Source organism: Urocitellus parryii, chromosome 6 (genome assembly GCF_045843805.1).
Source record: "Urocitellus parryii isolate mUroPar1 chromosome 6, mUroPar1.hap1, whole genome shotgun sequence".
NCBI classification, from domain to species: Eukaryota; Metazoa; Chordata; class Mammalia; order Rodentia; family Sciuridae; genus Urocitellus; species Urocitellus parryii.
In genome coordinates, this window is record NC_135536.1 from 152,542,337 (window position 1) to 152,686,515 (window position 144,179).

Here is a 144,179-nt window from a genome sequence, read left to right on the forward strand (position 1 = left end):
AATTACAAAGATTTATAGCAACACAAAAAACATGCTTCATAAACAAAAAATATAACCTACAAACCTACACCTTAATAATGAGTATATATTTGGAAGTTTGATGCATGAAGATAAGAATACATATGTTAAAAATGAAAACACTCTCAATAGTTATGTAGAATTATGGGTGAATATCTTTTTCCCAAAAAATTTCTTTGTAACATTAAATAATAAGGTGAAAGAAAATTAAAGGGCCTGGGGGAAAGAAATCACTTTTCTTTCTAAGCAATTATGTCTGCAGCTCAGAACCATAGATTTGAGAACATCTATCTTAAATATAATGAGAAAGATCTTAGAATATATCATATTAAATTGTCTATTTCATTATATTCCTATTTGCCATCCTTAAAAGCACCAAGATAACTTCAAATTTGTTTATAGACTTTTATACCAACTAATAAAAAGAATATCATTAACCAATGACAATATATAAATAATATGTATTTTCATGTATTTACTATTTATTATGTTTTATCTAAGATACTTATGAATATTTAAGTTTACCTTTTTCTAATTTATTTGGTCCAAATTTTACAGAATAATTTCTTAAAGAAATGTTAAATTAAGCCAGGCAAGTTGGTGCATGCCTGCAATCCCAGCGGCTCAGGAGGCTGAGACAGGAGGATTGCAAGTTCAAAGCCAGCCCCAGAAAAAGCAAAGTACTAAGCAACTCTCAGTGAGACCTTGTCTCTAAATAAAATACAAATAGGGCTGAGTATGTGGCTCAGTGGCTAACCCCTGAGTTCAATCACCAATACCCCCCAACAACAACAACAAAAAAGAAATATTAAATTATATTTTAAAAGCTGTACCTGGGAATATTTGTAGCAATTTGGAAATAATGTAAAATATCAACTCCCCTACACACAAATACACACAAGCAAATTAATGGTGTTTTGAAAAGTTTTCAATTAAAAAAGACATACCTAATTATTCCTCTGAAATTTGCCATTCATAGGTTGTGGGATTTTGCAAGTCCATGAAGAAAATAAAAAGAATTCACTGTAAGCAGAACAATTAAATTCTGTTTCTAAAGCTGCACAATCTTTATTATCAATTGTATATCTTCTTCTGTGAAGTGTCTGTTCATTTACTGACTGGGTTATTTAGGTTTTTTGGTATTAAGCTTCTTTTGAGTTCTTTATATATCCTGGAGATTAATGCTTTCTGAGGTGCATGTGGTAAAACTTCTCTCCCATTCTATGAATTCTCTCTTCATGTTATTGTTTCCTTTGCTGAGAAGTAGCTTTTTAGTTTAAATCCATCCTATTTATTGATTCTTGATTTTATTTCTTATGCTTTAGGAATCTTGTTAAGGAAGTCGGATTCCAAGTTGACATGAAGATTTGGGCCTACTTTCTCTTCTATTAAGCTCAGGGTCTCTGTTCTAGTGCCTATAGAGAAATGCAAATCAAAACTACTCTAAGATTTTTATCTCACTCTAATCAGAAAAGCAATTATGAAGAATACAAGCAACAACAATCTGAAGCAAGGAATAATGGCCCAGGGCGACGCTGCTCCAGAAGTAACCCTCATTTCCCTCAGCAAACGTCTCCTCTTTGTGTGACTACCTACTACCACCAGAGCACACCATAGCCCTGACCCGGGTCGGCGCGGGCTGCAGGCTATGACCTGTACAGTGCTTATGATTATATAATACCACCTATGGAGAAAGCCCTTGTGAAAACAGACGTTCAGATAGCTCTTCCTTCTGGGTGTTATGGAAGAGTAGCTCCACGTCCTGGCTTGGCTGCAAAACACTTCATCGATGTAAGAGCTGGTGTCATAGATAAAAATTATAGAGGAAATGTTGGTGTTGTGTTATTTAATTTTGGCAAAGAAAAGTTTGAAGTAAAAAAGGGTGATCAAATAGCACAGCTCATTTGTGAAGAGATTTTTTTTATCCAGATAAAGACACTGAAAGGGATTCAGGAGGTTTGGGTTCTACTGGACAGAATTAAAATTTAGGTCAAGTATAGAAAATGAAAATGTTATTTTCTTCTTAAAAATACTTTCTGCTTAAACTGTTAGTATTTTGCATGACTATAAAGCTAGCTTTAGCTTCTAAAAGTTTACTTTTTTACGATAAAGGAAAGAGTTCCTTTGTTAGTATCACACGGAAACTTTCTTGCATTTTCTTCAGTTTATGGTTGTATGTAAATCTGCTTTATAGTAATCTAATGCAAATTTTTTAAAAAATCAAATGTACATTAATTTCAAAATTTTTTTAAAAATTCAATTAGTCATATCCTTTCAACTTAAAAAAAAAGAATACAAGCAGTAATAAATGTTGGTGAGGATGTAGGGGAAAAGGTACACTCATACATTGCTGGTGGGACTGCAAATTGGTGCGACCATTATGAAAAGCAGTATGGAGATGCATCAGAAAACTTGGAACAGAACCACCATTTGACCCAGCTATCCAACTCCTTCATATATACCCAAAGGATTTTAAATTAGCATACTACAGTGACACAGCCACATCAATGTTTATATGTACACAGCTCAATTCACAATAGCTAAACTATGGAACCAACCTAGCTGCCCTTCAACAGATGAATGGATAAGAAAAATGTGATATATATACACAGTGAAAATTACTCAGCCTTAAAGAATGATAACATTTGCTGGTAAGTGGGTGGAGCTGGGAATATCATGCTAAGCGAAATAAGCCAATTCCAAAAAACCAAAGGCTGAATGTTTCTCTGATATGCAAATACTAATTCACAATAAGGGAGGGGGAGCTAGGGAAGAATAAAGTTACTTTGGATCAGGCAGAGGGGAAGTGAAGGGAGGGGAGGGGGAATAAGGATAGGAAGGATAGTAGAATAAATGGGACATTAATACCCTATGTGCATATATGATGACGTTAATGGTGTGATTCCACGTCATGTACAACCAGAATGAGAAGTTATACTCCATTTATGTATGATGTGTCAAAGTGTATTCCACTGTCATTCATGTATAACTAATAATAAAAAATATATTTAAAAAGTTGCACAATCTTAATCACATTTATGGAAGATATTTATTTTCATTAATGTGTTGCTTAATGATTTTGAATGAATAACCTTTTGGAATGGACTCTATTCTTCCCTACTTTCTCAAGCATAGCACACTGCTTTAGAATGGTCTGGCACGGAGCCACTCTACCATTTGTAGACAAAACAAAGGCTGAAATGTCATGAAAGGGGGCAGCTGAAGACTCTGGCAGTAGCCTCAGGAGAGCAAGACCACTGTGAGGAGGGCTGCTCCTCAGCCTTGGGGCTCCAGCTTTATAACTTGCTCAACATAACCAGAGTGGACATAGTGAGGACTGACTTTCTCACCTACCAATGGTTTTAATCTATCTACAAATCTGTTGAAATTCCCTGGCCCTTATCCAGAGTTGGTGTTGATTTATCTCTGCTTGAATGTTTGTAAGCTTTATCAACTTGTTTCAGTGTAGAAAGTGATGCCCTATAACTTTCAATATCATAAAATGTATACCCATCTGTCAGGAGTGTGATTTGAATCACACAGTGGCACGCCTGCACTGGGAACTTCTTGTGCAAAGATGCAAGTTAAGACTGCCCAGTTGCTATGGTGACATCCTGCTTAAAGGAAGTTCTGTGCAAGCCAAGGGACTATCAGTCTTGACCCTGAGTTCAGACACCAGCTGCCAGGGGTAGAGAATTATGAGCGCAAATAGACAATTATAATAGAACTTCATCCTTCAGACTGCTTGCTTTGAAGAAACTTTCTCACAGAGACCCCCCTTGATGTTAAAACCTATATAATGAATGTGCTGAGCTAGCTCTGGGTCATGCATCCCTCATCATGGGATGAAGCACCACCCAGCCCCTGCTTTTCTGTGTGTCTGTTTGTCGTTTCTCTATCCCCCATTGCTTTTTGCCAATTTCAAAATTAATGGCTTGCAGGTTGCAGCACCCATCTGCCAAAAACCCTCTTTCCCCTTCTAGAACACATGCAGATGGCCACACCTTTTACCCACACAGGCCATTTTCTGACCCTGCTTCTCTAAAGAGAGAGGTCTTCTTAGAGGGCTTCAGTGCTGCCTCTGTGGACAACCCCTTGGAATGGGTATGTGGACATTTCTTCTAATGTAGCCTCCTGTGTGCTGATTCAGACTGAGAGACTATGTGTCCACCCCAATCTGCTCCTGGGGAAAGGTAAGCAGGCTCAGTTTTGTTCTTCCTTATCCAAGGTGCATATTTTCCTGCTTGATCTCAGAAAATGACTGAAGCTTATTCCCCTCTTTTCTTAATAAATGTCCAGAGCTATAAGTCAAGATGCTATAGTTCTAATCATTGTCCCCCAAAGGTCCATGTGTTCAACACTTGGACCCTAGAGAGGTGCTTTGGGGAGGCATTGTGAACCTTTAAGATATATGTCTTAGCAGGACGTCCTTAGATCATTGGGGTCATTCCCTTAAAGGGGTTTGGGGGATCCATGGCCCTTCCTATCTTTCTCTTGACTCATGATGTAAGTGATTTCCTCCAACATGTGCAGCTGCCATGATACTCCAGTAGGAGAAAGTGCCCATAGACTTCCTGTAAGAAAGAAGAGAATGAGGTAAATATATGTTAAAATATATCCCTGTCACCTTTCATTGCAAATTTTAGGTTAGAGGAGATTATCCATTCTAGCTCCTTTTCTGCTGACTACCGATTTAGGAGTCTAGAATTGTGATCTTCAGGATGGAGGTAGAGGGCTAGGGATGCAGTTCAGTGGTACAGCACTTGCCTTGTGTAAGGTCCTAGGTTCCATTTCCAGCATAGTGAGGAAAGGAGAAGTACTCCCTATATTAGGGGTGGAAAATTCTTTTTTAAATCTGCACTCCAACTCCAAGAGATACTGACATTAAAAGATAGTGGTCTAGGGATCAGTATTTTCTGAATATCCCGCATAGCTTCTTTGTTGAGCCAGATTTGGGAACTGTTTTGATCAACACAGTAATAACTTGGGTGTTTTTGAGTTGGCCCAACATGCTCATATACTGCTCTACTTTGCAGATGCCTCTGTCCACTTTTTGCAGCCATTCCTCTCTTTGCTCATGAATTTACTGCCACCTCCAATTTCCTGCCTTTTCCCCTATTTTGCTCCAAAACACACAAATTCTGCTCCAAAACACACAAATCAGTTTTTCAAAGTCAGAATAATGCACATAGTAACTACAAATAAGCTGTCCACAAAGAATTGAGATTTCCTTCTCTCTCTAGAATGTCCTGTGGTGTATGAACTTAGTGACATGCTTTACTAACTTTTCCTTCTAAGGTTTTGGCCCCTCTTGCTTTGCTTTGTAAAAACAGGCTTCATTTTCTTATGTAAATTTTGCTTACCAGAACCCACAGTGTATTTATTTAATAGCTTAAAATTGTCATAAATTCTCATTTCTGATATAAAAGTGATATAAGTGATTTTTATGTTTGCTTTACCACCTCTGCTTTAGCATTACCAAACACAAATGGCCTAGAAATTATGTTAAGAAATAATTCCATCTGGAACAATCCTGGGAACCATTGGCACAGTATTGCTATCTATGGATACTTCTCTTAGAAGATTATAAGTCTTACCAGCAGATAGGGATTTTGTTCCAGGAGATCCACCCTCTGTGGCAGGCATTATGTAAGGGATAAAAACACTCAAGGGCTCACATCCACTTAAGAGAATTCAGTCAATAAAAAGTAGACCGTACACATATGGCATATATTCATTTCTAATGAAGGAGGAAAGGACCAACAAAAAGTTGCAGTTAGGAGAAAATCAGAAACAACTTTGAATTTATATCAGGAAGATGAGCATTCTTAGACGTCTTGTTCTGAGACATAAAAATAACTTCGCCAGCTGTTACTCCTATTTTGGAGAGTTGTGGGGTGGGCATCACATGGTTGATGAAATTGCTCTCAGTGGCTGCATTAGACTTCGTTTTGCACGAGGCTGAGAATTCCTTCGTCCATCTCAAGTTGAGCAGGGAATCCTGATGCTGAATGTTTTAAGTTATCTTTACAGGAAGCCACAGGTCCTTTTCCAACTCCCCATTCTTAAAACATTCAAGTCCACCTAGGCTCCGGACACCTCCCTAGGGCCACGCCCCCAGCTCCAGAGCTAGGGAGTCAACGGTCTGAAAACCCGGCACCCGGCCTTGCCCAACGGCCTTCTGGGAACTGTAGTCGAGCCTCTCGCGTCTCTGCAGCCAGGGCAGGGTCACAGACTACAAATCCCAAAAGGCCTTGCGCTCCGCGCCTGCGTTCCCGCGGCCGTGAGAGAGGGCGAAGGCGCCGCGGGCGCTCCTGAGCTGCTGGAGCAGGCTGAGTGGACTGCAGCGGCTGACATGGACAACGCCGGGAAGGAACGAGAGGCGGTGCAGCTGATGGCGGAGGCCGAAAAGCGAGTCAAAGCCTCCCACTCTTTTCTCCGAGGGCTGTTCGGGTGAGCAGCAGAGTGTGCGTGCCCTAAGGGATCTCCGTACCGGGCCCCCTCCCCAGCCGGCAGCCACCGCAGAGTCTCCCACTCGCTCCCTGTGTCCCCCAGAACGTACCTGAAAGCCCTCAGCTCCCAAAGCCCTCTAGAGAACCCCCTCATATCCTCAGCGACCCCTTAAGTCCCCCAGAACGCCCCCGAGGTGCTAGGTGACCTCCGGCGAACCCCTTGGGGCCCCCAGCATCCTCCGTGGGGCCCCCAGAACGTTCCCGGAACCTTTGGGCCCCACATGCCTTCCAGAGACCCCTCTTGGCCTCCAGTGCCACTTTATAGGCTCCTGGGGGCCCTATGCGCCCTCTAGATACTCTCCTCAGGCCCTCGGTGTCTCCCTGGGTCCTGGAGAGTGAACCCGGGGCCCTATATGACCTCGAGAGAACCCCCCTTGGATACGAAGAGCACTGGGGCATTTTGGAGGGCCAGGAAGACCCTGCTAGGACCCCCAATGCCTCCCTCAGTCCTCCCAAACGCCCACCAGGACCCTTTGACCCCACGCTCCCTCTAGAGACCCCCTCCTGCGTTCTTAGAACGTGCATAGGGGTCTCCAGTCTCCGCGCACACTTCAGAGCCTTCAACACGCCACGCTCTCGGAGTCCCCAGAACCTTTTAGGGGCCCTTAGTCCCCCACACGTCCGCAGAGAACCCCTGGGGTTCTCCAGGAGTCCAAGTACTCCTGGAAACCCCCAGAGGTTCTCAGCCACCATCTGCCCTCCAGAGACCTCCGGGTACCCACTCCCCATTCCCTTCGGCCCCGGAGGTGGCCGCTCGTTGGTGCGCAGGGACCTATACCTTCAGTAGCTAATGCTGGCAAAGGACCCCACTGGCGTGGCGGGTGGGATTTTGCTTTTGGCCGCCTTTAAGCCCATATTGGATAGTGGCGTCGGGGGAGGGGCAGTCAGGGGACTCATCCTGGCGCCTGCCCAAGAGTCTGGTGGCTGTACGCTGGGGTGCAAGGGGTGGAGCCCCCATTCCAAGCGGTCGTGCAACCGCTGGCCTCTGCCCAGGGGCCTTGTGCCCAATGGTCATTTAGTAGATACTCCTTGGATGAAGAAATGCATTTCCTCAGCATAGTATTTTTCCTTTGCCAAAGATTGATTCATAGCCAGGGCCTCCTGTTTGATTAAGGATAACGCAGCTCTTATTTTAAGTCAGGATCTTTTGGGAAATCCCATTAATTTCCTGTAATTCTTCCACGCTGTCCTTGGGAAGGTTTTAAATTCGGACCTCTTGAAAAGCAGAGGTTGCACTGGCAGCTTGTTGAAGAAATCTGGGTTGTTGATTCTGTGAATGATTCAGCTGTTTAAGATGACAGTGGCAGAAATTTTGTGTGTGCATGCTTTCTTTTTTTCCTTTTGAAAATGAAAAATCCTCTGCCATCACTGAGAACAAATTTTTATTCTTGAGAAGGACCAGTGGTACATATTTAGCCATTGCATTATAGACACAATTTTATTTCTATACAAATTCAATTGGCACTCTTGGTTCAGAAAACACACTCAATAGGTTTTGACTTCTTTTTGCCAGCCTGATTCTATACAGTGCCTGGTAGTGCAGCCTGTAAAGATTCATAAAGAAAAGGGGCCCTGTCCTCAAGGACACATAGCTGGTTTCTAAATCTCTCATGTGGTATGTGGATTGAAGATATGGCTATAAATTATGTATTGTATTTCTCCTTTAAAGTTGTAAAGAGTATTGACTAGTATTTGGTGCTAATGCCAAATAATAACACTTTTTCAATTCACAAAACATTTAAAATTTATGCAGATAAAATTTAATGCCATAGCTTCTCACACTGGGAGGTGATCAGTGTATTAAATCAGGATATGCTTGCCTTCGAGAATTTGTACTTGGCAGAGGAAAAAGCATGCAGTGCTGAATGCTTGTCTCAAGACAAAAAGGTATTTTGTTGTGTTGGAAAAGTAGGTCAAATCTTGAGCCAAAAATCCTAAAAAGTATTTTTAAGTACCTTTTTGTTTTTAAAGAAACATCTCTTTGGCTGTTGTTACCCTGTCTTATTGTCAGGCCATATAGGAAAACTTCATCATTTATACTCAGTTGGCACAAAAGCTGTTGCATTCTGTGTCTGACACATAGGCACAGCTGGTCAACTTATTATCCTAGCTTTGAGAACTGGTTTGCTTTTCTGTGCCTCAGTCTCTGCTATAGATGGGGATATGACTAGTACATGTTCTAATTTGTGAGGATCAGCGAGTTTATGTTTGTAAAACATTTAGACCGTGGATTTGGAGATGATTAAGGGAATATTAATGTGCATATTTATCAAAACTTTAAAGTATTGTCAACTTCATTACTTATCAAGGAAGCATAGGGCCAAATGGATTAAGTGACTTTCCCAAGATTTCAGAACCAAAGACTTGGTCATTGACCTTTTAGTGAAATAAACACCTGAAAATCCTAACCAGGTGAAGTACCATGCAAGTGTTATTTGTGTTCTGAGGACTATGTTATATCCAGTAATATTTGACTCCTGAAAAGTTCTGGGAAAGAATAATACTTGGAGTTTCATGAGTTTTAATAATACTATATAATTACTTGAAGTAAAAAACTGGACTTAGTTTCACTATTTTAATAGAAAGACTAAGATATAAATTACCACTAAACAGGGAAGAGAGGTGGGAGGGAATGGGAGGGAGAAGGGGAATTGCACGGAAGATGGAAGGAGATCCTCATCGTTACACAAAATACATATATGATGGTGTGAGGGGGAAGGAAAAAAAAGAGAGAGAAATGTCTCACAGTAGATTGGGTAGAGAGAGGTGAGGGGAGGGGAGGGCGGGGGGGATAGGGAGGGCAGCCGAATACAACAGACACTAATATTGCTGTATATATATACATGGCTGTATAACCAATGTGATCCTGCAATCTGTACACGTGGAAAAATGAGAATTCATACCCCATTTGAATCAAATGTATGATATGTCAAGATCATTGTATTGTCTTGAGCAACTAATAAAATAAAAAATAAATAAAAACAAAGAAAGACTAAGATATATATCTTATTATATAGATATTATATCAATTTTAAATGTTTAGAGTCCTTTGTTACATGTGACATCATATGTTCTTGTAAGCATCACCTTTCTGGACTGGAATATGTGTCACTCTACCCTGACTTCCTCCCCATTATCCTGTATTTAAAATATTATAGTCTGTCTCCCTGTCATACTCCTGAATTAACAACACAGAATTAATAACACACATATTGACCTGAGCACCAGCAGAGCTCACATATTTAAGAACTGATTAGCTGGTGCTTTCAAGGGGACAAGTGTTACTTTGAAGAGGTGGCGCCTATTAAAAGATACTTGGCATATTGCAGGTTTCTTCACATATCACAGATATTCTTAATATTCTAACTGCAGATTAAAGCCTTTCATTAGTTCACCTCCTCCTTTACTCAGTATTTACCCCCCACCCACACTGCTTTTTATAGCATTATTGTATTCTCAGTGCTATTCCATAGCTCTTGCTTTTTTGTTGCTTTTAGAAAAATTAAATAAAAATATTCATCGATACAAGAAAACATCAAATAATTGTTCTGTGTGTAATACACAAATCCATTATTTGTCTGCTTGGTAGGCAAGGTGTCAGTGTTCTTTCCCAAAAGATTCCCCCTTCCCCACTACCTGCAATCTCCCTATAAGGGATGCAAAATTGCAAGAAACAACTGTTAATTAGTGTTCTGTTTTTCTGTTTGACTGCAAGTTAGTTAAATAATAATGTTTTTGTAGCTATGGAATCAAACCTTACTTTTTCTAAAGGCTGTAGTATAATATAGTGAAACCGCTACCAAAAGAATTGTGTTGTCATTTAATTTGTTGCCACAAATGAGCTATGGAATTTTGTAGTTAATTTCAAATTCTAATTTAGAATCTTAATGAATTACTAGTATGATCTTAAATTGGCCTGAGTCTGACAGTAAGAGTTTTGAATTGGAAAGATCTCTTTACAAGCTTACCATCTTGTTGCTAGGAGACCATAGATTGAGGATTAGTAACCTTACCAATGCATATCAAGAAAGTAGTACTTAAGAATAACAATGGAAAGATGTTCCTGATAATGCTATCTTCCCCCTTTTTTTTTCAGTGTTCTCAATCTCAGAGGTTATTTTTTTAAAAAGCTAAAAATCTGGCAGTGTCATTGTAAATTTACTGAAGATCCTTACAATCTATAAGCTATTTGTAAAAATTGGGAATATTTCTTAGCATTGTAAGCTCTTATCAGTATTCTTCACTAGGCTTTTTCAATGAAGATTGTATATCTAAGTTTTTCCACAATATAATGGACCATATGGTAGCCTTCATAAAACATTTAGGTCTTTCTCAAGTTGTGATTCATATTCAAATGTAGATTGAATTTTTAAAAAATCATTAATTTCAGATTTATTTATAGAGACAAGTGATATAGTATAAGCCAATACATGTATATTTCTTATAATTTAAGAACTAGAATAATGTAAATGCTAGATAATTATTATATATTATATTTAAGAAATAGAATACAAATTATATGTGGGAAGATAATGCATGGACTTTGGCTCTAGTTTACTATTTTAGTGACCAAAGCCTAGTAAGTTAAACTTGGAGCTTTCAAATGGGCAGAGGGACAGTCATTGTTAGGATTGAATGAGGTGTGAGAATGCTTAGTCAGCTGCTCAGAGCTGTGTAACTGTTCATTATAATCATTTAGTTTTCTGATTTTATGTCAAGTTACAATTTGTATATCAAATGATAAGTTGTCTGCAGTGGCTTTTTTCTGTTTGCAGCTTTGCATTGTTTGCTGTATCTCTTGTTTTGGAAGTCTGTTTAAAAGAGAGGTCGCACAGTGATGGTGTATGGCTCCTTGGGAGTCTATCCTCTTTGATTGTTGTGTCCCAACTCTCACCTAGTTTGTGGCATGCACTAGGCACCTGGTCACTGTTGGTGGAGAGACTGAATATATTAATGTTAATCCTGTTTTGTTTTGTTTTTACCTTTAAGAGCAAAGGGTGTACCATAGTAGTTGCACATAGTAGAAAGGTAGAAAGTAGTGTAAAGGGTTTCAGTTGAACAGTAAAATTCTTCCACAATCTTCCCTCTTCTTTTTTTTTTCTTTTTTCCCCTCTTCTGATGGTTACCGTCATAATTCTAAAAAATTTCAGAACATTTCTTTTTTTTTTTTTTTAAAGAGAGAGTGAGAGAGGAGAGAGAGAGAGAGAATTTTTAATATTTATTTTTTAGTTCTCGGCGGACACAACATCTTTGTTGGTATGTGGTGCTGAGGATCGAACCCGGGCCGCACACATGCCAGGCGAGCGCGCTACCGCTTGAGCCACATCCCCAGCCCAGAACATTTCTACTTATAATTTCTTCATCAATATCGATACTGAAAATGTTACAGAATTTACATGATTTCCATTTCTTCTTTGGCCTTCTGATTTTACTTAGTTATTTCTCAATCTTCAGACATTCCCTTTAATATATAAACAATATTTAAACCTGTAATTCTGGATCTATGCTTATTAACGAGTGTCCAGGACACTGGATTACCCTAGTTATCGGAGACATTACATGTTATTTTTAGACCTTTACGTTTTGTGTTCATTTGATTAGATGATAAAGTCAGTAAAGCCTTTTGTACCTTCAAGTAATTTTTAGGGACTAATACGGTTCACAGTAAAGAAACTTGGAAGTACAATTTCAGAATAACTATTTCTGTATTTAAATGCAGCTTAGTGTAAATAATAACAATTTAATTGAAATCTAATAAATCAATATGTTCTTAGCTTAAATTATTGTTTCATGGTAAGCAATTATCTGTTGATCCTGCTTTACTGCTTGTTTCCATTAGGCATTATTGTTGTATTTTGAAGGCCTTTTCAGTATCTGTAGAGGTAAACCTTTTGCTCCTTTAGAGTTACTGCTGTGGTCAAATTTGTTTTACTTAACAATTTTTTGGTGTATAGTCTTTATCAGGTTGAAATGTTGATGTTACAGGTGCCTCATTAAAAAAAAAATGGAGGAGCCAGGCATGGTGGTGCACACCTGTAATCCCAGCAGCTCAGGAGGCTGAAGCAGGAGGATTATGAGTTCAAAGCCAGCCTCAGCAACTTAGTAAGGCCCTAAGCAACTCAGTAAGACCTTGTCTGTAAATAAAAATTAAAAAAGGGCTGGACATGTGGCTCAGTGGTTGAGTGCCCCTCAGTTAAATCCCCAGTACCCCTCAGGGCCCCCCAAAAAACATGTAGGAGTAGAATCCACTTACTGTGAAACCATTGAGTGTTTTGGTGGTATTTCTTTGGTAACTTTCTGTTTGTTTGGTTTTTTCTTTGGAATTTGGAGTGTTCAACTTTTCTATTTGTATTGAGGTATGTTTTGATAAAGTATTTTTCTAGGAAAATTTTCATGTAAGTTTTTAAAACTTTACTTGCAGAGTTCTACAACTGTTCTATTTCAACAGTTCTTGTCACTCTTATTTTTTGTATCTTGTCACTCTTTCCTCTCTTTTTCCTTGATTCTTTTAATCCTTTCTCTCCAATTAGTATTTTGATTTATTCCACTGGTTTCATGTCTTCTGCCTTATAAAATTCTGCTTTACCTTTATTACTTTATTTCAACTTTATTTTACTTTCTTTTGTTTTTCCTGCAGGCTGTTTTGGGGAAAGAGACATTAATTTGTTGTTTCCATGTTGTTAGTATGGATCCAAATATTTATGGTTTTATAGATCTTTATGTATGATGTCTTCATTTTGGTTTGTATGATGTCTTCATTTTGGTTTGTTTTCCTTCTGATCCAAGAGTTATTTAGTTGTTCAGTTGTTTAAGGCAGAAGAGCCTTTTTTGTATACGAATTTCTGGTTTTACTTTATTATGATTATACAACTTCTTGAGATTTTTTTTACCACCTAATATGTGTTTGTGTTTCATGAATGACAGAGTGAATATTCTCTTATCAGAGGTTGATAGAGATCTATAAAATCGAATTACTGATTATATTGTCTGTGTCTTCTTTGTATTTATATATCTATCTAATCTTCTTTGGAGTAAAAGGGGTATATTAATGTCTCCTATAATTATTTTTTTGGATTCTTGCATCTTTTGTAGTTTCTGATTTATGAAAATAACTACTGTGTTCTGATACATACATATTCACAACTAATATGTATAATTTTGTTAATTTTATGTTTAGCATTATGAAGTGAACTTTATCACATTTAATGCTTTAGAGCTCAAATTCTGCTTTGTCTGATTTCAGGATAGTAATCTCTGTTTTCTTGTAGTTTGTATTTATCTACTTTAGGACTGCGTTATGTAAGAGGATCATAACTTGTCCAGTTGCCACATGCTCTGTGCTGGCCAGCTCCCTCTCCCCTTGGAGCCTGTGGAAGCCATGTGATTGATTTGAGGAGGTATCAGTGGAAGAGACAGGTGATCCTTCTGATCCAAAGTATAGGGACTACCAAGGCAGCTGCCATGGGTTTTCCTTCCCACCCCTGCTTCACAAGAAAATAAGAATATATCCCAGATAGATGCTTTCCAGAATAAAGAATGGTGACACTTAGAGAAAGAACCAGTAGCCATAATCAGCCTGCAGTAATCAGGAAAATGAGCAAGATACACCTTTGGGAGATGTTGGGGTTATTTGTTGTTGTGTCAAGTCTAAAAAAGCCAATTGATATATTTGGTATACTTTTAGCTATTTTAAGACTTACAGAATGGCTTTTAGTTGTGTTTCTTGTACTGTGTTTCTTTTCCCTTCATTTAATTTTCATTCACTTGGTTGTTTTCGTTTTTCTCCTCTATAACAGTAGAACCTATTCTTTTCTGAGATAAAACAAAGACTTCATTTCTGAGATTATTTTATCTGTCTTTCAAGAATGTATAACAAAACTTCATCTTATTTTTTGTACATTTCTGGTCTGAGTTTATATTTTTACTTTTATGATGTACTTATATCTGCAAGATTTTGTTAAATATTTAAATCATATGGGGTTGTTGTTTTCCTCTGCTTTGTGGTTGTTTTGGGAAGTACATTTTTGTCAGCTGCAGTTTTCCTTCTTACTTCATAGATGGTAGCTTTGTGTGAAAACTGCTTCTCTTTTCTGTTAAATGTTGTCAAGATTCCCAGGCCTATATTAGCACAGGTTTTTAAGATGGGAGATGAGGGATTTGAGTGACTTCATAGGTTCTGAGTTTGCTCTTTTCTTTTTTTTTAAATATTTACTCTTAAGTTTTAGGTGGACACAATATCTTTATTTTACATTTATATGGTGCTGAGGATTGAGCCCAGTGCATCGCACATGCTAGGCAAGCACTCTATCACTAAGCCACAACCCCAGCCCTGAGTTTGCTCTTTTCTGTTAGTACAATTAAATGCAATTTCTGGGCTGAATGGTGTTATGTGGAGGGGTGGGTAGAGGCTTGGATGTTTTCCAGTTTTGATACCCCTTTCTTTTGGAAAGATTCTGAATTTATCTCCATTGTTTGCCTGCCTTCCTTTCACTGCAAGGCTTCATAGAGCAGCCTCCTCATTGTAAGTTGACCCCTCTGTGCCAGAAGCAGTGTCTTCTGGAGATGGCTACCCTTAGCAAAGGCCTTTCTTCAGTTTCCAGCTGTAGTGCTCCAACCCTCCAGGTCTTACTCCTGGTCTTTTCTCACTGTGATGGGACTAACCCTCAGTAAGGAATACTGTCACTGAACCTCCACTGCAAGGACTCTTCTGTACTCCCCTCTTTTGGCCACAACTCCCTCCTGACTTTAGCAGGGGCTCTGTTGGATCTGCTGGTTTAGTATTTGTGTATTTAGCCAATATCATCCTTTAGAAATTGAAAAATCAGGGCTGGGATGTAGCTCAATGGCAAAGCGTCTGCCTTGCATTCGCAAAGCCCTGGGTCCGACCCCCAGTTCCAAAAAAAAAAAAAAAAAGAACCCCACCAGAAATTGAAAAATCATCAATTATTTTTAAAGATTGAAAATTTAGGGCTGGGGATGTGGCTCAAGCGGTAGCGCGCTCGCCTGGCATGCGTGCGGCCCGGGTTCGATCCTCAGCACCACATACCAACAAAGATGTTGTGTACACCGAGAACTAAAAATAAATATTTAAAAAATTCTCTCTCTCTCTCTCTCTCCCCCCTCACTCTCTCAAAAAAATAAATAAATAAAATTAAAAAAAAAATTTAGTTCAAAGATTTAATTTTTATAAACATTAAAATTTACTGTTGGTAGGGCTGAGGCTGTAGCTCAGTGGTAAAGCATTTGTCTAGCATATGTGAGGCACTGGATTCAATTCTCAGCACCACATAGAAATAAGTAAAATAAAGTTCCAACAAAAACTAAATATATATATATAAATTTACTGTTGGCAAGTAAAGTTGTGTGCAACACCATTTCTAAGTTAACCTGATAGTTGCTACTCTTAGCTTTCTTATGTATTTATCCTGATTTTATTTATTACTGGATCCAGTCTATATTTCCCTCCATAAAAAAAATGACTGCTCTGCCTATCGAGCTGAAACATTGGAACTGTTGCCAAAGTAAAGTCCAGCTAACTTTCTTTGACATACCTGTTCTCATCAACTATTTCAGGAAATTATGCCTCAACACAGGTACTTTTTGTCAAACAGTCCTTAAATGTCTCAGATTGTTTCCTGTGTCTGAGAATCTATAATTAGTTTTTTCTTACATAAACAAAGTGAAATGTTCTCAGAATTGAATCCAAGAATCCAAGGCGTATCACTGAGAGCTGCTCATCTCACTGACACAGTGCTGGCTGCTGGCCAGGTAGTGTTTCTCTTCCTATCTTCATCCTGATTGCTTATGAGAACAAGCAGCTGATAAATGACTGTACATTTGAAGTGTCAGACTAAAGCTGGGGCCCTGGGCTTGCTAGTGTGCATTGAGCCTCTATATCATCAATTTAATGAAAAGATAAAGGAACTTTCAAAAGCGCCTCAGTCTTCTGGTAACAGTCTTTAAGAATTCATATTAGCATTCTGAAGAGTCTCCCTCCTGCCTACCTTTTTAAAATATATATTTTTTATTTTTAATTTGCACTCATACATATTTATGGGGTACAATGTGACATTGCAATACATGTAGACAATATAGTGGATCAGATCAGGGTATTCCATATCTGTCACCTTAAAATTTTGTCCTTGTGTCAGAACATTCAAAATCCTCTCTACTAGCTTTTTTGAAATATTGAGTTAAATCCTACTTAGCTGTGGAACATTAGAAGTTATTCCTCCTATCCACCTGTACGCCATTAGCCATCCTCTCTCTATCCTCACCCTGCCCAAGTTCTGCTAACTACTGGTCTACTCCGCACTCCTGTGAGATGAACATTTTAGCTTCCACTTATAAATGAGAACACATATTAATTTTTCTGTGCCTGACTTATTTATCTATTTATGGTAGAACAATATTCTGTTATATGTATCTACTACATTTTCTTTATCCGTTCATCCACTGATGGACACCTGGGTTGATTTCCATATCTTGCCTTCTGCCGTTATTTACAGTGTTCCCCTGGAGCCACAATCTCCCCAGCTCCAAAAATCTCTACTTTTTCTATCTCATGAAAAAACTAGACTCTTTTGAAATATGTTAAACCCAGAAATAAAATAATCAAGTGTGATTTACGGAAATAAAGCATCAACTGAAAATAAATTGCTTTTGGAGTTGATTCTATCATTGAATAAATACTTAAACATTTTTAATTTGCCTCTCTAGTTCTGAATACTTAACTATATTTCCTTATTGCTTTGAGGGACATATGGAAAACTTTTTAAAAACTGTAGTGTGGACAGGTTTTTCCACCCAGGTACTACTAAGCAGTCAGCATTGTCATATGGCCTGGGCAGGCCCTATGCTGGTCCCCTAAACCCAGAGATTATCCTAGTGGCTAAGGAGACACTGCTGGTAAATAATGAAGAGGAGAAACTATCTTGTGTGGTAGGGTACCCCACCTTGTGTATCCTACATTATGTCCCACGTACTACTAACAGTGATTCCTGATTTTTAGTTCTTTGATATGGTTTGACATTCCTTCAGGGTACCTAATGATAGAGCTGAATTTTTTCTCTGGTTCTACATGCATATCATCACAATGCTGTCATTGTACCCTTTGAGATATTTCTACTTCTGATGTCTTGTGATTTTAGAGGCATCTTTATTTCTGCCTCTTCAGTTGTCACCTTTTTCTTACAGGTACATCTTCTTATGTGTGTGCCATTAATTCCCACCTATCTACTTTGATATCTTCCTCCTCCCACCCACAGTTTTAAAATAGTATGTACTATAGTTGCCAGTGTGATACAGTGCTCCAAAACAGTGATTACTCAGGATGGGGTAAAATCAAGACTTCAGAGTATTTGAGGATTAATTTGTTTTGATAGCTGTGTTTACTGGTCCCTTGGTGAAATATTAGAGGAATGTAGTGAGGTTGGATGTGTTCTCATAGACCACTTCTGTCCCTGAAGTTTGATGTGTTTTCCTCAGCATTCTCTCTGTGGGCAAAGTATTTCTTTCCTGAGTCTTTTCTGGCAGGTGTTGATCTCAGTCAAGTATTTGCTCAATAAGCGTGATCAAAAAGAGGGAGTCTGCCTTGCCCCTGAAATTGAGTGGGCTTTTCCACTTCAGCTTCAGGGTAATGGTGGTTCAAGGTCAGAATTCCATAATACCAAAAGCCACTTAATTTAGCTTTCTACGTGTCAATTAGTGCCATGTGATTACATTATATTACCTTATAAGATAGGTTATTTCACAGTGTCATTTCTGTCTTCAAGATCTTCTACCCCTCTGTGGGGCTCTGTAGATAGCAATCAATGAGATTAATTAAATTTGAATTCTGAATATTGTTCTTAATACTTAAAAAAACTAGCTTTCATATGTGTAAAGCAAAGCAATTGGAGTAATTTCAAAAATACATTTTTATTTTTAAGTTTTATAGTTATGTTCTGTTTAAAACAAGTAAATCTTCTTTGGTATTTTTAAAGTGAAACTAAAAATACTTCTGTTTCAAGGGTCATTTAATATTTTTATAGCAATCACTAACTTTGAAGTCAAGAGAGTTAGCCTGTACTGCTGTCCTAGGCTGGTAACCACTGTGGGCCATTGACCTCCAGATACCATTTTCTCTTCTTTAAAATGGAGATGGTGTCTTTTGTTGTTGTTGTTGTTGTTTGTTTATTTGTTTTGGTTTTTTTTTAGAAAGAGAGTCCAGTGAGGCATTTTATTATATGAATGTTTTACATCCCTGGAAAAAGAATCCTAGGAATTTTCCTCCTGTGTGTTTTCTTGCTTCTTCGTGGTCCAAGATGCCAGCAGAGGTTGTCAATACAATGAAACCAAACTGACGGGATGGGAGCAGATTATTCTGCCATTTTTCTACGTCTTTAAGCTGCACATCAAATATGGGGCTTATCACTCCACACTTGTTTAACCTGCCTGTGAGGTTGACAACAATTTTCCCAGCTCTGTGATCATCAGTGATTTCAAATTCGCCAACGTAACCATGCTTCATCATCCCAGTTAGAAACCGGACAATGACTTTGGAGCACGGCCTAATAAGGACCTGGCGTTTGCCTCTCTTTTCGGCATTGTTGATTCTCTTGAGAACAACAGCCAGGACATTTAAGCGCACCATTATGGCGGCACAAAAGCTGTGGTTGTTGTAATAATTAAAATGACATAATGTGAAAATATCATGTATAAAACCTAGCATAATGTATAAATTTTAATATTCTTAGCTCGTTCTATCGCTGAAAATAATGTCACAGTGGTCCACTTATCCTTTTGAATATATAGCCCTTGCTGCTCTGAGGCTTATTTTCAAAAGGACATATTTTTTTCCCTCTATTTCCCCTCCCTGACAGGATTAGAGAGATTGTGTTATCTTTTTTCTTTCCCTAGTTAATTGTCCTTGAACACACCCACCACAGGAAGAAGATATCTACCAAAGGATCTAAGAAGTGAATATCTAACATACCATTAGAGCACCCTGGGACCCCTTACCAGAACACACCTGGAATGCAACCTTTGATGAGTTACTTTAAAATCCCTCTGTTCCTCCTGATGGCCAGAATCACAGCCTCTGGGACTGGACTCCCTTGTGTTTCTCCTTTGCTAGCAAAGCAATAAACCTTCTTTTTCCTTTTTCTCAAAACCATGTCCTTATTATTAAAATGTCATGAATTGGCATCTGGGGTAGGCCCGAGCTTTTGGTAACAATAATAGGATAATGTACATTTTATTTTATTTTTTTAAGCCAAAATTTCTCTTTAGTTAAGAAACACTTATTAATCCCAAATTGCTCTGACAGCGCATACAACCATGAGTAAACCAGGCAAAAATTCCTGCCTTACTTTCTTGTAAGGGAGATACAACACTGAATCAGAATATTAACTCCAGCCAGTGTGGGTGGGTGCGAAGATTCAGGGCTGCTCCTGTGATCACAGGCTTTTGTACAGAGTGGTCTTTAAATACAAAATGTAACTTATGGGCAAGTACAAGAATGAGGAGGGCCAAAGCAACAAGGGGACATAGAGGGTGCAGACAGGTCCAAGTGTGAGGGGAGGTTGCTGGCATCATTAGTAGCATTGGCAGTTCACATAACCTCTGCCATCCTGCAAGGGCCCTGTAACATGATGATCCTACCACAGGAAAGAGGAAACTGAGGTGTTGTGAGTGACAGGCATTTCACAGATTCTCGTATACTCGTTTCTGGATTAATTCTTGGTGTTTTCACATCATATGCTTACTCTAAGAATTCCAATTTCCTTATCAAATGCTATTAAACATTGGAGCTGCTGCTTAAAACAAAAGGACCACCATACTTCATTCTACAGATCCAAAACTCACAATCTACCCAGTGTTCCTACCAATTACATAACAGGGCAGAAGAGAAGCAGGACAGGAAAGACAAAATCAGCATTGTTTATACCTTCCCCCTCAAGGGGTCCATCTTAATGATTTGGAATAGTGGATTTTAATTTTTTTAAAGGAGGATAATGTACCTTTTAATTAAGCTAGTTTTATTTAGAAACTTTTAATAAGAATGATTGCACTATAATTGCAGTTCAAGATTCCTGGTACTCTTTAGGAAGAAAGATAGGAAGAAGCAAGAGGTTTGTCTTCCTTAGTTCTATCGAGCTATGGCTAAGATTGAGAAGACTCTCATATTAGGAACTTTCCATTTGGGAAACCTATTGGCTAATTGTTTTTTTAAATATGTAGACTTGAAATGGAGAAAAAGGGAACATGAAAGTGTGAGAGAAAGCTTTTCTTATTCTGATGCATCCTTTTTGGTGTGGCTTGTGACCCCCCTGTCATTCCCCGTGTAATATAACCCCCAAATGTTTTTGAGGAGTGGGGGGAGCATTTATTGAGATATAGTTCACATACCATATGATTTATCTATTTAAAGTGTATAGTCCAGGGATTTGTTTGTTTGTTTGTTTAGTATATCCAGAGCTCTGCAACCATCACAACAATTTCATCCCAAAAAGAAACAGTGTACCCACCAGCTGTCATTCTTAAACACATACATTTTTTGAACACCACCAGCTCTGGTGTGTCCGTTTGTTTTGTGTTCCTGTAATCATACTTGAGACTGGGTAATATTACAAAGAACAGAAATTTTTATATCACAATTGTGGAGGCTGGGAAGTGCAAGATCAAGGTACTACGTGTCTTAGTCTTTTTGCTATGTCCTCACATGGCAGAAAATCGGAAGAGAACCCACTCACACAAGCCCTTTATGTAGTGACATAATCCATTGTATAGCAGCTTAGTTCATTCATCATGAATTTACCAAAAGCTTGGTCCTTGTCCCCAATGCCAATCCAATAAGAAGGACACGGTTTTGAGAAAAAGGAAAAAGAAGGTTTATTGCTTTGCTAGCAAAGGAGAAACACAGGGGACTTCAGTCCTAGAGGCTGTGATTCTACCCATCAGAGAAATCAGTGGGCTTATTTTAAAGAAGCTCTTCAAAGGCTGCATTCCAGGTATGCCCTTATAGGGGGTCCCAGGTGTACTTGATGGTGTGTTGAAATTCATTTGTTAATTTAGGAGATAGTCACTTCCTCGGTCTTCTGGTGACATCTCCTTTCAGTGGAGCACAGATAACACCAGGTACATTTGTACCCTGCCCCAAGGGTTAGGGAGGGGGCGGGGCGAGAGAGAAAAATATTCCTTTTAAAATAAGCAGCAAGGGCTATACTCAAAAGGTAAAGTGGAGCACTGTTAAAATGATCTAAACAATTTTCATTAGGCCTCATCTCTCATCTTAAATAAATTCAACATGAGTTTTAGAAGGGATAAAGACATTCAAACCATAGCACCACACAACCGCTCTGTCTCTATAGATTTGCCAACTGTAGACATTTCGTGCAAGTGGAATCACAATGTAACTGGCTTCTTTCATTTAGTATGTTTTTAAAGCTCAACCTTATTGTAACATGTTTTGGAACTACATTCCTTTTAATTGCCAGGTGATATTCTAATTGTATGTGTATACCACATTTTATGTATCTATTTATCAGTTTGTTACAGGGCTGGGACCTTCCAGGAACCTGAGGCAGCTCAGAGGCCCCTCTTAAAACCCCAATACTTGGGATCAAGTCAGAAAGATTTCAGACAAGTTGCTGAGAGTAACAGGCATAAGTTTATTAGAAGGAATAGAGGGTTAGAGAGTGGGTCCTCAGGGAGGAAGGGGACAGCTTGCCTCCTGGTGTGTCAGTCTTATTGAGAGTCCATTTAAGCCAGGGGACAAAAAGACAGTCAGTATAGATAATAAATAATTTGGTCTGATCAGGAAGGTGGAGGCTGGTTGGAAAGGAAAGGAAATCAAATGCTGACATCTCCATAGCCCTTTCCCCCTACTCCTCCAACCTGCCTCAGAGATTGTTCTCCCTGCTGGGCATTGTAAGAGTTGTTAATTAATGCCTCCAGAGCTGCTACCTTCCTAGGTCACTCCACTATTTGGCCCAGGATTGGGAGAGGAAAAAAGAAAGATAAGGGGGGCAGGGAGTAGAGGGCAGGAGAGCAAAAAATATCTAAAATATATAAAGGGGGCAGGACATACCACTTCTTTATATATCATCTCTGGACCCCTTCTTCCTCCAGGGAGAAATGTTTGTATCCTTTAAATACAACTTACTTTCTGTGTTGCCTGGGGTTCAGTCTTGACATCTGGGGAAATGGAACTCTTCGTCATGTCACCATTATTCCCCATGGAAGTTTCCAGAGAGTCTTTTACACCCAGGTCCATCTCTTTACTTTTGACTAACAGCAGGATGACATCAGACTTTCAAGTCCCCATTGCCGTGATAACTCTAAGTCACTTTGGGCCCATGCTGACAAGTCCTAATTGGAACTTATTCTTACAGATTATGTGGTTAGGAGGAATTATCCTTATATTTCTGAATTCTGGATTCTAGTCTTGTGTATAGATCATAAAAATTCCTGCTTTAGAGTAACTTGTGTTCTTATCAGCATTTCAGGGCCTGCATTTCTCCTACAGATAGCAGGTAGGTTGCTGAGAAACATTACACATATCCTATCCACTTAAGCCATGCAAGGGCTGCAGGTGAAAGCCCGTGGGGGTCAGCACATGGGCCCATTTTACAGAATTACTTCCTAACCTCATGTTCCCACTGCTCCTGCCTATGTGTCCTCTATCAAGTTGATGGACATTTGGGTTGTTTCCATTTTATGACTATTATGATGCATGTGTTACTGTGAACATTTGTGTACAAGTTTTTGTGTGCATTTATGTTTTTATTTCTCTTGGATGTGTGCATAGGGGTAGAATTACTGGGTCACCTGGTAACTCAGTGTTTAACCTTATGAATGACTACCAAACCATTTTCCAATATGACTCCACCATTTTACATTGCTACCACTATTACATGAGAGTTCCTTTCCCCCCAATCTTCCCCCAAGACTCCTCTTATTTGAATCTAGCCATCCTCAAGGAAGCCAAGTGGTATTGCCCACGTGGTTTTTGTTTGCGTTTCTCTGATGGCTAATGATACTGACTTATATGATGTTGTCCTTGGTAGCCACTAGTATACACTTTGGAAAAAAGTCTAATCAGACTTTTGCTTGTTTTAAAAATGGGTGGTTTTTATTATTTAGTAAGGGTTCTTTATACATATATATTCCTTATGAGGTGAATGATGTACAAATATTCCCAAAGGTTTTTATACCCTCAATGCATGGATCTAGTTTATAATAACCACACTGATTAAGGACATGCTTTGGGTGAAACTCTGCAATGGCACCTATATGTGGATTATTTCTTTTGCTTCTCATAATAACCTCAGTTTTCATGTATAAAAACTGTGGCACAAAGAAGTTAAAGAATTAGTTATTGCTCAAGATCTGGTTAGTCACACCTAGTCCTCCCTGTGTATTCAGCCTTGACTCTGCAACAGGACACATACAGGCACAGAGCTGCATGCCCTCAGCTGGAGCTCAGAGCTTATTAAGATCCTGGCACATATGTTCGCACTCATTCATTTTCATATTGTGTCGAGTCTTTAGGTCAGCCTTGACCTCTCCTATCTGAGTCCTTAATGTCTACACTCCACTCTGAGTTTCTCGTTATGTGTACTGTACAGTTAGGGTCTACTGGGTCTTGATTTTCCTCTGGTTATTTTATATTTATATAATGTGTTACTCTTTTATAGAGTAACTTTAGCTTAGTAAAAGCAAAATTGAATTAGGAAACTAGGGGGAATTACAAAAGATTAATTTTGGTATTATGTAAGAAGAAATTTCTGAGCAGCTAAAACTGTCCCTCAGTGGAATCAGCTACGTGGTGAATAATTTTCCAGAACTGTGCGTATTTAAGCAGCAATGGAGGACCCTGTGGTCAGGATATTGCAAAATGCAATTCTGTATTGAGTAGGGGCTATGCTGAGGCCACTTCTACATTAGAGAAGGGCTTACCTCTGGCAGGTAATACAGCATGGCACTCGTCATCTGGCTTCAGATTTTATTTTTATTTTTAAATCTGAACAAATATAGTGGTAAACTCTTGAATAATAAGGTAAAAGTATCTTAATCCTTCAAAATTCAGTCTCCTTTGGGAAAAATACTTCTAATTACTCAGATTGATAGACAACTTGAGTTTTTCTAAATGGAAAGGACTTTGGTTAAGGGTATAGACTCTGGATTCAGTCTGATCTGGATTTGAGACTCATTTTTGTGGTTTGAGCTATGTGGGTTTCAGCGGTGCCTTTACCATTGTATTCCTCAGTTTTCTTACCAGAAATGGGCATAGTAAGAGTATCTCCTCTGAACAGCTATAAAGATCCTCTAATGTTTGTGTGATACATACTAAGTGCTCATTAAATGCTTGTTTCTTGAGGGAGGGAGGATGAGGGATGTAGATGGTTGTTAGAATTAAATGTGACCTCATGTTTAAATTTTTCTTAGAGGAAACACAAGAATAGAAGAGGCTTGTGAAATGTATACCAGAGCTGCAAATATGTTCAAGATGGCTAAAAATTGGAGTGGTATGTACAAATGTTTTGTTTGCTTGCTTTTTAGACAAATACTTTAAAATCATTTTGTGGAGAAAGTGACTTTTTGTATTCCCTGAAAGAGTGAGACTTCATGCCACGGAGATCCATCTCAGTCCTGCAAGGACTGCCATCTAAGTGAGCCAAGCTTGAAACCTGGCTTGAAGTTGAAGCACAGGGACAGAATCTATCTTAGTTTCTATAAGCCACCTAATATAGTAGGCTTGTGGTAATAACTAGAAAGGATTAAAATTGCATGGAATTAGGAAGAGTAATCTTTGTTTTTTACTAATGTGCTCAAATACATACAGTGCCATAAGGAATGAAAGTTGTAGTGAAACTCATTGAAAACAGGTGGGATAAATAGAATTGCCTGGTTTTCTTTATCTAAGCATTAGTTGGGAATTTTTAAGCATTACCTACTCTGAGATAAGTGATTGTGAGCCCATCAAGAATTGCTATGGGGGGAGTTGGGGATCTTCTCATAACCCCCAAGGATTTTTTTTTTTTTTTTTTTTTTTTTTTTAGTAATTCCTTTTACTCAGTGAAATCACACATAACAGAATTAGCAGGATTTTTCTTTTCATTCCTGAGAGGAGATGGTCCACTGGTTTGAGAAAGAAAAAAAAAAATTCATTTCACTTCCCCTTGAAACAGAGACATTTCAAGGCCAAATAAGATATTTCTGAGTGAAGATGGAGATAACCTTAGACCAGAGCAGGGAATGTGGGTCTCTAGCTGTGGCTCATAACTTCAGTGTGCGGGAAAGTGGTTCTCTTACCTTCTATAAGCAATTTGTTTTCCCATTTCCCTTAAAGGCATACAATTTTAAAATTATTTCAAAGGAGAAAATGCTTTTGAGTTAGATAAATCTGAAAGGTTCCTTCTGGCTCTGAAGTTCTTTTTTAAGTTTAGTTTTATAGGTAGACTTTAGGTAAAAGGTAAAAATGGAGAAGAAAAAAGTATTGTCCCAGCATCCCCTCTTTTTTTTCAAACCCTATAATATAGGTAGAAAGTGTTCTTAGCAAAGAAGACCAGTTATTTATTTTATCTTGTGAGCAGATAGTCTACTCTTTGAAAAATTCATCTCAGAAAGAGTTATATAATTTATCATTTATATAACTATGGGGGCTTTTAGTGTAGCCTGTTCCCCCAGCCTGTTGTCTGTGGTGATGCACCCTGTATAGTCCACCTGACATCTCCATGTATTTGCACTTTCCCAGTTTGTTTTAATGACTTGAGGTTCATCAGCTTATATTCCAAATAAGAGCTGACCTCCTTATCACCCTTCAGGTACTGTCTCCTTCACCTCTGACCTCATCCTGATTACTCCCCTTATGCTTCCACCTTGAAGCTTTTACTTATTCTGTTCTGTCTGTCTGCACTTCTCTGCTAAATAGAATGTGACCTATCCTGCTTCCCTCAGGTCCTTTTTCAAATGACATCTTAACCAGCATTTCTCTGGCCATGCCTTTTAAAAATAACAATCTCCTTATTCTTAGAAACTCCTTTTTTTCCTCTAGTGCCCTATCACTGTCTAGCAAAAATACATAGATTATGTGGTGTTTTAATCATTCATATTTATGTGTTTTATTATGTGGTGGTCCTCATTATAATGTAAACCTTGGAAGGCAGAGTGTTTGTGTTTTTTTAATCTCTGCCATATTTCAGGGCCTAGATTTGTGTCTGCAACATAATGGGTTCTTGGTATGTTTGTGAAGTGAATTAGTAAATATTAGGCTCTGAAGTTAAACCCATGTTGCTGTGGTAGTAGTCATGACACCTCTTGCATCTCTTTGTAATTTTAAAAGTTCTTAAAAAAAAGTCCTTTTATAATGATTAAGCTAATGCTTTTGATATTCATCTTTTGAGAGATCTTACTGACGGGTATTAGGCCAGTTTTGCAAATGAGGAAACTTAGCCTGAGAAATTGAATGACATCCTAGAAGCTGTCATGTTAATGTATGCTCTTTTAATGATACTTACAATTCTGGCAAGACTGAATTGCCGTTATTAGTATCAATTGAAATGAGTGCTCAGAGTGAAAAAGTAAGCTAGTTTGAGATGGTAGGAACATGAAAATATAAAATTAAAGCACTTACTATTATCTGGGGAAATCGAGTTGCTCAAGAAAGCCTTAATATTGTGGTATTACATTCAGCAAGAGAAAGATAGAACATGAATAATTCTGGACAGTAAACATAAATTATTGAAAATGAAATGCTGGCAGGAAGGGGAGAGCAAAGTTGTAAGAAACAATAACATTTAAACATGCCAAAGCAGTAATCTAAGGATAGATTTGCTATAATAATAGAAATGTCCATCACTGGCATAACCTGAGCCAGGCCCTTCTAAGCACTGTACTTAGGTCTAATTATTTCTACATTCTTGAAGGTAGAGCTCTCAAAGCTACTGTTCAACTGGCATAATCCTGAACTGCTAGTCAGTAATTGGCTGCTTTTCTAAGTACCTCAGGTACCTCCCACAGTCCTGGCAATGGCCTTGGCCCTCATTGGGATCCCCTGAGGCCTCATAATTTGCCATTAGCCCAATAGGGGTGCTCCAGTTCCAGCTCCAACCCTGAGGTCAGCATCCACTTTGATTATCTCCTTTATTCTATTCCTGCTCCTTAGACTGAGTAAGTCCAAGATCAAAATGCCAGCAAATTTAGTGTATGGTGAAGGCTTGCTCTCCTCCGTCTAAGATGGCACTTTTTTGTTGCATCCTCACATGGCAGAAAAGAGCATGTCACATCCTTTCAGCATTTTGGGGAGGGCAGGGTACCAGGGATTGAGTCCAGGGGCATTTAACCACTGAGCCACATCCCTATCCCTTTTTTATGTTTTATTTAGCGACAAGGTCTCCCTGAGTTGCTTAGGGCTTCTCCAAGTTGTTGAGGCTGGCTTTGAACTTGTAATCCTCCTGCCTCAGCCTCTTGTCTCAGCTCCTGACAGCATCTTTTTTAAGGGCATTAATCCCAATCGTGAGGGTACAGCCCTTGTGACTGAATCACTTGTTTAAAAAAGCCTCTTAATCACTTATTTAAAAGCCCAAGTCTTAATAGTATCACATTGGGTATTATTTTCCAATATTTGAATTTGGTGGGAGACTCCTTAACATTTAGACCATAACAATACCCATGTCTTTCTGGGTACTCTTTTTATTGGAAACAGAGACATAGAGCAAGATCTGAACGTGGGCAGGTTGGCTTCAGAGTTTGTATGCTTCTTTTCCCTAGGATGGAAGTTTAGAAACCCACCTGAGAATTATGTACTTACCTCTGAAGAGGGGATTGGAATGAGGGATGCAGCTGAAACTTTAGCAGAATTGGATATTTTTATCTTACAAAGAAATTTAAAACATGTTTAGCATTAGCAGTGGATACTACTTATGACTAATATTCTTAATCATGCTTTCCCTAGTAGAGCAGATTCAACAATGATAACTAAATCTATTGAAACATGAGTAAATAATCTTTGTCTCAGTGTTTTCCTTTTTTTAATTGTTTTCCTTTTTTTAATTGTTTTTTTAATTGTAAGCCCCTTGTTCATATTTATTTTATGATTTTATAATAGAAATGAATAGGCCAGGTCTTGGCTATTGTCATTGATTGGCAGGTCAGAGATTGGAGTCTTATTGTCCAGAGGCACTTGGCAAGCCTACTGAAACTGAGATGGAGAAACTCTCTCACTTTTTGACTTGTTTTTAATTTGTTTTTGTTTTGTTTTGTTGTTTTTTAAATAAATACTTGAAGTGCTTGACCATATTTATGTGTGCCTCTAACTGGAATTCAGGAAAATGTACCTTCTCTGGGTCCTTATCTGGCAGTTCTGGGGGAGGTATTTTCTTCTGTGTTTTAACTATGGCATTTTCTTCTCTAGCCGCAGGAAATGCGTTTTGTCAGGCTGCTAAGCTCCATATGCAACTTCAGAGCAAACATGACTCTGCTACTAGCTTTGTGGACGCCGGGAATGCTTACAAGAAGGCAGACCCTCAAGGTGAGGCAGCCCATCTCCCTCTCTACCTAACTAACTGGCCAATGTTGCCTTCGATATCAAAGTCATTGTGTCCTTTTCATTCCTACTACAGGAAATTTTTGTATTTAGGAATAATACAGAAATTTTGACAATTAGAAATTTTTATTAATCATTTGGGGGCTTTTATGAAGAGAAAATATTTTAAATTTATCCTGGCTATTTAGTTATCAATACTGTTTTCTTAAGTTCCATTTACATATTTTGGAGAATTGTTTGGAAATTACCTTTAATTTTATCTAAGACTTCTATTGTCTTGATTTTACAAAATATGTTCTTTATCATGTAGGGAAATTCTAATGTTTCCTTTCTCCTAGTATTTAGTGAGTTTTAAGATACAGTTTGAGGAAATTGGATAAAAACATCTCTTGATCACACAGCATTCATTTGTGGTGTGTGTTTTTTTGTTTGTTTTTCAAAGTATTTATTTTAAGCAAAGAATAAAATTAGATAAAGTGGTAAATTTTTGTAAAGGTTGTATAGTTAGCAATTAAAAGTATTCATGACTTATCTCCCACCCATGTGCATGATAGCCTTGAGCCTCCCTTTTTGCTTTCAGTAGTCCCATCTTATTTAACATACAAATTTCAACTTTTGTAAATGTCATAAAGAAATAAGATAACATCAAGGGCTTTTGTGTAAAGGTTAATCACAGTTTAGTTTTTTCCAAAAGTGAAAAGCTGGGCATAGCCCACATAAACAGTAGGGATAGAGTAGTAGACCTACAGTGCATCAATATTTTAGAATATGATGCAGGCATTAAAATTCCTGAGTCAAAGGATCCTTGGTAAATGTTCACATGTTAATTAAAGAACCACATGGGGGGGAGGGAGACCCACAATGAGACCAATCCAATATTGCATAACCTAGATATTTGAAAAACGTTCATGCCCATAGAAATGGATCCAAGAACACTGGAAAGAAAAGTTCATCAAATACTGATACTTAGTTTGAGTGGGACTATAGACAAATGTCTTTCTCTATATTTTTAAAGATATGACAGTGAGTTCATATTTTTTACATAGCTTAAAGGAAATTAATTTTAACTTTTGTTGTTTACTTTTCTAATTCTTTAAATTTTTTCAAACTTTTCCACATTGCTGCCTCTTTCAGATCAAATACAATAAACTTGAAGGTGCCAATCACATGCCAGCAGTATAAATACTGCCATTTTGTGAGAGGGAAAAATTTTTGGCTGTTTCAGAAAATATATCATTATCATTTATTGGATTTTTTTATTCCTTTTCCAGATATGTTAGTATACCAAAATTTAACATCTTTATGCATTATACACAGTGTTTAACTTCACTTAAGAGTTGTCTGAATAGGCATTTCAAGATGCTTTTCATTTGGAGACCATGAAGAATAGAAACTATTGAAATGATCTTTCTTGTGAAGTGATACTGTCTTCCAAAATTAGTATATATCCATACAGTATTAATGAAGAATACATTTACACTTAGTTATTAGCAGATGTAATTTGTCGGTTTGGTGACAATCCCTATGGTCTTATTTTCTTTGTAACAGAGTATGTCATCTGAATGGATTCCTCACTTTAAGGTTTAGAGTAACTATGAGCCACTATTACTCCAGCCATACCTCCTTAAGTTATACTGTAGCTGCCAGGAACAAAGCCATGCTGGTGTATCTAGATTTGTGCATGATTAGTATTTACTTCTCACTAACTGACCTGCCCACCCTTCACCCCAAATTGTACCTCATTAACATTCTAATAACAGCCAAGAAGACAGGCTCACCTGAACCCTCTTTGACTGAATGGATTTTTCATTGTTTTTCTTAAATGCCCACGCTTCAGAGGCTATCAACTGCTTAAATGCAGCCATCGACATTTACACAGACATGGTAAGACATTACATTGCTTGAGCGGCTGTGGGGTGGAGTCCTTGAGATGGCTTAGAGTTGTCTCTTTTTATTTTATTTTTTCCTGTTCCCAAAATGATTGGCATTCAAATAGGTAAAATATGTGTGTGACACTGGTTTTTCCCCCCTAGGGAAGGTTTACAATTGCGGCCAAGCATCACATCACTATTGCTGAGATCTATGAGACTGAGCTTGTAGACATTGAGAAGGTAAGCACTAGTCATAGCTCCTCATAACTTGATGTGAAGCAAGTGGAGAGTTGGATGCCAGGAGCCCTCCTCTCCTAGCTGACTTCAGTTGTATACAGAGGGCTTCCTAGGGACTTCATGGGTGTGACTGCTTTCCTAGAGTGAGTGTGTAACACACAAGAGCTGGTTAGATTTATTGAACTACCCATTATTTGTACACTCTTAACACTCACTCAGCATAGCTGCTTGAATATCATCTGTGTAGTCCAGAGCTTGCTCCGAACTACAGATTCCCACCTGCTCCTGCCCGCTGCTAGCTTTTCCACTTGGATCCAGCAACATCTCAAAGCTAGCAGATCTGAAATTGGATTTTGATCTAAAGTGCTACTGCCCCCACTTGCTTCCCTCTAAATGGAAGGCTTTCTTGTCCTTTCTCTTACTCTACATCCAACCTATGAGCCAATTCTGTGGGTACTGTCCTTAATGCTTTTGAGTCTCAGCACTTCTCACTGCATTATTGTTCCCCAGATTTACTTGATCACTGCAGGAACCTTCTAACCAGTTTTCTGCTTCTACTTCCTCCTTCCCCTCATTTTTGAGTCCTCATGCAACAGAGTAACCAGAGTGATCTTTGTCAGTAGTATATCAGATTCTGTTTCTCTATGGCTACAATCTTTGGTTGGATCTCTCTTCATTCAGGAACATCTGGAATCTTGCATGTAGTCTTCATGGCCCCACTGAATTACTCCTCCCACCCCACCTATGCTCCTCATGCCCTTCTGGAACCTCCTTTCTCTACTCTCCTCCCCTGCTCTGGCTGTAGGACCTTTGCAGTGATGATTCCTCTTCCTGAACAACTCTCCCTTAGATGTCCTGATGGCTAACTTCTCATATCCTTCATGTCTACGTGGTTAACATCCCGCATGCCTTTCGATTTTTGTTAAATTAACACATTTTCTATGAGGATTATCATCACCACCTATTTGGAATTAATAACTCCAGCCCATCAGGAATACTTAACCAGACTGCCCACATTTCTCTCAAGTTTTTCTCTTGTTTTGCTGCACTGGTGTGCCTTATATCATGCTCTACCTTATGCTTGCATCTTTCCCTTTACTAGACTAAGTGCCTAAATCAACAGAGAGTTTTGTCTCTGCTTTTCTATTAGGTCCAAAGGGCCCAGAACTCTGGACATAGTAGACTCTAAATAAACATTTGTTAAATGAAAACTATGGGGCTGGGGATGTGGCTCAGCGGTAGCGCGCTCGCCTGGCATGCATGCAGCCCGGGTTCGATCCTCAGCACCACATACCAACAAAGATGTTGTGTCCGCCGAGAACTAAAAAATAAATATTAAAAATTCTCTCTCTCTCTCTCTCTCCCCCCCCCTCTCTTTAAAAAAAATAAATAAATAAATAAATGAAAACTATGCCCCAGTGTCTGGCTTAGCAAACTGGGGAAGAGTCCTGGGGGCAGTATAGAAGTTGTACTCTCGTGGTTCACATTTGCCTTTCAGACTTCATGCTGACATCCACCGTTTTGGTTATTCAGTTCAAAACTTGCTACATAATATTCTTTAGCCTCCCCTACCCTATAATTGCCATCTTACTTGAGAAATCACTCTGATCTTGATCACATCAGAGCCATCCTGTGCATTGGTGTGTGAACCTTCTTTGGAAAGTTATCTGCAAATCCTGGAGGAAGGTGATGGAGCCTGGACCCAAGCTCTTAGTTGTTCCCTGGTGTGGGATTAATGATGAGTCAGGAAAGAGACATGTCTGGTATGGCTAGGGTCTTTTTTGGTCAGAGTCTGGGATGGGCATAGTATCTTTATTGAGGTTGAGTGAGTCTTTCGAGGTCAGGCAATGTGCAGGGTACTTCCTGGTTTAAGTACTCTAGTAGACCAGGACATTGGCATTATGCCATTTCTGCCACCAGAGCATGGTCTGACACTCACTTCACTATATGGTCTTCATAAAATTAAGGGTGAATACAATGATCCATGGCATACTCTTTTCCTCTTTAAAAAAATAAATTAAAAAATTAAAAACCTGATTAGTGCTGGCAGCTTCTGAAAACCTACACCAGTGTCCCTGCCACTCTGAGGATTGACCAGTAGGTGGCACCCTCTTTCTCTGATATGTCTTGTCCTGTTAAAACGAATTACCCTAATGTAACTTATATGAAATTTTTACAAATGAATTTATTCTCTTTTAATTCTTTCCAGTGTCCGTCCACTGATTCATTCACAGTTTTAGCTACTGGAGAGTGAAGTTTGAAATTTCATAAACTCAATTGTCTCAACTTGATAAAGTAAAACACTGAACCACAGAATAAATAAGTCTTCCTTTAGGTGATCTCTTAAATGATCCAGAGGAACTATGACTCATTTCTGTTTTCAGCTTCTGAGCACACAGCAGGTTCATGGTAGGTCTTGTTTGACAGTATTTGTTCTGAAAGAATAGCTCCTTAAGGCTATTCACCACACAGTGGACTCTTAAGCGAGAAATTATCAGATACAACTGATTTCTAGTATTTAAGAATCTATTTGTGCCTGGTAAACTTTAATACATGTTAAAGTTCCACACTAAATGTAAATATCCAAAGATTATATACAGTTACCTCTTTCAAACTTTTCTGTGGAAGCAGTGCATATGCATGTTTTCCTTTCAAGTCTAGTCTCTGTCAAAATTATGAATTTGATAATTAGTTTAATTAGCATTATTTTTAAAAAGTCTTCTTTTACTAATATATGTAGTTGTAGTTTACAGTGCTAACATTTTGCTGTACCAGCCATTCTCATTACTTAAAAACATTAAGTTAAATCAAATTCCCAACATTTGTACATTTCCCCCTGGAACTGCCCCCCTGCCACCACCACCACAATCACCACCACCACCATGCAGCTGTTCCATATGGCTCAGCTCAACCCTTATCATTGATTTCTGATAAGAACTAGGAAGACAAATAGCTCTCCTCTCTGTCCCAGGAAGAGTATTTCTTTGTAGAAAGACTTGATTATGTTTTTCATGACTTAATTTATTTCAATGGGAAATGATGCTAAACACTTCAGAGAATGAAGACAATTAAAAAGACTTTCTTGAGGGGTGGGAAAGGACTTTTGTGCATGCTAATTAAGCACACACACTTACCATTGAGCTTCACCTCCAGCCCAAGATGGTTTTTGTTTTACTAATCATATTTATTGAAAAACTTCTGGGGCTGGGAATGTAGCATGCTCGCCTGGCATGCGTGCGGCCCGGGTTCGATCCTCAGCACCACATACAAACAAAGATGTTGTGTCCGCCAAATACTAAAAAAAAATAAATATTTTTAAAAATTCTCTCTCACTCTCTCTCACTCTCTCTTTAAAAAAAAAAAAAACTTCTTCTGGTACTTCATATTAATCAAAATATTGGCAGTAGTTTAATAGGCACCTTTATTTGTGATGTCATTTGCATTTATTCCCTTACCATCTCTTCATTGAGCACCTGTCATGTGCTAGGCATTATAGTAAGCTCAGGGATATAATATTGAGCAATAGCCCCAGTACCTGTTCTCACAGAGCTTACATTGCAGTGGAAGAAGATGTATATTCAACCAGATAATCCCACTTGTGTGTACATGATAACTCTGAGAAGTGTTCCAAAGGAATATATTCTTCCAGACACTTCTGTATGAGTGTACACTTGCAAAAAGAAGATCACAGTGGGGCTGGGGATATGGCTCAAGCAGTAGCATGCTCGCCTGGCATGCATGTGGCGCAGGTTTGATCCTCAGCACCACATACAAACAAAGACATTGTGTTCGCCGAAAAAACTAAAAAATAAATATTAAAATATTTTCTCTCTCTCTCAAAAAAAAAAAAAGAAGAAGAAGAAGATCACAGTGTATCTGTTCTTTGATAACTGTAGGGTTTTTTTTCCCCACATATTTTATTGGTGCATTGGTACATAATGATGGGATTTGTTATCACATATTCATACATGAACGCAATATAACAATATAATTTGGACATTATCACTCCCCAGATAACTGTGGCGGATTTTTGTGGGGGAGGATAGTTACCAGGAATTGAACTCAGGGGCACTCGGCCACAGAACCACATCCCCAGCCCTGTTTTGCATTTTATTTAGAGACAGGGTCTCACTGAGCTTCTTAGTGCCTTGCCACTGTTGAGGCTGGCTTTGAACTTGAGATCTTTTTGTCTCAGCCTTCCCAGTCACTGGAATTACAGGCATGCACCAACATGTCCAGCTTGATAACTGTTTTAAAACTTAGTATTTTATGAAGAACTTTCCATCTTAATGCTTTCTACTCCTTACTTTCAATCATAGTCCAATAGCCCAGCATATCTAACCACTTACGTTGTATCTAGCTATTCTTATTATAAATAACACTGAGAAAAATCTGTTCAGGAGCATATTAATTAGCATAGTTAATGACAGAAACAATAGACTCAAACATAATTATTGAAAATTATTCAAGGTGAATGCTCCATAATACAGATACTAGGATAGTGCTGGCCCTGCCACATACCTCCCGTTACTTCAGAGTTGCTCTGCTCTTGGACACTACCTCCTGCAGGAAGGCAGAAGCCTGTGGACTTTATGGGCCAGTTCTATTTGCTTCTTGTCAGCTCCCTATTCCAATGTGGAATTCTAACATAATTCCCTAGCCTGTTGTTTTATTTGTTGTTTTATTATTCCTATGCCTGTTTCTTAACCCATGAAGAGCTGCCTTGACGCTATCAAAATAATGAATACAGTTTTGGGGAAGGCAACACCTTTAATCTGATTTTTGCATGCTGCTTGCTCCCTATTTTAGGCTTAATGGGAAACCTTTGTCATTTAAGACAGGGATCTGCAAATGTACCACTTGTGTTCTATATGCCCACAGTTAAGAATGATTTTTATGTTTTTTAATTATTGGGAGAAAAGCATTTGTGACACATAAAAATAATGTGAATTAGAAATTTCATTGTCCATGAATAAAGATTCCTTAGAACACAGACACACATCTTATGTATATGTTGTTCCTGGTCATGCTGCCACAGGAGAGCTGAATCGTTGCAGCAGAGGTTGTTTGGTTCACAAACCCCAAGATATTTATTATCTGATCTATTACAGAAAAAGGTTGCTAGGTTCCTGATTTAAAGCCTTGTACATACTTACCTCTTGCCATTTGAGATGTAGAAGTCATTGCTTTTTCCAGGATTTATACATCTAAAACCTTGCTGAAAATAGCAACATACATCATAATGTATCTCTTTCCAGTGACTTTGCATAGAGTTTCAGGCTCTGATAGACACCTGTTTTACCTTCTGAACTGTCTTATTGCTTAATTTCCTTAATCTTCTGCCACAATATTATAAGAGCTTCTAGATTTCTGGCTTGGAATCTCTGTTTCCTTTCTACTTGATGGTTAATTGAGTGTCACACGTTTTAGATTGAAGGCACAATGTTGTTCAAGATGACTCATGTGACTAAGGAGACTAAAATACAAGGACCACAGATTCTTTACAAGTTAGCAAAACCATATCTCAAAAATTTAAAAGTAAATAAATAAAAAGGGTTGGAGATGTGGCTTAGTGGTAGAATACCCCTGGGTTCAATTCCCAGTATCCCTTCCCCCCAAAAAAAAGACTTTTATGGTATTAGAGTAATCTGTGCTACAATAATATCTGTAGACTTAAAGTATAATGGAATTTCATATCTTTCAAAAATAGCAATCCGGTGTAGCTATTATGGGTTTGGCAGTGATGGGCACATTAGGGATGGAATGTTTTCTCCCTTTAAGAATATTTAGGAAGCAGAGTTCTGCCTTCTTCAATATCACTCCAATATCAATATAGGAAGTCTGACTTTAGTGTCATTCTGGACTTGGTGATTGCCATTCTAACTTATGGGAAGTGGAAAAGACCTGGAGAAGGATTCAGAAAAAGTAAGATATATGGCTTGAGCTTCAAAGTGGCCACAGCATGTCTGTTTCTATTTTATTGGAGAGAACTAATCACATGGCCACCTCTGTCTGCAGTGGAGGCTAGAAAAGTTGGTTTGCTATGGCGGAAGGAAAGATTTTGATGGATAGAAAGCATTCTTCTGCCAGGAGCCCTACAGAGGTGTGCAATCCCTAAATAAAGTTGGCTGAATTGTGAAAGGTTTACCACTGGAATAGATTGATTTATTGGGGGGGGGGGGGAGATGTAGTGTAAAATGCAACTCTTTGAGGTAATTTACAAATGTGAGTAAAATGTATGTATTTTCAGGCTATTGCACATTATGAACAATCTGCAGATTATTACAAGGGAGAAGAATCTAACAGGCAAGTGGTTTTTTTTAATATTATATGGGTTTTATTATGTGTGAAAAAAAGATAAATCATCATTATACTATGTTAGTGTCTTTGTACCAAATGCAAATATACCAGGGTTGAAACATACACATCTTTTATTTTTCCTTTGGACTGTTATTTTCCTTTGGACTGTTATTTACTCTGCTCTGGTTGTTGATTTCAGCTCAGCTAACAAGTGTCTGCTGAAGGTGGCCGCATATGCTGCACAACTTGAACAGTACCAGAAAGCCATCGAGATCTATGAGCAGGTGAGAATACTCATGTCTCCTCAGTATAAGCCATTCATGATCTTTTTTTTAATTAAATTTTATATTTCATTTTTCTTTTTACTTAGATCATTCACATATATAAATAAGTAAAATTCATTCATTTTTAGTATATTCCCAAGTTTTATCACCATTACAACTGTTTAAATCTAGAATCCCAAAATCAGCCCAGTACCTTATTCCAGTCTCTTCCCAGTCCCAGGAAAATATGATCTACTTTCTGTCTCTATGGATTTGCCCTTTAATATACATGGAATTCACAACATGTGTTCTTTTGTGACTGATTCCTGACATATTGTTTTCAAGATTCATCCATGTTGTAACCTATGTCAATATTTCATCATTATCACAGAAAGTGATACTCTATAGTTTGTTTACTCATCAGTTGATGAACATTTGGAATATGTCCATGTTTCCACTTTGAGGCTGTTAAAAAAAATACTGCCATGGGGCTAGAAATATGACTCAATGATAGAACACTTGCCTGGCATGGGCTAGGCTCTGGATTCAATCCTTAGTACCACAAAAAAAGAAAAAAGAAGAAGAATATTACTATGAACATTTGTAGTTAGTTTTTCTGGGGTTTGTTTTTAGTTCTCTTGGTTATATACCTAGGGATGGAATTACAATTGCTGGGCTATATGGTAAGCCTTTAGGGAAACTCAAACAGTGGCTGCACCATTTTACATTACCACCAGTCTTAACACAAGGATTCCAGTTTTGATGTACCATCACCAGTGCTTGTTTTTTTCAATAGCTCTCCTAATGAGTATGTCTCCTTATGGTTTTGTTTTTTTATTTCCCTAATGATTAGTGATGTTGAACATCTTTTTTGCATGCTTATTGAACATTGTTATATTTGTAGAAATATCTAGCCAAGTCCTTTACCCACTTTTTCATTGGGTTGTTTTTTTTTTGAGCTCTGTATATTCTGGGTATTGACTCCTATTAGATAATATAATTCGCAAATATTTTCTCATTGAGTAGGTTTTCACTCTTTGGATAAGTCCTTTTTCAGTTTCTGATTGGATTGATATGGTAATGAGTTTTAGTAGTTCTTTATGTATTCTGGATATTAATGCCTTATCAGATATGTGATTTGCAAATGTTTTCTCCCATTCTGTGGGTTTCATTTTTACTCAATTAGTCATCTTTTGATGCACAAACATTTTTAGTATTCATAAAGTCTAATATGTCTGTTTTTTTCCTTTGTTGTCTGTGATTTTGGTGTCAGATTATTATTGCCAGATTAAGTGGTATGAAGTTTTGCCCTGTGATTTGTTGTAAAAGTTTTATAGTTTCAGCACTTAGGTTTAAGTTTTTAATCCATTCTTAGTTAATTTATTTATATGCATATTAGGTAAGCATCTCACTTCATTCCTTTGCACGTGGAATTCCAGCTCACCAGCACCATTTGTTGAATAGACTTTGCTATTGAATGGTCCTACAACTCTCATCTTTATTATTTCAGCAGTCTATGAATTTATTTCTGGGATCTGTATACCATTATACCAGTATCACCTCATTTTGATTACTGTATCTTTAGAGGAAGTTTTGAAATCAGGAACTGTCAGTCCTATAATTTTGTTGTTCTTTCTCAAGATTGTTATGCTATTGTACACATACATATGCATGGAGGAAAAAGAAGGGAGAGAGAGATGATTTTTTTTAATATTTGTAGTTATAGATGAACACAATACCTCTATTTAATTTATTTTTTAATCTGGTGCTGAGAATCAAACCCAGTGCCTCACACATGCTAGACAAGCACTCTGAGCCACAACCCCAGCCCGAGAAGAGAAAATTTGAAGGAATTGATTCACATGATGATGGAAGCTGAAAAGTCTAAGATGTAGTCAGGAGGCTGAAGACCCAGGAAAGCAGATAGTAGAAGTTCCAGTCCAAATCTGAGTCCAAATGCATGATACTAATGTCTCTGCTCTCCGGCAGTCAGGCATTGAAAATGAATTATCCTTTACTCATTAGCTTTTATTCTATTCAGGCCTTCAATAGGTAAATCTCTCTTACTCATTGTACTGATTCAAATGTTAATCCTATCTAAACACCTTCACTGATATATTAGAATAAAGTTTAACCAATATCTGGGTGCCTGGTAGTGTATTCAAGTTAACAAAAAATTAACCCTCACAGTGTATTGTCATTTTGACTATTAAGTCTTAAGAATCTGCCCATACAGAACGTCTTTCCATTTAATTCGATCTTTAATTTTGTTCAAAAATGTTTTATAGTTTTCAGCGTATAAGTTTTGCACTTCCTTAGTTAAATATATTCCTAGGTATATTTTTGATGCTATTGCAAAGGAATGGCATTCTTAATTTCCTTTGTAAAACGTATAGAAATATAATTGATTTTTGCATATCATTCTTGGATCCTGCAGCCTTGCTGGACTTGTCAACACCAATAGATGTTTCTGTGGATCTCTTAGTATTTTCTGTGTATAAGACCATTTCATCTTCAGATGTTTTACTTTTTCTCCCTAATCTGAAAGCCTTTTATTTCATTTTCTTGTCAATTGCCTTGGTTGTAATCTCCAATGCAATATTTAATAGAAATGACTAGGGCAGTCATTCTTGTCTTATTCCTTATCTTAGAGGAAAAGTTTTCAGTTTTTCAGCATTAGGTATGATGTTAGATGTGGGCTTTTAAAAATTGATGTTTATCATTTTGAGGAAGTTCTCTTCTATTCCTAGTTTGTTCCACTTTCTTTTTTTTTCTCATTAGAGGATGTTATATTTTTTAAATACTTTTATGCATTTATTGAGACAAGCAACAGCTTTTGTCCTTCATTTAATTAATAAGGCATATGACAGTAATTTTCATGTGTTGACCCAAACTCACATTCCCTGGACAAATCCTCCTTAGCAAAGTTTTTCAGTGTCCCCAAGAATACCCTCAAATTCAGTAATTCGCTAAAGGGCCTCAGAAATCACTGAAAGCGGGGCTGGGGTTGTGGCTCAGTGGTAAAGTGCTTGCCTAGCACATATGAGGCACTGGGTTTGATCCTGGGCACCACATAAAAATAAATAAATAAAGACATTGTGTTCATCTACAACTTAAAAATTTAAAAAAAATCACTGAAAGCTATTGTAATCACAGTTATGGTTTATCACAGCAGAATGATACAGGTTAAAATCTGCTAAAGGAGAATCTCATGGGATGTTTCCAAAGAGCTCCAGATATAGCAGTTCTAGTTGACTTCTACCAGTGGAGTTGTGTAGATAGCCCTTACTTTTCCCGACAGCGATGTGGGAGAAATGCACTTAGGCTGTTGTCAACCAAGGAGGTTTACCTGAATCTGGTATCCTGAGTTTTTAGGTTGGCCTGAACCACATTATATCAATCTCTCAGGTTAACAGTGACACTATTTTTAGCAAAACATTTCCAGAGCTTAGAGGTAATGTCACAGGAGCTACAGGCAAATGTCAGTCTTCTCTTTGGGCAACATTAGTTCTTTACCGTGTAGCCATGGTAAGCAATTGTTTTCGTGAGCTACAAGAATTAGTTTGTTAATATTTTATTGAGGATATTCATAAAGGATATTGATCTTTAGTTTTTCTTTATTTGTGATGTCTTTGTTTTGGAATCAACGGAATTCTGATGTCAGAATAAGTTAGTGTTCTCTGTTTTTTGAGTTTGTAAAGGATTGATATTATTATTTAAACATTTGGTAGAATTTGGTGATTTTTCTCTGTTCTTTTGTTTTCATGTATTGATTTCTGTCTTCATTATTTTCTGATACTTTCTTTGGATTTATCTTGCTCTTTTGTTTATTTTTTCCTGAACATTTCAGTGGATGCTTAGTTTCCAGATTCTCCTCTTTGTCGTCTATGCATTTTACTGATTTCAAATACCTTTTCAACACTGCTTTGAATGTGTCTCATGATTGATTCATTATTGTATTTTTTACTCCGACTCTTTTTTTTTTTTTTTTTTACTTATTTCTTTTGGGATTTCATTAACTCATGGATCATTTATTTAATTTCCAAATGTTGGAGATCCTCCTTTAGTCTTTTCTCTTGTTGATTTGTAGTTTGATTCATGTGACTGGAGAACACATTTTAGTGGTTTTCATTTTTATGTATTATGGGTTGTTTCTGGGCTCAAGAGTATGGTCTGTCTTGGCCATGTGTTTTTGGTGTAATGTTGCTGGGCAGTCTATTCTCACTATTGGTCAGATCTTGTTGGTTGATGAGTATCCTTGAACTCTGGATACATGCTGATTTTCTGTCTAGTTCTGTCCCTGACCTGGTGGATTCTTGTGTTCTCTACCAGAAGAATCAGGCAAAGGCAGTGTCACAAGAACAAGCCTTCTTATTGGAGGTTTCTGCTGCAGCCAAAAGGAAAACAACATTGAGCAGACTATTAGGTTGGCTCAAGCAAAGGATAATGTGTGCAGCTTTTATGGCATCTACTGGGTTAACAGGAACTTGGTCTCTTGATATCATCACATTTAAAGTTGGTACTTCAGTTGTGCCTGCACTCTTCTATTCTTCTTCATGTGTTGCATGCTTTTTTACTACCTTAAGTCTCCACACAAGAGACTGAGTATTATAAGGTAAAGGTAACTTAAGTGATTAGTCTACACATACATTTGTTCCTTATCACTTGGGAAAGTACTCAGTATTATTTGTAGAACAGAGCAGGCTGTTTTTCTTTCTCCCTGGGTTTGATGTTAATGACTCTGTCTGATTCTGACCCTTTTTAAAGTATTTCTTTTTTTTTTTTTTTTTTTTTTTTTTTTTAGTGAGAGAGGAGAGAGAGAGAGAGAAAGAATTTTTAATATTTATTTTTTAGTTCTCGGCGGACACAACATCTTTGTTGGTATGTGGTGCTGAGGATCAAACCCGGGTCGCACGCATGCCAGGCGAGCGTGCTACCACTTGAGCTACATCCCCAGCCCTCTCCCCAACTCTCTCTTAAAAGAAAAAAGAAAATTGACCCTTTTATTGCTATATGATTTTTTTCTGTCTGGTAATTTTCTGTGTTGTAAAATGTACTTTATCTAACTTCTGTCCTCTTTTTTCTCTGAATTAATGTTTACGTAACTTTTTCTACCCTTTTTTCAACCTATGTCATTATAATCAATGTAAATTTTTTGAGTTCCTTATAGTTGGGTCATATTTTTAAATCTGCTCTGCTAATTTCTCTCTTTAAGTTTGTGTATTTAGATTATAGGCATTTAATGTAATTGTTGTTATATCAGGTCTTAATTCTTCCATTTTATGTTTTCCTTTCTATTTGTCCTAGGGGATTTTGGTTTTGGGGACACCCCCCCCCCCGGATTTTGTTTGTTCCTTTTGTTTCTGTTCTCTTTTTCCTGCCTTCTTGTGGGCTAGAGTGGAGTTGTTGTTGTTGTGTTGTTGTTGTTGTTTTCTATAGTGTTTTTGAATATATTTCTTGGAAAAGCCTTTTTAGTGGTTGCTGTATTATATTATATTTACATAAATTGTCACAGTCTTATCAGTTTCAGTGAAATACAGAGATCTTACCTCATTTTATGTTCTTCTGCTCTCCCCCTTCAATATATATGGCTTATGAATTTTCTGTGCATATATTTAGAACCACATCTTTCAGTAAAAGAATTGTTGCTTCAATAGAACAGAGGCATTTGCTGCCCTAGAAACCACTTTAATATGAGTTGTATGATAAAATGTCCAAAGTACAAGTGTAAATATTTTTTTTGTCTATCAGGGTTCTTATTTGAAAGTGTGCTTTCTCCATTCCCCCTGTAAGTAAGAGTCGAATGGTCCCGAGAGCTGATGAAGGATTTGCACACTTGCCCCCGAAAAAGCAAGCTCCTCCTGGTGTCTCAGGGGCACTGGCGCCTCCAGGTGGCAAATCCACACCTTGCCTAGAGAAACACGGGTGCTGATAACTGCCCGTCACACGTGGGAGACAGACACACACAGCATGAGTGCAAACAGGGATATTTGTGTGTTTGTCAAACCCAGACAACGGTGGATTTGGCCATCCCTGGATGATGAGGTCAAATGTGAATATGTGTAAAAGTGCTTTTCATGATGTGCATTGCTATGGGAAAAATCCAAACTGCTGTAGTTTTCCATTTCTACTGTATTTCGGTTGCAACCTATTTTTAATAAACTTTGTATGTATTTAAGTGTAAAAAAAAAAAAAAAGAATTGTTGCTTCAACTATAAAACATAATTTAGAAAACTCAAGAAGGAAAGCTATTATATTTACTTACATTTTTGTTTCCTGTGTTTTTTCTTCCTTCCCCTTGTTCTAAGATTCCTTCTTTCATTGCTTCCTTTCTATTGAGAAAACAAACTAAGCTTGCCTTCGGGCTGGGGATGTGGCTCAAGCGGTAGTAGCGCGCTTGCCTGGCATGCATGTGTGCCGCCCGGGTTGGATCCTCAGCACCACATAGAAACAAAGATGTTGTGTCCGCCAAGAACTAAAAAATAAAAAATAAATAAATATTAAACAATTCTCTCTCTCTCTCTCTCTTTAAAAAAAGAAAAGAAAAGCTTGTCTTCGTTGACACTCCTCTGCCTGCAGAAGGTTGGGGTAATGTTGGTGCAGGTAAAAGTTTAGGCCCCCCAGGAGGCCTCCATTAATATATGAATGGAAACCCTCATTCCTCTTGGACAGAGGTTGTTAGCATTCCTCATTCAATACTTGGTCTCCAATAGCACCATACTGAGGTTGTGCCTTTTTGATGATAATGGAAGTCTTTTCCCTCCACTAAACCTCTTCTGACCCCTCTTCACCAGTGGCAGTTGGAGGGCACCCTGATCCTGCGGGGTGCAGGTGGACTCCAGTCTCCCCATGTGGTTTTCTTTGCTTCTGTGGGAGGTGGAAGGTGGGAATAAAATCTCTATTCTCTGTTTGGCCTCGCAAACCACCCTGGCAGGATTAGGGGCTATTCCATACAGTCATACAGAAATGGACATTTATGCTCCCTCTTCAACCTTTGGTGATATAAGTAGGGATGGGGCCATAACATTTCTGTGGTGCGTGGCTGTAAGAGAGTGCTTATTGTCTAAATATTATCTTTTGAACCTTTCCTAGTCCTTTGTCTAGAGGAAGCAGGCGTTTGTCCTTTTTTTTTTTTTTTTTTTTTTTTTTTTTTTTTTTTTGGTCTGCACCTATAGGCATTTCTGGGTTCTCAGTTCCATATTTGAAATATCAGGAAATAAAAAACCCAGAAGACCCATTGCTGTGTTTCCCTTTAATCTCAAGGGTCCTAGCTGATGTGCTGTCTTCTGTTTACCTTTCAGAGATATTTGTTTTATATAAAATGACCATTGCTTTTAGTTGTGCTTAGTGGGAAGAATAAGAGAAAATATATCTTCATCTTCCTGGAAGCAGAAGTCTTCTTCTGAGTCTTTTTTTTTTCACAGGATGGCACTTGTCTAATAAAATTTTTTATTGTTTGACATTGGATTAAAAGAATGTATTCCATGGCTAAACTAACATAAAATGCACAAATATTTTCTAAAAAGTGATAGATGGATGAACAGAATTATTTTGTTTAGTATAAGAAGGTAAAACTTTTAAATCTAACCTTATTTTCTGTGCCTAGGTTGGGGCAAATACTATGGATAATCCTCTGTTGAAGTACAGTGCAAAAGATTACTTCTTTAAAGCAGCTCTCTGTCACTTTATAGTAGATGAGTTGAATGCCAAGGTAAGGAGTCTTTTTCTGATATGGTTTATCCTTGAGAACAGGTACTCTGTTATTCTTGATGTCATTTCATGTGGGTATTGGTAGTAGCAAGATTAAACTGGGCAAATTAAAAATAATAATTTTGGGCCAGGTGCAGTAGCGCCTACCTGTAATTCCAACAGCTCACAAGGCTGAGGCAGGAAGATTATTAAAAGTTCAAAGCCATCCAGCCTCTCAGCAACCTAGGCTCTAAGCAACTCAGTGAGACCTTGTCTCTAAATAAAATATTTTAAAAGGGCTGGGGATGTGGCTCAGTGGTTAAGCATCCCTGGGTTGAATCCCCTGTACCAAAAAATAATAATAAAAATTTTATGGTTAACAACTACCAAAACAATACTTAAAATTTTCCTTAAGTAATTTTGCTTTTGAAAAGAATTAGGGAACTAAGAGGGAGACAATTAATAGAATAATGTTCTTTTAAGAAAAAAAAAAAGAAAACTTAGAAATGGAGTTAGAATGCAAATTGGAAAAAGTAGAAATGCAAAGTGAAGACAAAGGCAAGGACCCAGGCAGCCTTGGTGTTCACTGAAGAGCAGAATTAAAGCCACTGAGAGAAAAATATTCTAGAGTCCTTCAACCTCAAGCAGTAATCTAAATGTGGTTTATTTGGTGTTTATACAGTGTTCTCCCATGAATGGATGAACACACACCTGGCTGTGACCTTTTGAGAATTATATTTTGACCATAATGTCTTCACAGCAGCCTAATTAAAAAAAAAAAAAAAAAAAAGTTTAGAAATTTATTCTCAATTAAAATTGAAAATTCAAAAATAAATAGGTTTCTGTGTTGATTCTGATGTTGGGTCTAACTTATTAAACATTTAAATGGGATTGTAGATAAATCTTACTGAAGTACATAGAAAATTGAAATCTTGTTTCCTAGTTTAGCAAGTCTGACACTGATGAGTGGTCTTTCCTCCCTCAGCTTGCCCTTGAGAAATATGAGGAAATGTTTCCAGCATTTACTGATTCAAGAGAATGTAAATTATTGAAAGTAAGTAATAACAGAACTTTACAGGAAAAAAAAAAAAAAAACAACAACTTTGCAACACCGTAAGTGGGACTGGCTTTAAAATGAAATTTTAATTGATAAATCTGCTAAGGGGGCCTGGTATTGTCCTGCTTTTTCATAATAGGTATTCAGATGTCATGAGGTTCAACGATGTCAGTGCTGTGTTCTGAAACAAACAATGTGAAAATTTTAATATAAAAGCTAGACCCCTAATTTGGATAATTCTTATACTTAAATTTCTTCAACTTTTTAAGATGCTTGGCAACATCAGTATGATACCACGGCTATTTCTGGGTTGAAGTATCCATTTACAAATGGGACATTTTTGGCCTTAGCCAACCTAATTTCTTCATTTTTTTTTTTTAATGTCTCCAGAAACTTCTAGAAGCTCATGAAGAACAGAACAGTGAAGCTTACACTGAAGCAGTAAGTTTTACCTTTGGAATATGATATATTTTTTGAAGGTTTATGTTATAGAAACTTTCATTGTGTGAGTTCTAGACTTTTATTTAAATGTGATTTTAGTTCCATACCTCCATTTGTGTTTTCCAAGTAATGTGTTATATATCTCACAAGTCAGACAGCCTACAGTCTTTTAACCAAGCACCATGCTGAAATTCCAATAGTATTTAGTCCTGTTTGACTTATGCTCATAACTAATATAGCTCTGAGGCTACTTCAGGGGCTAATGTCCCATACTGTTATATAGCTATTTTAATGTTTATTTTTGAAAATTATCTCATCTATAAGTAAGTATAAAGTAAATTTAGTTAAAGTACAGTTGAAAATATAAAAACCATATACTGGGTTTTTTATATTTGTGGTATAAAATAACACAAATATAGTTTTTTGTTTTGTTTTGTTTTAGTACTGGAGATTGAACCCAAGAGTGATTTACCATTGAGCCACATCCCCAGCCTTTATTTTTTATTTTACTTTATTTTTTATTTTTTGAGACAGGGTCCCATGAAGTTGTTTTGAGCCTTGCAAAGTTGCTGAGGCTGGCTTTGAACTTGTGATCCTCCTGCTCCAGTTTGCTGAGTCACTGGGATTACAGTCATTTGCCACTGTGCCTGGCATGTTTTGTTTTTTATGATTGTCTTCTTCCTGTTCTCCCATCTTTTGCTGTCTTATGTTTAGAATCAAGTGGATTTCTTAATGTCCTCTGTTTATATGTTCATCATATCCCTGAAGTTATAGGGAAAAGGAATATTTTCCTATTTAAATTTTCCTCCCAAACTAATCTCATCCTGTTATTTTATTCTTTGGTAATGCATTGAAATGCATTAAAGGAATTCTGCTTCCACACCTCCTATCTCTGCAGTTATGTTATTCTAAGAACATTAAACTTTTCCATGTTTTTTCTAATTGTTATGCTACATACAGTTTCTTCCATCACATTGAGTGTACTCCTCCAGTTATAATTTTTGCCGTGTGTGTTTGCATACAGAGCAATATAAAAGCACAGGAACTTGTCACTAGTACCATCAAAATAATCTCAGGGTGGGACTGGGGCTTTGGCTTAGTGGTAGAGTACTTGCCTAACACACGAGGCACTGGGTTCGATCCTCAGCACCACATAAAAATGAAATAAAGATAGTGTGTCCACCTTCAACTAAAAAATTAATATTTTATTTATGATTTTTTAAATACTTTTTTAGTTCTAGATGGACACAATACCTTTATTTTATTTATTTATTTTTATTTGGTACTGAGGATCAAACCCAGTGCTTCACAAGTGCTGGGCAAGCGCTTTACCACTAGTCACAACCCCAGTCCTAAAAAATAAAGATTTTTTTAAAAAATAGTCTCAGGATAATGAAAAAAAAAAAAAAAAAACTTTTAATGAAGAAAGTTATTAACTAGAATGAATAATTTCTAATGAAGAGTGTTGGTGGTTGTTATAAAATATTTGAACAGTGCTTTGTTCAAAACACTGTTTTTTCAAAGAATTGTATACTACATCCAGTATTTATTTCATTGTTTTGCACTTTGAATATATACTCAATGTGTGTATACACATTTCGACTGCTTGAAATGTGATTGAATGTATTTCCATGGAATAATCTCTGTTCCTCTTTCCTTAATATAGGTGAAGGAGTTTGACTCAATATCACGCCTGGATCAGTGGCTGACCACCATGTTACTTCGTATCAAAAAGTCCATCCAAGGGGACGGGGAAGGAGATGGAGACCTAAAATGAAATGTTTGTCTTTGTGGCATGCAGCTAACTCCTTTAGTTTTATCTTAGGGCCAAGTGGTCTTTATGGGATGCCCATTTAATGGCTTCATTTTGTTGCATATGAGCCAGTCTATGTGTATTGTTCAAGCTCACCACTTCTGTGTTACTGTGAAATGGTCAAATTGGAGGCTCCTCCTGTTCATGTGGTTATGACAACCAAAGTATATTTCATGCTTGTCAGTATCCCCAGAGTTTTCTTTAAGAAGAACTTCAGAATCTTATCCCTGATATTTACAGATCCCATGTTTGATGTTGCCACATGTTTTTATGTCTTTTTTCTTGGACTGTAGTCCTCTATCCAATTGTTCTAAGAGATGCTTTGCAAATACTCTGTATATTGGGCATCTAGATGTATTTAAATGTGTGTGTTTAGTTCAGGTAGTTATTAGGAATGCGTTTTTAATTTTGTTAGAAATTGTTTATTTCTGTTCTGTGATTATTTTGACGGTACTAGTGACAAGTTTCTTTGCTTTTTGTATTGTTCTGTATGCTCACATATGCATGGCATAAATTTTAGAGCAGCTGGGATCTTGTTGGTATCACTTGCATTGTGAGGAAAAGAAGTCTCTGGTAAGTACTTTTTTGTATATGGATAAATGTCCAGGTGGACTTGATAATTTGGCCTGAACACACACACTCAAATATGTAAGATCTGTGAAAGACAGAATTTTTCTTTACCCACCTTTAGTTGGGGTGGAAATCCCTTTCTTTACCTTTGCATAAAAGTGTTTTAAATCGTCACATCCTTTTCTTCATTTTCATATGTATATAGTTACCCACATTGAGCTGTTGAGCTTCCCTTGAGCTGCCCTATTTACCATGATTGTGTGAATCTTGATCAGGGCTGGATGGGTGATCCCAGTTGGAGCTTGAGAATATTTGTGATTCGCCTGTTCAACATGTAGATTAGGTGGGTTCAGCATGACACAGAAGTTTGTGCCTGGTTGGGCAAGAACCCTGTGTCTGAGGAGACTTGGTTTTTCATTGATAGATCTCTGTCCTACTTGCTTGGCTTACATAACATATGTATGTTCTCTTGATTTGAGAACTTGATCCCTAGTTACTTTATATGCAGATAATGTACTATAGAAATGGTCTTGTTTTCTGAATCTTCTTTGTATATTTTATGCTGAAATGATTTGTTTGAGGTGCATATGTTGCCAGGCATAACTCACAGTCTTTTCTAAATTGTGCTGCTGCCATGAGTGACAGTTATATGAAACTTCCTATGTTTTGTCAAAATAGTAGGTTGTATTGCAATGGTGTTCTCATTTTTGGATGGCCCCTTCACTTTGACTGCTGAAATGTGATTGAGTAGAAGTGAATGGATATTACCAGGTCAGGGGCTGTGTGAGGAGAGTTTGAGGATAGGTGAGTAGCTTGGGTCAGTCTAGGTTAAAAGAGGAAGTGCGGGAGATCAAGTTGGAAAGGGCCCATCAAAAGGGAGCTGCAAAGACTTTGTGACCCAACATGGTGGTTATATGCATGAGGTGTCCTGGGAAAGCAGAAAACTCAGTGATGTCAGTGGAGGAAATGGGCTCCAGACGCCAATGCAGATTCCCTCTTGGTTTAAAATATCTGGGGTTCTTAAGTAAAAACTGGTTATCTCTGAAAACTAAATTTGGAGTGAGCCTGTTGGTGCTTCTTGACTCCATGTTAGAATTGGTTCTTGTTGTTGTACCTAATGTGTTCTTCAGCCCACCACATGATGTTTGTGAAAACAAGGTGTTGGGAGTAGTTCTGTAGCTCAAGTCTTCTGGGTCTGAGTCAATTCTAGGAGGAAGGCATTTGAATACCAGCCAGTGTGTTGTGTCAGCACTATTCAAGAAGTGTGTGTCCACTTGTTAAAAAGAGAACTGGTCTGATCATTTAAAGTAAAAACCAAGTGATGCCTTTCAGGGCAACCGTTTAACTTTCAGCATGGTCCCCTAACTGACTCCTGTCTGAAGAAGAGGCTTTTTTTTTTTTTTTTTTTAAATAGTGTTTGTACCATTTTGCTATGCTGATCAGAGAGTCTCTTGTTTGTATTAAAACAAATTCTGGGATCAGTGTCTGGGTTAAGAAACAATTTTTGTTTTTAATATTTCACATTAAACAAACAAAAGTAATTATAATGTTAATAACAAACCTGCTAGAAGACAAAAGGAAAATCAGAAGAGCCCAGACAATAGTGTGCAAACTCACTTTCTTCAAATGTCCCATGAGTACAGTGGCATGTCTCAAGATGCCTAGAAGTTACGCTTTCCACACTTGTAGTTATTTATGAACAAAATAGAATGATCATTTATGTAACAGTTCTTGTACTTTAGCAAAACTGGGTTAGTTCACAGTTGAAGTCAGTTCAAATTTCTTACAGGAAAGCTTTGCTTTTTGTGGCAACATTTTTATATAAGCTTGTGTGAATTCCTTTTTTATTTAATGATCTGAACACAGTATTTTTGCACAATTGTGACCATGTGTGGTGGTGTCACTATAACCAAAGTCTATGCACCAGCCCTTGTGCATTTATTGTTCCCTCTGGTATTATGCATTTAAAATGTCCAAATCCAAACCTTTGTGACTTTCTTTGGAGGACCTGGCAGCACAGCATGCCCCCGTGACCTGCCCACTGTGGTGTGACCAGTAGCAGGCTTCCTGCCCAGTGACGTCCTGAGTTGCTCTCAGGCAGGGGATTACATTATGAAAACTAACCATGTAACATTAAACCTACCCTAGCAGAAAGAATATGTTTTATGTGAACCTGTACAGTAAATAAAGTGGAAACTATGAGTAATATTTTGACTAGTTTTTCTTAGCAAAATTGACACAGATCAAAAGTAGCTTCCTTTCCTTCAAATTGTCCTGTCATTGTCTAAGGCCGTGCCATTAATATTCTGTAGGCTCTCTGAACCTCAGTCACTTGATGGCACCTTGGGGCACTGCAGTGATTTTGCAGGGTGAGCTTTTTTTTAAAAAATATTTTTAATATATATGGACCTTTATTTTATTCATTTATTTGTATGTGGTGGTGAGGATCAAACCCAGTGCCTCACACATGCTAGGCAAGTGCTCTACCACTGAGCCACAATCTCAGCCCAAGGGTGAGCTTTTTTATTTTTATTTTTTAGTTTTTTAGTTTTAAGGACACAATGCCTTCATTTTATTTATTTATTTTTATGTGGTGCTAAGTGAGCTAGGCAAGTGCTCTACTGCTGAGCTGCAACCCCAGCCCCCATCCCCAGGGTGATCTTTTTAGAAGGAAGCGATGGTGCCTTCTTGTTGATGCAGGACACTAAGTGTGCATAGTAACTGCTAACTTCCCCTTCTCATCCTTCTTGAATCCTTTGGGCTCTGTAGTTACTTGCAAAGTTGAGGGAGGAATCTCTTTGCCAGAAAACTGTTAAGGAACCCCAAAACCGGATTGCCCCCTGCCTCCCCAAGAAAGTAAGGTGATTTGGGCAGTGTGGGCATTTAATTGAATTTTACAGGTATCTCTACAGGGACAGTAGATGCCTCTGGGAAAGGGTCATGCTCAGTGACCACTAGGACCTGAAGTTCTGGGAAGGAAGAGGACCTGTGGGGGACAGTATAAGCCAATTTATCCTATCATCCTGTCATGGAGCATTAACTTTGGGTCCTAGAGCATTTTCACAAGCAGAGCACAGCAGCACATACCTATAATCCCAATGACTTGGAAAGCTGATGCAGAAGGACTTTACAGTCCAGGCCATACTTGGCAACAAAATATAAAAGGCTAGGGATGTAGTTTAATGGTATAATTCAATTGAATCTTAGATTCAATCCCCAGCACCACAATAAATATATATTATACATATATACACATACACGTTTATGTGTGTATGTATGTATATATATTTTTTAATGTATATTTTTACATATATTTATAAATACATATATTTATGTATATTTTTTTAAATCAAAGTGAATTTTTAAAAAATGAATGGTAGAACAGACCATTCCAATAATTCTGAGAAGTTGACATTTGAAAGTCTAATCTTCCATATGTGTCTTTTCAGAGTCAGTTTCCTAACTTGTGCACCTTCATCAGAGTTCTATACAGATGGTCATAGTGAATGGTTTCTGAGGCTGTTCAGGGGACATGCTGGATGGCTCTGGCCTTCTCCATTCCATCTGCTCCTGTTCAGTTGCATGTGAACAAAAGCCCTTTGCACGAGTACACTTCCCAGCTGAAATAAGTGACTTCACTGCCCAAGTAGTGAATGCCATTGATTTCCAAAAATGTTGAAGTCCTCTTATGATAAGTATATGACAGATTAGTTATAACAGGCTAAAACTAAGGTATAATAACTTAAATTTGGAAAATCTTACCAACAGCCAAATCCTATGAGGTTTCCCCCCACTTCCAAACTCTATACAATAAAATACTTGATCAAACCAAAGATTGCAGAGCCCTGTGGAGTTCGGGCTAGTATTATTTCACACAAAATGGTTGGAATGGTACCAGATCACCTCCTCAATGACGTTTTTTTTTTTTTTAATTTTTAGTTTTAGGCGAGTGTGCTACCACTTGAGCAACATCCCAAGCCCAATGACCTTTATTTGACATCCTTTAGAAGCAACTTACATACCAGCATCCAGACACTGTCTTCTTAAATGCTTTGGACTGACATACTGAGTGGCCTTGTTTGTACTCAGAGTGGCTATGCTTGGATTGACACAGAGGAGATGACTCCCTCCCCACAAAGTCTTCTGTAGGTTTTATGGAGTTCTATGTTTTCACATATCCTATATCCTTCCAGGAAGGGGGTAAAGAAATTTGTGTAGTTAAAAGCCATCTCTGGGGGCTGGGGTTGTGGCTCAGTGGTAGAGTACTAGCATGCCTAGCATGTTTGAGGCACTGGGTTCGATTCTCAGCACCACAGGTAAACAAATAAATAAATAAAGGTCCATCAATAACTAATAAATTTTTTTTAAAAAAGTCATCTCTGATATCTACTATAATCTATTGAAGAGCTAGTCAACAGGCAACCTTGTACTTATACCTTCCCTAGCAGGACACCGACTGCTTTTATCTGAGCAGCAGATAGTGTTTCCTCCTCAATTCTAAAGACTACTATGGAATAAAATATTAATTCTTAGACTACTACATAAAGGTTTACACATCCTGATTTCATATCTCATTTGTGCTAAGCAAATTATATTTGTGTCAGCTAAGAATCTTATGAATATTATTTCTATAGACCCTGTTATAATACAATACACTTAGAACTGCAGAACTACTTTAGCAAAGCAGACATTTATTAACACAACAATTTCATGTAGAACTTCTAAAGAAATTCAAGACAAGAATTCTTCCAGTAGGTAACAAAATAAACTATTTTAACTTCCTTCTCATCAAGATGACTTTATTCCATAAACAGTACATGGGCTGAGCAGGTTCAGTCTCCTTCACCAATATTAAAAACAGTTGTATGACAGTCACTATTTTGATTCTGTAAACACAATTAGGTTATGATGATGTGGTCATAACTGAGTTTGGAGAATTCAGTCTTGTGACCTTCAAGAGCAGGTGTGAAACAGCGCCTGAACACCCCAAGGTGACTTCACTAGTTACTTGAACATGTTAACACGAAATAAGCAGTGAGGAAGAAACCGTCCCTCAGTTTGTCATAGTGCAGCTCTGTCTTCATTGTAAGAACAAGGTACCTTTCTCTTGGAAAATCAAAATGTTTTCACAGTGAATTTAATAAATTAACATCAGGGGGAAAGCAAGTAGGAAATGAGAATTCTCCTTCAAAGTGCTCTTAAAATGAATGTTTTAAGTATTACATGGGAAGCAAAGCATTTCACAAGCACACGCCACACACCTAAGGCCCTGGAACCATAGGTCAGGAGTAGCAAATAACAACAGAATCCTCTCTTCATTGTGAATTTTTTCGAGCAATAAATTAAGTCCAGCATGAGACAGCCAAAGGAGCCTCTAAGGCAGTTAGGGGTTCTGTATGATCTGCTCATTAAGGCATAATCTGAGATGAGTGTGCCAAGGCTTTTGGTCCCGTCCAGATTCTTGCATGCTCCCAAGGAAGCAGATTTGTGGCAATTGTTTCAATCTCCTGATGTGGAAACGAGGAAGTCTGGGTTTCTGGAAATTACAGAAATGTCAGAAAACCTAGCAAAAATACTAATACTCTGCATTCTAAGATCTGCCACAGTCACCTTATTTTGCTATTTGTGAATAACTACCCAATGTTCAAGTGCTTTCTAAAGCCTCTTCCTTTTTTTTCACAACTCTGCAAAAAAATACTACAGTTGGCTTGACTCTTTGGTAGGATAGCTCTTACCTAATCCAGATTTTAGGAATGAAACTGAACAGCCACATTTCATTTCAAAAGTTGATTTTATGACAAACTCTCTAGCTCTATGTGTGCTATGAGTAGAGAGAGATATACAAAGTTTTGTGAGTGTTCAATTTGTCATTCCTTTTTTCGTGCCTACAGATAGAGGGTTAAGGAATAAATACAATAATCCATTTCTTCAGTCCCGTTCAAGGGTCCCCAGAGCAAATCTGATTTGCTTCAACTCAACAAGGAAGAAACAGCTGAAAATAGTTGGTCCCAATTTTATTTCAGTGTAGAAAAATACCTCAAAAGAATCAAGAGAAGTAAACACACATGGAAGTATAAGGCAGGGTGAGTCCAGGAAGACCATAACAGTAATTTCATGAGCTGGATCTCTGTACTCTGCAATTATAACAAGCAGTAGTCTAAATATCAAGAGGATCAAGCATTAGGATGATTAGCGCATATAGCATACACCAGAATTAAGGGAGCTTATGTTAACTGTCTTGTCAACAAAGTGTAATTGAGATCATGCAGATCGGGATTTTTAAGGGAAAGCTTTTTAAAATGCTGTGATAAAGACGTGCAAGTTAGTAGAAGTTTGGGAATATCTGCAGAGGTCATTCTTGCCCGCATCTTTGCACACACTCATTTATTTTTCTTAGCCCCTGGCATCATCTGGAGTATAACTATCACACACAAAGACTGCTTGGCACACAACTTCAAGCTCCTACTCCATGTTGGTCAATGAGGGAAGCTGTGTGGACACTGAGTCTGTTTGTGGAGTCAGCTCACTAAGCTCACTGATGGTGGTGGCAAGCAGAGAGTCCTGGGACACCACCGGGTCCTCCACCTTGCAGACTATGTCTGCAGAACTGTTCTCAGGCACAGTAGGCACACCACCTTGGACTGTGGCCAGGTTGTGAAAATGGCCATTTTCTGCAAAAGACAGCAGTTTATCTGGAAGTTTGGGTGATGCATATTCTTCATCAGGCTGCTCCATCTTGTGTTCTTCATCATTCTTGGGTGAACCATCTACAATAACAAGGAAAGACTTCCATGGAGTATTCTTATCGTGTATCTACAAATCAAACACAAAACAAAAGTCATTTCATGTACATTTCCTGACTTACAGATACATTGTTAACAAGTACATCTTTAAAAAAAAAAAAAAAATCAAGATTCTCTCCAACTTAAAATTAGTTTCCCCTGCAGTGAAAAATCTTCTAACTGCAAAACACCTGCTTACCACCAGTGTCACAGTTGGATATTTGCCATGAACTCTGTTCACTCTATACTCACTGCAGAGAACACCTGAGCTGTTGCCGCCTCTAACCCTTACTGGGAAATGACGTCAGGTATTTCTGGCTGTTCAGGATTATGTATCTAAGGACCAGCAGGGTTTTATTCTCAAATAGGCCATTCCATCTCTTACTGTGGTGTGCCTCCGGAGAGTGGACTTGTCAGTAAATGTCCGTCCACATGCATTACACATGAATGGCTTCTCTCCAGTGTGGATACGATGGTGGCGCTGGAGGGCGTTGAGCTGGGTGAACTGCTTCCCACACTGGTCACAACAATAGGGCCGCTCCCCTGAGGCAGGAAGAGAACAAAACTATTGAGTGATCTCACCTTTTCACCTTCTGAAGTTAATTCTGAATACACTCCAGAAAAGTCTGTCTGCAGACCCCAGGAAAACCTCAACATTCCCACATACACAAAGCTAGTAATTCCGGGGCTAACCATAGATATGCCAACTGACTATAATATCAAGTTTATGCCAACACCAAAAACAGACCAGAATTCATTCCCACAGCTGTTATATCTTTAGAAATGACAATTATTTTCCACAGTAAAGAAATACAAAATTGCAAATCCCCTATTAACTGAATTTGTGTACATGTTTGTATATATACACTAATATTTATACACTAATATTTATTTATACTAAAATATGAATATCCATATTGAAATATTCACGGGTAAGGTGTCTGCCCTTTCCAGGAAAAACCACACAGCAAAGGAACTTGGTTGTCCCCTATTTGCCCATGTAAGTTCTTCTACTTTCCAGTTTCTCAGAACCAGAAATTAGGGGAAAAAAAATGTTTGGAAGGATACTGGGGATTGAACTCAGGGGTACTTAATCAACGAACCACATCCCCAGCCTGTTTTATTTTTTGAAACAAGGTCTTACTAAATTGGTGAGGCTAGCCTTAAACTTGTGATCCTCTTGCCTCAGCCTCCTGAGTCGATGAGATTACAGGCATGTACCACAACACCCAGCTAAAAACTCAGTTTAAAAAAAAGAAAATGCTGTGACACAACAGAGTTTGGCCACTTTTCTCCTTAAGCTTTTCTAGTAAATCTAAAAAATTGCAGCTGTTTTTCTTGCTGAACCAAACTCCCTTCCTTCCCTGGGACCCTGCAGCCATACCTGTATGGACTTTATTATGCTGGTAAAGTGAATTCCGCTGGGCAAAAGTCCTGAAACATACTTCACATTTAAAGGGTTTGGATCCAGTATGGATTCTATTGTGGTGTTTTAAGTACTCCTTAGAAGCAAAACTCTTGCCACACGTTTCACACATAAAAGGCCTTTCACCTATATGAAAAGACAAAATACAATTAGAAACAATACAGGCTTTCAAAATGCATGGGAATAGTAGGTCCACATTCAAAACCCTTGGTGGGCAGCATGTTACACTTTCTAATTAAAACCATTATAAAACATTTATTCACATAAGATGCTTGCTACTTGCTGAAAGTCAGTATAAAATACCCTTGGAAATCCAAGAAACATTCCACTAGACTGGTTAAAGAGTTACCATTCAGCCAGCTCACATTTTAAAATGTCATTCTAAACAAGAAAATAATTTCACAACTTCTTTTTGGAGGACTTTTTGGATTGTTTTCAAAGAAGCACTTTCCGTGGACTTTTATCAGAATAGGTTTGATAGAAAAGTTCCTCTCCTTTTAAGAAGGAATTTTTTTGTGATAAAAGGAGAAGTTTACATGGATTTATAAATGTAACTTCTAGAGTAACAAGTGCAATTGACTGGACTGCAGGACAAGAAAATCTTCGATACCATCTCATTTTTTGTAGTTTAAATTCTTTATTCTTACAACTTGTATTCATCTGTAGGTATGCCCCTGATTTCACAAACATCCAAATAAAAATATTGGCTTTAATAAAAACTTAATATGAATAGTCTCATCAAATGACCAATTCTAATTTATTCTTTGATGTGTCCTGACACTGTCCCCACCCAGCTTCCATTAGACACCAGTTCTAATCATTCTACATCATGAAATACCTCATCTCTGTCTTGCATGCATCTGAACTTGAGGCCTGTATGACAGTGCTTAGAAGTGAAACATGTAAGCCAAGAAGGAACTGGATTACTAGAGTAACTATGGTACACAACAGTTCGATTCTGTAAACATTTGTGTAGTTTACAAAATTCTGAACCTCTTGTCACTGTTGAACCAGAATAAAGCCAATTTGAACTTTCTCCTTCATATGATAAAATCATATCAAAAAGACTTTGGAAAATAGGAGATTATCCCACCACCTAATTCAACAATTTATCATATTGTAATTTATTTTCTTCTTTTATGTGCAGGTTTTCAATATAGTTGGGAGTAACTGAGTTTATTAACTGAGCATTTTGAAATTCAACAACCAAGTCCATTAGTTTTTTTTTTTTTCATGCCATTCAGAGTCCTTATTCTGAATGGTCAAGTTATGAGCCAAGGAATGGATTCACCAGAATTTACTGAACCATTTCCTTACATTAATTTGGACAATCAGGTTGTTTCCAATTCTATGTTATTAAAAAATAGCAAGAGCAACCATAACAGCATATAGCTTTTTTTCATATGTTAAGCAATTTCTTCATGCAGATTCTGGGAAATGGAATTTTAGACTATGCCACCAGTAAGAACTGTTTTATACCTCTCAACATCTAAGACCGATATGCCAGATCCTATTTCCTGGTGGTATAGAGGCCATGGCCACAAGCACATGAGCACTGCAGACAACAGGTGCATTTTGATTCATTTTTTACAGTAAAATGGAAAAACTATAGTGTGGCTTTAACCTGGATCGCTTTGGTAGATGCCAACTTCTAATCAATTGCAGTTCCCTTCTACAGCTAGGAAAGACATTCAATCACAACAGCATGGGTATTTACCTGTGTGGCACCTTTTATGATAAATCAGCATGTGGTTCTGAGTGAATCTTGCACCACATTCATCACAGACAAAAGGTTTTTCCCCTGTATGAATTCTGAAAGTACAACATTCAGATGATAACTTAGGGTGTATTTCAAAGCTCACTTTGCAATACAATTTCCACTCCTATCCTGCAAAAATCGTTTTCTCCAAAAGACCTGATAAGAATAACCTAAAGGAAAGGTCAAGAACCCATATCGCCATCCCAAAATAAATGCAGTTTCTGTGGAAGGCCAATAGATCAACACATAACCATTTGAGTTCACATCCCAATGTGGAATCACTGAATATCATCCACGTCATGCTATAATTCAAGAGCATGGGGAGCCCACACCTTGGTGTATATTTTAGAACACTAAAGAGTGTCCTCTAATATTGGTAAAGCTTCCTCATTCAGAATCCGCCACAAGCACCTTAGGAACTGTTGCTGACAAAATACCACATGACCAGAAATTTTACCATTATTTCCGAATATGACATGACCAGTCTCAAAAGGAGAGCTGTTCTCAAACTGCTTGAAGGAACCTATTTTCTGAGGAGCATACATGAGCATTTTAATTTTACAACCAGCATGATGAAGCAATCAACCATACTTTACTGAGCACGTCTTAAACAATTATTTAAGAGTAAAAGATGACAAATGTCATGTCACCACCCCAAAGACTGGCCTTGGTTTGACGTCAGACCTAGAACAGGTTAGAAAATCTAACTGCTGGGGCTGGAGATGTGGCTCAAGCGGTCGCGTGCTCGCCTGGCATGCGTGCGGCCGGGGTTCAATCCTCAGCACCACATACAAAGATGTTATGTCCGCCGAATACTAAAAAATAAATATTAAAAAAAAAAAAAAAAAAACTTCTCTCTCTCTCAAAAAAAAAAAGAAAAGAAAAGAAAATTTAACTGGGGGCTGGGGATGTGGCTCAAGCGGTATCGCGCTCGCCTGGCATGCGTGCAGCCCGGGTTCGATCCTCAGCACCACATACCAACAAAGATGTTGTGTCCGCCGAGAACTAAAAAATAAATATTAAAAAAATTCTCTCTCTCTCTCTCTCTCTCTCTCTCTCCCTCCTCTCTCACTCTCTTTAAAAAAAAAAAAGAAAAAAGAAAATTTAACTGCTTGCCTAGATTTTGAAAGTATACATTAACTATAAGGAAATTTATTTAAATACTGACCACCTCCCACCTAGAGTTCAAAAACAAACAGGAAACATGGTCTGCCCTGATGCTGGAGTTTAACCATAAAGCACATTTTCCAAGCCCAATGAACATAATAAGACAAAGAAGAGTTCTGAAGAGATCATCTAACTGAGCTCTTTAATTGGGATTGTGGGACTCAGCTGGTCATAGAACCCAGGTTTCAAATGAAGTGTCAGGGAAAGCCCATAAGGGTAATTAGCCCCAACTCTTCAAGTATGAAGGGGACTATAACCATCACAGGTAGGCAGCACATGCCAGGTGAGACTTCCAGGTGGGGGTTGTCAATGTCCCTTGCAGCAGTAGGGCAGCTCTACTCTGTGTCCAGGATTCTGTGCCTGGACATGTCAAGGCTGACAGTGGAGGATCTCCACTGGCTCAAGGGCCTTGTGAGTTGAGGAGCCATCTCTCTGAGTCTCTCTACCTCCAAAGAGAATTCTAAACTTTCTCACACCAGTCTCCCCATTCTTAGAGGAAACCAAATAAGAAATGAACAATCTAGACAGTCACACCACACTGGTCCAAATCCCAGAACCATCTCAGTTTCCCAACACTCATTTCAAGAATGGTTTAGTCCCCACAAACCAGCCAGTCCTGCCAGGGGTGCTGGCCCTGGGCGGCCAAGTGGTCGGGTGCCACCTACCTCATGTGGGTCTTGAGCGCTGAAGGCTGCGAGAACTTGGCACCACACTCTGTACAGCTATAGGGCCTGTCGCCCGTGTGTGTCCGCTCATGCAGCCTCAGCGCCGTCTTGGAGCTCAGGCCCTTGCCACACTGGACACAGCGGTGACGCTCACCACCACCCTCGTGCACCTGAACCACGTGCCGCTTTACATCCTTCTTGCGCTTGAACTTCTTCCCACATAGCTCGCAGGGAAAGTGGCGCTCGCTGCTGTGCACATGGCGCTGATGGCTCTTCAGGTTGCAGCGGTTGGCAAAGGTTTGGCAGCAGGTGTCACAGCGGTACACCACCTCAGTGGCAACGCCATGGTGGTGCTTGATGTGCTTCAGGAAGCTCTTCTCATACAGAAACGCCTTCTCACAGATAGAGCACTGAAAGTTGCTCTTCTTTTTCTTCTCTAACTCTTCTCCCTCTTCCTCCTCTTCCTCCTCCTCCCCAGCTGCTTTTGGCAGCACTTCCTCCAACTCCACACCAGTACTATCACCCTGGATTTTTGCAACTGGCTCCATCTCTGGTTCCACACTGTCTGGGCTTTGGTCCTGGGAGAAAGTATAATTCTCAGCTTCATCCTCAGCACTTTTTTGCTGCTCCCGGAGTCTTCTTGTGTACTTCTTTTTAGGGATTTCCACAAATACCTTTCTTCCAGCCAGCCTTCCACTAGCTCTTCTGATTTTAGGGTAAGGAGGCTTAGCTACATCTTTCTTTTTGTCTAGTTTCTCCTTGGACTTCCTCAGTGGCATATCAGGTGACATGCCATTGCTGATTCTCTCCACTGGGGAATCTGGAGAATCCACAAGGCCATTGGAGTGGGCACCATCAAGGCCTGTACTTGCCCTAGAGTCTGAAGCAACACCTACCTGGGAGCCATTGTTCACCTCAGCTTCCTGAGATTCAGAGAAATTCTGCAATTCCAAAAGGACTGACTCTAACATCTGTTTCTTTAACTGGAAACAAGTTTCTGAAAGGTCCAAACATTTTAGCTTTTCAGCCATTTCCAGCATCCGCTGTACCCGATCTTCTTCCACCTGTACCTTGGCAGTGTAGACAAACTCCAGAAATGAAGCAAAGTCAACAACCTGTACTTCATTTAAGTAGACATTAGTTCTGGTACCATCCTCACTCTTCTCATTAAGAAACATTTCCTTAAAAAACTTGCTGGTGGCTGCCAGCACTGCTTTATGGGCCACAAAGTCTTCCCGGACACCTTGATACTCCACACTGACTGTGACGTCACACAGGTGACCCAGAAGGCGGAGCTCATGCATTTCATGAAGAAGGTTAAACGGTGAGGATTTGGATTCCAGCAGAACTGCACCACTTTCCATCTTTCCAAAAACAGCTTTGAAAACAAAAGCAAGAATTATTTTATGCATGAGCAACCACTGAGGTAAAAGGACTAGAGGTTATAAGGATTATTTCAGTTCTTTAGAGGATATACACTGATTAACATCATAGCTTCTTGTTTTTTGAAGTGAACTTCCTGATGCACTTTTGTAAGATAACATTTGCATGAAAAGCAAACTGCCAAGGGCTGGGGTTGTGGCTCAACATGTGAGGCACTGGGTTTGATCCTCAGCACCACATAAAAATAAATAAAATAAATGTACTGTGTCCAACCACAACTTAAATAAATAAATAGATAGATACATAGATAGGTAAATAAATAAAAGAGAATTGCCAAGATTTTCCCCAATGATTGAAGTCATAACTAGTGGAATGCATTAAAGCAGTAATTTGCTTATCAAGATCAATGAAACACATGGCTGCCATGTCTTAAGAGCAAACCTTACAGAAACACTGCCACTGGAAACAATCATCTAAATAAAGCACTACTTTCCAGGAGGAAAACTTCCTGGAAAAGTAGTTTACAATTTCATCCCCACTTCCAACACCCCTAAACACCTGTTAATTTGCATAACCATTACTCTGCTAAAATAATGCAAGTTCCATAGCTTTTACTGTATTACCTTAAGTAAGTAACTTAACCTCTATAGCTTAATCTCCTCCTCTGTAGAAGGCTCACAGGTTACTGTAAATCTTCAATGAATGCAGTATGTTAAGTCATTACAGCTGTGCCTGGAATTTGCTGGCTAGTTATTGAGGGTTCCTATGTGCAGACAAAGGTAACACTATGATCCCCATTTCACAGATGAGTAACTGACTAGTTGGTCTGGACTTGAACCTGGGCCCAGTGGGACTCTGGACTCAAATACAACTGCTCAAAACACACTTCATCTCAGTCTCACCAAATAAAATTTAAAAATTTAAAAAAAAAACAAAACAAAACTACTTTTACCCTCTTTCCACCATAGCAACATGCAGTCCCAAGCCTCCATGAGACCCCACCCCATCTTCATTTCTTCTGCTACCAGCTCTAACTCTTTCCACAGACTCCTTAAATATGTGCTTTCTACTCAAGGTTCAGCCCAATCTTCTGCTCTTAAATCTACTTCTTCCTCCAAGTTCACTTTGGTCCCTAGGTCTCCATCACCCAAGGACCCCCCACCTTCCTTCTAACCTTTCACTTAGATGTCATCTCATATTCAAAATGTTTAAAGCAGGACTTGTCACTGTCTCTGAAAAAATAGTCCCACCCTTCTCCTGTCCCATCAGTGATACTGCTACCCACAGCCACCAGCCCCCAAAACGTGGAAAAGACCACCCTTTAAGCGTGCAAATGTAAAAACCAGCACCTAGGAGGTTTGTGCAATGTCACCTGAAGGAGACTCTATAGTAAACTGAGCCTAAGGAAAGGACATGCTAGGAGTAAGAACCCAGTATGTCAAAAGGTCTGGCAGTGACCCCAACACGAGCCTGAGGAGAAAAGGCTACAGCCGGCTCTATTAGCCTATGCCCATGTCACCAGACCTGACTTCCCCAAAACTCTTGTCAAAAGGTCCACAAAGGAACCTGAGTCCTTACAGGCAGCCTGGCAGCAACTTCTCGATTAACAAGGTGTTTTGAGCCCTATTTCCTAATTTACTTGCGTAATAAAGAGTAGGTACTGGCCATGCATGGCCAGAGACTATCTGCGGCCTAGTGACAGCTGAGTGTCCCACTGCAATTCATTGGTATTCTGGCCACTTCCCAGTGCAGGAGCATATGACTCAACGCCAGTAAGCAGACCCCCGAGTCCACAGGGAACGGCCTAGCCCCGGGAGACCCAGCTCTCCGCAGCTGGTCCACAGAATACTGGTTCTCCAGCTAGACACAAAGTCGGGAGACAAGAAGCAGGGGTCGCCCTCTACGCTCTGACCGCGTCCACCCCCACTGCCAAAGCAACCACCACAGCCACCTCGCTGCCCTAGGCGCCCCGAACTCCCCAGGCCGATCAAAAAGACCACACGGAGAATAAACCACTGCAACCAGGGTCGAGCCCCTCCCCCGACAGACGTGCGCCTTCCAACGCACGCATCTGGGGCCGCGTGGATCCGGCCTGTCCCTCAGCCCCAGGCCGCCCCTATCCCGCTCCCACATCCCCGAGGCCTGCTGCTTCTCCAGACTGCAGAGGCGCGGACAGGCGAGAGGCGGTGGCAGACGGAGAGGGTCCGGCCTGGACCCTGCAGACTATACACTCACCTGCCTACCGGCGCCCGCAACACGGCCACTGTTGGCTGGAACAGGCCGGTAGGAACAGCCTGCCCGGCTGGGCGGGGCGCACCCCCCCCCCCCCCCCACACACACACACACACACACACACACACTGGCGCGGGAGCCGCTGATTGGCTGTGGTGGGGGCTCTTCCCCGCCCCTAACAGACCTCACCTCCTAGCAGGAGGGGGAAAGCAGTGCGCACGCACGTCTGGCTGCGGTGCCCGTTCGGATCTAGCTACGTGATCCGACGTACGCTGGGGCGGAGCGACTGACTGGCCGCACTGGATGACGTCACCTGCGGCGAGCCAAAACCTGCGCCTTCGATGTAGGCACCGTAGGTGCTCTGGGCCCCAGGGCCGAGGCAATCGCGGAAGGTCAGATGGACGTCTCCAGTGCGTTATCACTTACCTGTCGATTCCCAGGTGCTGTATCCGCTGCATCTGCAGCTTCCGGACCCCACAGCCTAGGTACTGCCTGTGGCCCGTGGCTGGTTTCCTACTAAGAAGCGCTCAGGATTACGATGCGAGGCGGCGTTCTTGGGTCGCGGTAGTGGACAGGCCAGCACTGCGCCACGGGGCAAGACACAAACGCACTTAGGTGGTGAGGGGCTCTGCCGGGCGCAGAGTTCTGGACAGGTACCGAGGGAGCTGCGACCAGGCAGTGCTCAAGGCGCACTCCTGACGAGCAAACATCTCTGCTTTGTAGTGTTCGCGCGTCTGCTGTCGACCACTGGTGCTTGGGAACCGGGAACCACACCTTAGCATCGTCACTGCTTCGCTTGTTTTTCCAGGAAACTTCAGCCAGGCGAACTGTTTAATTGTTCAGTAACGGAATTTCCCTGAGGACCCATCCATTCTTCAATGGAAAACACAATTTATGCCCTAAGATTCTTTGAGTCCTTTAGCTCAAAATCTTGCTGTTTGCACCAGTCCTCAAAACGCTGTTATGGAAGAACCACCTTAAATCAAATTTGCACTTCTCCATAAAATCTGACCTTGCCTTCCTGTTCTCCGCCACGGTGAAAGCTTTGCGAGGTCGCAATTTCCCTTATTGCCGCCAATAGTAAACTCAGTCTTGTCTTACCAATAAGTTGTGAAAGGACAAATACAAACTAAAATATGAGATAATTTTTCCTATTGAAAATTAATTTCTACCTCCTCAACCTTCTTTGAGCATTTACTTTATTACAACTGATAATTAAGTACTTTTCTCTCTTTGAAATGTGTATAAATCCTTTTGAAGACTGACTAGGCCTTTTCTAGGCTTTATGACTAGAACTACCTTCAACAACATACTGTATTCCTCAGCCATAACCTGTTTTCTGCAGGAGAAATGCAATCCCAAAGGTTTCTCCCTGCAAATAAGAACACAAGTAGGGCTGGAGTTGTGGCTCAGTGGCAGAGCGCTTGCCTTGCATGTGTGAGATAATGGGTTCGATCCTTAGCACCACATAAAAATAAGCAAACAAAATTAAGATATTTTTATTTATACAAAATAAAGATATCCATGTGTAACTAAAATAATATTTTTAAAAAAGAAAAGGAAAAAGAACACAAGTTATCTGAACAGGGAACTTTTGTGACACTTATGCAGGCTAGATTCCAGGACTCCTGGAGATAGGGTAATTCAAAGCAAACCCTCCTTCTAAGAACCGCTTCCAATTAGAGATGTCAGTGGCCGGGATGGGGGTGGGGGGAATGAGGCAGGAGGGGTGACCCGGAGTTGCCTTGAGTCTTTACCATGGGGTAAAACAATGGGTAGTCCAGACTTGAAAGTCATGCAATACTATTAGTCAAAACTCAAGAGGTATAACTGGGAAGTAAGTACTCTCCAGAAACTTCCCTGGAAACCCTTAATAAAATAGGAGAACAGGAGGAGTTTGCTGTCTCTCCTCTCTAAGATGACCCACTCTCTCCCTTTCTCCTTTGAGAGTATTTCCTTTTTTTCCTGATCCTTTTCTGTATAACAGACTCATGCCTACTACTATGTACAAATTGCTTAAAATTCTGCAAGCTAGATCCCAAGAACCAGTGGTTGCAGATCTTCATGGTCACTTCAGTCTGTGGGCAAATTCCCCTCTGTAACATTGATTTGCTGCTTAGGCTTACCCTGGGTGAAGCATTAATCCTGTCTCAGTCTCCTGGGACTACAGACACACCACCATACCTGGCTTCTAGCTTAATGTTTATTCAAATATTTTAAAAGTATTTTCTTGTGTAGCTCAGGAATAGAGAGCACTTGCTAGCATGAACACCACCCTGGGTTCAAACTTTAGCACTGCAAAAATAAATAAATGAATATTTTCTTCCTCTCCTACCTGTGTGGGGAGGATTTTTGGGTTGGGAAAGTATGATTTTAACTATATTTCCCCATTAGGAATTAGGAGTCCACTTCAATAAATATTTGAAGGAAAAATAAGTGACAGGAGGCATCTTTGCTTAGGCAAATTCTCTTTATAGTATGTATTCCATGATTCTAGGAAATTGGAATAAATACACTTGTCTGTCACTGTGGCTCGAGCAGGCCTGGCCCAGAATTATTTTTTTTTTTTTAATTTTGAGACTTTGGTCTTATAAAAAAGTAATCTGTACTAAGGCATACTGTGTTGCAGAGTGCTCACCTTGTCTTGTATTCAGTGCTCAGCGCTACAAATAACAACAAATAAACCCAAAACTGACCTACTTCCTTGCTTACTTCAGTGCTTTTTTGGCCACTTATATATCCCCTTTGGAGAAATTACTATTCAAATCATTTGCCCATTGGGTTATCTTTTATTACTGAGTTATGCAACTTTTTAATTTTTAAATTAAAAGTCCCTTTTAGGTGCTTGATTTATAAGTACAGTCATCCCTCAACCATTCTGGGGGAAATTGGTTCCAGAAACCCTCATGGATAACAAAATCTGTGGATACCTCAGATAAGCTCCCTCATTTCATACCCACACCTTTCTCCCTCTCCTGCCCTGACTTCCCCATGAAATCTTTCCTGTTGCAGTCGTTCCCTGCTCTCAGGAGGATGTTTTGATACCATCTATCTCCGTTTGTCTCTAAGTATCAACTCTTTCTGGAATTTAGGACTGCTGCTATTCATCTCCCTACTGAAGTCTACCACCTGCAAACACATCTCCTCCCTGCAACTGTCCCCAAACTAGTCCCCATTCTTGGGTTGACTATAATGAAAACAAAAACCAAAAAAAGAAAAAAAAATTCATGCTTACAATGGATAAGACATCATGCTACAGCATGTCAGTTCTCACAAAACTCTAGGAGGAAGAGGAGGCATATCTGGATTTTACATATGAGAAAGCAGAAGGCACAAAGAGATAAACAAACTCAGCCAAAATCACACAAAGAGCCAGTACAAAGCCAGGATTTAAAACTGCAGAGTGCCAGCTCTGCCCAGATCAGATCAGTTTTAGAGCCCAGAAAGAAAAAAAAAAAAAAACCTGTTGTCAGATTAGAAAATTTAAAAAGAACTAAAAAGAAGGTCTTATCAAGTAAAATAAATGTTCCATGTCTTCAGTTTGCATTAATTCTAAAAGTGGTTTGGAAGACAGCTTGGTGCACAAATGGGGCCCCTTGCCTTTGCCTACCTACTTTGGTTCTTACTGGCTTGATTATACCATGGTTGTCTTTTGCCTCTACACTCCCCTGGCCACTAGGCCACTAGGGTCTGGAAGTGGCTATGTGTCCCTGGGCACAGGCCATTTGCACATCCCATTTGAATGGCTCCTCTTCCATTCTGATCTTTCCTCTTCCCCAGATAATTCCTAAGTATGAGTTTGGTCTCCATCCAATTGTCTCCTTCCCAAGAAAGCTGACTCTAGCTCCCTTACTAGGATGGAATCCATATAGAAACTTCTTAAATGAATGAATGAATAAATCAAAGAATGGTCACTCATCTGTCTTCTGCACAGGTCCCCAGGCTGCTGGTCTTCTAACTGCCATCAGGGTAAACAGTTTCCTGGGAACATCACAAAAGTTGCCATGCAAGTCCCAGTCTTTTCCATCTTCTGAAACCTCCTCATTCCTTTGCCTGAATGCTGATTGATAACCTTGCCTCAGTGATCTCTTGTGTTTTCAGCTGGAAATTATTATTTGTACTGGGGATTGCACTCTGGGGTGCTTTAATACTTAACTACATCCGCAGTCCTTTTTATTTTAATTTTTTAATTTTCAGACAGTGTCTTACTAAGTTGCTGAGGGTCTTCCTTAGTTGCTAAGGCTGTCCTCAAACTTTGAGTTCTGCTAACTCAGCCTCCCAAATGGCAGGGATTATAGGCCTGTGTCACCAAGAGAACTTAGACTATTCACATAAATGTCTGAATGAGAACTGTGGACACAGTTCAATGGTAAAGCATGTGCTTAGCCCGCCTGGTATCCTGGATTCAATCCCCAGCATCCCCCTCTCCCAAAGTATGAAAGACTTCACTGATGATGGACTCCTATAAAAACAATGATAAACCAGTATCTACATCAAACAAACAAAAAAAAGAGTTAAACATAATGTTTGATGTTGAAGAACTAACACAAACAATGTGATTTCAGGGGCAGTTAGAAAAAACTTAAATACATAAGTGTGTATGTGTGTCCCTGTAACTGTCCCTACCCTTTTGCCATTCTGAAGAAGTAAATGGGAAGGGACAATTACATAGAGTCGTTCACTGCAGTGTGCTTTTGTTAGTGGAAACAGCTGAATAATTTATAATACCTCTATGCACTGGAAAATTATGTAACCCTAAAATAACGTTTTAAAAAATGTTTAGTAGCTTGCAGAAATGCTCACCCTTTTACAAGTAAAGGCAGATGCACTATATTACAAAGTTCTGATCTGATTTTTAAAAGGACTATACAAAGAGACTGGAAAGAAAACGTGTAACATATTCTTTACTACATCAATGACAAATGCAGAAATATGCCAACCCCAATGCCCCTCCCACCAACGCCTGCACCTCCCACTGTTGTCCTGCGGGATCTGTCACCCAAATGGGCTGCGCCGCTAGCCACGCGGCCCAGAACGTGCTCACCACAGGTGCTCAGGCGCGGTTCAGGTTCCTCAGCTGGCGGTACCTATTAGCTATTGCAGACCCCAGTCCCTCCCCGCCCAGTCTGGGACTTCGGGCTTGCTCCAGCCTGGGCTCCTAGGAGACAGAGGGCGGAGCTAGGGCATAGGGGTCACGTGGCTCGCGCCGCGGCCTCTCCCAACAGACAAGATTCTTGTGATTGGCACTGGGAGGTGGCGGGGTAATGGTTTGGACATCCACAGGGGAATTGAGGAGTTGGATCTACATACTGAGCCTAGCGTCCTGGCCTTTGGCTGATGGTCGGCAGGATCTGGGGTTGAGGATTCACCGCGTCCCTCTGTGGAGCCTGGGGGTGGTCTCCCGAGGTTCCCGCTTGACTGGGGCTGCGCTTCCCCTGGCCAGACAGCCTGCACAGGAGCGGCCTGTGGGGCTATATGGTCTCCTAGAGCTGCTTCAGGCTTGGCATGGGGTCCCGGGCTGCAACAGAGCACCAGGAGGCAGGAGCAGCTCCCCAGGGGGTCGAGGTGGCTCTCACCCGGAGCACAGGCGGGGAAGAGGGTGCCTGGGATCGGTTGTGGGCTCTGAGAGTGGATCCATACTGCTGCCGCCTACCCTTTGGATAATTTTCCTTAATGTGTGGTCTAAAATGCTGCAGGTTGTATGAGTACAGTGGATCAAATGAAATATATTTTAGATCAGACTAAAGGTCAATTTTAAGTGTTTGAATTTTAACATATCATACATACTTCATTATCTGCCTTATATTTGAGCAGATTATCACAACTTTTAAGATACACCATTTCTACAAGCTTGGTTGGAGATTTTTAAATTTTAAAATAAATATGTTTTTTGAAATCCCTACATGTTTCAATGGAATATCTACCTGGAAGCGTCTCAATTGCTGTGATTGAGCTGATTCTTGTAATCCCCTCAACCTAAATGCCCTTCATTTCTTATCTTAAAACATTCCTACCCAAATCTCCATCTTGTTGGATTAGGCCCCAATTTCCTTAATAAGACTCCTATAGCATGAGAATTAAAACCAAGAATCAATACATGGGATGGATTCAAACTAAAAAACTTCTTAGCAAAAGAAACAATCAGTAAGATTATGAATAGAGAATCTACTGAATGGGAGCAAATCTTTACCACAAGCTCATCAGATAGGCACTAATCTCTAGGAGATATATATATATATATATATATATATATATATATATATATAAAGGTTTTTTTTTTTTTTTTTTTTTTAATGGTACTGGAGACCGAATCCAGGGCTTTGTGAATGTGAAGCAATCAATAAATGGGCCAAGGAATGGAACAGACACTTCTCAGAAGAGGATATAAAATAAATCAATAAATATATGAAAAATGTTCAACATCTCTAGCAATTAGAAAAAATGCAAATCAAAACTACTCTAAGATTTCATCTCAGAATGGCAGCTATTAAGAATACAAACAATAATAAGTGTTGGTGAGAACATGGAGAAAAAGGTACACTCATACATTGCTGATGGGACTGCAGTTGGTGCAGCTAATCTGGAAAGCAGTATGGAGACTTCTTGGGAAACTGGAAATGGAACCACCATTTGACTCAGCTATCCCTCTCCTTGGTCTATACCCAAAGGACTTAAATACTACAGGGACACAGCCACATCAATGTTTATAGCAGCACAATTCACTGTAGCTAAACTGTGGAACCAACCTAAATGACTCAGTAGATGAATGGATAAAGAAACTGTGGTACATATACACAATGGAATATTACTCAACAATAAAAGAGAATAAAATCATGGTATTTGCAGGTAAATGGATGGAGTTGGAGAATATAATGCTAAGTGAAATTAGCCAATCCCCAAAAAATCAAATATCAGATGTTTTCTCTGACATAAAGAGGCTGATTCATTGTAGGGCATGATGTAATGTGGGGCATATTGCATCAGAAAAGAGGAAACTTAACTTGCTGTCTGCTACCAGTTCCCACTCCTGGGGCCAATTGTGGCTAAGATGGCGCCTGGCGATTAGCCAGAAGGCATTGCCCTGGGTTGTGAGGGAAATCCGACCACCTTTAGGATAGGCTCAGAACCCTCTGCCCTCATGGACAGCTCGTGTGTCTCCCATTACTGCCTGTAGGATGGGTGTACTCGAGAACTCTCCCCCACCCTGCTGACCTTTACCCTGATTGGTTCCTGTACATTATATTAGCTGTGTGTGTTTTCTCAATAAATGAGATCCTGCTTTGACTGGTCTCCCTGGTTTGTCTGATTGTCCTCCAGCAGGGGAGGGTTGGGTGCCGGCAGTTGGCCTTTGGCCTTTCCTTTCTTGGTTCATCCTGGTCAGGGCGTGCTTTCCCCATCTCTCCTGCAGATCTGGAGAAAAGGGGGGGCGGGGTAAAAAACCCGACAATTCATAATGTGGTTGGGGGGGGGGAGCAATGGAGGATTAGATAAACTCTAGATAGGTCAGTGGGTGGGGTAGAAAAGATGATGTAATGAGATGGACATCATTACCTTAAGTACATGTATGAAGACACGAATGGTGTGAATATACTTTTATACAACCAGAGATATGAAAAATTGTGCTCTCTATGTGTAATATAAATTGTAATGCATTCTACTGTCCTATATAACAAATTGGAATAAAAAATTTTAAAAAACGCATTCCTAATTCTTCAATGGAATTTTAATTGAAAAAACAAGATGTGCATTCTGTAAAATATATATACAGTGAGAGAGAACACACACACACACACACACACACACACACACATCAATATTAAAGAAGACATACAACATTGAATGCCCTGTTTCCACATAAAATCCTAGAAGCCACCAGGCAGTGGCCAGGCCTTTGTCCCAGTGACTCAGGAGTCTGAGATAGCCTGGGCAATTTAATGAGACCCTGTCTCTAGATAAAAAGCTCAGTGGTGGATCCTGAAAGCTACTTCCCAGATACTTTTTTAAGTTTTGGTCAGTACTTTCAGAAAGTCAATGCATATATATTAAGCCTGTTGAAATGTCATCCTTTTTCTTTTCTTTCTTTTAAAAAAAAAAAAAAAATCAACTCCCTCATCTGTAAAATTAGGTTGAAAATAATGCAAAATACTTTGAGCCCTTATTGGTACCTTCATACTGCCTGTGATAAATGTCAATATTCTGCAGTTTCAGTTTTGCTTTTCTGATTACCAATAAATCTTTCAGATTTATTTCATATCACAAAAATTCATACCTCAAAAATTCTGCCACTTACTTTCAAAATTGCACAATAATTCTTTATAATTGCCAATTGTGATGTTTGGCAATATAATTAAAAAAAAAAAAAACCTCTTGGGCTGGGGATGTGGCTCAAGCGGTAGCGCGCTCTCCTGGCATGCGTGCGGCCCGGGTTTGATCCTCAGCACCACATACATACAAAGATGTTCTGTCCGCCGAAAACTAAAAAATAAATATTAAAAAAAAAAGTATTTAAAAAAAAAAACGACCTCTTACTGATGGACATTTAGACTCACTGTCATCACAAAGAACGTATGATGAATTATTTTGTATGAAAATTGTAGTGTGTGCATATAATCAGCATCCATAAATAAACTTACAGTTTTCTCTCTGAATCAGTGTGGGATTGGTTCTAGGAACCTATTGTATACCCAAAACCAAAGATGCGGAAGTCCTTTGTTACCACTGTTTACTGGTGACAAGTCCTTGCTTCCCCGAATGCTGAAGTATAACACCAGAGAAGCACTCTGAGACAAGAGTGGAAAGTGGAAGGCTTTATTAAAGGATAGCAGAAAAGACTTCCTCCGGGAGGAAGAAGGGGACCTGAAAGGCAGAATCCATGGAAAGGGGAGATCTTCCCTTTTTTATATCTAAGGTCTTCTTTTAGTCCTCCCACATTTCTGTCCTTTGTTCCCCTCTATCCTGCAGTGATACAATGCAGGTGGGAAGGCCCAAAGGTGTGGACTGGTGGGGCAGGGAAGAGTAATCTGGGCAGGAAGGGCCTGGGGTGGTTTGTTTAGCACCTCCCTGTTTGCTGGGAGCTACTTCATTAACAGTTCTTTAGGATGGGTTCCCGGTCTTGGGGACATTAATATTTCAATTTCCCCAGATTTTGTTCTGGTTTCCTGAACTCCATTCTCCATATGGTCTCCATTTTCTTTATCGTACCAATTTACCTAACTACTTATCTTTAAATCTGGCTTCACCTTTATGTGAAATGCTATAAATATTTGCATATAAACTACCCACATCCTCCAATATACTTTAAATCATTTCTTGATTACTTATAATGCCCAATAACTATAAATGAATTCTATGTAAATAGTTGTCATGCTATATTTAGGATTAGGGAATAAGGACAAGAAAAGCGCATGTTCAGTACCGATGCAATTTTAAAAAATATTTTCAGTTGGCAGTTGGTTGAATATGCATATGTGGAATCTATGAATTTATGGAGGGCTGGCTGTACATAGAAATCGAACCACAGACTAGGCTTAATGATGTAGGCCTGTGATTCCAGTAGCTCCAGAGGCTAAGGCAGGAGAATTCCAATTTCAAGTCCAAATTCCTCAATGTAGCAAGACCTTGTCTTAAAAGTAAAAAATAAAAGGAGCTGATGGTGTAGCTTAGTGATAGAGCACTCCTCAGGTCAATTCCCAGTACCCCAGTACCACAAAAACAAAGAAACAAACAAACAGAACTTCAGGGACCAAGGTTGGTGGGCTTTTAATGTTGTTACCGCTGTTGGCCGGTGACGAGTCCTTGCTTCCCCAACGTTGAAGAATAACACCAGAGAAGCATGCCAAGGCAAGGGCAGAGCGGAAATTAGAAGTTTATTAAAGGACAGCAGAAAAGACTTCCTCCGGAGGAAGAAGGGGACCCAAGAGGTGGAATCCGTGGAAATGCAGTTGTTTTCCCTTTTTATAGTTCTTTCAGTGATGGAATGCAGGTTGGAAGGCCCAAGGGGTGGGACACAGGTGGGCCAAAGAAGTAATCTGGGCAGGAAGGACTTCATTAACACTTCTTTGGGATGGGCTATCTTCAAATCTGCTGGGGCTGTTCATTAACATTTCTTTGGGATGGACTTTGGGCCTAGGGGCTTTTCCAGGACTTCATTAACATTCCATGAGTTGTCCTGCGTTTCCGGAATCATTGTCAGCATGGCCTCGATTTTAGATTTCACTCGATGTTAGACCCGATTTACCTAACTACACTGACTACCTAACTTTAAATTTGGCTTCATTATGTGCCCTAGGAAGAACCCGCACCAATCAAAATTCCCAACAATTGAACAGGAATGATCATTTTCTGGCAGCTGGCAACATGCTGTACAGCAAAATATTTTGGTCCATTCTCAGTAGGGTAAATGTAAAGTGGTGATTCATATCACTTAGATGACTTTGATTGCAATATACAGAAGGGACAATCAAACTGACTTACACATTAAACAGGATTTAATATTGGCTTCCTTAACCCCACGATCTGGAGTTCTGCCCATGGATTGGTCCCACATATCAAAACCACTTAGAATCTCATTTCTGGGGCTGGGGATGTGGCTCAAGTGGTAGCGTGCTCGCCTGGCATGTCTGCGGCCCGGGTTAGATCCTCAGCACCACATACAAAGAAAGATGTTGTGTCTGCTGAAAACTAAAAAAATAAATATTAAAAAATTCTCTCTCTCTCTCTCTTTAAAAACAACAACAACAAAACAAACAAACAAATAAAAAAAAAAACCACCTAATTTCTATTTCTGCTCTGCTCTTCAATTGTTTGCTGTGCCCAGGTTCCTGAATTGGACAATATTGAAGGGTCAATGGGATTGATTATTCTAACTAACTGGGACCATTAGGAGGTGTTAGGTCAGTGGTGGCGACTTAGTGGCAACTTAGAACAAAGCAGCCCGAGCCGGAAAAGAACATCAATCAGATGCCAACGGATCAATCAGCCAGATCTCCTGACTAACGCCTGTCAATCAGCAGGAACCCCTGGCCAATCCTGGAGTTCAGCCAACTCCCCTGACCAACTCCAAGGGGGCAAGGAACCCTAGAAACACCTTTTCCTGTCCCAAGCCCTTCCCTTCCTGCTGTAAGCCCCATAAAAGTCCAGTCTGGTCAAGCGTCCATGCGGTTTCTCTTCAGACCCTTCCCCTGTCCCCTCTGTGGGTCTGATCCAGTTCCGCCCAGGAGTGATATCTCAATAAAGCCTGTTCAGCGGCCCTTTTTGGTCGCTGCCTGCCCCACCTGATCTGACAGGAGGTACACCTTGGAGATAAGTACCCTGAAAACCTGGTACAAAGTGGGAGTTGAGCAAAATTGCCCCAACATCCACTACAGTCTGTGTCTTTGTGATATGCATTTAAAAAATGAGGTTGGGAGGCACACCTTGTCTAATAATTGATAGTATATCTGTACTTCAGTATATACTGAAAGACACCCCGTTTATGAAAGACCCCCGTTACCCTGTCCAAGGAGAATCACAAGAAACACTGGCTGCAAAAGCACGAGGTGTTTTATTGAGACACAGGCGCCTGCGGGTGCCCAGCAGAACCTCAGCAGGAGCTTTGGTGAACTGGCACACCGGGCTTGGGGATACAGAGATTTTTATAGGGTTTGGGACAGGTTTCGTGCGCGCGGGAAGCAACAGGTTTCTTATTGGTTTGTTTAAATCTACCATATAGGCCACCTAGGGGGTACAGGTCTACATTCCAAAAACCACAGGTCTGCATTCTATTCTTTCTGTTCCTGCTTATCTGTTCCTGTTTATTCATTCATGCCTCAGGATGTGGGTGCTCTGTCCTTTCTCAACCAGTTATATGGAAAGCACATCCGTAGCCTGAGCCTGTTTATGACAAGCCCGGTATCTTGATTTCATATCTTGGCCTTAGGTAACTGGGCTAACTTGGCTAGGGTCTTTCAATACAAAAGTTTTACATTTAGCTAGTGAAGCTAGAATTAGACAGGCAGTCAGTATAAATAGGTAAATGGAGTTAAGTCAAATCAAGGAGGCCAATTTTGAGTGAGTCCAGCAAGTTGGAGACTGTCCCCTTGATATCACCAGTTATCAGTGACAAGTTCTGCTTCCTCACATGTTGGAAGTTTGAACATTAGAGAATCATGCCGAGGCAAGCATTGAAAAACCAGCCTCTACCTCGGAGCAAAGCCTGTCCAAGGGAGAGATATGACCTTTGTCCTTGGAAAGACCCACAGAGCACTCCTAGGCACATTCCCACCCTGCTAAATTGTTTATCTACAAATAACAGGAGAGATCTGCTGCCCCAGGTGTCCCTGACTCAGTCAGGCTAGGTGGGGATCCATAGCAACCCCCTAGCAGCCACCAATCAGCATGAGACAAAGAAATACCTGGGATGCCAGATGACCCTCCCAGTAGTTTATGGTGGTTGATAACGTGTTGGGAAACCATGTAGTTCAGCACGAACACCCCTCTTGGCTTAAGCCAATCAGTTCAAATGAAACACCCTCTTGTAGTAACTAATCACCCCTACCCAACTTGTTCCTGCCAGTGAAAGTGCTAATCATGCTTTAGAGTTGTTATTTGATTTTCCTGCGGTGTGTGGTGATTTGCTAAGAGATGCTATGATGTATGTGGGGGTCCCTGCCTTCTCCAAAGAGTGTATAAAACTGCTGCAAACCCTGGGCTCGGGGCCTCTCAGCGTCACCAGTTGCTGTGCGCGAGTGGAGGACAGAGGTAGCTCGCAATAAACACCTCTTTGCTATTTACATTGATCTTGGTCTCTGGTGGTCTTTTGGGGGTCCCAAATTTGAGCATAACAGCATATGAAGCACAGTTTATTCAAAAAGGGGTAACATAGGGGCTGGGGATGTGGCTCAGTGGTAGAGCACTTGCCTAGCATGTGTGAGGCACTGGGTTTGACTCTTAGCACCATATAAAATAAGTAAATAAAATTAAAGGTATTGTGTCCATCTATAACTAAAAATGAAATATTAAAAGCGGGGGGGGGGGGGATAACATAGACTTCCCCGGAGAAGGAGAAAGGGGCCATAGCTGGTATCCTGGTATCTCAAGAAATACCAGGATACCAGCTGTTCCTGGTATCCAAGTACCAGGCATTCTGCCCTTTCTATGTGTCCTAGGCTTCCTTTGTTCTCCTGACCTCTTCTCCTTATCTTTCTCCTTCCTGCATACAAGACTAGGCCCAGGGGCTGGGGATGTGGTTCAAGCAGTAGCATGCTCCCCTGGCATGCGTGGGGCGCTGGGTTCGATCCTCAGCACCATATGAAAATAAAATAAAGATGTTGTGTCCACCGAAAACTAAAAACTAAATATTAAAAAATTCTCTCTCTCTCTCAAAAAAAAAAATAAATAAATAAATAAAGACTAGGCCCAGGAATACTCAGTGGGAGGGCCGAAAGGCGGGAAACAGGTGGGCTGAAGGGGGAAGGGCAGGATGAAACAGCCAATGACACATTAATTAACAACCTTATAGTGAGAAACTAATGTGACTCCATTTTAAAAAATAAATAAATAACAGCAGCTTCTATCTCAAGGCCTGTCCTAAGGAAGGGGGCGTGACCCTTGTCCTTGGAAAAACCCATAGAGCACTCCTAAGCACACACCCACCCTGCTGAGTTGTTTGTCTGTAAATAACAGGAGAGGTCTGCAGTGCCAGGTGTCCCTGACCCATAACAACCCCCCTAGCAACCTCCAATCAGCATGAGACAGGGAGAATACCTGGGATGCCAGATGACCCCCCAAGTAGTTTATGGTGGTTGACAACATGTTGGGAAACCATGTAGTTTAGCATGTACACCCCTTGTGGCCTAAACCAAACGGTTCAAAGGAATCCCTCTCTTGTATTAACCAATCACCCCTACCCAAATTGTTTCTGCCATTGGATGTGCTAATCAATGTTAAGAGTTATTGTTTGATTTTCCCGTGGTATGGAATGATTTGCTGTGTAATGCTGTGATGCATAGAGTATCCCCCCAAAACCTATAAAATCCCACTGAACAAAGGACCAGGACTCACTCCCTGGGACAGCTGGGTCAGGAACAGTTGTGAGTCTAGGCTCCAGCTTTCAATAAAGACTCTTGTGTGATTGCATCGGATTTGGCTCCTGGAGGTCTATTGGGGTCCCATGAATCTGGCATAACAATAGCTTGATGTAGGGAGGGGCAATTCCTAGGACTGGTTATTTTGGCAACAGGTTGGAGCAGAGAGACTTATACTACTTATTGGCTCAGACTTCCAAGGTCAAGTATCAATGCCAACGTCTTGGCTTGGCACAGAATCACGAGCCACCACACACCTTGTAGATTCAAACAGCAATCCTTTATTCCCGAACTCACACCGGCCTCTACACAAACACGTTCTGCTCCAATCTCCAATTCTGCCCGCCCAATTCACCTCACTCCACGAGGCTTTTTTCCAAATCCCATTTTAATCTCACGAGAACTCAATGGGAACAAGCAGCGGGAACACCCTAATCCCAGCAGCAATAATCTTCAACCTCCAACTTCCCTAAAACCCCTATTGTCTTAAACTGGGAACGCCTTAAATTTGTCTTAAACCCGGAACGCCTTAAACTCAAGAAGCAGGGAAACTTCCTCAAACCTGATCAGCTCTAAACCCGGATCCGCCCTGGTCTTTGAGCAAGGTCACCTTACTAAAGCATACATGCAATGTCCCATCGAATGTCCTCTAAGCAATATGGGGTATGCTGGCAAGGAAAATTCGATGCGTCATTCCTACTTGGCAATGGCCCTCAGCAACTGTGTATATTACTGAAACTATGTTCACATTAATCATGAATAAGCCATAGATTGTTTTTTGCCAATTGCTACATTTTCTTTGCCAAACTTATACTTCCTTGTTTGCTTAAAAACTTTCTGTAAGTCATTGATACTTGATAAGGGCTCTGAAAGAATTAACATTTCAGTCCCTCAGGGGACAGTCTCCAACTTCCCAGACTCACTCAAAATTGGCCTGTTGATCAGACCTGACTGGATTTGCCTATCTATACTGACTTCCTGTCTAATTCTGGCTTTAGTAGTGGCGGTGATGGTATTCAGGATGAGACTGTAGATGTTGGTCTTATTTATTTGCTGCTGGTCTCCTTTACTTGACTTACACCAGAGACCCTTCCCTAATACCAACACCATGGCATATACCTGTAGTCCTAGCTATTTGGGAGGCTGAAGAAGAAGGATCACTTGAGCCCACAGTTTAAGAACAGCCTGGGCAACATAGCAAAAATTCATCTAAAAAACAAACAAAAATCTAACACCAACATCAGCCTTAATGTTTAGAAGGGCAGCAAGGGGTGGGAAGGGACCAAAATCTTTCTTCAGGGATACATTTATTAGCTTACTCCATTTTGCCCCTGGACACTGCAGAGAAAGCATCCTTAAAGTCTCCCTACTGCCATCATGTCCAAATCAGAGTCCTCTAAAGAGCCCAGACAGCTACAGAAGCTATTCATTGGAGGGCTGAACTTTGAAACAACTGAGTCTGAGAAGCCATTTTGAGCAATGAGGGACACTCATGAACTCTGTGATAATGAGAGACCAAACACCAGGCACTCCAGGGGCTTTGGGTTTGTCACTTATTCAGGAAGTGGATGCAGCCATGCAAGCCCACACAAGGTAGATGGAAGAGTTACAGAGCCAAAAAGAGCTGTCTCAACACAGGATTCTCATAGACCAGGGGTCTTCTTTACTGTAAAAAAGATCTTTGTTGGTGGCATTAAAGAGGACACTGAAGAACATCGCTTAAAATATTATTTTGAACATAAGGGAAAATTGTAGTTATTAAAACTGTGACTGAGGCATTTGAAAGAAGGGCTTTGCTTTTGTCACTTTTTAAAATTTGTTCTAATTATTTATACATAACAGTAGAATGCATTTTGACTTACATAAATGGAGGTAACTTCTCATTCTTCTGGTTGTACATGATATAAATGTACAACAAATGTACAACAGTTGTGTAATCATAGCATATAAGGTAATAATGTCCGATTCGTTCTATGATCTTGATCCTTTCTACCCCCATAACCCCTCCCCTCTTTTCACTCCTCTCTATCTAATCCAAAGTATCTCTATTCTTCCCTAGCCACTTCCCCTTATTGAGAATTAGCTTCTGAATATCAGAGAAAATATTCAGCCTTTGTTTTTTGGGGATTGGCTTATTTTGCTCAGCATAATATTCTCCAGTTCCATCCATTTACCTGAAAATGACATAATTCATTCCTCTTCAGGTTGAATAATATTCTATTGTGATTTTTCTTTATCCATTCATCTGTTGAAGGGCATCTACTTTGGTTCCATAGTTTGACTATTGTGAATTGAGCTGCTATAAACACTGATGTGGCTGTGTCCCTGTAGTATGCTAACCTTAAGTTCTTTGTGTATAAAAAAATAAAGAGTGGAATAGCTGGGTCAAATGGTGGTCCTATTCCAAATTTTCTGAGGAATTTCTCTAATACTTTCCAGAGTGGTTGCATCAATTTGCAGTCCCACCAGCAATGTATGAGTGTACCTTTCCCCCCACATCCTCACCAACATTTATTGTTTCTTGTATTCCTGATAATTGCCACTCTGACTGGAGTGAGATGTAATCTTAGTGTAGTTTTAATTTGCATTTCTCTAATTCTAGAGATATTGAACTTTTTTTCATTTTTTGTTGATCAATTGTATTTCTTCTTCCGTGAAGTATCTGTTCAGTTCCTTAGCCCTTTTGATGACCATGACTCCATGATAAGATTGTCATTCAAAATACCATACTGTGGGGCTGGGGATGTGGCTCAAGCGGTAGCGCGCTCGTCTGGCATGCGTGCGGCCCGGGTTCGATCCTCAGCACCACATACCAACAAAGATGTTGTGTCCGCCAAGAACTAAAAAATAAATATTAAAAACTCTCTCTCTCTCTCTCTCTCTCTCTCTCTCTCTCTCTCTCTCTATCTCTCCTCTCTCACTCTCTCTCTAAAAAAAAAAAAATACCATACTGTGAAAGGCCACAATTATGAAGTGAGGAAAGCCCTGTTAAAGCAAGAGATGGCTAGTGCTTCATTTAGCCAAAGAAGTCATAGTGGTTCTGGAAATTTTGGTGGTGGTTGTGGAGGTGCTTTTAGTCAAAATGTCAATTTTGGTCATGAAGGAAACATCAATGGTTATGGTGGCTTTGGTGACAGCCATGGTGGTGGTGGATATGGTGGCTGGGGGATGGCTATAATGGATTTGGTAATGATAAAAGGAATTTTGGAGGCAGTGGAAGCTAGAATGATTATGGCAGTTACAATAATCAGTCATTAAATTTTGGACCCATGAGGGGTGGAAACTTTGGAAGCAGAAGCTCTGGACCTTACAGTGGTAGAGGCCAGTACTTTACCAAACCACGAAACCAAGGTGGCTCTGGTGGTTCCAGCAGCAGCAGCAGTAGTAGTTATGGCAGTGGGAGAGTTTTAGAATTGCTAGGAAACAAAGCTTAGCAGGAGGGGAGAGCCAGAGAAGTGACAGGAAAGCTATAGATTACAACATCTTCGTGCACTCAGCCAAGCACAGTGGTGGCAGGGCCTAGCTGCTACAAAGAAGACAAAGTTTAGACAATATTCACATTTACAGAAAAAAAAAAAAACCCTTGAGTACTGTATTTGTGACTAATTGTATAACAGGTTATTTTGTAAAGGTATGGCGAAACGTCGGAGGGAGAGACCACCCAAGAGACTGACTCCATGCAATTGGCAAAAGGAGATTTATTAGGGATCCATTCCAGCACGCTGGGACTCTGTGCTCACTCAAGAAGGGAGAGCAGCCCAGAGCCCCGAGCAGAGGTTCAAACAGAGCTTAAGTACACTTTTTGGGGAGGGCGGGAGGCTTTGCATATATCAGAACAAATCATCATGAGGCGCGGGGAAATTGAACAACAACTCTGAGACGTGATTGGCACCTTCATTGGTGGGAACAGATCAGGTGGGGGTGATTGGTCATTCGTAAGCGGGTTACACATTCAAACTGATTGGTCCGGGCCCTGTGACGAACTGCACAGGGCGCTAGGCTAAATGGCCAGTAGGGTGTTGTCTTAACTATCTCAGGAATCTGGGTGTAACAGAGGAACTTAATAATACCTAATCTTTTACATTCAAGCTTTCCAGCTTAGAAACTTTACCCTTTCAATTTTAGTTTCTGTTCTGTGGAAACTAAAGTTTTCCAAAGATTTTAACATAGACTTTTTTTTTTTTTGCACCCATGCTATTAATAGATAAAATGTGATAGTCTGATCATGATGCCCAACAAATGTGTCTTAAGGGCTGGGGTTGTAGCTCAGTGGTAGAGTATTTGCCTGGCACGTGTGAAGCACTAGGTTCAATTCTCAGCACCACATTAAAAATATAAAAAATAAAAAAGTAAAGGTACTGTGTCCATCTACAATTAAAAGATATTTTTTAAAATGTGTCTTAAGAAAACAGAACAAAAAAGAAACAACCTTTCTGCAACTGATCTCCACTAACCCTTAAAATCACCCTGGGCGGGGATGTTGCTGCTCTTAGTCCCACTTTATAAACCAGAAAGCTGAGACCCAGAGAAGGTCAGAAACAGGACCAATGTTATATGATTTGTCTGTTTGTTTAATTTTCGGTACTAAGAATTGAACCCAGGGGTGCTTTACAACTGAGAAACATCCCAAGCCCTTTTTATTTTGAAAGAGGTCCTCGGTAAGTTATTGAGGGCCTTGCTAAATTGCCCAGGCTGGACTTGAACTTGTGATCCTTCTGTTTCAGCCTCCTGAGTCACTGGGATTATAGGTATGTACCACTAGGCCCTGCTAAAGCTTAAACTCACTCCAGATTATATCCAAATTGGCAAAACTGGGTGTGTATCTACCAAGTTTGAAACAGACCACATTCTGAAACTTTCTGATTTCTTGGTGTTTCAGGAATATCTGTATCAGTGTTAACATGGTTCACAAGGACCCTTCAGCTTTGCTAAATGTCCATTTCACACATCCCCCCACCGAACCCCATTTCTCTTCTGCCAGAATCCTCCAAATCACTCCCCTTCACTTACTCTCTCTCTCTACCCCAGCTTTTTCTGGACCTCCTCCCCTACATCAACATACCCTTTTCAGGACCACTCCTGTTCCACCAGAGTGGACTTTTTCAAACAAACTGCAGAAACAAAGGACCTTGTTCTGTTACCACCTGACTGGCCTGTGCTGCTATACCCCTGAGCTGATCAGCAGGCTTGGGGACCTAAAGAATGAAACACAGAGAAACAATGATGCCTTCTATTCATTTTTCTAAGTGATGATCTTTGTTTGTTTGTTTTGGAGCAGGGAAAAAAATGGACTTGAGGTTAGTCCTCATTGACCTTTTTAACCAAAATCACAAATCTTCATATGTATAATCTGTACTTCGTGTTCTCTATTGTAGTATGTTAGCCAAATTCAGGATTATTGATTCTGCTATAACATGCATTGTTTTAGCAAAGACATAAAATGTTTTAAACTGCTGCTATGCTACCTTGTTGGAAAAGTATTTTTTTAGTTGTAAACTGACACAAAATATCTTCATTTTATCTATCTATCTATCATCTATCTATCTATTTATTTATTTATATGTGGTGCTGAGGATGGAACACAGTGCCTCACAAGTGCTAGGGAGACACTCTTAGAAAAAAGTTTTGAGAAACACTATTTACTTTTTATTTTAACTTGGGATAGAACCCCTGGCTTTGGGTATGAAGGCAGGCACTTTGCCACTGAGTTACATCCCAGCCACATTGTTTACTTTTAACAGTGAGGGTGAAAGTAATTCTTTGCCCAGTTGTTCTTAATCTCAGCAAAGATGGGTATAAGATCAATAAACTAGACACATACAAACTTCTGGGACTCTCCAGAATCCTCAAGGACCCTGTTCTGTCTCTTCCTCCCGAAGATCCCATCCTCTGGTAAGGTATTAGCCTCTGTCATATCTGGAATGCCTTTTTTTTTTTTTTTTTTTTTTTTAGAGAGAGAGAGAGAGAGAAATTTTTTAATATTTATTTTTCAGTTTTTGGCAGACACAGCATCTTTGTTTGTATGTGGTGCTGAGGATCAAACCCCGGCGCACACATGCCAGGTGAGCCCGCCACCACTTGAGCCACATCCCCAGCCCTCTGGAATGCCTTGAAGGAAGCTCTAAGTGTCTGTCCTGCCGCCTGTGGGGACAAAGCCATAGTAATCAGTGGGCTGGCTTGATCCTTCCTGGTTTTATGGGCATACTTGATGCTGGAATTTTCAGTCACCAAACATTAGTAACCTGAGGCTGGAATTTTCAGTCACTAAACTTTGTAATGACAGAAGATGTCATCCCTCCAGTGGGAGGGTTTAGGGGAGGCGTGGTGACCCCAGCATTGCCTCCTGGCCACGGTCAGCAGGGTTGGGGGTGCCCACCAAGGAACTCTCTTAGTTGCTTGGTGGCTGCAGCTAGCGCCTGGGAAGAGCTGCGGGGGTCCGTGGTATCTGTTAAGTGGGATTCCCCCACCCAACGCTCCCCATCTGGCATCCCTCACGTGATCAAAACACAGAAGACCTTGCCCTATTGGGTCATATTATGGCCAGGGTGACTGCAGCACCATGAACAGGGACAATAAGAATAGAAGATGATGCCCGCAGAGGACGAAATGGAGAGCAGTCAGGTGCAAGGCAGCCAAGGCTGATCTTTTTGAATAAAGCTCCCAGGAGGTAAGTGAAGCAAAAATTAGAAGGGGTGAAAGTGCAGCTTGGGGACATTTGGGAAAGTAACTCCGGCTAGAGGGAATGCCCAGTACAGGGCCACATGCAAGAGGAGAAAGCCCCGCCCAGATGAAAGAGAAGGATGACCTAGCACAGATCCAGAGGACCCTCGACCCTGGCCACTGAGGCTCCTCAGGCAGTCCCCCACCTGAGGAGGGCTGGTATATCCCCAATCCCCACTAAGCCAGGGGTACAGGAGGGAACGGGGCGCAGATTTACCTTAGACCAACAGGGAAGGTGGGAGAAGCACCCTCCCTACCTTGGTCACGCCCCTGGCCCCTCATCCCCAGAACCTGGGAAGATGAAGACTTGCCTGAAGGCTAGCTGCTTAGGCTCAGGAACACATCCAGACAAGTGCCTGCTGGGGCTGAGGGGGAAGTTTCAGAACTTGGTGGAAGACCATCACCCCTCCCATCTCTCCCATCTGTCAGTTCAGTGCCTCCAGGCCAAACCCATCAGAGGCACTTGCCTTCCAGTCTTCCTGGGGACAGAGACCAAGCTTGAACTGGGGAGAGCCAGGTGATGGGAGGAGAGCAGTTGGGAACTAGGAAGTGGTCCCGAGAGAAGCAGAGCTGGTGACTGGGAAGGAATCTTCATTCGGACCCCAGTATTCCTTCCTCCTTCACCATTCCTGACATTTCAGGACCATGAAGTGAAGTTTTTTACCAAGTTGGGTAATTTTGAAATTTGGAAATGTTTTCTTCCCTTTCTCCACTTATTGTTTTCATCCCAGCCATAAAAGCTTGACATTATTTCAGTGGACAATGTTTATATTTGAAGTCTATTAAGACAGATTAACAAGGAACAAGATTTAGGGTAGGAAATTAAATTTTACAAAAAGTTGCAAAACCAAAAAAATAGTAAAATCTTCACCTAGATTTGTCTTACAATTAAATTCTCCTAAATCAAAACTTTAAAAAACTAACTGGCTGAAGAATGATCACAAACACCTGGTGCATGTTCTTCTTTATTTTGGTTCAGAAACTCTATGGTGTGTTGAGGAAAAAAGAAAAGGGAAGGCTTTTCTGGCTTTTTCTGTCTCACCCTCTCCCTTCACTTCTACTTCCTCTTATTTCTGTGGTGACAGAGCAATGTCTGTTAGTTCTTCAGTTTGTATAAGTCCACTCTGGTGGAACAGGGGTGGTCCTAGAAAGAGTGTGTTGAAGTGGCAGAGGAGGTCCAGACAGGGATGGGGTGGAGGGTGTAGGTGAAGAGGAGTGATCTCGAGGATTCTGGCAGAAGAGAAATGGGGTTGAGTGGGGATGTGAAATAGACTTTTAGCAAAGCTGAGGGATCCTTGTGAACCATGCTAACACTGATACAAATGTTCCTGAAACACCAAGAAATCAGTTTCAGAATATGGTCTGTTTCAAACTTGGTACGTACACACCAAGTTTTGCCAATTTGGATATAATCTGGAGTGAGTTTAAGATTTAGCAGGGTATACTGGTACATATCTATAATCCCAGTGACTCAGGAGGATCACAAGTTTGAGGTCAGCCTGGACAACTCAGGGAGACCGTCTTAACAAAAAAAAAAAAAAAGCCTGTAATCTGGAAACTTCTCTGGCCTAAACAATGATACAACTCCAGAGAGTTCATGTCAAGCTCTCTGAGGGATTCCCTTGAAATTCAGGCCACTGACCAGGTCTGAGATGAGGGAGATAGCATTCCACTTGACCTCCTGGTTGGCATGAGGGGCTTTGAGATCTGTAGTACAGCAGCATGCCCCTCCAAATAATTCTCCCCACAATTCCTTCCCCATTCTCCTTTGTTTTGTTTTCCTATTGGACAGTATTCAGGGTCCCAGGGCATCAGACAATTCTGCATGTTTGTTTGGAACTTCACTTTGGTTTCTCCATGTTTTACTAGCATCTCAGCTGAATTGCTTGCTCAGCTTGTCATGCTTGAGTCTGTAAGACCTGTTTGACAACTCTAGATGTGGCTTTGAAGCTGCAATTATAGTCACATGTTGCTTGATGACAGGAACAGGTACTAAGGAATATATTGTTACTCAATTTCACTGTATGAGGATCAGAGTGTGACATATAAACTAAGACCAGTCAAGAAAAATATGGCAATATAATCTTATGGGACCAGCCAATATACATGGTTATATGTGGACTGAAATACTATTACAGAGTACTTGACAGCACTTAATTTGCTATTTTAATTCACTTGATTAGATTAGAAAACCCTTGAGTGCAAGGAACACAACCCAGCCTACTCTGATCCCATGGCAGAGCCACCTCTACAATAAACTAAAACTACGGTCTGCTGTTGTTGCAAATCTTTTTCTTTACCTGGGATTATTGCTACAATCCATGACCCATATCTCATACTGGTAATAGCTAAGAGAACTGGAGCTATTTTGGTGGTTCCACAAAGTTACTAGGGAGCCAGCCTCCTTGTAGCTTTACATGATTCTACCTTTGGGGTGTAGCTGACCTATCCTGGTTGCCTAAAAGAGAACTGGGGCCAGTGGTCTGCCAATAATTACCTGTTCCTAGGCAGCAGGGTACAGAGGTAAGGAAGAAGGGTCTATTGAAGCAAAATTCCCAATAATCCAGTTCTTCAGCTTCTACATCATTGGCTAGAATTTAGTTACATCAAACCTAGCTATAAATTGAACTTTAATATCAAATCTCTAAGGTGGGTTCCTAGTCCCTCAAAACATTGAGCTTTAGTACTAAGTAGAGAATGGGGTACCAGGTAAACACTGCCATCTGTGTCACCATACTCATCATGATTCTTTCCCTTTTCACATTTTCCAATTCTGAATTACTGTTATATAATTCTAATTCACAACCCTATCCAAGATCTAGCACACAGTTATCAAAAAAACTTGACTGGGAAAGCTGCTTGAGATGTCTGTCATCTATTAATCAAGGAGTGATGGATCCTTTATAAAGTTTTTTTTTTCTTCTTTCTTTATATTGGAAAATAGGGTTGGCCTAGAGTCAGTAAAAGTAGCTTCTAATTCTATTTTTTAAAAGAAGTAGTTATTTTCTCATTGTGAGAGTTTAATGTATCCACTCACATTTATAACAGTTATTAGCTAATTCTAGTATTTCATCTGTTCTCACCATTTAACTGTCAGCTCAGGTGCTAGGGTAGGGCCCAGTTATCTCTCCTGGGCAATTCTGATGTGCCCTCAAGTGAACCACACATTGAGAAAGTTTGAAAAATGCCAATCCCCATCACTAAGAGGTTTTGGTGTAGTTGGTCTGGGGTGTGTCCTGGGCATAGGTAATTTTCAGTGTCCCAAGGAATTCTAGTCTAACCTCAAGCTGGGACAGTGGGCATGAGTTTCAAACAAAACCCTCAGCTTGACATGAGGCTCCCTGGATACTGCATTACTGGCCACCTGTGTAACACAGTTGCCTCTAGTAAATGCTCAGCCCAGGAATACACACCCCCAGAGGCACCTTCTCTTATGCTTTCTGTCTTTAATCCTCCTCCTGCATCCTCAAAACCTAGTTAAATTCATCAGGCAAGGGGAAAAGAAGCAACATTTGTATTATTTTATTTGTCAGAACTTCCAGAATCAGGGTCTCTACTGGACAAGTAGAAAAATAGAAAAGTTTACTACTTTTAAAAGGCAACTATGACAAATATTTACTCAGGAAAAGGGCTCCTAGAGCTGCAAGAAACACAAAAGAGTTCAGCCTCAGCACAATGTTGTCTGCAGTATTGCTGCAACAATAGAAATTAACTCGTGTTTTCCATATCCTGAGATTTGAGACTGGTGTTTCTTAGAGCTGGGGCTGAGCAAGGAGGCCTTTCTTGCCCCCACTAGCTAGCCCAGTCCTGGAAGCGAAAGCAGTCACTTGCTATTTTCCATACTGTGTTGCTGGGTGAGGCTTGAGCAGACAGGATAAAGTTCTGATTGAAGTCCCGTTGTTTATTGCCCTCAAACTTCACTGTTCCACAGATCACAACAAGGACTGTGGTTTGGCTTGGTGTGGCTTCATCATGAACAGGCTGGCAGTCTACCACATTGATTTGGAATTCACTAGAAGGCAACATTTCAAAAAACTCACTCAAGGACTCTTGTCCTGAAACGGCATTTCCATTCCATACCAGGGTGGCTGTGCCCATGTATAGGCGGGACAAGAGACGGCGACGGTTATCCATGGTTGTATAGTAGACATTGACAAACTCCTCAGCAGCTCTGCAGGCCTGATCCACATAGGTCTTAAAATCCACGGATGCCATCTCTGGATCTGTGGAAGGTGGCCTCTGCCAGGGTATCCCCTCTGAATTGGGGCAGCCAGGGGCTGTAAGATAGCAAAGTTGAAAAGAACTTATGTGAATGCTAAAGTTCATTTTGTCCTGACCATCCTTCTTTCCTATTGGTGGCAAAACAATTACAAAATGCAGAGAGATGACTTTAGGCTCAAACTGTATAGCCTTTATTTAATAAGCCTCAGTTTGCTCACTGTAAAAATGTAACTATCACAATTGTCACAATTGGCATAGTTATAGTATTATGAGAATTAAATAAGACAGCATACATCAAGTGCTAAGAAGCTTGATATTTACATGTTTACACTATGAATTTTTAAAAAATCCTGTTTTATTAAATAAAGTACCTTTAATGATGGAAGGTTACTCTATTGGAGGCTTGAAACAGGCACAACTGCCCCCAGAAAAATAGGGTAACTGTTTATCTGTGTAAAGAGAATGGATTATGTTGAGAAGAGTGGTCACTGTCCTAAAAAAAGCCAACCAGAGAGACAGCATATGCCCATCAGCTGGTTGGTCCTTCATTGAGTTTTTCTGACAAAGGCCATAGTGTAAAGAGAAAACAGGTTCCTTGAGAGCATAAGAGAACAAATGCCATGAGGACAGGACCAAAATGGTGGCCACAATCATGCTATAAGGAGCAAACATAGAGGGTGAGCAGAAATTAAAAGGGATTATTAACCTCTGTGGTACTAATATCTACCATATATGTTGCATAAAGCCAAAATGGAAAGATGTCTTAGAATTTATAGAGGTTCCTGGGGGTCAGGAGTAAACACAATAAATTTTAACTATAACTAAAATGTCACATTTCCTTAAAAAAAAAAATAATTCCAGAATCACACAAAAATTCTGAAGCTTGGTTTTTCCTTAACTGGTATGCTTTTCCCCTATGATTATATTCCACTAAAAAAAGGCATTACAATAGTGGACATGTTTACATTTAAAAACTTAAATCATAAATTTTTCCATTTCAAAGACCTTAACATTTTTAAAAATAAACATCATCTTATCAAACAATCAAGACTCAATGTAGGGCTGGGAAAAAATTGAGTACTCTTCAGGGCAAAGAGCTGGGGGGAACTGGCCCTAGAAAGTAGCAGTTAAAAGACAACCCAGAACATTGCTCTTTCCATCTTCTCCATGGGCCTCAAAGTTAAGCCTCAACAAACACTCTGAACTGTTACTTGTTAAAGCTTCTACGCTCATTAATTTTTAGAGAAATTTCATCAAGACCACGCTTTTTGTTGTTAGTTTGTTAACGCCTGCACTTTTAAAATCAACTTCATAAGAACATAACTCCAGGATTGCTGGCTTAGAAATTTCCTCTTAGAAACCCACATTTCGCACTGGTTTTAATTCCCAGCCAATAACCTCCACATCACTCCTCCCTAATAGTACCAGCCCCTTCCTCACCTCCACCCCCGCTTTTGGCTCCCATTTTCCCTTCACCTGTCTTTCCAACACAATCTAATAATCTGCCACGCCCCCTCCCATCCCCAAATAAATGACCATCTTTGCTTTCGGTTCTCAGTTACCTACGGAATCTGGTCATTTCACTTATCGACTCAGAAAGAGAAAAGGATAAGAGTGAAGTAAAGTGGAGTAAGTAAGAGGTTGTGAAGATTCCCTATCATCCACACAGTCAACTTCTCTGAGGCTGGACCAGTAAAACTGTGGCACAGGCCTTATTTCCAGCCGGGAGTCGCTTCTAATCAAACACTTGACAAATGCACGCTCTTCCAGGCCATCTTCTGGCCGCAAAACTACTCTCTCATTGCAAGGCAAATTTACTGCCGCTTGTCTTGAACAGGCAAAAGCCTGATGGAGAAGTGCACAGACACCACGTGGAAAAGGACAACACCCGGGTCTTATTCTTGACAATGGAGGGAGGGAGAGAGACGCACGTGGGAGAGGTTTGCAGGTCCCTACTCGTCATTCGTGTGGCCCCGCGGGTAATACAACCTACCTGCGCCGTGACGTCCTAGTCCGTGGCGACTTGCGTACCGGTGCCCCCCGCGCGGGCCGCGGTCCCGGAGGGGGCAACTCCGGAAGGTCACGGGGTGGCTGGTCGAGAGACCACGCTCCTCCGCCGCTAGCCTTCGGCGGGGGCGCGGAAAGAGTAGCTCTTCTCCCCTCCCCTTCCTCCGGGAGGCTCCGCCCGGTTTGCCGGAGTCTCAGAGGCGGGGAACGCTTCCGCGCTCTCCGCGGCTTCCCGCGCGCGGCCGGCCGCGCTCTGCGCAGATGCGAGTGTCCCGGTCCCGCCTACTCTCACCTCCCAGTTACTGGCAGTAGCCAGTGGGAGGGCGGGCCGGAAAGCTAGCTCCGCCCAGGTGTGGCTGGAAGGAGCGGTGGCTTCCGGGGTGGTACATTCCCAGAACACAATGGCAAATCCGAGCTCGAGTTTTTATTGGTCCAACCGATTATCTGAGTGATTAGGTGAAACGTCCCAGATCCCGCCCCCGGAACTGGTGGTGGGGTCGGCTCTCGCTCAGCGCGGTTCACGTTGCTTGGCAGCGGAGACTAAGGAGGGTGTGCTGGCTGCGGTGCGGAGAGAATTCTGCTCCTCATCTTCCACGCAGCCGTATGGAGTGATTCCAACTAAGACTCGTAAAACGTCACTGCTTGATGCCATCCAGGGAGTCGGCAGCATGACCTCGGTAAGGCTCGCAAGCAAAACAGGTGTGACTCCAGGAATGTAGAAATCTGCCGACAGTGGGAAGCCGGCGGGGCCCCTATGGAAGTCTGTAGGATCCAGAACTTGAGCCGATCGCTCCGTTTATAGTTTAAGTCACTTAGAATTGGCATCCCAATGGGCACAAAGAGGATAACCAATTTTAGTCAAGTGAGAGGAATTGATGGTTGGGGACGAGGATGTGGGTGAGTCTATACGGTGACAAAAGTATGCCAAAGGGAAAAATGTCTTGTGAATTGAGTGGCTCCTGTGAAACCCGCCTGACTTCGGCTCAGAGCTTGCTTGTTACCATAATTCTGTTTTATCAGCTGCATATTGGCTTATCTGGAACCAGGGCTAAACCTTTATTGAATGTTAATAACAACACGCTTAATAGAAAGGAACCATTTAGTGTAAGGACATAGGAAACTTTAAAGTGAAAATTAGAAAATAAAAACTTTTTTTTTTTCTTCAGACATAATTCTCAAGTTTTAGTTCCTGCTCTAAGAGTTTTAATAATTCCTTGCAAAACTAGGAGAGAGCCCTCTGGATGTGGTTAGCCTAAATGAAGTAGTTTAACCTCTACTTTCTTGGTGTCTCTTTGACTCCCTTTGCTTGCATTCCTGGAAGAACCCTTGCTCTCAGATTTATAAGGACAACTTTAGAAACCAGGTAGGTTATTTAATATAGGCCATCACCCCCACTTCAACCAAGTAGATGAAACATTTGCATTATTTAATAAATGAGAAGGTGAATGAGCATCTTCAGAGCAGTAGTCACACAAAAAATGGCTTTATAATCTCCCAAGGCATTGATTTTAGGATTTTCCTATATAATCTTAATCATAGCTTCAATGGAATGAAAATGAAAGGGTTGACTTACTTCATGCCCAGTAGGTTGTATGTTGTGTTGCTTTAAATTTCCTTAAGTCTCTTCCCCTTTTCATTTCTTTTTCATAATTCTTTGGGAGAGCTATGGTTCCCACTGATTTTATTGATCAGTAAAAGCTGAGAGAAATGTAATAATCAGCCTGGAGTCACAGAGTCAATTTAAACCTAGAAAATCTGGTTGGGAGGGTGGGATTGTGGCTCAGCACTAGAGCATTCACCTTGCATGTACAAGGCCCTGGGTTCCATCCTTGGCATCACATAAAAATAAATAAATAAACAAAATGAGAATGTTATGTCCAACTACAACTAAAAAATAAATATTAAAAAAAAAAGCGAGCCTCAGTTATTTAGCAAGGCCATAAACAACTTAGACCCTGTCTCTAAATAAAACATCCATATATATAAATATCTGGAAGACTGGTTGGGAGGTTGGGAGAACTTTTTTTTTTTTTTTAAGTTCGTAGGCCTTATTTGAAACAGACTTTAACCACAAGAAGAAGCAGTGGAGTCAGTAGTTTGAGGGAGGAGGCAAGGACCTTTCAAGTTTTTGTCTCCAGCACTGAAAATTGTGCCTGACTCACAACAAAGGCTCAGGAAATGCTGTTAGAATGAACACAAGGGCCTGGGGCCAAGTCAGTGCTCTACACCTTCTAGCTGAGATGATCCTTCCCCAGTAGCCACTCCCCCTTTTCTTGGAAGAAACCTGGTTTTTTTTTTATTCCCTCTGTGGTTCTTTAGTCTGGAGAGTTTGGAGACATCCCTGTCTCTAAGAGATATACCACTGTCAGTGTAGGCCCTGAGCATAGTAGAGGGTCGTAAGAGGCCCAGTAATGACCACTGAGTCTGGAGAAGATGTTTGCCAGGGAATTCTGGGAAAGGAGCCTTTGTCTCTTCCCTTCTGGATGTGCTATATGGTCATCTGGCCATCCTGAAGGAAACCCTTTAATTATGAGGCAAATAGGAAAGGTGAGATCAGGCCTTTGATGACCGTTGAGAAACAGATCTGCCCTCAGTTTTTTGTTTATTTTCTTGGGGAGGTACTGGGGTTGAACTTGGGGGCACTCAACCTCTGAGCCATATCCCCAGCCCTATTTTTTTATTTTATTTAGAGACAAGGTCTCACTGAGTTGCTTAGCGCCTCGCTTTTGCTGAGGCTGGCTTTGAACTTTAAATCCTCCTGCTTCAGTGTCCTGAGCCGCTGGGATTACAGGCGTGTATCACCATGCCCGGTTTAGCCCTCAGTTTTGGATTTTGCAGTTTCAAGAGCTAGTGTTCCAAGTTAGGCATAACCATATTCACTTGTAGCATAACTAGTGTGGCTTAAAACATTAGGGTGACAGAGCCAAGTGCATTTACCTTTCTGGGGCTCAGATATCTTCTTTGTATAGTAGGGACAATAATAAAATCCATTTTCCTTGGGCTGATATGCAGAGAAAGGATCATTTGGGGAGGGCTGAGCCCAAAGTAGCATCCAGAAAACGATAGTTAGGCAGAATTACGCTTTGACATTTTGCATCAACAGCAACATCTTCATTTGCCAACAGCCCCTCCAACAACTGGCTTTTAATCTTGGGACAAGCTTATCGATAAATTGGTAGGATTTGTCACCAAATCACATGGGCATCTTCCGAAGATGAGCCTGGTTTAAGCAGCTGTGGAGCCAGTGGTCTTATTTGCATTGTGGAGCCCATCCAGGGAAGGAGGACACATCTGCTTATACAAGCAGAGTCCCTGGCAGCTCTGAAGATGGGCTTGACTTAAGGATCTTTAAGTCTGTAAACACAGGATTGATCTTCCCCACTGTCAATGTCATTCTCTGGGGCAGATCTTAATAGCAATTGTTTGCCGTCAGAGTCTACATGACTTGGAACCCACTGATCCACAGTGATGGCTGAGCCGTCCAGCCTCTAATGCTCTGCTACCACATCTTTCTCTTTCTGTCTCTGCCCTAGCAGGAGTGCTGGTGTGGACCAGATTGAGCTGGGGCTATATTTCTGTGAGCTCAATTGGGGACTCAGTTTTTGGGGAGACCTCTGGGGGCCATGGAAGAAGCACATCCTATGGGGTAAGATGATGATTTTTGAAATCTGAATTCTGATTTCTCTATCCTTGAGTTACTGCATCCGTAAAATGGTAGTGTGGCCTCTAGATATTAAATGGCAATGTATTAGAGAGGTACCATTTGTGATGTGTGCCCAGCCAGTGATGATGCACTTTGTCCAAGAAGGTTATAGGAATTATTGCTGATTAGTTCTTGGGTGGCCCTCTCCCCAGCTTAGCCACAGTCATCCGGGATTTTGGTAGGGATCAGACAGGGCTACGTATCCTCTGTGTGGGATAAGAACTATATACTATTAGTATTTGAAAGGAACATACCAATTTTGGCTGATTTAAACCAAAAGGTCTTTATGGGAAGACTGCGGGATGTTTACAGCATTGGTAAAGTGGTTTCTGGGATCTCAGGAAAACTGGGCAGCAGGAGCTTCAGGGCCTATGATGGACTGACTGAGGTATGACCAGTTTCCAGCCCCTAGGATTTCTCATTCAAATCAGATTTCTGGAAAATAGAATTGGATTGGCCTAACCCCAGCCATGTGTCATCTACCTATACAACACTCCCACTGAAACCACATGTGGGAGGAAGTTTCCCATGGAAAAAGGGGAAAGGGATTTAGGGAAGACAGGAACAACTGAGGCCCATAAACTTAGATATGGCCATAAGCACAGACAGGAAAATGGAGCAGAGATGAAGGCCATGTGATCAAAGAGAAGGGAGGATTGGAGTAGAACATATATGCTCATGCATGAACACTCACGTACTCACACACTCACATGAACAACACATGCATGCTCACATGTGCTCATACACATGAACATGTTCTTGTGTTCATGCTCACATGTGCACACATGTATATTAAAACATGCACTTCTGCAAGCGCATGCATACAGGTCTCTCCCTCCCACATATAGAATGCAGCTGCCTTGATTCCTAGTTGTTTTTTTCTTTTTTTCTCTCTAGTCCTTAATTTTTATTATTTTTTTTAAAAATTTGTTTTAATTAGAACATGTGACAGTACAATGATCATGACATATCATACATTTGAATCAGATAGGGTATAATTTCTCATTTTTCTGAGTGTACATGTTGCAGAATCACATTTCCTTTGTTTCTTATTGTGACATATTTTCCATATCTGCTCACAAAGGTATTTCTGGTTTCACCTGCTCTTCTGGAACCTAGCCTAGTCAATCCCCTCCCCATCAAGAAATTGTGTTTGGCCTCCCCCTTGAATCAGTTGGGCCTATGTGAGTTCAGAAGAAATGGTGCTACATAACTGCTCAGATTGGGCATAAAAAGATACAGTCTGGCCCACTCTTGGTAGGCATGTTCTTAGAACCCAGCTGCCAGCTGAGCTACCCAACAGTTGGTGCCTAGTGGCCAGTTATATGACTGAGTCGTCCTGGTAATAGACCTCTGATCCCTGCTTGGGCAGCCCCAGCTGCATGGTATGGAGCAGAAATGAACCCACTCAAATAGCAAATTTGTGAGCAAAATAAATGACTGTTGTCATATCAGAGCTTTTATTTATTTATTTATTTTTGATCGTACTAGGGACTGAACCCAGGGGTAGTGTTCTACCTCTGAGCTATATTCCAAGCCCCTCTGCCCCCCCCCCCCTTTAAAATTTTGAAACAAGATCTTGCTAAATTACCAAGACTGCCCTTGATCTTCCTGCTTTAGCCTCCTGAGTTGCTGGGATTATAGGTCTGCATCACCACGCCAGGCTAGAACTGTTAAGTTTTATAGTGGTCTGTGATGCAGCAGGAGAGCCAGAATTCTTACTTGTTACTGTAGTTTTTGTTTGACTCTTTAACGTTCCCCACAAATTTCATGTTTTTAATTTTTTTGGGGGGTGGGTACAAGGGATTGAACCTAGGGCTGCCCAACCACTGAGCCACATCTCTATCCCTTTTTAAATATATTATTTAGAGACAGGGTCTTGCTTAGGGCCTTGCTAAGTTGCTGAGGCTGATTTTGAACTTGTGATCCTCCTGTCTCAGCCTCCTGAGCCCCTTGGATTACAGGTGTGCACCACTGCACCCAGCCTTCCTTAATTAATTATTATTATTTTGGGGGCGGTACCAGGGATTGAACTCAGGAGGACTTGACCACTGAGTCACATTCCCAGCCCTATTTTTTGTGTTTCATTTAGAGACAGAGTCTCACTGAATTGCTTAGTGCCTCGCTTTTTGCTGAGGCTGTCTTTGAACTCTCGATTCTCCTCCCTCAGCCTCCTGAGCTGCTGGGGTTACAGGCATGCACCAGGGCACCCAGTTCCTTAAGTTATATTTGTTTGGTATTTTGGTCACAGTGATGAAGAGCTGATGAACACAACTGACCTTCAACTTCCTGCTGTGGTCCTCCTCCCAGGCTCCAGGAAAGAGCCTAGTGCCCATAGTATCTTCTTTTAAATTTATGTATCAACTGGGTTTGTCACTTGCTAGTAAAGAATCCTTGAGAACAGGGTCTCATGAGATCTTACAGAGTGATGCCACCTCAAAGGACTCATTACTCTTCTGAGGCTTCCTGATATCTGCAAATGGGTCCATTGAGCAGGGAGAGTCACAGGAACCAGCTCACAAGGCTGCACTTCAGATAGGTGTCGGTGGTGCATACCAGAGCCACCCTCCCAGGGACTAGGCAGGTATGTTCTTTCTGTGAGTAGGTACAAGTGAAGCTGCAACACCACTAGAAGCTGACTCTGTTATTCAGTTTCCTGTTATGACAAAATACTGAGGATAACCAATTTATAAAGAGGAAATATCTATTTTGTCTCAAGGTTTCAGTCCATGGTAGTTATATGACTACTGTGGTAGGAGTGTGTGGTGGAGGAATTGCTCACTTCAAGGCAACTGGGAAGCAAAAAGAGCAAGAGGAGGAACCAGAATCCTGATGTCCCCTTCAAGGGCATGGCCTCAGTAACTTAATTAAGCCTCGGTGCTCAGATGACATAGATGGGACAGAGGGAGAATAAGATTTTGAGTGATCCTTGCCCTCAGCTCACTGAGGGCAGGATGCTTTGTTTCCTTTACCAAGGTTGCCTTTCCTTGTACACATAAATCAAAACCCTAATGAGGTGCCACTTCCCACCCTCTGTAATGGCTAGAATCAAACAATGCAAAATAACAAGTATTTGCAAGGAGGTGGTGAAATTGAAATCTTTGTTCCCTGTTGCTGAGAATGTAAAACGGTTCAGCCACTATGGAAAATGTTATGGATGTTCCTAAAATAATTTAACAGAATTATCATGTATGCTAGCATTTCTGCTTCTGGGTATGTACCCCCCAAAATTGAAAATAGGTACTCAACAAATATTTGTATATTAACTTTGAAGTAGCCAAAAGTTGGAAACAACCCAAATATTAATCAACAGATGACTTAATAAACAAAATATGGTCTGTCATACAGTGGAATTTAATTCAGCAAAAAAAGTGAAAAGAGTACTGATTCATGCTTCAATGTGGATGAACCTTGAAAAGAAGGAAAGTGAAAGAAGTCAGACTCAAAAGATCAGTTAGTGTATGATCCCATTTATATGAAATATCCAGACTAGATAAATCTATAGAGATTTATCAGAATGCAGATCGTCATTTTGCAGGGATTGTAGGCAGGGAGGAATGGGGAAGAACAGCTTAATAGGAACAAGGTTATACTTTGGAATGGAAATGCTCTGGAAGTAGTAGAGGATGAACAACATGGTGTGAATGTACTAAATGCCACTGAATTATTTTCTTCAAAATGATTCATTTCTGGGCTGGAGATGTGGCTCAGCGGTAGCGCGCTCGCCCGGCGTGCGTGCGGCCCAGGTTCGATCCTCAGCACCACATACCAACAAAGATGTTGTGTCCGCCGAGAACTAAAAAATAAATATTAAAAAAAAAAAATTCTCTCTCTCTCTCTCTCTCTCTCTCTCTCTCTCTCTCTCTCTCTCTCTCTCTCTCTCTCCCCTCTCTCACTCTCTCTTTAAAAAAAAAAATGATTCATTTCTTATTATGTGACCTTCATCTCAATAAATTATTAAACAGGGAAAAAAAAAAAAACCCTTCTCTCAGGGCTCAGCTCAAATGCCACCCACTCTCAGACATTTCCTTTGATTCTGGCAGCTGGAGGTGGCCTTTGTGACTTTCTCGGTTCACCTTCTTGGGCTTCCAGTGCTTTGTCTCTTGTGTGTTGTCCTTCTGTCCCTCCTGACGCAGAGCATGGGTCCAGGATCTGGATCACCTTCCCATGCTCTGGGACCCACACTTCTCTTTAGCCTTGCTGCTCATGCCCCTGCAGCTCCTACTATGGGCCTAGAGTTCAGATTTGATTGTCTTTTTGCAGCCATTACAGTAAATCTGTGAATGGAGAAACAAAGAACATGGGAACTTGGAGCCAGCCAGACCTGCAAGACCTTGTATGTATCACCTAACATTTTGAGGGCTAAGATTTTTTTTGTCTGAAATTGGAGTGCCTGTGCCATCGTGCTGACATGTTAGACAAGCAAACTGGAGTAGTGTGTGTAACTCTTGACTTGTCCAGGCAGCATCCCAAAACTGCCTCTGTCTTACCTTCCTTTTCAAACTGTGATATAGAACCCAAGCATGCTCTCCAAGGGATTTACTCAGGACATGGCTCTTCCTCTAGATATGGTTGGGTTTATTACTGTCTGCCCCTGAAACAGACTTGATAACAGAGGTACTGACCATTAATGGGTTAGGATATCCCTCATGGAAATTCTGTAGTTTTAATTTGAGAGAAAGTTCATGGGCCCAGGCTGGATCACCAGCAGCAGCCTTAAGACAGTCATGGTGGTTCAATGCACTTATTTAGGAGGAATACATGTTGGAATGTGGGGATGAGAGGGCAGGAGAGAAGCTAACAGAGGCTGTTGGACTCAATCATGGGGAGTTCGGTTGATGTAGGGTATGCCTCAGACACCTCACCCAGGGGTGCAGAAGCTGGGGTATTTTTAGGCTTCTGTTCTTATCTGCCCTTGCTTAGGACAGCTCTGGGATGCTAACCCCAGGTGTTCTCACCTAGCCCTGGGTGAGGCTGTGGCCAGAGCGCAGCAGTTCTCACACTTGAGGAAGGGTCAGAATTCTCTGGAGGCCTTATTAACACAAATTCCAGGGTTCTAGCCTCAGTTTCTGATCTAGCAGCAGTTTCTGTTTCTAACCAATTCCTAGGAGATACTAGTGCTGCTGTCTGTGGATCACACTTCGAGAACCACTGCTCTAGACTAGAGAACGAAATCTTTTGGGGCCCCAAAGTGCTTCCAGTCTTGTTTAATAAAGTAAAGAATTATTTTTATAGACCCTCTGGCAGTTAGTTGAGGCCTCACTACAGAGATTTTCCCATTCTCAAAGGCATTTAGACCCTGGCCTGCGCAATTGTGAGTTGCTATTCAAAGCACCTGCCACATGAGGGTGCTCTCACACTTGTAAAGAGAGATGCTCTGTTCAACTTAGAATCTGAACATTAGAAACAAAAACATTGCTTCCTTTGCTCAACATTTGAAAATGGAAATGTGGAAGAGTATCTCCTGTGTATTGATGGGTGGCTGCACACAGGGGCTTTTACGTTCTTCCTTTTCCCTAGGAGAAAGTTTTTGTATTATTCTGTGCTGTTTAGCTTCTCTAAAGTGCTAGTTTCAAAAACTTCTTATTTAGCATTTTGGGCAAATGGTTGGCATGTAGAACTTTGTCACAGGGATGGTTTTGAGGTGATGGAAGAATAGTGTGCAGTGAGACAGATATCATGAGTGGGTGAAAGAATTGCCCCTGAGTAATATGTCATATGTCCCCCAAGGCAACCAGTTCTTATCAGCCTGGTCCCACCAACCATGGAAGAGTTATTGAGAAGATACTTCCTTACAAAGGTCCCTGGGCTTCTGTCTGAAATAACAGATTATGGTATGAGTGGAGTATTCCCATTTTCATCTTATTCCCAGACATGGACCTCTGAAGGGTGCCCAAACAGTGAGAAATCCCATTTCTGCTGAAGGTCACAAGGAAACTCTGGCCATGTCCAGAGGAACTGGCCATGTCCTAAGCTAATGAAATTAGCTAAGAGACTTTCTTGTAATTGTGGTTTTCTTATAATGGTGTTATTGAAGATTGCCTAAAATGTATAAATCAAGAAATTTAATTATAAACTCATTTAGAATTTAGAGGTAACTTGCTTTAAGAAAAAAAAAAAAAACAGAAATGGGGTAAGTATATGCTCTCCCACAGGGACCTGGGCTGGGAGGAAAAGCAAAGGGCTAGACAAGAAGCACCTGCTCTTCCCTACAAACCTTTCTACACTTTTGATGATTGTACCATAAGCCAGAATTTTGGCTTAACAATTTAAATGAAATTAAAGGCAGCCTCTGCTTCTACTTGGGGTGGACAATATCACCTTGCTAGGTGCTCCATCCCCATGAAGCCAGGTCCTTTCAGGTGAGTGAGAAATACAAGTCTACTTTGCTTACATCATTTGGGCTCTTTGGTGAAATACCATCAAAGCTGATTTTAGCTGATATGGTGAGGACTCTCTGCATTCACAGTGTCAAGGCCAACATTTACCTTCTGTTCGGCATAGTGATCACAATTATCCTTTGTCTGGATTGAATCTAAGTGCTGAAAATGAATAGATAGCAATCACCTCACTATGCTGCACTGTTCATCTCCACAGAGCTGCAATCTGTGGGACCAGTCTGCTTTCTCCTTGTGACATCTGTACCATTTGTAGGGTGATGTCCCAGTTTCAAAGTTTGTGTGTTCCTGTGCTTCTTAAATTATGCTCACTTTACTTTGCTTCCCGTTTAACTATCTTTCTGGGGTAGGATTTTGTTTTTCTTAGATTTTCTAGTTTTTCTTTGTTGATTTTGCTGCTGCTGCTGCTGATGTGCCTTAATCCTATTCTCCACTCAACCAGCATTTCCAGAGCATTCACTTGGTATGCCCTTTTCTCCTGGAGTCCTTTTTTTTTTTTTTTTTTTAATTTATTTTTTTATTTTTTATTATTGGTCTTTCAAAATATTGCATAGTTCTTAATACATCATATTACACGGTTTGTTTCAAGTGGGTTATGAACTCCCAATTTTACCCCGTATACAGATTGCTGAATCACATCAGTCCTGGAGTCCTTTTGGATCTTTGGACCTTCCAGGTCTGCATGGATTACCTTCACTGGTTTAAAAGTTTATTCCATTCTTTTATTGAGTAAAATAATTTTATTCTATTTTTTGGATGGTTTTCCCTCTCATCTACTTTCCTCTTCTTTTTCTTTTATAATTTTGATATCTCTTTCTCTCTCATATGTGCCCTGGGAATTAAAAGAAAACAAAATCAGGGCTGAGGATGTAGCTCAGTGGTAGAGCACTTGCCTAGCATGCATGAGGCCTTGGGTTTGATCCCCAGCTCTGGGGGAAAGAAAATCAGCTACTCTATTTTTTTTTTTTTTTTTGAGAATCTTAATATTTATTTTTTAGTTCTCGGTGGACACAACATCCTTGTATGTGGTGCTGAGGATCGAACCCAGGCCACACGCATGCCAGGCGAGCGCGCTACCGCTTGAGCCACATCCCCAGCCCATTTTATTGATTTTTAATATTTGCCTTATTGTACCAGTTACACCTGCATTTTTTTTTTTTTTTTTTTTTTTAGATTTCTTCCACAATTTCATGTCCTGTGGTCCTTTTTTTTTCTGGTACCTTGTTCTTTCTTCTGTATGCCTTTCTAAATGTGTAGTTGATGCAGTTGCCTTTCAAATTTCATCAGGTGGCATGTCCTGCAAACTCCATTTTGTTGCTGTTTGAGGGCTACTCCTGTGGTATCACCTTCTTAGCATTTCTTGCCCTGAGCCTGGCCCATCATACTGAAGACCAGAATCACCTTCAGGTAGTCCCAGGTACTGGTGGTGGCAACTTTAAGGTTGTAGAAATAAGTCAATGGAAGAATTTATGCAGGTCTGACCCCAGAGTTCATGAGAAGAACCACTCACCATATGGAAGAGATTAGGAGGAAGTAATTGGGACTGCTTCCTCAAGAAAGTGACATTTACGTGGACTTTGAAGGTAAGTGATAACTCACAGTGTGGGACACAGAAGTTTAGTGTACATTTCATAGAAGTGAGAAATGTTTGAGAGGATGGAAAATACTAAGTACCCCAACTTGATTATTAGTCATTGTATAAATGTATGGAATTATGTGCAAATATTCTGTCAGATAAAAATAAATTTTTTAATTGAGAAAAAAAAGAAAGTTGTTATGTATTCATTTGTCAAACATTTCAGGACTTCCCACATGCCATGTATACCTTACTCAATATAAACGTGTCAATTACTTTTCCAAGAACTTGCAGTCTAGAGGGACAGATAGACTTGGTACAGATGAATGATCAAGCTTGATCATCAGCTTCCCTTCTGCTGCATCATTATATGGGGGTGGTTAAAAAGTTTGGTTCTCGGGGACTGGGGTTGTGGCTCAGTGGCAGAGCACTTGCCTAGCATGTGTGAGGCACTGGGCTCGATTCTCAGCACCACATATAAATAAATTAATAAACAAAATAAAGGTCCATCGACAATTAAAAAAAAGTTTGGTCTCTATAGACCCCTCATCTTGGGAAGAATGTCACACTCTACAAAGAGCGTGTGGGACATGATATAGATTTGAAGGCCATCTTTGGAAGTAGTCTGCTGTAAGTTACGAGGCCTGAGTATTGCTGGCTCAGGCCAGTGTCAAGGCCAACACTGTGGAGGGTACTTTGGGGATGCTACAGGAGACAGGAGGACAAATCAAAGACCAGGGCTCTTTTGAACGTGTAACACTTGAGGGTATATAACACAGATTACATATGATTGGAAGAGAAACGTGAGACTTGGGGACTGATTTCAGGTGGTGGTGAGAGAGAAGAATGAGGAAAAAGCTAGAGTTTTTACTTTGATAACCTCATGCACAGTGATTCTACTTGATCACATGGGAAATATAGAAGAAGGGTGGACTTGGGGAGAGATGGATGCCACTTTGAAATCTTATTGGGGGCAGTGATGCATGGCTTGAGGCTGAGCATGGATTACATTTGGGCTGAAGGTTAAGATTTATAGGTCTCATTGAAGATGGAAGACAAAGCCACAGTAACTGCTGACCCATTGTTCATACTTTGTCCTATGGATACAACCAGAAGCACAGGACCTCAATTAAAAAAATTATTTTTAGTTGTAGTTGGACATAATACCTTTATTTATTTATTTATTTTTGTGTGGTGCTGAGGATCGAACCCAGTGCCTCGCTCATGCTAGCTGAGAGCTCTACCACTGAGCCACAACCCCAGCCCAAGACACTAATTTTTTTATATGCCTAACTTAGAAGAGGTTTTTAATAAATGGTAGCTATCATAATGATAGTGTATATTTTTCTGAGGCGTCCTTGTGCCAAATTAGCCATATTTTCCTTGTTTTATAGTTTCTTATGTGTCTGTTGAATATTGAAATTTATTATACTTCTATAGGAGGGGAAAATGGAAATGAAAAGTTGCATGGAAAAATAGAGCTATTTTCAGGGCTAAATTGAGCTCGGGAAAGATTGCAAGGATGCAGTGAATCAGAGCTTACACAATCACTGGGGATACTTAAATGACTTAAGTACCTGGAAATACGAAACACGTGGCTGATTCCTGAAGCAAAATTGTCAGGGAGATTTAAGGGGACACTGTGAAAGATTAAGGGTTGTTGGGGCCTTTAGTTGAAGTTCCAGGGAAGGGCAGTGGTCAGGATCTTTCCCTCCGTAGACTCCCTACACTGCAAGAACTGAGAACTCAAACCACTCAGAGATGGGAAGAAGCACCGATCCAGTTACTATAGCAACTTCAGTGAGGAACCCAGTGGTGCCATCAGGTTTCCTAGGCTGGAAGTGTCCCCTTTAGCCTCCAGCTCCAGAGAATTCTCAGCCCTTGGTAATTATCCATCCAGAATATTTTCTGAAGCATTTCTTTCCAGGCCCATCAGTCAATTTTCCTTAAGTGACGGACAGAGATGCACAGAAAGGCAAGCTGGTCACCTCTAGGACCCTGTGCCCTTCAGTGTAAGTTCATGAGAGCAGTAGGCCATTGCAAGGTGGAGACTGAGGAAAGAATGTGTTTTGGGTGGTAATGTTATTAACCAGGGATTGATGGAAAACAAAAGAGAACTCTGGTTCTGTGAGGGGGAGGTCAAATAAGAAGGAAGGCTGAATTATTCATTTTTATTTACCTCTCTGGAACAGACTGAAAAGGCTTATTTGGTAGAGGAATGAAGACAAGAAAAATGGGACCCAGCTGGCATTAGAGGGAGGCAAAGGCAAATGACGTCAGGGTTCTGAATTATTTATTTGTCTATTCATATGTGTTGGTTGTTTTGGTTCTTTTTCATTGATCAAAGCTCTTATAAGTACATATTAGAAAGTACATATTAGGAAGATTCAAAAAATGTACAAAAAATATAAAGTGGAATCCAAGGGCATAAAATAGCATATATTTAAGAAAAGTGTTGTTTTGCCAAAGTGGGCAGAAATTAATAATTAAAAAAATTTTAAGGATTAACTAGATGGTGATGGAGTTGATACTTCTCTTAATGACTACCAACTACCAACCAGTCAGGACTTTGTTTGCAAATAGGCAATGCAGGAGAGGAATTCCCAGAGACGACTAATGCCTATGAAGCATCATTTATTAAAACAGAAGCCGAAACCACTTACATGATGAACTGCCAATTTTTGCCCTCCATGATATACCAGGGAGAAAGATCTGAGTCCCCAGGCTGTATATCTGGTTTGTAGGCACCTCAAACAAGCTGTCATACCTCCTTCATATTGCATTGTATGAACAGTTTCAAACCAAAAAGGGATATGCCTGACTGTGCATAGATGAATGGTTGAGGGAGACACTTGATATTGGTGGGGGAAATGATTCTTTCACCCTAGGTCTGGTGTTTTATTTAAGAATGAGAATGATTTTTTAGAAATTATTTCCAAGTTTTTTTTTTTTTTTTTTAACCAAGGGAACTATTGTGCAAATGTTAACAAGTACCTCACCCTTACCCAAAGAAGATGGAAGATTCTATGGAGAAATGAACAGGTTGAATCTTGCAGGTTTAAGATTTATGCTGGAAGGTAATGGGGATTCACCAGAATTCTATTGTGATGGCTTTTATTTTTATTTTTATTTTTTTTAATGATAGGAGAGAGAGAGAGAGAGAGAGAGAGAGAGAGAGAGAGAGAGAGAGAGAGAGAGAGAGAGAGAGAATTTTTTAATATTTATTTCTTTTTTTTAGTTCTCGGCGGACACAACATCTTTGTTGGTATGTGGTGCTGAGGATCAAACCCGGGCCGCACGCATGCCAGGCGATCGCGCTACTGCTTGAGCCACATCCCCAGCCCTTGTGATGGCTTTTAATGAAACAGTTGGGAGGGGAACATGAATTGATAGTCCAGGGGTTGGGTTCCTGGAGAAGGACTTGGTTGATCAGATATGATTTTATAGAGTATCTGAGATACATAAAAATATATGAGGGGGTTCATTTCTCTTAATCATACTATTATGGTATAGATCTGGAATGCCCACAAAAGGCTCATGTATTGAAGGCTTGGTCCCCAGTGCAACCATATTCAGAGGTGGGGATTTTGGAAGTGATTGGATCATGAGGGCTTTGATATCATCAGTGGATTAGACCATTGATTCATACTACTATTGGGAGGTGGTTGAAACTTTCGAAGGTGGGACCCCATTGAAGGAAGTGGGTCCTTACGGAGTGTGCTCTTGGGAACTATCTTGTCCTCTGCTTTTCATCTCTTTTTCTGTTTCCCATCTGCCATGAGGTGAGCAGTTTTTTCTACCACACCCTTCTGTGATATTCTGTCTCAGAATATTTATCTCAGGCTCAAGGAATAGAGTCAACTATGGACTGAAACCTCTGAAACCAGGAGCCAAAACAAATATTTCTTCCATTAAGTTGATTTTCTGATGTATTTTATTACAGAAGCAAAAAGCTGACTAACACACATACTTTATCTTCCCAGTTAGTCACTGCCTAAAACATGATCTGATGGTGGAAAGCGCATTTCATTTTGAAGTCCAGAAGACCAAGAGCACTGTGGTCATCTCAGTGTCCTGGCTTGGGCAGTCAAGTGAAATGAATTCGAGGCCTTCAACAGATTGGATGACACAATAGGAGGGTCATTGTGGGCTAGTCAGTATACCAGTTCAAATGCTAATACCTTTCAGAAACACAGACACACTTGGAAATAATATTAATAATTGCTGCTACTGCTACTACTACTACTACTACTACTCCTTCTCCTTGCTATCTGGGCACCCTGAGATCCAGTCATGTTGACCATAAAGTGACCATCACATAAGATGATGTTTTATTGTATCCTTGATCTGTATGTATCAGACTATTGAGAATAGGGTACAGCCATGTGAAAGCAGGCATCATCTCACAGATTGTTTGATGGAAAAAATTTTCTCAATTTCAAACCATTGATGGTAGCAACAAATAATAAATCCAAGATGTGTCATGGAGCCAAGAATAGCATCTTAAATTTTTTAGATAAAACTATTCAGCAAAGGTAGTAATTTCGGCTCTCAAGGACCTAAGCTTTTTAGAAGGTGGTAAATAAATACATTGGTGTAGGTGGTGGGTCAGCAAAAGAGAGGATATTAGTTTAACTCAAGGAAACTGAAATTAGATTTCATCTAATTTTAAAAAATGGATACAGTACACTCTTGACCAGCACTAAGGAGCCTCAATGGGGGTCTGTTTGGCTTCAGGTGTCATTAGCTGGGCCATGCAGGGAGGAAGAGGACTGATGAGATTTGCCTGTGTCTCCTGAGATAGGCTGGATGAAAGCTGAGTTGGCATCTATAAGGGATTGGGAAAGGCTGGGATCCTCAGGGCACGAAGAAGGAACAGGAATCACCTCAGGTGGATCAAGGCCCATTGCTTCTACGTATCAAGAGGTCAGCTTGGTTTGGGAGGGTGATGAGCCTTGGTAATGATGGAGCCTCCAGCCTCTGGATTGAGGAAACACACAGGGTAGGGGTGGGTGGGCAGCTCACTCATGGATGTGTGTGGAACAGAGACCTGGGCAAAGCAGAGGTTGACCATTTATACTTGGTAGGGACCTACAGAGACTGTGATCCTGGCCCTGAGTAACAATGTGGTGTTTGAACCTTGGGGATTTGTAGCAGAAACAGTGACTGGTAGCTATAGGGTTATGTTGGGCCTAGAGCAGGACAGCTGGGGTGACCTGTGGACTTAGCACATTGTGAACATATGAATTCCTACGGTAGCTTGGATATTAAGCAAATGATCCATCAGGACTGGGGCCTACCTCAGGGGCCCCTGTCCCCACTAAGGAGGAGGAGACCACTTTCTCCATGAGACCCCTGAGGCTGGGGGCACATGGTAATGGAGGGGCAGACATACTCATCATCACAGCTTATTCTCAGCCAATACAACTGCTGCTAAAAAAAAGAAGCCTGGATTTTCTCTGTTCTTGTCAATATTTCTTAAAGCCTGTGCATGTTGCTTAGGAACAAACCCTGTAATTTGGAAATCAGATCAGATGATGTTTTACTTTAAAGAACTTGTATAAAACAATTGCAAACTTACCATTATGCACTATCAGAATTTATGACTGGCAGCAGTTCCCAAATTAGAGATTTTTTTTGTTGAAAAGAAAATTGATGCTTCAAACTGAACATTGTTGCTCCAGATTTTGAGTGAAAAGCTTGTTTTATTGTCTTAAATGGTGACAACTGCTTCCGACTATATGGCTTTGTAATTTGCAGAAATCTTCCCAGTAGTCCTATGAAGAAGGTTTTATGATTTCATTGCACAGATGAGGAAATCAGGGTGAGGAGTGAGTTTGGGTCCCTGTGTAGAGCAGTGCAATGGGAGCAGGACTCCAGTCGAGAGGTCACTCATGTCTGATACACCAGCTAGTTGTACAGTGAATCTCTGCTGGGCTTGGGGGGTGCACATAGACCTGACCAAATCCTGAGACCTGAACTCCTTTTACTTCTGGCTCCAGGTTAGAATTGGCCCAAGAGGAACTTGCCTCAGATTCCAGAGAACACAGAGAGGCCAGTCATCACTCTTGAGCATCCTTTCATCAAATACAGTGATGGACTGGTGCAGAGGTGTTTGGCTTGCTCCAGTGTGGCCTCTTCTTCCTCCATTTAGCATTGGTCCATCCTCCTGACAACCAGCTCTGTTGACTAGCAGCCGCCCGGGCTTGGTTGTGGTCCCTCTAAGGGGCCATTTGAACACTAAACAGTTGAAGGCTATCTGCTGATTAGAAAGGCATTTTGTTTTGACCCCGACTGTCTGATATAAGAAGTGGATAATCACATGAAGAATTCTTTGGTCTATAGGTTGTGGCCATAACTCTGTCCTTTTGCCAAAAAGGAGAAAACAAAATCTCCAACATTCATAGAGGTCCAATGGCTGGCACCAACCTGGTGTGTCTCTCTGCTTCCACTTCATTTCTTTTTGGTATAAACATTGAGTCTCCTGTGAACCCTGTGTGGAGCAGTGGATATACAAACAAAGCCCTGAGTCCTCAGAGCATCCATGCTGCTACCGTCATCAGTATAAGAAAAGCCTGGTCCTGCTGAGAGGATGCTATCCATTTCTCTTGCATGTGGGATGGGCAAGCTCTGGACTTCCACCAGTTACCTTGGTGGACCTTGGAGTCTGGAAATTAAGGCCCTCTGGTCTACCTCCCACACATAGCCTCTCTGCCAATTCCTTATATTCTTTATACATTGTGCCAAGTTTCTGCAGAATAAGAAATAATCCTGGTTTTGGCCTAACCCTTTCAGTGTAGGAGCTTTGCCAGGGATCCATGGATCTCACCTGCATAGGGGTCAGAGGATCAGTTTTCAGGAGTCCAGATCTCATTTTGACTTATGCCCGAATCAGTCCAATGGTGCCAAACTGATCACCAGGCCTTTAACAGGACAGCATGTATGAAGCTAAGCACTATTTAGGTTGGGGCATCAGAGCAGTGTTGTAGGTAGGTAGGGCCCTATGCTCATGTGGATGGGAACCTCTGTGGTGCTGAGTGAGAGGAGAAAAATGAAAGGCTTGGGAGGCTGAGCAGGGTAGGGGGGGGGAGAGAGAGAGAGAGGGAGGGAGGGAGAGGGAGAGGGAGAGGGAGAGAGGCTAGAGGTTGTATACAGTGAGAAAGAAGGGGGTCAAGAGATGGGGCGGGTAGAGGAAACTATGGAGAGAGTAGCCCTGATTCAGGTCTCTCTTTCACCTTTAAAAGAACCTATATGGACATCACACTCATTCAGATGGAAAATAGTTCTTTCACCTACAAAAGTTCCCAGGACCCTTCCTGGTTCATTCTTTCACCAAACAGCTCCAGACAACCCTGACCTGTTTTTGTCCCTATGGATGAGATGAACCTCTTTCCAATCTTTCCATGAATGGAATCATACTGCATGACATTCTTTGATCTAGTTTCATTTGTTCTACTTAACATCTTTGAGATATATGAAACTGTTGGGTGCATTCATGGTTTATCCCATTTTTTTTTGAATAGTGTTTTCCCATGGTGTTGATGGTCCACAGTCTCTCTGCCCATATAACTGTAGGCTATTTTCAATGTTGCTTCATTACATATAAAGCTTGTAGGGAACAATTGTCTAGAAGTTTTTTTGTGGTGCAACCTGTTCATTTCTCTTGAGAAATGTATTAGCTTTTTTGCTGTTATGAGTAAAAGATCTGACCAGAACAATTTTAGGGGAGGAAAAATTTATTTTAGGACTCATGATTTCAGAGGTTTTAGTCCATAGAAGGCTGGCTCCATTCCTTGGGGCTTGAGGTGAGGCAGGACATCATGGCAGAAGAGTGTGGCAGAGGGATCCAGCTCACATGATGAACACAAAGCAAAAAGAGAGTCTCCATTCTCCAGATACAAAATATATACCCCCAATGAGCCATTTCCTCCAGCCACACCCCACCTGCCTCCAGCTAGCACCCAGTTAATCCCATCAGGTTTTAATACACTGATTAGGTTAAGGCTATGACACAATCATTTATCTTCTAAACCTTCTTACATTGTCTCACATGAGCTTTTGGGGGACACCTCCCATCCAAAACATAGCAAGTAAAATTCCCCCTAGGAATAGAATCACTGTCTCATAACTGAGTATATATTTTATTTTATAAGGAACAACACCACTGATTCCCAAAGTGGTTGCACCATTTTACATCTCACCAGCACAGTGTGAGGATTCTTGTTCTTTCTCACTAGCATGTGGTAAGAAAAGTGAAAGCACAGGAGATCTAGCCAGCAAGGTATGAAAATAGTAAAATAGCCTTGTGCTTGGCTGTGTTTAGTGGAGAGTTTGCTGGAAGTGGAGGGAAGGATACAATCTTGGTATTACCAGGAAAGCTTTTTAAGCTTGCTCTGTCCAGGCCTCACTCCACATTGATTACATCTGTAATTTCCAGGTTAGTTCCCAAGCATTAGCATATCTTTTTCAAATCTGCCCAGTAGGGGTTGCAGAAAACATGACATCAGACAGAGAGAGACTCTGAAGAGAAGTGAGGGACCTGGTGCAGTGAATGTGCTCTTCTTTTCTGGAAAGTAAGAGGTGTTCCCAGAGCATCCTGCCATTCTTGCTCACTCTTTGGCAATCCAATCTGCCCTCCCAGGTGCCACCCTGTGCTGCTCCCTCTGCTTCACCCAAGGGCATTGCTCCCTAACAAGAAATGCCAAAGTTAGAAAGGGAGACCTTCTCACAGGGTTCAGTGAAACTCAGAAACAAGAAACACTCTGGGCCTGCTTCCCTCCCCAGAAGCCCTTCCTGGCTCTCCTGTGCTGGTTCATACCCTCTCTCTTCTGTCTTCTCAGCACTGCATGCACTTCCTTACTTCCTGTACCTGATGTCATCAGTGCCAGCCCCATGGTTGCACCTTCCGTTCAATCATTGCTAAAGCTCCAATTTGCATTTTCTCCTCAGATTCCAGAATTTCAGATTTAACCACCTGACCAGCCATCTCCACTTCTTATGGGGTGTGGAGTAGGATATCTCAACTCAATATGGCCAAAACCAATGCTTGATTTTCAACTCGCTCTAGAAACTTTCTCCTCCATCTCACCAGAGGACAAGTATAGTCTCCTTGTTACTCAACCAAAACTTCTGTTTCTACCACTCACCCCCCAAATCCAGGACTCAATCTATGAAACTTGTGAATATGTCACCTTAAGTGGTGAAAGTTTAGAGTTGTGATCAAGATATGGTTTGGAGATGGGATGATTTCTGGGGTTGTTCACACAGGTGACCAGGAGCAATCACAAAGGTCCTTATAGGAGGCAGGTAGAAAGGTGAGAGTCAGAGAAGGATCTGGGGAGATAAAAGCACAGGCTACAAGGATGGGGCCATGAGTCGAGGGATGCAGATGCCTCTAGAAACTGGAACAGTCAAGCAGATCTTCCTGAGGGAACACAGAAAGATCACAGCCCTGTTGACAGCTGATGCTAGCTTCATGAGATCTATGCCAGACTTCTGACCTTCAGAAGAACTGTAAGGTGATACATTTGTGTTGTTTTTAGCCACTAGTTTTTGGTAATTCATCACGTAGCAATAGGAAACTAATAAAATCCTGAAGGCTTCTGTATTCTTATGCCCACACTAATCCATCCATGAAACCTGTCAGTTATGCCTCCAAAGTATTTCCAGAATTGATCACTTCTCAATTACTACCCCGACTCCCCCATTCCTGGACGGGCGTGGGAACCTCCAAGGTGAAAATGACTAGAGGTTCCCCTCCTCCATCTTCATTTCCCCCAATTTTTTTTTCTTTTTGAATTGAATCCAGGGGCACTTAAAAACTGAGTCTCATCCCTAGCCTTTTTTTATGTTTTTATTTTGAGACAGGGTGTCACTAAATTGCTTAGAGCCTCACTAAATTACTGAGGTTGGCTTTGAACTTGTGATCCTCCAGTGTAAAGACCTGCACCTGCCAGGCTCTTCCATATATACTTCAGGTCAATAGGAAATAAGAAGAGTATCCTATACGACTTAAAGGAAGTATGCTTGAAGAGACTGCATAGGCCCTGCATCCTTCCCTCCCAGTGGCTGGCTGGATTGCAGATGTGCTGGATGGAGCTGAAACACCACCTGGGATCATGAGGCAGCAACTTAGAATGGCAGGGGAGCAAGCTACAAGAGAATTTGGTGTGGTCATGTCACCCTTATCTCCCTATCTCTATTTGGTTTACATGGGAGAGAAGAATGTCTATGTTACTGAAATCACTGTTATTTGGGAACTCTGGCCATGTGAAGGTGATTATAACTAACACACACCTTCTATAAGATTTTGCTGCTCTTGCCCCTGCTCCAAATCCCTCATGCTTATTCCTAACAAACCTGTCTACAATCAAAAGGCAAAATTGAATCAGTTAAAATCTTGAATGATGTGTTAGGTTTTCATCAGTGTGACCAAAATACCTAACCAGAACAACTTAGAGGATGAAAAGTTTATTTTGAGTTCATAGTTTCCATGGTTGGCAGATTCCATCACTCTGGGCCCAAGGTGAGTTGGAACATCATGGCAGAAGGGCATGGCAGAGGAAAACTCAATTCATGGCAGCCAGGAAACCTAAGGATAGAGTAGAATAATCCAGGGACAAAATATATAATCCCCAATGCTGTTCCACTTCCTCCAGCCACACCTCACCTGCCTGGTTACCACCCAGTACTCCATTCAAATTATTAACTCATTAAGTGGATTAATCCACTGATTATGTTGTAACTCTTATAATCTATTTTCATCTTCTGTATTAATACAGGAGCATTTGGACAACATCTCATATTTAAATTATAGCAAGTGGTATACCCCTTCTACCTCTTCTACCTCATCTCTTTCCTCTTGTACCTCATTCATTGCTATCCAGCCACAGTGGCAGCCAGAATTGCTGTGTTTGTTTCTGCCTCGGGATCAAGAGCATGTGCTGCTCTTGCATTTTGAAGGCTCTCCTCTAGACAATAGCAGGGCTAATTTTCTCTCCTCATCCTGCTCTCTGCTCAGATGAGAGAACTTCTATGTAAAGGACCCTTCTAGTGAAAATAGCTCAAGCTTCACCCATTCCTCTGGGTACCCCATTATCTCTTCATGTTCTTTCCATTGTAGTCGTATGAATACACCTAATTTACTTGTGTGCTGTTTCCCTTTCTGGCCACTAGAGGAATAGGCTTGTTTCTCTGCTGTTTAGTTTTATTCTCATTATTGGACCAGTGTCTGCATGCAATAGGTGTTCAGTTGTATGAATTAACAAACGGATTAAGCTGTGTTGGAGGGAGTTCTTGGCTTTTCTAGGGCAGAGAAGGATACAAACTTGATGCAATAAACTGGAGACCCAGGGTGCTTGAAACAGATTGCTGTAGAATCTAGGATTTTGTTTTCTGCTTACCAGAAACAAAAGGAGGGATAGGGTCAATTCTTACTGAAATAGGATCTTGGAGAGCAGAGTCAGATAAATCAGGGTTATTCCCACCAAAGAAATAGTTCTTTTAGGTCATCACTTTAAATGAGAGGTTCTTAAGATGGTTGATTCTGCCCCCAGACTATGTTTGGCAATGTCTGGAGATATGTCTTTGCTTGTTACACCTGGGGTTGGTGGTGCTACTGGCAGCAAGTTGGGTGAGGTCAGGGATGTTACTGAAACAACCTATACTACACAGGACAGCATCCCCCCTCCCCTGCAAAGTATATCCAGCCCCAATGTCAAGGGTATTGAGATTGAGTAACCTTGATTTAAACATACCTTGTGGGACAGCAGCATTCATGTCACATTATATTCTGATGGTCATGGATACCGGATTTTTTTTTTTTTCTGTGAGACACTTCAAGTTCAGAAGACCTGAGGGGGAACTCTTTTGCTTCCAGGATAGTTAATCCTCAGTTCCTTACAAAGGTTTCCACCAGTAGATCAGAAACCCACTTAGTGAATACTCCATGTGTGGAATGCTCTGGATAATTACATTCTTAATTCTTTCTCTTCCCACCTTTGTTTACTTCCATTACCTGACCTTGTCCCTTGTCATTGAATTTTGTATTTTTACTATACAATGGAATCTCTTGAATGAAAGGGGGAAAAAAAAGAAAAAAAAAGGAAGGAGAGAGAGGGAGGGAGGAAGAAAGGAACAGGAAGGAAGAGAAAGAGAAAAGCAAAGGAGAGGGAGAGAGGAAAAGAAAGGAGGAAGGAAGGAAAGAAAAGAAAAGGAAGGAAGGAAAAAAAGAAGAAAAAAAGAAAAGAAAAAGGGAAGGAAAAAAAGACCTAGGAGGGTTCAGCAGAGACCCCTGGCAGCCAGCATGGGCTGCCGAGGAAGGAAGGCACCTGGGGGCACAACTGCCACCATGCCCTGAGAGTTTATTTAGTTAACACTCCATTCTCTTATTTTATGGGGGAAAACCCAAACATGAGTTGCTCCCAGTTAATCTCAGATATCAACTTCTCTTTTTCTGTTGGACTTTAACCCTAAATGATGAGTACTGAAGAAGCATATAATTGTTTGAAAATTGTGACTTCTTTGGTTCTGATGAACAAAGGTCTTAGATCATATGAAAATCAAGAATTATAAAACCCAAATTGCCAGGAATGGTGTGGAGAATGGAGGCTGGGGGATTTCCTTAAACACATTGTGATTCCTAGTGGGATTGCTTTAAAGGTCACCATCTCCAGCACCCCATGAGTAAACCAGTTTGCCACAAGTGATTTTCATGTGCTCCCTTGGAGTAAGCCAATTACTGGATTTTCCCATGTTTTTTATTGGTGCTTTATAATTAGAGATGATGTGAAATTTGTTCATTACAGAGTCATACATGCACACAATATGACAATGTGGTTTGGTGAATACGGTTCTCCAATGTCTTCCCCTTTCTCCCCTTCCTCCCTCCGCCTGGTCCCTTTCTTTTACTCTACTAGTCTCCCTTCTAGTGTCAAGAGATCTCAATCACATTTCCTCCCTTTTTTCCCCTCTAGTTTCTGTATATGAAAGAAAACATACAACTCCTGACTCTTTTTTTTTTTTTAAAGAGAGAGTGAGAGAGGAGAGAGAGAGAATTTTTAATATTTATTTTTTAGTTCTCGGCAGACACAACATCTTTGTTGGTATGTGGTGCTGAGGATCGAACCCGGGCCGCACACATGCCAGGCGAGCGCACTTCTGCTTGAGCCACATCCCCAGCCCCAACTCCTGACTCTCTGAGTTTGGTTTATTTTGCTTAACGTGATGGTCTCTAGTTCCATCCATTTTCTGGCAAAAGATACAATTTAATTCTTCTATGTGACTGAGTAGATCTCCATTGTATATATATACCACATTTTCTTTACACATTCATCTGTTGGTGGACACCTAGGCTTGTTCCATAATTTGGCTATTGTGAACTGTGCTAGCATAAGCATGGATATGCAGTATTGCTATAATATGATGACTTTAATTCTTTAGGTAAGCACCAAAGAGTGTTATAGTGGTATGTGTATATATATGTGTATGTGTGTGTATATATATATGTATAGATATATGTGTGTATATATATATATATATATATATATACACACATACATTTGTATATATATATATGATGGTTATATTCCTAATCTCCTGAGGAACCTCCATACTGATTTTTATAGTGGTTGTACTAATTTATAGTTCTATCAACAGGGTAAAAATATTCTTTGTATTCCACATCCTCTCCAGCATTGATTATTGTTTGTAATCCTGGTGACTGCCATTCTGACTGTTGTGAGATGAAATTCCAGTACAATACTGGATTTATTTTTTATTATTTTACTTTTCTTTTTTTAAAAAATTGTTCTAATTAGTTATACATGACAGTAGAACACATTTTTGACACCTCATACGTAAATGGTGTATAACTTCTCATTCTTCTGGTTGTACATGATGTAGAATCCCATTGGTCATGTAGTCATATAGGCACATAGTGTAATAATGTCTGATTCATTCTACTATCCTTCTTACCACCAAACCCCCTCCTCTCCTTTCACCCCCCTCTGCTTAATCCAAAGTACCCCTATTCTTCTGTAGCTGCCCCCTCTTATTGTGAATTAGGATCTATATATCAGAGAAAACATTTGGCCTTTGGATTTTGGGAATTGGCTTATTTTGCTTATATGATATTCTCTAGCTCCTTTCATTTACCAGCAAATGCCATAGTTTCATTCTTCTTCAAGGCTGAATACTGAATTTTTATGACAAACTATTTCATCCCTTCTTCCTCCTTCCAGTTACTTCTAGATACATAATGCAACTCCGTACTCCTTTAAAGAGGAAAGTGTCTGAAATTAGCAGGAAAGAATATATATTTTTAAGTGTGCCTAAACTTAATAAAAACCAGAATCCATCTGGTGCTGACTGCTGCCTTCCACACAACTCCTTGTGTGGGCTTTGCATATTGCCTTTGGCCCTTTTAGACAGTGGGTCCTCACCTTGGGGGATTGAGTGTGCAGTTGGCAAAGTTAAGGGACAGAATGAAGCACAGTCTCCCAGGCGCCATGCTGGCAAGATCTGGATGCAACAAGAACGTAAGAGAGATTATTTTGATTTTATCCTCTCATTAATGTTAGCTTAATTGTTTATTTAGAAGAATAGAGCAGACAAACAAACAGAGATGGAATTTACTCAAATACGAGCAGTTTGTAAACCAAGCCTATCAGTGAGGGGTTCCCTCCTGTTCCAGTGTGATTTGCTCTCAAGACTTCTCACAACAACAGCAACAAACAGGATACCAAATAAATGACACACACACAAAAGCTTCTCACAAAGGCCTTGGTTTTGATGGGACACAGTCACACAAGTAGAAATGTTGTAGGGAAATCATTGGCGTCCTTCCAAAAATATCCTTCCTATGGGGGTGGGAAGGATGGATGGTGGGTAGTTTGGCTTTAATGTTCATTTCTGTTGGTCTCACTTTTAAACTGTGATTTCAAATCTGAGAGTCTGAGTTCTGGTTCCAGACTTTCTGAGGATTTTTTTTTTTTCTTCTGATTTTCAGTTGAGTACAGAGAGGTCTGGAGCCTGGTGAGGACATTTGCAAAAATATTTGAGAGAAGCTCAGTGAGCAGGGTGGGGCCTGAGTTCCCTAGCAAGGGTGAAAGACAGTCACTCTGACCTAATTATAAAATGAACTTGATGCCGTTTCCTCAAGCAAACAACTCCCACAGCCCGGGTTTGGCCGTTGGGAAGGGTGGAAACAGTGAAGAAGGAGCCAGAAAACCCCCGCACCCATCCTGATTCTGCTGCCTTATTGGTTTTTCCCTTCCTTCCTTCAGCAATTGTCAAATTCATGTGCTGAGCACTTAAAAATATTATTTTTTAAAAAAATCTTTTAAAATTACATTAGTGCATTATAATTATATATAATAGTGGAATTCATTGTTGCATATTTGTACATGCACAGAATATAACAATACAATTTGGTCAGTTTTGTTCCCCTGTACCTCCTCCTTTCTTTCCCTCCTCCTTACCCCCTAATCCCCTTCCTCTACTCTGCTGCTCTCTCTTCTATTTTCATGAGATTCTCTCCACCCCCACCTCCATACACTTTCCACCCTTTTTTTTTTCCTTTCTAGCTTCAACATGTAAAAGAAAACATATGACTCTTGACTTTCTGAGTTTGGTTTATTTTGCCTAACATACTGCTCTCAAGTTCCATCCATTTTCCTTCAAACGAGATAATTCCATTCTTTTTCTATGGCTGAATAACACTCCATTGTGTGTATGTGTATGTATATGTATATGTGTGTGTGTGTGTGTGTGTGTGTGTATGTATGTGTGTGTGTGTGTGTGTGTGTATATATATATATATATATATATATATATATATATATATATAACATTTTCTTTATCCATTTATCTGTTGACAGACACCAGAGTGGCTCAATAATTGGATGATTACAAATTGTGCTGTTATAAACATGGATGTGCATATATTGCTAAAGTATGCCAACTTCAACTTTAACTCTTTTTTTTTTTTTTTTTTTTTTAGTACCAGGGATTGAACCCATGGGCACTTAAACTCTGAGCCATACCCACAGCCCTTTTTATGTTTTATTTAGAGTCAGCATCTCACTAAGTTGCTTAGGGCCTTGCTAAATTGCTGAAGCTGGCTTTGAACTTATGATCCTCCTGCCTCAGCCTCCCAAGCCACTGAGATTATAGGCATGTACCACTGTGCCCTGCTCTGACTTTAATTCTTTAGGATAAGTACTGAGGAGTGGTGTAGCTGGGTCATGTGGTGATTTCATTCTAATTTTATTTTTAAATGGACTCATAATAATTGTACAAGTTAATGGGGAACAATGAGAAATTTTGACGTAGGTATAGGTAATGAGCAAATGTGTAATAAACAAATAAGAGTAATTAGCATATCTATCATCTCAAACATTTATCATGTTTCTTTGTAGTGATACAATTCAAAATTCTCTTAGCTATTTGAAATTTATAATATATTATTGTTAACTTCAGTACCTGACTGTGCTCTAGAACACTGGAACTATTCCTCCAATCTGACTTTGTAGCCATCGACTAACCTCTTCCCCTACCCCCTCTTCCCAGCCTCTGGTAACCATTGCTCTACTCCGTACTTCTGAGATCAATGTTTTCAGATTCTACACATGAGGGCAACACACACTATTTGTCTTTTTTACACTTGGCTTATTTCACTTAATGTAATGTCCTTCAGGTTCATGCATTGTTGTGAATGATAAGATTTCATCTTCTTTTATGGTTGAATAATGTTCCATTGTGTGTCTCTCTTCCATTTTCTTTATCCATTCACTTTTGAGAGGTGTGAATGGAAGAAAGCTGTGGGTAAGCTGCATAGACATAGAGCTTCTCAGCTTTCCCCTTTATGTGTCTCAAGTCTTTTGTCCCAGAATTGCCCTTGAGAGTCTCTTTACCACCCATGGATGCCCGTTCAGGGGCTCAGGTCTGAGTCCAGCTTTTTGGGGTGTTGGCCTATATAGTCACACAGGGCTTAGAAAGCCCCTGAACTAGCTTTAATAATTTCATCATCTTGAAATTTTTGATAATTTTGAACAAGAAACCTTGCATTTTATTTTGCACTGGGCCTTGCAGATTATATAATTCATTCTGCCTGGGACTTGAGTTTTTCAACCAGGGGAGGAAGGAAGACAGACTGGGCTTATTGTTCCTTAGAGAAGAGGATATGACATCTGAACTCTGTTTACTGGATGGGGACTGGACAAAGCCAGAAGCCAAAGGGCAGTAGTGTGTGGGGTGGGGGAACCATGTGGAATCTTCTCAGTAAAGGCCAGGCTGCCTGGGATGGAGGGATCATGTGCTTGCTGGAATTGGAGAGAGGGACCAGTCCTACTCTGGCATCCAAATAGCGGTGGAGCCTGGGATGTTGATTATGGTATACCTGTGGCAAGAACTTTCCTGAGTAGCAGATGGTTTATAACTAGCAGGGAACAGCCTCAGGGGATGAGGGACTAGCTGCTACTTACAGTGGCCTATGGGCCCTTGTAAGGTTATCCTCTGGGGTTAGGGTTGGAGTCATTTTGTTGGAGCACAGGTAAAACTTGTACCTAAAAGTTTTGAAGCCCAGAACATTAAGCAGGAGTCTAGGGTCTCTGGGTCAGGGCTGCTGTGGGGATTGAGGAGTCTCATTGTGAAGTTCATTGGGACAAGGTCTAGGGCTGAATAGATGCTCAGTAAATAGTGGCTTCCTTAAGAATACTCTGCAAACCATGTCATGATTTTATAAAACTGGAATTAGTACATGGAGGAACTGGGATTCTTTGCTGCTAAATAGAACATAAGAATGGGTAGCTTTCAATGTTACAGACTTGAATGCTTTCCTTATCTGGAAAGAACTAAAATCCAAAGCTGGATCATGTCATTCCTGAGGTCCTGGGCCAGAACAAAAATTTCCATTTACCGACTACCAAAGGAGTGCTCTTTCTACCAGACCAGACTGGGACAAACCCAAGTACATTTGGGTCTGGAAGTCTGGTTTCTATGGTTTTAAAAGTCTAGTACAAGAGAGCTGGTTAGAACTGAAGGAGACAGAGGAAGAAAAGGAGAATATCTATGTGATCTTCCTGAACTCCTGTACCTAAAGATTCTTGTTCTTCCTCAGGTTTCAGTTTAGATGCCATATAACTGGAAAGGCTTCCTCAAGCCTCTCATCACAGTATCAGAGGCATGTGGTATACCCAGAGAAGCATGATAAAAATGTGGTTATCAGACTTCCAATCAGTTCTCTTAGCTCTGAGAGCTTTCTATCAAATGTCCTTCTTCCTTCCCTCCTTCCTTCCTGCCTGCCTGCCTTCCTTCCTTCCTTTCATTCTCATTCATATTCATTCTCTCTCTCTCTCTCTTTCTCTCTCTCTCTCTCTCTCTCTCTCTCTCTCTCTCTCTTTTCCTTCTTGCTCAAGTTAGCTGGCTTTAGATTCTGTTACTTGTGAATGAGATAGTCGACTGTCCTATGTGGACTGGAATGGTCCACGAGGGGATGCGGATTACATGGGGTCGTGATTATGGGGAAGACACATAGAAATTATCTTGCTGGGTTTGGATCTGTGCCTGGTTGGCATGCATTGAAATCTTGCCAGTAATGGTGATTCAGGATGACTGAAACATCTGCTCTTTGTGACTTGCCAGAATATTGGTGGATTTGGTGAGCTTGTTTAGATCAGGGATAATGTCCCTAAGCTGAAGTGCTGGTTGTCCAGAGAGGGCCTGACTGTCAGGAGACTGAAGCTGCTTCCCGACATGCTGCACAGACTTTTCCAGGTGAGCTCACATTCTTAGGAGGGCTATATTTTGTGCTATAAAATCATGACATGGTTTTCAGACCTTTGGATCTTCTGTAGGTTTCCTCACATAACTGAAATGGAGTATGAAATGCTGCAACTCCAGATGAAAGTCTTATAGTGACAGGAGTTTTTGCTTTGCAAAGAACAGCATGTTTGTTTGGGTCAGCCAGAATCTGGAGAAGCCTTGGATGACTTGATTCTCTCTTGGAATAGGACTGAATGATCATACCTTTGGCCCAAAACGAGGCCAGGAAAATACGTTTTCTCATAGTTGTTTTTTGCTAAATGAGCAGCTGACCCATAAGGGTGGGGTTTGGAATCCCTGGATGAATGTTTGTTTGCAATTGCATTTCTGAGTAAGAAAGCCCCTTAGGTGAAGATTACAGGGAGATGCTCCCAATGATCATTTTCTCCAGAGTTTGAAGTCAGTACCTTAATAGCCTGAGACATATGTGGCAAAGGTGCAGCTTTGACAGCAGTGCCAGAGGCCCCTCTGGGTCTGATAGCCCACCTCCTTGGTATTAGGGGGTCTTTAGTGTTAGAGGGGAACATCTACCTTCCTTTAAATCTTTAGCAGATTTCAATATGTTTCCCATTCTGAAGTTCATTTATGCTTTGCCTGACACTGTAATAGAAGATATAATAAAAGCTCCAGTGCATTCCATCTCCCTGTGGCTTCTTTAACATGTGATATTGCTACTTTTTCCATCAAAGAATGGAGCCTGCTTCTCCACCCTCACATTTGGATTGGTCTATGAATTTCTTTGATCAGCACAGTACGGAGGAAGTGATGACGTTCAAGATACGGAACCTCAAGTGCCTTCTCAGCTCCCACTCTTCCTTCCTCAGGGCCTGAGACCTCCATGGTGGGTGAAAGTCTGGTGCAGCCTACAGGAGCACCGAGCTTCCTCAACTAGTAGCCATCACTGACAGCCAGCTATGCATGTGTATAACACCATGTTGGACTACCCAGTCCGGCCCAGCCATCAGTTAGTGGAATGCAGTAACCCACAAAATTGTGAGGAATATTTGATTGTTATGTGAAGCCACAAAGTATTATGTTGATTTGTAGGACAGTAATAGATAAACATACTTGACTAAGTTTTTTTTTGGAGTAGTGTTAGTTAGCCTTTCATTTCTAAGTACCTGAGATAATCAGCTTATAAAGAAAAAAATATTTGTTTTAGCTTATGGCCTTAGAAGTTTCAGTCCATGATAAGGGAGACCCATTGTTTTTAGGCCTCTGGTGGACAAGGCAGATAGCAATGGCAAGGAGGTCAAGGAAGAGCAAAACTTCTCACTTCATGGCCAGAAAGAAGGAAAAAAAGGAAGAAGGAGGAGAAGGGGTGGGGGTGGGGTTCTTCTATAGCCTTCAAAGGCACAACTCCACTGCTCTAAATACCTCCTATAAGGTCCCACCTCTTAAAAGTTCTGGCACTTCCCAGTAGCACCTCTCTGGGGACCAAATCTTGAACATATGGGCCTTTGGGAGATATTTAAGATCCACACTATAACAATGCCTGAAAGGTGTTTTGTGGCCATTTGTTTTGTACTTTGAACACGGCATCAACTGCTCTGTATTGATAGTAGGTAAATAAAATGACAGTTTATACTTAATTTTATTTATCCAATTCCTCAAATTCACTCTTTAAATCAAAACTTGAAGGACACAAACACACACACACACACACGCACGCACACACACACACACACACACACACATACACCTCAGCAGTAACCCACAGAATTGTGAGGAATATTCAATTGTTATTGCTATGCTCTGGACAAAAAAACCCAAATGCTTTTATGTTCTTTCTGAGTAAAAGATTATCATTCTGAAGACATGAATTTACCAGAAATGCTTTTGAAAATGTCATTCATGTCCTAACGTGATATAAGTTTTCTGGGGTTTGCTTTACATATTGAGCAATTATAAAAGAAAAATTTCAACCCATATTCTAAAGTTGTCACAATAATTTCTAAAGAGTTTATGACCTGCTATCTATAGTAAAAAGTTTAAACTTTGTTAACGTTTGCCCACATCCTCCAGATGTGTTCTCCTTTTACTGCAAGTGTGTTCCCAGTGAATATGCCGTTGGCTGGAGTTCAGGGGGGAAGGAAAGGCAGTACTGGGGAAGAAACTCAACCAACAACTTTTGGAGTTCTGTTATGCCTTATGCCTGGAAGGTTTAAGGATGTAAAGGAGTCCTTGGCTTGGCTTTCAAGAACAGCTTCTCTGTAGCACCCGGAGAGAGAGGATTGTATCTTATTCATCTTTGCATCCTCAACACTTGGCCCCGGGCTCAGTCTGGGTTTCTCCCCAGATGTTTGCCAGTGGTGATGGGTAGGGGAAGGAAAGAGCTTCCTGTGACTTTGGAAATATGGAAATAATGACAAGATAAAAGACATCTTCATTGAATGTTCTCCAGAGGGACAGTCAGAGATCCTCTGTCCACCAAGTTCCTATAGAAGGTGAGTGTTCCTAGCACCAGCATTCTGTTGTCCAGGCTTCTGTGGGAAGAACTCTTCATCTAACCATGTTAGACGTCAAACCTTGAGCAAGAAGGGTAGGTCAGCCTTCTCATCATCCTTCTGCCCTGACATCCTAAACCTCCACCCCAAATGAAGCCCCTCCAATCATTCATCCTCTCTAGAGTTTGCTTCTCGCTGACCCTTACTCAGTCCTCAACATGCCCATCTGGCCACTTGGCCACCTCTATCACTCTCCACTCTTCCATTTTGGGATTGTTCATTTTCTTCTTTGACTTCTCCTTGCCAGCAAATTTGTGGAGGGCAGGGCTGTGTTTTGGTCATTCCTGCATCTTGGGCTCTGACTTGGTGCTTGATGCAGGATATATGTTCCAAGTGTGTTTTTGGAATAAATGAATAAGGCAGCCTTTGAAAAAACAATCAGTTTCATCACCTGTCTTTCGTGGAAGAAATGTAGGGGCTCTGAAATAGCCTGTGTTTGTCAATATTTCTGTTTCTAAAAATGAAGACAGATAAGACTGTATTATTTTTCCCAAGGATTATTTTGAGAACCTAATGATGTTTTGGAAAGAACTTTCTGATCTCTTTTTTTCCAACTCGCCTTATAACTCCAGAGAAAAACACAAAGAAAAACACTTAACTTTCCTGAGCTTCATGAGCCAAAGCAATGAAGCCGTTAGCTCCGAGACCTGGTGACCAGGTCACTGCAGTTGGCTATTAGTCCAGTAACGCCTACGACAGCCATAATAAGGTGTTTATTTGACATGGTCAAAGCCACTTAGTCTCCAGTGTAGGAAAGAGGCTGACAGCTTCCTCTCTGTCTTATCACTCCTAGGACTGAAGCAGCTGTCCCTGCAGACCCCTAAAATACAAGCTGGCAGCAGTCCGAATTGACTCTATGTGTCAGCACTCTATCGGAAGTGTTCAGAGTGCAAACTCAGGACGATGCCTCCTTCCTTGAGTCTGGAGGAAAGGTAGCTCTTATCCTGTGAGTAGCATGTAGCATGCTCTGAATTTTTGTCCCGTTTGTCAATGTCCCCCAAGAGATCACACACAATAGAAAACATTCAGATGACAACACTTTGCCTCATTGCTCATCTTCTGGAATTGAGGATTACAAATGAAAGCTCTGCAGCATCTTTGGTATTGCTCAGTGATGCCTGGTCACTCAGTCACTCACTCTTTTGTTCACTCATTCATTCTACAGGTAATAACTGAACGTTGGCTTACTGCCATGGGTACTTTTGCATTTGAGATGCAACAATAATAACTGTCATGGGCTTGCCCTTGAGTGAGGAAAACAGAAAACAGACACAAACAGCATACACACAACACAGGGATTGATGAGGAAGGTTAGGATGCACTTGTATATTATGAAGGAAATAAACAAGAGAACTAGATAGAACCTAGAAACCTTTCAAACTAGTTTGTAAATAAATGAATCATAAAGATTAAGCAAGTGACTAGAGAGTAAGACAGTAAAGTCCAACTTGTCAAGAATTGTCAAGAGGAGGCCCCTCAAAGAACAGATATTTAAGCCAGGTCCTTAAGTAGAGAAAGTTCCTTTTAGACAAAAGGAACTTTTTAGGCTAGTGCAAAGGCCCTAAGGTGGACAAAATTCTGGTGTGTTCATATTTTATAGAAGGACAGTCTTGATAACTGGTGTAAGATGTTGGCATGAAAAAGTGGCATGGTCATCCCCTCTGCAGTTCTGTGGGAAATGTGTTGGAGAGTGGAGTGGGAGGGCAGGAGGGATGATGATGATGGGTAGAGGGTGCAATTTGTAGCATTTGAAGTAGTTCAGAAAAGAGGGTCACATCTGTTGGGGGAAATCAGTGGGAATGAAGAATAGAGAAGATGGGCAGTGAGTGGAATGCATTTTGGAGATTGCAAAACAGGCAACTAACATGGGTAAGTGAAAGGATTTTTTGCCTGGAACCACCTGAGTGGAAGAAGTTGGAGTCCATGGTGATGACAAGGAGGAACAAGTGAAATTAGACCTGAAGTGTGGTTGAATGTTGTATTCCTGTGTATTCCTGGGGTCAAAGTAGATCCTACTCAATGATATTTTTCTAGAAGTCACTTTGTTGTCATCATAATTATCCACAGCTTATCATTTGTGACTGGGAAGTGTCATCTCCGATGACTGGGCTGCCCCTGGTTCCTTGCTTTTGGACCGGTGGTCTTGCAGGGTTGAATAAGGCAGGTATGTGGGCATTGATGGCTTCAGTAAAACTGTAGGTCTGGCACCAGAAACAGAAGAGAGTCATTAGTAGTCATGAGGGGTGGGGTATTCAGGTGGAGAGAGAGTAGGAGAGTCAGACTGAGAGGTGATAAGGCAACTGATAGCCTGGCCACAGTGTAAAAGGCTGGAACCTTGAGTGGAAGGGGCCTTGGAGCTTTGATGAATGGGATGATCATCTTTCCATACCTAAATCAGTTGTCCACGGCTGCATAACACCTGTCCTCAAAACTTGGAACTGCAAACAACAGTAATCCCCATATTTTCCCTGAGTCAGGAGATCAGATACAGCTCTGTGGGATGGCTTGTGCTTGCTGCACGACAGGCCTCAGCTAGAAGATGTGAAGGCTAGAGACTGAAATCATCATTACCCCTGGGCCTGGGGGAAGACTGGCTCTCAGCTGGGACATCACATGCACCTCCCTAGGTTGCCTGGGCTTCCTTATAATATGGAGGCTGGGTTCCATGGGCAAGCTTAGAGAGGAAGAAGGGAGAGAAAGAAAGAAAGGGAGATTGAGACGGGACAGAGAAAGAAGGGAAAGAAAGGAGGATTTGGGAGAGGAAGAGGGAAAAGAGAAGGTGGTAGAGGGGAGAGAGCCCACTGGTGGTAGCTGATTCCTTTTATTTCCTTGTTCATTTGAGAAGTTAGGCAGAATTGAGTCCATTGTTGAGGACATCAAGTGTCCCCATTGTCAGAGGTAGGAAGCAGACCCGCTTCTAGGTGGGGGGAGTAGTCAAGGTGAAATCACGACAGCCACCCTGGGAACCCAGTTTCCTTCATCCTCTCAGCTCCACAGAACCATGCCCCTCTTGACTGTGTTTATTCACCCAATTTCCTCTCAGAGTTTTAAAACTGAAGTTCCTAAATGGAAGGAAACTCTATATCTTCTGTCTGATTCAGGAGACTACATCTGAGTTCCAGCAAGAGGAATCTTCCAGGAGTCACTTGGGCAGAATCTTCTGCAAGCCCAGTAGACGCTCTACCCTTAGCTATGGGGTTTTGAGTGTGTGTGTGGGGGTGGGGAAACAGTGATGAGAAACAAGGTGTGAAACTCAGGAGAGAGGATTGTGAACTACAGCTGGAAGATGGGGAGAGTTTGTCTCCTAGGGACTCGAGTTGGCTTCTATGCTTCCTCATTTACTTGTCTGTGACTTGGTGCCTTGGAGTCAGTCTCTCTCTCTCTCTCTCTCTCTCTCTCTCTCTCTCTCTCTCTCTCTCTTTCTCTCTCTCTCTCTTTCTCTCTCTCTCTTTCTCTGTCCTTTGTCTTTCTCTTTGGTAAAAATACTGTGCAGATCACAGAGGTAATGTAGCTAGTTCTCACAGGAGGGTCTGCTCATGACAGGTGTTTGTTCACAGTAGCCACGAGGGTGTCATTACTGCCAGTACTGGCAGTGCCATGTGGAGAAAGTCTGGCCTTGTTAAGGAGAGACATCATTGGAAAAGTTCATCGCAGGGGGAGAAGCAGTATCGAACACTCCAACCCTAAGGTCTGACGGTGTCACCAGGGTTAGGAAAGAATTTCCTTTATTGGGAGGAGTGAACACAGCCTGGAAGAGCCAGGTGGGAAGTGGGACAAGGGGTGGAGCTGGCATGATGGTGAGTAGGTGGTAGGTCCGAGAATGTCCTCAGGAAGGGCTGTGAACTGGCTCAGAGGGAGAGACACTCAGTCAAAGTTTGGTTAACAAGCCTGTTGTTTGATTAATCAGCTCATGGTTTCTGAGGTAAGGAATGGGAATTGGAGGGGCTGGGTCTGACCTTATGCTAGGTAAATGGGGGCATCTCATCTAAGTCTTATAGGAGTTCTTTTTTCTGTTCTCAGAACACTAAGAAGAGTTTTTTTCTTACCTTTTGTGTTTCCCAAAATTGTAAGGCTTATGCTATATTCAACCTTGCCATGTAGTTCCAAAGAAGGACAGCCACAGAGTCCACAGCTCAACACCCACACAGGGTAAGGCCAGGCTTGAGAAGGCACTCTGTAGACCCTCTGCTCAACAACACAGGAAGACTGAGTTCCCCGTCCTGGCAGGCATCAAATGCAGGCTGGACCATTCTTACAGTGGTTTCTGGTATATAGGTCAGCCTGTGCTGGAAGCCCTGGTACCCCCCAGAAATCTCTGAGTCAGTTATTTCTCCCTGCAGTATCCATGGGGAGGTTGATATATCTTTTGCCAGTTGAGTGGGGGAGTTTCTGGTTCCTCCTCACCCTACTCATGGCTCCTGGAAAATCAATATATCTCTGTGTGGGATTAAATAACTGATTGGAGGTGTTCTTTCCTTTTGTGGCACATATATATCTGGAAAATAACTTTCAGAGAATTCTGTTCATCATTTTTTTAAGGTTTCCTCTCATGTTGTAATATATCTTTCAGAATAAAAAACTTGCTGTTACTTTAAGCCCCTAATTCTCCTGTGTAAGTGTCACAGTGTCTGAGATGTAGCACTTCTGACTAAGGGCACTGAGGAGGAAATGGTGGAGGGCCAGTTGTCCTTTATTCCCATTCTGTCAGGAGCGCCCTAGCTTTCATGTGAGTGAGCCGTGGCAGCATGTTTGCACCTGTGCATCAGTGAAGCTGCTACTGCCGATAAAAATCCAGGCCTTAGGCGGCATGTGGCCATTCCATAGGAATACAATGGTTAGGCGATCAACTTCCTGGAGACTTGTGGGATAAATTTGAATCTTGGTATATTTCATATATTTGGTGTCTTAAAATTTAATGGTGAATATTTTTGGACCCTATTATGGTTTCAAAGCACTGAATTGGACAGATAGTGCTATGTGTCTGGTCATAGAGCTGTGTCAATTTGGTATAGGGGAGAGAAGAATAGTTTTATGGTTTCTGATATACAGAAACCAGATAACTGACTCAGAGATTTCTGGGGGGAACCGGGGCTCCCAGCACAGGCTGACCTGAATACCAGAAACCACTACGGAAATAGGTGGGCTCTGGTAGTCCTGGATTTTTTAGGATCAGTAGCTAGGCACATGAGGTTCATAGAGTTCTGGAGTTTGGTAAACATGTTGAGTTGCCCAAGTATTTTCACCCAAGGTACAGTATGCATGCAGAAGGATGATTTTAGGATCCAGGTCCTTGGCACACCCTTAGTGTGGGCAGTGGCTTATTCTGGCTTTAGTTAGGGTGTATCCTGAGAGGAGTGTTGGAGGGGGAGGTTTAGATCCTTTCTGAATCCAGAGGGGACTGGGAAAATACTGAAGCTGAAATGTAAAAGTCAGGACTAGAGAGAGTCATGCAAGGGTATAAAATGAGAATAGCAATGAGGGACATAACCAGTATCTCACTAGTGGTACCAAGGGAAGAGACAGAAAATGTCTGGTGAATGAAATGCTGTCCCCACTGCTGCTGTCCTCCCTCTGCAGATTGTACTTTCATGCCTCTGGCTTCCTGCTGGGTTCAGTCAGTAGAAAGGCCAGGGAGAGGCCAGGGAGCAGGAAGGGAGGGGTATGTGACACTTCTTTCCCTATCTCAGCATCCTGCCTGAAAGTGGCTGCACCCTGCATGGCACCAGTCTCACTGGACTGCAACAACACCAAGCAGCCCTGTTCCTCTAGCACCAGGAACCAGAGTCCCTTGTCATTCAGGTCTGTTTCCTCAAACCTGAATGTCTCTCTCTCCTATTTGGAATCATCTGAGTAGAAATTCATTTTCTGTCAGCATCATGATGATCCAATAAAGAAACTTTTAATCACACTGAAGCAGAACCGACTTCCTTGGGAGTCTCTTGGGAGGACCTATGCAGTCCTCGTACTTTAAACCATCTCTAGATTAATATAATACATCATAAAATGGCTCTTGCTCAAGGCGAATCTGGATGATGTCAATTTGAGAAGCAGATGACAAATCTGACTTGTGGGAGATTTGCTGGGGAACTGCTTGCCTGTCAAGGAGAAGGGATTGAGGGAGCAAGCGGCTTGCAGTTTGACTTCTGTGAAAAGAGAGAGTAAGAGAAGGTTGAGGAGGAAGCTTTTCAGACAGCGACACTAAGAGAAATGTTTAGCCATTCCTGCAGGGAGTCCTGGAACACAGTTGGTCACTAGATGGGGGAAGGAGGGCCTGGCTATGGTACCCTGCCATGCTCAGGCATGATATAGGAGCAACTTGGGGTGCGAAAGGTCATGGAATGTTTTTGTGGATCTAAAAGTGTAACAGCTAGGGATGAACATCATTTCTCTTGGAGAGAGATTTGAGCAGCATATCTCCATGGCTACCACATTTTGGTCATGTCTTAGAGCTAAGGGGTCCCAGACAAGCTGACCTCCAAGCTCTGGGTTTGTTTTTGAGCTCAGTTGGGTCAGTTATGGGCTTCCCCATTGCTCCCATCCTGGATCAAATTTGTCCATATCAGCTTCCCCATCACTGGTCACTGCTGAAGAAAAGGACAATATATTTCTGATCTGTTACTGAATGTTCTATGTCATTCTCGTGTAGTAAATATTTTTGAGAATGAAGATGCAAGTAGGTCCCTGGAAAAATATTTTGAAGTGGAGATGTTGAACTGCCAGGTGTTTTTTTTAAGGAATCCCTGGATGTCAGATGAGATGATCTGAGACCTGGGCCTTGGTGTCCTATGTCTTTCATCTAGGTAAGTCCAAGGTTTAAAGGGCTTTCATATCTTCCATCTCTTGCCTTTACCTGTCAGTGACTTTGGTAAAAAATATGGTAAAACAAGTCAGATATGTATAAAAATATGTATTCTGTGGTCTCCTGGTATCCTCAGGAAACTGGTTCTAGTACCCCTTCAGATACCCAAATCTTCAGATACCTAAGTCCCTTATATAAAATGATGTAGTATTTGCATATAACCTATGCAGTCCTCCATACTTTAAACCATCTCTAGATTAATATAATACATCATAAAATGTAAATGATGTGCAAATAGATGTTATACTATATTGTTTAGGGAATAATGTCAAGAAAACTATGTATTCAGTACAGATGTAATTTTTTTTTTCTGAAGATTTTGGATCTGAGGTTTAGAAAAATCTGCTTATGTGGAACTGGAGGCTATCCCCTTTCGACGTGCTATATAATGGGGTTTATTTATATCCCCTAATTTCATATATAGTCTTTGATGTATGTATCCAGTTAATTGACTTTGACATGCTCAGTTTTATAATACAAAAAGCCTCAGAACATCGAAAAATTATTATTAGCTACTTAATATGAGATGTGTGAAGGGTTTTTGTTATTTTTTATTCTTTTAACAATTTATGAGATAGATGCCATTGTCTCTCCTCAGAGAAGGTAAACAACCAACTCAATATCACAAATCTTGGGCTGGGGATGTGGCTCAAGCGGTAGTGCACTCACCTGGCATGTGTGCGGCCCGGGTTCGATCCTCAGCACCACATACAAAGATGTTGTGTCCGCCGATAACTAAAAAATAAATATTGAAAATTCTCTCTCTCTTTCTCTCCCTCTCTCACTCTCTCTTTAAAAAAAAATCACAAATCTTACAGGTAGAGAATATAGAGTCAGCATCCAAAAGAGACACCTGCATACCTGTGCTTATTGCAGCACTATTCATGATAACCAAGATATGATATTAACAAGCCTAGATGCCAATCAACAGATAAATGGATAAAGAAAATATGGTATGTATACACGATGGAGTATTATTCGGCCATAAAGAAGGATGAAATTATGTCATTAACAGGAAAATGGGTGGAACTAGAGGTCATCATGCTTAGTGAAATAAATCAGACACAGAGAGATAAGTATTGTATGTTTCATCTCATAGGTGGAAACTAAAAAAGAAAAAAAACCAATAAAATATAACCTGAGGGCTGGGGATGTGGCTCAAGCGGTAGCGTGCTCGCCTGGTATGCGTGCCACCCGGGTTCGATCCTCAGCACCACATACCAACAAAGATGTTGTGTCTGCCGAGAACTGAAAAATAAATATTAAAAATTCTCTCTCTCTCTCTCTCTCTCTCTCTCTCTCTCTCTCTCTCCTCTCTCACTCTCTCTTTAAAAAATATATATATATATAACCTGAAAGTAGAAGAGGGACTGTTAGGGAAGGATAAGGGGACCTGCAGGAAGGAGAGAAGGAAAGACCAAGGAGGGCATAGGGATAGATGATATATACATGTGTGGAAATGTCACAGTGAAACCCATCAATCCATATAGGAAATAATGTTAATCTAAATAAAAAATAAATAAATAAACAAATAAATGAATAAAATAAGTGAGGATCTGGATCTCAAAGCTCCTATATGACTTTCTAAACCTGAGCCTTGACCAGGAAAATCTGTGGAACAAAAAGCAGAGTTCTCTTTGAGAGATGCATCTCCAGAGAAAGATTCTACCCAAATCACTGCTTTGCAAAGTGGAAAGGGATAGTTACTCTTTCCCTTGATTAGTTCTAGAAACCTGCTTCTTACCAGAGCTGTAAATACCGTATCTTTTTCTACATTTGGACCAGAGACATGGTCCTGTGGTGGATAGTGCTCTTTGCAGTGATTTTGTGGGTTTAGCAGTGACTTCCTGTTTTGACTTGCTGAAGCATCTTGGGGAAACTATTCTCAGTCCATTTTTCCTTAAGCTCCCTCTCCATCATCCCACATGGAACGTAATGTTTTGCTATTTTTTTTTAAATTTATAGTTGGACACAATACTTTTATTTTATTTATTTTTATGTGGTGCTGATGATTGAACCCAGGGCTTTGCACATGCTAGATAAGCACTCTACCGCTGAGCCACAACCCTAGCCCTATTTTGCTCTTTTAGGGTAAGTAGGATGATGAATTGGAGGTTTTTCAGGCATTTTATCTTGCCACTGTTGAATGCCACTGCTGTGGTGGGTGAGTTCTTTGGAGCATGCTTTCCTCCTCTGCCCTATAAGTGGAGACAAAGAGGTCTTTTAATATTCACTGGAAGACTGAGCTCCAGATTTGTGTCTTGCTGAAGCACATCATGGAATCTCTGACCCTGCAAATTGTCTCTCTACCCCCAGCCATCAACCCCAAGGCAACAGGATCTACACGTCACCTGTGTTTTATGATGGGCCAGCTCAGGATCAGTAGGTGTGGGTGAGCAGCTACATGTTCCTTTTCCTTCTGGTCTCCATAAAGATGTGAGTGTGCAAGACTCAGGGATTGAATGAAAACATTGGAATCTCAAGACATACCCCCCAATTTGTTAGTGTTCTATATAGCAGTCCCTAGTGCATGCTAATGCTGTGGAGATTTTTGTCTCTTTCACTGTTTCTATGGTTAATTCCTATTTAATGCTATTCCTATGAGGCTGCATTTTAGTTCATGGAGTTTCTTCTATTGTAGTTCATGTCTCTGGATGTTTTTCTTAAAATAGTTGCCCTTGTTGCTCTGTTCCCCCTTGGGGACAGACTTGTTTAAATCCCACATGTGGACTCTCCTCATGGGAGGAGTAGATTCCTGCTGTCCCCTTTGATCTCTCTCCTGTTTTCTGCCAATAAGAACACTTATTTCACACCACAGATGCACACATAAATGTATGGCTTTTTTGTTACCAGCTTGTCATGGTGGGTTCAAGGGGGATGAAAGTCCCTTGCTATTCTGACCACTGAGAGGTGGTGTCTAATCCCTTTCTCTCCAATCTGGTCTGGCCTTGGGGACTCATGGTTTAGCGAGTTGCAGCAGGGAGATGCTGCAGGACTTCTGACGCAACCACGAGAAGCCTCACGGTTTCCAGCCAGCTCACACTCAGTGCTTTTCCTCCTGGGATATTCACTCCCACAACCCAGCCCTCAGGCTGCAAGAAGCTCGAGTCACATGGAAAGGCCACGCATGGGCACCTGTGTCAGCAGCCCTGTCTGAGCTTCAGCATCAGCTGTCAGCCTGGGAGTGAGCCACTGTGATAGTGTGCTAGGGAGGCTGTTAAAAAGTGCCTCAGGCTGGTTGGCTCAAGAGAGAGAAATGTATGGCCTCAGAGCTTCAGAGGCTAGAAATCCAGGACAGCTGCTGGCAGAGTTGGCTCCTTCTGAGGACCCTGAGGAAGAGTCCAGGTACCTCCTCCAGCTTTGGATTTTTGGAATCTGGTGTTTCTTGGCTTTTGCTGCATTACCCTAACCTCTGCCTTCATCTTATGTGATCTTCTCCCTGTGTGTGTCTCTGTGTCCAATTTCCCCCCTTTTTATGAGGACACCAATCATTGGATTAGGGCCTTCCCTACTCAAGGATGACCCCATATTTACTAAATACAGGTGCAAAGACCCAATTTCCAAATGAAGTCACTATCAAAGGTGCTCAAACATACAAATTCTGGACACAATTCTGCCCATAATAACCATCTTGGGCATTCAGCCTGGTTGTACCTCCAGCCCCAGGCATCACCGGACTAAAGTCTCTAAAGAGGCCCTGAGTAAGAACTGTTCAGCTGAGCCCCACCAGTTCAGAACTGAGAGGTAATAATAAACAATATCAGTCACTATGTTTGGAGTAATGTTTACCCAGGAGTAGGTGTGACCCATCCTGGTTTTCAGAGAACAGATGAATATGAGGTTGAGTACATTGTAAGTTTTAAAGATGCTAAGGTCAGGGTGGACTAGCCCCCACATGTTTGTAGGTGTGGTGTTTACTGGTACTAGGTTATTATAGAAGAGTTGAAACAAAATTACTATGAAGAAGTGCAGGTTATTGTAATTGATATTGTTGCTGGGGATTGAACCTAGGGCCTTGTGCATGAGGGGCAAGCACTCGAGCAGCTAAGCTATATCCCCAGCCCCTGATACTGTTAATTGTGAGAATAGCAGAACTGCACATTGCTGATAGTCCTGGTAGTTCCTATTATCATTTGTCAGCTTGCTGGCATTTGTGCTGCACAAGAGGTCTGGCAAGTCCCCCAGTCGAGTAGAGATTGGCCCAGGCATGGGCTCCAGGCTGGGTGTTAATGCTTTCTCTTCTCAGCCTATTGGAACTGACTAACACCATTAGCAATAGCATTACTACTATTTATATTAACTCTTCCCATGGGGCATCTAAAAACCAGGCTTGGGTCAGCCTTCCTCTTTCTGTTTCACAGATATAGAAATTGAGGCTTAATGAGGTGAAATGTAACTGTGGCCACCCGATGTGTACACAGAGGTGCCAGGATTTGGGCCAGTCTCCCCCACTTATGGAGCCAGTAGTACTTCTGGACTGGAAACAAAACAGGGCAGGTGGGGAGGAAGGACAATGACGGTTGAGCCAAGTCGTGTTTTCCATACTTCTCTGGGGATGACAGTATCTGGATTGTTCAACATGCAGGTCACAGGGCTTCTCTCCCCTGGGAATCCTGGTGGGGCCAGCTGGGCCTGGGGATCTGCGTTCTGTTTATGTTTTAGACAATATTAGCAATATATCATATTTTTAGCAATTCTCATCCTAAGGCTAAGGATACAGTGCTCAGATCCTCCCCAACCCTTTTTAGTGTTACTGATTGGGTAGTCTCAGTTCTAGCCCACATGGTCTAGGTCCTCTGGTGATACACAGGGTCACTTCCTATGTAAGTAAGCCACATCATTGCCTGGCTCACATTCTTCCTGAGTCTGGCCTGGGGCTTTCAGAATGACAAGTTCTTCTATTCTTCTACTAAAATATGTGTGGCCCATAACAGCTTGCAAATTGTGGTTCTGAGGGGATACTTTAGAATATATGGGACCTTTATCTCTGCCACCTGCCCCCAACTCTGACTCCTAGAATGTTTTTCACTCTCAGCACCTGCTTATGCACCTTAGGAGACCCTAAAGCCTTCAGCATCTGATGTCACAGAAGGATGTCAAGTGAAGAGAGCCACCACATTGCCCTCTCCAAAGACAGCCAGCACCAGAGAATTGCCATGGAGCTGGTGACTCCCATGGATTCTGTCCCGGGATTGGCCCCAGGGGCCTGAGTCTAGACTCTGCCACTCACGGTGGTATGTCTTTGGGCTGGCATACCCTCCCTGAATTTTTGTTTCCTTATCTTTATGATCTTTTAAAATTATATATATGTATGTATATGTGTGTGTGCATGTGTGTGCACTTATATACCTATCTAATATGCTATGGTGCATATACCAATATAAACTTACATATATGTGTAACACCCATATTTATATATGCTTGTGTATGTGTATACATATATGCTCATGAGTGTCCATGATCATATACATATGTTCATAGTATGTTCACACATATATATATACTTGTCTATGCGTATACAATATTTTATAAGTGTATGTACACACACGTACTTATGTATATGCTATAGTGTGTATGCACATAACTGCTTACATATCTTTATATATGTTTTTGTATATGCTGTGTGTGTATAAAGACTAAGAATGAAAGGCCCAGGAAACAATATAAGGAGTGTTTTTGTGTCCTAAAGTAAACCAAAATTAAGTCAGTCATAATCTTTAGCTTCTGTTTAAATATGAAAAGTCATGTGTTATAGGTCATGGTGATCCTTCTTCTTCTCTCTTAACCAAGCGTGGAGCCCTCCTGAACACAGAGGTGGAAAGTGGTCTCTTGCTTTGCTTTGTTTGTCTCTGAAGCCCCCCCCCCCGCCCACACACACTGGGGGTGAGGAAGTACCTTTATGTGGCATTGACTAGGATTGACTAGGGTTATAAAGTTCATCCTTCGAGCTTTTTAGGAAACATTTTTTTTGTTTTTGTTTTTTTAGTACTCTGGATTTGAACCCAGGTGTACTTCACCACTGTGTACATCCCCAGCCCTTTTTTCTCTTCCATTTTTTATTGGTGCATTATAGTTGTATATAATGACAGGAATTGTTGTGATATATTTGTACATGCACACAATAAAACAATATAATTTGGCCAATGCCACTCCTAGCACCTCCCGCCTCCCACCCCTTGGTCCCTTTCCTCTACTGATCTCCCTTTGATTTTCATGAGTTCCTCCCCGTACCTTTCTTTTCCTTTTTCCTTTTTAGCTTCTAGATATGAGAGAGAACATATGACCCTTGACCTTCTGAGTTTGGTTTATTTTGCATAACATGATGGCCTCTAGTTCCATTCATTTTCTTGCAAACTCCATAAACTCCATTAACTCATAAATATATACAGCTCCATTGTGTATATTTACCACATATTCTTTATCTGTTTATCTACTGATGAACACCTAGGCTGGTTCCATGATTTGGCTGTTGTGAATTGTGCTGCTATGAACATGAGTATGCACGTGTGGCTGTAGTATAATAACTTTAATTCTTCAGGATAAACACAGAGGAGTGGTATAGCTGGGTCGAATGGTGGTTACATACCTAGTCTTTTGAGACTGATTTCCATAGTAATTGTATTAATTTACAATTACACCAACAGTGTAAATGTTAGGAAGCCAATCTTGATGGTGGAACTCCAGGTCCCACAGTGTGGCAGTAGGGAAAGTTTTGCACTGAGTCTGTCCATGCCTTTCATGGCAAAGCATGGGTGGCCATGATTGCCAATTCTGCATATTATCAATACTAGCTTCTCAGACATGTAATCCCAGAGACTTGGGAAGCTGACGCAGGAGCATTGCGAGTTCGGGGCCAGCCTCAGCAACTTAGCAAAGCACTTAGCAACTCAGTGAGACCCTGCCTCTAAATAAAATATAAAAAAAGGGCTGGGGATGTGGCTCAGTGGTTAAGCACCCCTGGGTTCAATCCTTGGTACAAAAAGAAAAAAAAAAAGGACTGACTGTTATGACTCAAGTAGGTTATAAAGTATTTTTAAGCATAATGTCTAATTTAGGTATAATTTTATATTAGTTACATGAGAGGCAGCTGGCATCCAAGACAGGGCTCTTGCCATGGAAACATGTCTGAGAAAAGGATAGACACCATTTGAAATGATGACTAGGGGTTTTTTGTTTGTTTTCAGCATAGGAATTGAACTCAGGACCTCACTCATGTTAGGTAAGCACCCTACCATTGAACTATACCTCCCAACTCTGGGAGAGATTTTTTTATTCAAAGACATATTACTTTTTCAAAGTAAAAACACAAAGTGATTGGCCCTTCACCCCTCCCCATCCTCTAAGTTGTCACTAGGCACTTAGTAGTCATAGAGATGGGGAGCACTTGATGTAACATTGGGTTCTCTTCATGAGAACAGGGAACCACTTTGGAAAATACTGTGGGGTTTGCACCTGCTCACAGAACACATGTGTTTATCCATGTGCTCATATGAGTGTGCACATGCACATACTTCCATATGCATATAAGCACCTGTTCTCTACACTGTGATTTCATGTGGTCCACAGAAGTGCCATTAACCACCCGTTCAAGATTTCCATGTCTGCCTTGAAACTCAGTGGAGTTCTTTTATATTATACTTAAACATACCTCATTTCTCAGGGAGTTAGTAATCTATCACTGTAGATTATTGTTATTAATTTTCCTCAGCATGTGCTTCTAAAAACTACCTGCTCATGAAGGAAGAAATTATTACTTCCTGCAGCCTGGCTGGCCTCTGGACGCCATTACCATCGCTCCAATTTAGTGCCAAGAGAACAGTCCCAACATCTGGCTCCTTCTTAAGTTGTCACATGATCTACCTCTTCCTTAGCTCTGCCCCAGGAACCCAGCCCTCCACCCCCATCTGGGGCCCCAGTGATATAATACCTCCTGGCTGGGAATAGCTGGGACTAAGGTCTGGGTGTGACTAGCCTGCCCTCAGAGCACCTTGGCTAGCTGCTCTCTCCCTGCTTCCAGATTCTCAGAATATAAGTGCCCTTCCCTTCCAAGTCATCAGTCCTAGTGTCACACTCCACCACACCTAACACCTGCCCTGAGCATTGGTTTCTGGACTCTTCAACCTGATTAGTTTATCCAGATGGGTGGGGGCTGTGGGGAACCAGCTTGGGGGCATGAGTGATGTTAATCCCTGGGGATGGCCACACCAAAGAGATGTCCATTCCAAGAGAAGTGGGGGAACCCTTCTACCTGCCTTCTACCATGAAGGCTCCATCACAGAGGCTCAATTTCACCTCCATCACAGAGGCTCAATTTCACCTTGCCAGGGGCTTTACCCCAAACTTCTCCAGGACAGTTTCAGGGAGGGTGCCTGGGAGTGAAGAAATCCAGCTTTATTCTGGGCACAGGTCTTCTGACTCCATCACCATGCCCAGCATCCTGGGGAAGAGACTGAAAGCTGAGGGCCTACTCAGGTTCTCTTGATCCCCTTGGCCACTCTTCATTAGTCCTGCTCCAGCACGTTGAGTTTGCCTGGTGTTTTCTGTGACACAGTTGTGCTAATTCTCTGGGGAGGTCCAAATCCAAGGGAATTTGGAACCACACCTGTGAGAATGAAGAGTGCTGAGGGATGACCTGAGCCTGCGCTTCTGGCACAGGTGAACATTTGTCACATGTGGCTTTGTATTAGCTGCCAAGAGTGAACAGCTTCCCTCCCAGATCCCTGCCTCTGCATGTCTTCGCTTTTTGGGTGAAAGTTGGCATCAGAATCTCTTCTCTCTTTGGGCAAGAGAACTTGTGGAGAAAGTGCTTGGAATTAAGGTGGAGCCCACCTCTGACCCACTCCTCTAGATGTTCAAGGGTCTGCTAGTACTAAGATTTCTGACCAGATTCAGCCAACCTTGTTTCCATATGTGCTTTTGTCCCTTGCACTGTGCTGCCTCAGTGACAGCAGATAAACCATGACCAGTGACCTATGGGATAAACTTGGGGTCAGGTGGTGCTGGCTTCCCAGCCTTCTCAGCCCAGCATTGTAGAAATGGCTTTATGTTCTCAGTGAGCTCTGACACAGTCTCTCCCAGATCATGTTATTAGGTGGACTCCTAGCCCACACCAGCCTTCCTCTGGCTCATCTTAGAGCCAGGCAACCTCTCCTAAGCCCCAATCTTTCTCTCCCTCTCCAAGCAGAAAAGGCATTTCATCTGCTTCATGTTCCTTTTCTGCAAGCATCTCGACCTTTCCAAAAGTCTCTGGGGTGACATCAAATACATGGGCATTTGGCACTGAATCCTTTCAGATGTGCTGCCTACCTTCCCAACCATCATCCCCAAAGTCTATGTGTAACAGCGAGTGGGGAATGTGTGCCTTTCTCAGTCTCACCTCGGCTTCATCCAATGTGTGCATGGTCACCTTAGCATTTACAGGGATGCCAACTCATTAGCTCTCGAATTAAAGCCTTTTAAGCCATCCATATTTGTTTGCATCAGGAAAAGGCCTTCATTAAACACAGACAGGATGGGTCTTTAGTGTCTGCTCCTGTTAGTTGCATGTGTCTGTTCTCCTTGGAATTCCCTTATCTAGTGTACCCTTCATTCTTTTGAAAATTTTTCCTCTGAGGCTCTCTGTCACTGGATTAGCAAACATTTCATTATCTCCCAGCCAAAGTCAAACAGAAGCTAAAACATAAATGATGCTGTGGATGAAACCAGGTATGACAGGTTGGGAGGCACTTTTCAGCACCTGGTTGGTCTGGTAAGATTGTTCTAAACTTCTGGTAGGTGGGCTTGTTTTATTGCCTCTGCTTCTTTTGCTCTATGCTAGCTAAAGGATGTATTATTTCTTGTATGCAAGTTTTCTATTCTCATGTTTTGCCCAGTCCTTGGGAATATCAGTTTTCACAGGCACATGCTCATAGGAAAGGCATCCAAAAAAGACCAATTCTATCATATTATCTGGGGATAGTGAAGTCTCCATTGTTAATAATGAAAGCAATACTTTGATACAGATGGCAACCAGCTAAAGACATTCTGTGGTTGGGCAGCATGTGGCTTCTGTTTTTTAATTTTCAGATGGACACAGAACCTTTATTTTATTTGTATTTTATGTGGTGCTGAGGATCAAACCCAGTGCCTCACACGTGCAAGGCAAGTGCTCCATCACTGAGCCACAACCCCAGCCTCAGGGTGTGGCTTCTTTTTCCAGTGACCCCAGCATTCAGTGGTTACTTTGTGTTTTAGTCTGTTTTCTGTTACTATAGCAGAATACCTGAGACTCGGGGATTTTTAAAGAATTGAGGTTTATTTATTTATTTAGGTGCTAGGGATTGAATCCATGGGTATTTTACCATGGAGCTACATCCCTACCCCTTTTATTTTTTCTTTTGAAACAGAGTCCTACTAAGTTTCCCAAGCTGGCCTGGAACTTTCAGTCTTTCTCTCTAAGCCCCCCAAGTTGCTGGGATTACAACTATGTGCCACCATGCCTGGCCTAGAGGTTTATTTTGGTTCATGGTTCTGGAGGATAGGAAGTCCAAGATCATGTCACTGGCATCTTGTTGGCTTCTGATGAGGGCCCTGTGCTGCTCTAGTTTATAGCAGAAAATGGAAGGGCAAGCAGGAGCCCAAGAAAAGACAAAAAACTGAGGTAGTATCAATTTGTTTCAATTCATTCTCATGGTAACTTGGCCTTTGTGATGACCGAATCTCACTCCCACAAGGCAGCATTAATGCATTCACGGGGAGCCTCCTGACCCTGATACCACCCACTAGGCCCTACTTCCCATGTTGGCAGCACTGGGGCCAACACATGATAAACTCATGTCACAACATCCTGTCTAACCAACCAGAAGCTTCTTATTCAAATCCATCACAACTGGGCGCAACAGCAGCGATATACATGCTATACATTCTGGTAACCACACTTCAAAGGAACTTGCCTATGTTTGCTGTTTTTTTTTTTTTTTTGTACCAGGTATTGAACCCTGGGGCATTTGACCACTAAGCCACATATCCAGCCCGTTTTTATTTTTTATTTGAGACAGGACCTCATTAAGTCCTTAGGATCTCACTAAGTTGCTGAGGCTGCCTTTGAATTTGCAATCCTTCTGCCTCAAACTTCCAAGATGCAGGGATTATAGGCATGCACCATGGTGCCTAGCTTGCTGTGACTTTTGTTGAAGACATGTGGGTGGCTTGATCTGTCCCTACCCCCAATATTCTGAGAGAGCCATAAAAAGCAATAACCTTGATTAGGTGATGTGCATGTTTGGAGCCTGTGGCACAGTATCATACCCTTAGTCTGGAGGAGCCATGAAGTTTGAAGGACATGCCAAAACAGGGGGCAAGAGCTGGCTAGAATAGCCACAGCTATAACAATAGCCCTTCAACACAGGGAAGACTTCCTGGAGGAAAGAAGTTTATTTATGCTGAGCCCAAAAGATACATGGGAGTTAACAAGAAATGATGAGTTTGGGGACTTTCCATAGATGGGAGGGCAGAGCCTCTTGATAGCAAGAGTGGAAGAAGTCTGGGGTTCTAGGGTGGTCAGACCATCAAGGAAAGATACTTTCCAGGTAAACTAGGCTACCAAGGGCTCTTAAGTCCCTTAGAGCTCTCCTGTAGGAGAATCTGGGGAATAGATTGATGTCATGATAGTGTTTCGTGCTTTTAGTCACCAGAAGTCACCAAAGAGTTATCTTGTTTACATCTTTGGAGAAGAATCACAACTCCTTTTAGCAAAGTGAGGGAGGAAATTTGTAGGAAAATTTGCTAGGTGGCCTTGGACCCACGAAGTTTTTCCCATGTTCTCACTTGAAGTTCTCAAGAAAACCATAAAGCATTCTAGGAACACACCATTGGGAATAGGGAGCAACTGACCAGGACAGCCCAGGTTCTGTTCAGTTCCCCCTAGAAGTAGCATGTAGTTCAGTGGTTCAGGCCTGTGGGCCTGTGACTCCTAAGGTAGGAAACCCTCATGGGTTGCTTTCTGGGGTCCCTCACCTGTGTGGTGCAAGTGGAACACCTACGATCAAGGCTCCAGCCTTTCTGGGAAGGCTTCCTAAGCCTTGGGGACTGGCTTGAAATGGATTCTAGGCTTCTGTTTTCCCTGTCTGCTCATCTCATGGAAGATATGAGCCCACTTCATGTACTCTACCATGTGTAAGTGTGTCCTGTCTCACTGGACTCACACAAACCAGTGCACCATGAACCTGTTTCACAAAAATACTCTCCATTCTAAGATGACAGAACTGGGCCAAACCACTCCAATGGGACAAAACAGCAGGGTGTCCCAGAGGGACCACCTTTCGGTGAGAGACAGGGAAGTGGGCTGGGAACTGCCTTCACTCCAGAAGGGGACCTCAGCACCATATCTGCTTCCTGCTTGGTTTCCCTGTGAGTGTCCCCTACACCCAAGATGTCACGTACTCTATGCTGGGGTTGGTGCTTGCCATCTTCATGGTACAAAGACCCAGACCCCCTCACTTCCAGAGTGGACAGGGCAGCTAATACACATGGATATTAATTTCTATCTCCACTTTCTGATCATCCCTCTCCCAGATCCACAGGGAGGCTGAGTTTTACTCCATCAGGTC

General features: G+C 41.0%; 3 protein-coding genes and 1 pseudogene across 6 annotated transcripts; 1 reads left to right on the forward strand and 3 right to left on the reverse strand.

Moving 5' to 3' along the window:
• The first annotated feature begins 6,305 nt into the window (after positions 1-6,305).
• Positions 6,306-51,508, forward strand: Napb (NSF attachment protein beta). 2 transcript variants are annotated; one of them, XM_077799420.1, is made up of 11 exons: positions 6,306-6,471; positions 24,963-25,042; positions 28,930-29,046; positions 30,899-30,945; positions 31,095-31,172; positions 37,420-37,475; positions 37,669-37,753; positions 45,339-45,443; positions 46,407-46,475; positions 46,869-46,919; positions 48,586-51,508. In XM_077799420.1, exons 1-11 carry the CDS (start codon positions 6,374-6,376, stop codon positions 48,694-48,696), a joined length of 897 nt encoding a protein of 298 aa, XP_077655546.1. In that variant the 5' UTR covers positions 6,306-6,373; the 3' UTR covers positions 48,697-51,508. The 2 variants fall into 2 exon arrangements, with proteins under 2 accessions (XP_077655546.1, XP_077655547.1); XM_077799421.1 differs by lacking the exons at positions 6,306-6,471; positions 24,963-25,042; positions 30,899-30,945 and having other exon boundaries at positions 28,987-29,046.
• LOC113185802 (small ribosomal subunit protein uS8 pseudogene) lies at positions 18,754-19,182 on the reverse strand (annotated as a pseudogene).
• A 2,493-nt stretch (positions 51,509-54,001) lies between the features above and the next one.
• Positions 54,002-64,801, reverse strand: Gzf1 (GDNF inducible zinc finger protein 1). 3 transcript variants are annotated; one of them, XM_026393051.2, is made up of 6 exons: positions 64,720-64,801; positions 61,102-62,479; positions 59,228-59,322; positions 57,469-57,636; positions 56,470-56,627; positions 54,002-56,115 (listed from the first exon to the last, which is right to left on the reverse strand). In XM_026393051.2, the coding sequence occupies exons 2-6, from the start codon at positions 62,463-62,465 to the stop codon at positions 55,765-55,767; spliced, it is 2,136 nt and encodes a 711-aa protein (XP_026248836.2). In that variant the 5' UTR covers positions 62,466-62,479; positions 64,720-64,801; the 3' UTR covers positions 54,002-55,764. The 3 variants fall into 3 exon arrangements, with proteins under 3 accessions (XP_026248836.2, XP_026248837.2, XP_026248838.2); XM_026393052.2 differs by lacking the exon at positions 64,720-64,801 and adding an exon at positions 63,108-63,227; XM_026393053.2 differs by having other exon boundaries at positions 55,803-56,069.
• A 24,232-nt stretch (positions 64,802-89,033) lies between these two features.
• On the reverse strand, positions 89,034-91,859 carry Nxt1 (nuclear transport factor 2 like export factor 1). Its single transcript, XM_026393047.2, has 2 exons — positions 91,714-91,859; positions 89,034-89,776 (listed from the first exon to the last, which is right to left on the reverse strand). Exon 2 carries the CDS (start codon positions 89,712-89,714, stop codon positions 89,292-89,294), a length of 423 nt encoding a protein of 140 aa, XP_026248832.1. The 5' UTR covers positions 89,715-89,776; positions 91,714-91,859; the 3' UTR covers positions 89,034-89,291.
• Between the last annotated feature and the right edge of the window lie 52,320 nt (positions 91,860-144,179).

What these genes read in the sequence shown, in the direction of transcription:
- Nxt1 (XM_026393047.2), bottom strand. Translation starts at nt 89,714, where the DNA reads ATGGCATCCGTGGATTTTAAGACCTATGTGGATCAGGCCTGCAGAGCT.
- Napb (XM_077799420.1), top strand. Translation starts at nt 6,374, where the DNA reads ATGGACAACGCCGGGAAGGAACGAGAGGCGGTGCAGCTGATGGCGGAG. An exon ending in AGCTTGTAGACATTGAGAAG is followed by an intron (nt 31,173 to 37,419) that starts GTAAGCACTAGT and finishes ATGTATTTTCAG; the next exon opens with GCTATTGCACATTATGAACA. An exon ending in CCATCGAGATCTATGAGCAG is followed by an intron (nt 37,754 to 45,338) that starts GTGAGAATACTC and finishes TTCTGTGCCTAG; the next exon opens with GTTGGGGCAAATACTATGGA.
- Gzf1 (XM_026393051.2), bottom strand. Translation starts at nt 62,465, where the DNA reads ATGGAAAGTGGTGCAGTTCTGCTGGAATCCAAATCCTCACCGTTTAAC. An exon ending in GCGCTCAAGACCCACATGAG is followed by an intron (nt 59,323 to 61,101) that starts GTAGGTGGCACC and finishes TTGTACTTTCAG; the next exon opens with AATTCATACAGGGGAAAAAC. An exon ending in TCATAAAAGGTGCCACACAG is followed by an intron (nt 57,637 to 59,227) that starts GTAAATACCCAT and finishes CTTTTCATATAG; the next exon opens with GTGAAAGGCCTTTTATGTGT.